Here is a 144,179-nt window from a genome sequence, read left to right as displayed (position 1 = left end):
CATCTCATGTCCCTTTGAGGTTGCTATAGGTGATCTGGAAGTCTGGTTTTGAGACTTATTCACGTTTTTTCTCATTTCGCTTGGTGGGGGCGGGGGGGTGCTGTTGGCTCCTGCCCGGATTACCTCCTCTGATCTGGGAGAGGTGGGACAGGGGCCGGGAGCAGCCACCTTCAGGTTTTAATATGTTAGCTTCTCTTGGTGTTCTGCATGTCTATAGAACCTAAAATAAAATTTTCAATTTAAAAATTATGCTGAGATACTAATTGAGATTATATTAAATCTACTGATCAATTTGTAGCTGGTTGAATTTTTTACATACTTTAGTCTTGCAATCAATGAAATGTTATATCCTTCATTTATCTAGAGCTTCTTTACTTTCAGAAATGTTTCTTTGTTTCTGTGTAGAGGTATGTATAGGTTAGCTGTAATCCTAGGTGATTTGTGGTCAATTGATACTGTTGGAAATGGGATTTTTAATTTCATTTTCTTTTGTTGCTGGCATAGAAATGCAGTTTATTTCAGTATATTGATCATGTATTCAGAAGTCTGGATATATTTATTTTTTAAGTAAGCTATACTTTGCATACAATAAAATTAAGTATAGTTTTATGTATTCTTTATAAAGTTTAATTTTATTTAATTAATTACTTAGTGGGTGCTGGTGAGTTGTATATTCAACCCAGGGTATTGGGCATACTAGACTAATTTTCCACCACTGAGCTACAGCCCTAGCCTGAATTTGATCAATTTTGATTAGTGCATCAAAATTCACAACCACAGCTGAGATATAGAATATTATATCATTTTAGAAAGTTAATTAATATCCCTTTGAAATAAGTTTCCTTCCCAAATCTTTGAATTTGATTTCTTAATAATTTTGCCTATTTAGGATTGTCTTATAAACAAAATCATTTAATAAATAGCCTCTGGTACCTGGGTTATTTTCCTTCTTTTGAGATTCATCCATGTTGTAGTAGCATGGCTTTTTAATGCTGATAAGTACTGTTTATCCATTTGCAAGTTCATATTTAAATACTTATTTCAGCACATGATTTCATTTGTCTTGGGTAAGTATCTAGGGATGAGATTGCTGGATTGCAAAGCAAAGAAACTAAATGAAACATTTTCCAAAGTGGATGTATCATTTTGCATTCATACACTACCAATGGATAAGATTTTTAGTTTCTCCACATTTTCATCCACCCTTGGTACTGTCAGTCTTTTTAGTTGATATTGTGGTTTTACATGCAATTACATGAAACAATACAGAGAGATCCTAGTTATCATTTTTCCAGATTCATTCCATGATAGCATCTTGCAAAACAATAGAAGACTATCACTGCCAGGATATTAATATTGATATAATACACCAATATTATTCAGATTTCCCCAGTTTTATGTGTGTGTGTGTGTGTGTTTGTTAAATCACCTTATTAATATCTACAAAAATAGCATCCATGGACCTTGATTGGGATGTTATTGAATTAATAGATAATTTTAGGAGAATAGACCACTTAGAAATATTGTCATCCCATCCCTGAAAATAATATCTCATTTTATATATCTCAGTAATATTTTATAATTTTCAGTGTACAGTTCTTGTACATATTTGTTAAATTCATACATAAGATTTCAAACTTTTTTGATGCTTTTGCAAATGTTATTGTTTCCTTTTCCATTTTTGTTGCTGTTATACAGAAATAAAATTTTTATATGTATAGACTTTGTTAAATTCATTTATTATTTCTCTTATGTACTTAAAAACTTTCTAGAGTTTTTCTAAATAATTATGTCATTGGTGAGTATAAAAAGTCCTATCTTTTTCCAATCTATATCCCTTTTACTACTTTTCCTAGCCTTATTGGTCTGTTTGAAGCCCTACATACAATTGTGAATAAAAGTTTTGGAAATGGATATTTTTATCTGCTTCCCAAACTTAGGGGAAAAGTCAGTTTTTCATCATTAACCATAATGTTTGCTCAGATATTTTGTAGATGCCATCAATCATGTAGAGATATTTCTATTCCCAATTTGTGGATAGTTTTTAATCTTGAATGAATGATAAATTGTCACAGAAGGTTGAGCTAATTAGTCCAAGTTTACAAAGGCAAAAGGTTATGTGGAGATTGAACTGAATCATTCTGAGTCCAGAGCCTATACTCTTAAATACTATATTCTATTGCCTCTTACAGGAGCATTGTATTTTTAGATCCTTTGGATGGGGTAAATATATTTTTTTATTTCAACACTAGCCTACCTTTTGTATATAGATACTGTATCTGGGATGCAATATCCATTTAACTTGATCTTCCATACAGTAATTGGGATTTGGTCTTTCATCTGCTAAATAGTAATATGTTGATTAAAGAATTTAATATATGACCCCATTAAACTTTAAAAATTATTATAACTAACAATATTAAATTTCTTAAACTCACTTCAGATTATATAAGCCAAAGTTCAGTCTAATATCAACATTTTTTAGGGTAGTCATTGTGACAGAGAAAGAATAAACTTTGTACTTAATAGTTATTTTAGAACAGTCTTCAAAGCTTAAAAGACTGGTCACCCAAGGACCCAAGTTCTATCCCCAGTACCAAAAAAAAAAAAAAAAAAAAAAAGACTCATCAAGAGAAAATAAAATATTAGCTCTTCTAAGTGACAGGTTCCGCTCAGGCACTTTTATTCTTTCCATTTTTTTGTACACATTTTTTGTACTGTGAGCTGAATGCCTTTTTATCTTCTTTATATGTCCAAATCCAATTCATTCTTAAAAGACAGGTTCATCACCCTTCCATGAAAGTGATAGGAAATTACAGAGCTCCTATTTTGTGCCTTGAGCTGAGAAAACAAGTTTATAAGATAGGTAAATTGCCCACTCATGTCAAACTCACATTTTAGTAAGCTTTAGGTGAGCGAGGCAAGGGATACAAAATAAATATATAGATGTAACCTGAAAAGTAAATCACAGAAAAGCAACATAGAAAGGAGAGACTTAACTAGCAAGCCTGAAATCTATTCCAGGAAAGGAGGCACAGGTGATCATCTAATCTTTCAAATATACTAATGACAGATTTCCAGGTAAGTAAACTGAAGAGTATTTGCCAACTACAGATTCTTTACCTATCAGATGATGTTAACCAACTGTCACTCATCTAGGATTGCTTATACTGAGGAAACCTGGTATGTCTGGACTTAAGGTACATAGCTTCCTAAAAAATGTCACATGTATAGAAAATATATAGCAGTATTAGTATAAAATAGAGATTTCACACACTTCAAATGATCACGTCACTTAGAAATGTCTATACTACCTTGGGCCAGAGTATGTACAATAGAGCCCCCCCCCCCGAACACATAAGACTTTTGGAAAACAACTTAGATCTAAACCATGACAACAAGGCTGTCCATCTGCAGGAGACTTTACTGACGGCCCGACTGCCCTACTCTTCACCCCCACATGGAGTTACACTCTCGAGTTCCTGCTTTGCGGGATCTCCTTTCTCTTGTTCACAAGCTACTTCAAATAATAGAAAAAATGTAATGGCCTATGTCTTCAATTTTCATTTTCAGGAGAATCTTTTACATCTTTACACAGTAAAATGATGAAATTTCAATGTATAATATGGCTTGAATATTTCAGATTTACTCATTTAAGCTTCGCAACAGCCCTATAGAGTCATCATTAGCATCCTCATCATTTTACACATAACACACGTTTATGAGTTTGTACTGAAGTTTAATTGATTTCTCCCAAGAACATACAGCAAATGAGTCAAAAATCCAGAAGCAATTCAGTCCATAGATAGATAGATAGATAGATAGATGGATGGATAGATAGATAGATATAGTCTCTTTATAATACAATCATACTGTGGTGGAGGGTCGGGGGTGGGGAAGTAGCTCTATATATGTGTATTACAAAAGAGTGTACCAACTAGAAAAATATGTGATGCTGGTAAAGATACCTTTCAAAAAATTTTTTTTGCGGTACAAGGAATCAAACTCAGGACCTTGCATTTGCAAGGCAGGCGCAGTGACACTGAGCTAACTCCCCGGCCCAAATATACCTTTTTTGAAAAATAGAATACTGTATTTTAAACTTTCTCAGTGTATTTGGATAAATTTCTTAATACTTTTTAAATAATTTATTTCATGCAACTAGTTAAAAATTTCCTAAAAATTTCGTTCGATTTTCTTCACTCAACACGGTGAGCCTAATTGTAAACTCCATAAAAATACCCATATTTAAAACTGCTCTTTAATATTTTATAATTTTCTGGGGAAAAGAAACTTCAAAGAGAATTTGTAGCTTTGCTCAAAATATTGAGAGTAACATACCAGTATTTAAAATGCTCCATGTCCTAAATTATTAAGCTGAGGTCATAAAGGCAAGTTGTTGTTAAAAGACTAGCAAGAATAATGAATTGCCTCTGTTTATCACCACCTCCACTTAGATTTCTTATCAAGTCATTCAATAAACAGGGGATACTCAAAATGGAGAATGCGAATGGCTGTAGCTCACCAGCATCTCGTTCCCTTCCTAAGAGGTGTGACTGAGTAGCCACGGAGCCCAGAGGGAGCAGATTTTCATTCTGCTTTAGAGAAACTGAAATTGGATATGTAGATGATGCTGTGTAGGTGAGTCTCATGCACAAGGTAACTCCTATCAGGAAACCCTTCCTAGTAGAAAAGGCTTTGGTCCTACCTTGGGAAATTAGTGAAGTGATGTATATTTTGTTTCATGAATAAAAACTCTTTTTAGAATCAACAAATATTTTGATTTGAAAACCAAATATCCATTCTAGTTGAATCAACAAGAGGGCTTCTACTGTACATTTTACTGTTCCAGGCACTTAAGCTTAAAACTCCAAATTACCATTTTCTACATTTTGTTTTCAAATTGTATTAATACTGTATTTCTAAAACAAAGATTTACATTACACTGAGCCTAGTAATTGCTGTGTGTTACTCTTGTTTGGAGAATCATAATGCACATTGTCTTATTAGGGTCTACATGAGGTCCTTCAAGAAACAAATAAGCATTACATTTTTATAAACTAGTGATTTTTCAAAAAATTTGGAGAGTTGAGTGCCCTCACTGCTCTACTTTCTTTTCACAATCTATCCTGTTAAGACAGGGGTAAGAAATACATTTTAGAGTCACTTGCTTTCTTAACCTCTCACACCTAACTAGCTGCTGTCTACGTGCTCTAACTTGATGGTGTTTCTTACATTCCTATTCTCTTCTCCTTGCTTGTTTCTACCATCAGTGCTTAGGGCCTCTCCTGTCCCTGGGGACCCCTATCACCCAGCATTTCTTCTATCTTTGCCTTCTGCAACTCTACAAACCAGTAGCAAATACCTTACCTTAAGGCAAAGCTCTGATAATATCAGTCTCTCCAGCAGCCTTCTGTCTGTCTTCTCAGCAGATTTTCTTTCATGTTGAAAGAAAGTCTGCTGGGTTATCACCAGTTATCTTCAAAGAACATCTCTGTAACTGATTGTGGCACACACTTTCCTACAAACCTTCAAGTTCTCTCATTTCAGTGCCATAGTTAAGGCATAGCACACCAAGCTCTTTACCAACTTTTCCAGTTGCTCCCTCCTCAGTTTTTCCTAACTGCCTCACCCCCACCAGACATGCACCAAGCTTTCTGCTCCCATTTCCCATAAAAAATATTTGCTATCGATACAATACTCTTTCACAGATATATTTCTCTGCCCACATTGGCATATGTCCCCACTTCCCAGCTAGAGGTCTTTCTTTTTAATTACTGCTATAACTTCTCTTTACCTTCTGTGATTCTTTTTCTATGCTATACTAAACAGATTGTCTCTTTTCTCTCACTATAATCTTCAGTTAGATCAATATTGAGTCTTACTTATCAGGGTATCTTTTGGATTATCTTCTACATAGTAGATGCTCAATTACTGTTCTTTGAATTGCACTTTCTCTTCATTCAGAAACAGCTGCATGTTAGTGAGAAACATTTAAATCCTGCTCTTTTAGGCCTCTTATTAAAATATTCTCTTGGTTTAACCATGCTGGAACAGGAATTCAACTCTTCATACAAAACAGTATGGATTTTCTTATCCCTGCCTTCCCATCTGTCCTACTCATTCAGTTTGTATTGAATATAACAGGAAAACAAACCAATTATTCATCACTTATTCATTTGAACATTTATGGTTGACTACTTAATTGCTTTTAGCTGATACTCTGCCCTGATTGCTTTATGTTGGAGACAATTAATTTGAATTCAGTTGATTTTTTAAAGAAGAATTTAGTAGTTGTCACTAAAGTTGACAAAACAGTCCATTTATTCTTTAATTATCCAGCAAGCACAGACAATGATCAGTTTTCAGGTATGCAAAAAGAATAAGCTTCAGCTGAATCATAGACACTCCACTTCCCAGCTGACCAGCCTTGGAGTGGCCCCCTTAATTCTACTGGTACAGTAATAATTAATAGGGCTGAGACCTGTTAATAACTCCTTTGATATAAATTTTAATAAAATCTGAAATGGAAACACTTGATCACTGGGGAAAATAAAATTAGTGACATAAAAGAAGAAAATATATCCCAGAGTAAGGGTAAAAGAAAGTATAATTTTAAAAGAAAAACTCAGACCCTAAAAATGAAAGACCAGATGACAAAAATCAATAAAGACTGCAATTTGCCTTATTTTAAACTGCTAGACTGTATTTCATTGGATTTGTGAAAAAACCCTTTCATTAAAATTTGTATTAAATTTTATTCAGACATTTCTTAGTTTTTACTTATATTTTTGAAATTTATTACTTTTTGTATTATAATTATGCTCACTTTCTAAGTAAATTCTTAATATAGAATGATTTTTAGGACTCATTGATCACTGAGAATTTGTCAGATGAATACTAACTATGAAAACCATTAGATTGACCTACTTTAAAAAAAGAACTTTAGGCCAGGGATTTAGCTCAATGGTTCCACTGCCTGCCTTGCAAGTGCAAGGGCCCAAGTTTGATCCCTGGTACCAAAAAAATAAAATAAAATAAATTAAATTAAATTAAAAAATAAAAAAAGAACTATATTTTTTCATCCCCTTGGGTTCTAACACTTTCAATCTCCATTTTAACAATCCTCATTCTGACTAAGGATACACTTACTTCAGTTTCAGCAATTTTCCATGGAAGTTCAATGTATTTATATAGTGAATAAATATAATTTGAATACTTACTATCTATTAGTTTTCATGTAAGAAAGCAATAAACAAGAAAGGTATGGCTCAGTAGTAGAGCACTTGCCTAGTGTTATGACTTGTGTCTAGATGTCTCCTCAAAGTTCATGTAGTTATAGGTGGGACTTTTTGGAGGTGGCTGGATCTACAGTGATCTACAGTAATGCTGTGATCAAGGATGTGATGCTGGGACTGATTCATGGTTTGATAGTAAGATTAAGGCTACCTCACCTTGGGTGTGAGTGCTACCTGCCCTTAGTTTGGGTAGCCTGGATAAGATATAAAGGACAGAAAAATGATCACTGCTTGTCACTTTTTGTTTGCTGCTTGCTGCCTTCCCTACTTTGCAATGGATTGTTTCTCTCTGTGATGCCCCTCTGCCATGCCACCCTGCCTAAGGAGCCAGCCAATTATGAACTGAAATCTCTACAAACTGTGAGCCAAATAAGCCTTTTGTCCTTTAACTCTTGGTGTTGGATATTTTTTCTTTGTAATGAGAAAAGTAACTGAGATACCCAGCATTCACACCACAAAAGAAAAGCATAATTTTTTCCCACAAGGTATTTATATTCTAACAGTCTTTTTTTTCAAAAAAAAGAGTACAGAGATACATCAATTAGATTATAAGTACTGTGAAAATAGAGATATTTCCTCTTTTGTTCCTGGCATATTTCTAGTAGTTCTTGGCATAAAGAAAGTGCTCAATAAATATTAATTTAATTAATGACTGACTACTCTGAAAAAGGTTTCTAACCATAGAAGAAACCTATAAAATCTAGAAATTTAGAGTGTGCTGTGTACCTCAAAAGTCTAAGGTGTTTGGAAAGTGATTGGACCATGGGGACCAGACACTGTCTCCATCAGTGGATTCGTGCATTGATGAGTTCAGCAGCTTCAGTGCTGTTAGGAGGTAGGGCCTGGTTGGAGGTGGGTAACTGAAGTTGTGACCTGGAAGGGGAAGGGTGGTGTATTCTTGTGCCTGGCTCTTTCCTTCTTTTTGCTCTCTCTGTTCCTGGCTGCCATGAGGTGAACAGCTGTTACTCCACAAGAGGCTTCCATCATACCCTTTCTGCTTTTCCACCTTGGACTGAATCCACTGGAATCTGAGTCAAATACATTTCCTCTTGTAAGTTGCAGGTCTCAGGTATTTTGTCTCAGTGATGAGAAAGTGACTAACACAGGATGTTTTATTGTTCACATTACAGGGTGTTTTATTGTCTTTATTTTTGTCTTTAGTCTTGTTTCTAATCCCCAAACTGCCATGAGGAGTAACCATATGATAAGGCAGTCCATAACACAGAAAACTCTTTATAACTTTATGAGAAGTGAGACGAACTTCCAAAGATATCAACTGATTATATTAGAATTCTCTGGGTAAAGGAAAGAGAAACTGACTTAAGCCAAAAGAAATATATTTTGGAGACAAAAAAAGCTCACACAATTTATGGGAAATCTGAAGAACCTGTCTAGACATGGGCAGAGTTCAAGTTATCTATGCATTCTAAAAATATATGTATATAGAAATAGCAGGAAATATTTTTCATGCTGGCATGAACAATTGCCAGTAGTATTCATTGTCTTTGTCACTCTGCTTAAGTTCCTGTGAGGTTAGCCTGGGTCATGCCTCTGTCCCTCAGCTAGGACAGAACATCTAATTAAATTCCTGAAGATGGTATTCAATGGGGAATATGTAATTCTCAAGAGGGAATCGGGGTATTATTCGGAAAGAAAAATAAATGTTAGGAAAATCCAAAATAGAAAATGCCAGGTATATTGGTCAACTGAAGTCAGACATGTCAAAAACTGTGAGGAGTCTGAGATTTTAGCCTACGTGCAAGCTTACAAGTTAGCCTGTTATAGTCAAATGCATGCCAGCAGAAGACACAGGACTTTGGGGTTGGAGACAAAGTACTTCCTTACTCACAGCACAACAGGCATCATGAGCTTCAGCTCTGCATTGGTTTTGCTTCCTCCCACCTTACCACCACAGCTGCCCCTCATCCCCAAACTTCCAAATAGGTAATTTGCAGGCAGACCCAGGAGAATGCTGCATAGACAGTAACTGTGCATCACAATACAAAATTCAGATTCTAGTAAATCCTCAAACTTAAGAAGATCTACTAGCAGACTTGCCCAGACTTAACCCTGGAGACAAGTCACAGTCTTTAATGTCTTTAACAACAATTTGCCTTCTACCCTGGAAGTAGATAGTTTATCTCCAAAGCTACCGGTTACACAATTATCTTTGAAAGGGTAGCCCAGAATAAAAGATGTCCCAAGCAAGGCGGAAACATGAGAAACTCATGGAGAATTGTCTAGCAAAGCAAAGTGAGAAGATGAGTTAAGATGGCTAAAGAGATTCACATGGAAGAATATCTGAGAAAAATCAAAGATGGAAGAGAAAGTCAGTGTCTTAAACATTAGAACTAAAGTTAAAAGGGACTATAGAATGGAGATAAGATGAAAGTCACATAGCTAGGCTGCATATCCCCAGAGAGGACCAGCTACTGGTGCTGAGGTCAGCACTGGAGTTACCCTTAAGCTGATTGTTACTTAGTGCCTGTATCAGTCAGCCTGGCTTACCACATCAAAAAGAAGGTAGGCATTCTGTGACTCTGTATGTTTGGTAAAATTTGAAGAATTATATAAAAATATTTGTGAAGAAGGTGCAGGAACATGTGGAGAATAGAGGGAGCTTAGTTTGGGATTCAGTGAAGAATTCAGTTTCATTCCATTGCTTGGTGATGAGCATTCACCTCTGACTTTGCAATGGTGAGGGAGTGCTTACCTGCCCACCCAGTGAGGTGCCCTCCGGTATTACTGGAATTCCCAGCTAGCACCAGGGCACTGCAGAGAAATCTAAAAGGGAAGAAGACTATGGGCATAATGCTTTGAGATAATTTTTCCATCGTGGCTCACTTCATATGATATCAGTATCTTCTCTGCCTAAGTTCCCAGATATTTCCTGGGAGAACAAAAGCCAAATTCTATGATTGTAAATCCTAGCCTTTCCCACAGGGCAGTAATGAGAGCAAAAATGTGGGATGTGAACCAAGAGTGGCACCCTAGAACCTTAATGAGAGAAGATGGGCAAGTGCGGGCAAGCCTATAGCTACTTCTCATGCACTGTGCCTCTCGGGAAGATTTCAAGAAGCAGCTCTTGGTTTCTGTTTTAAAAATATATTAATGACTCAAGGGTAAGCATTATTATTAAAGATGAAAACTCTGCAGGTAAACTTTAAAAAAACACTTTGAGAATAAGGTACAGGGTGAATGATTCTGCCTAAAACATTTTAAACATATTTTTAAAGGAAGAGTACCACTATTTTGAAATTTAAACAATTAAGAGCTTGTGAGAATAAAAATTAAGTTTGTATAAAGCAAGAAATGCACGGTGACCTCTAGAGGTATGTACAACTGGTGTCTGAAATAAACCACCCTGTCATATTCAGATCTTGAGTAACAAAATCATTCATCATACCTCACAATATCTGAGAGAAAAATTTGACTTTGTTGCACTTCAAACTGTTATTTAGAGTGCATTTAAGTCAAATGCACTGGGAAGGACTGCTTAAGAATGAAGTGTCGAAGGTGATCCGGAATTTCGAATGGATGAAAAGAAATTATAAACAAGAATAGCCATTCCTCTAAGATCTGAAAATGTGTATATGAATTGTTAAACTCCCCCCTCCTCCCTCCCTCCCTCCCTCCCTCTCTCTCTCTCTCTCTCTCAATTGAATTTTCAGTTGGGAATATCATTTATCTCTGCCACAGATATTCTTCTATCCTGCTTAAAAATAATTTTAGATGTAAAATTTATCTTGGATCAGTGACTTTCAAATCAAGCTGGCCAAAGAATCATGTTAGCAGCTCCCCAGTATTTTCAGAAAATAAGCAATGTTTGTGAAATGCAGTCCTGGGTCATCTATGGCAACTTCTTCCTTTAACAGAACAACTCAGAAAACTTAGTCTCCATCCTGTCACAGATTTTCTGCGTTCAAACTGAGTGATTTTCCATTCCTCTCTCAGCCTCAAAGATTTTAAATTTCTACATTTCACATTGATTTTTCTGACATTCTTCCTTTCCCATCAGAGAATCCACAGTGAAATTTCATTATTTCAAATGAGAGTGGATCATATTTCCTTCTTTAACCTGTCTCACAGAAGTGCTTCTGTTTCACCATCTGAGATCAGTACAGAAAACATCCATCCTAGTTGTAAGTAATTTTTATCCAATTTTTTTCTAACACAGAAAGATAACGATGGTATATGAAATACAACCATGACACATATTAGTTACATTATGAACTTTAAATGTCATAGACTAAACAATATCAGAATTTCCAACCAGTTATAATCTTATCTAAATATCTAAAAGGTCTAAATTTCTATATAAAGAAATCAGTTTCAGATTTAGATCAGGAATCTGCTGAACTGTAAGCAAAGTTATTATTTTACTTTCAAAAACAGTTCAGAGATTCAGTGCATTCCTTATCCAGATTACCCCAATGATAACATATTATGTTACTCTGGTATATTAACTAAAACCAATAAATTAACATTGGAATAACACTATAAAAATTATAGACCCTATTTGTACTCTATAAAATTTTATATACAATCTTTTTCACAGTTCTATGAAACATTATCACATATATGCATTCATATAGCCACCAATAAAATCAAGATAGAGAACTTTCCCTCATCACCCTAAAACTCACTTCTATAATTCCTTTTTAATCAGCTTTCCTTACAAACAGGTCCCTGGAAACTACAATGATAAAAATAATTAAAATAAATTAAATAACTACAATGATAAAATAATATATTATCGAAACACAACTGTTTTGAGTTTGGATACTAAATTATTACTCCTATAATCCTGGCACCTGGAAACTGAGGCAGGAGGATTACCAGGCCAACCTGAGCAACTTTTGAGACCCTGTCTCAAAATAAAACTTAGAATAAAGAGGGCTAATGGTATGGTTTCTGTCTAGATGTCACCTCAAAATCTCATGCGGTCATAGGGCTTTTTCAGAGGTGGCTGAATCTAGAGTGTGTGATGCTGGGATTAAGGGTGTGTGGTTACTAAATCAGTTGACTGATTGGTTTGGCACTGCCTTGTTCCCGGTAGTTTGGGTAAGACAAAAGGTGCAGAAAGACACTGTTAAAGTCCCTTGCTGCTTTGGTATCTTCTTTCCCCCACGAACTGTCGCCCATCTTCCAGGCGCCATCCTGCCTTGGAGCCAGCCAATTGTGGACTGAGGCCCCTAGGAACTGTGAGCTAGATAAACCCTTTTAACCCTGAGTGTTGAGTATTTTGTCTCAGCAACAAGAAAAGTAACTATGACAGCTGAAAATGTAGCTTAGTGGTAGAGTGTTTGCCTATCATGTAAGAGGCCATGGGTTGAATATACAGTACCATCAAAATTAAATAAACAAAAAAAGCCCTCCAACTTGTATTAGCTTAAAGGCAAATATTAAACAATAAAATTATTTTGAAAAGCCAGTAAGTACTGTTGGAACAAACATGCAATGCAAGACAGCAACTTCCTAGGTTCTGGGCATTATACAAAAGTACTAAGGCAAACACTAACAGAACATGCATGTTTGATTCCTAGTGAAATTAGAAGCCAGACTAATTCATAGACCCAATAAATGAGGCAGTTAGCTGGGTGCTGGTAAGGGTGCTGCTGATGCCTCCTGGGGTACAGACAGGGGTGCTGTTTCAGAGGAAGGGAGCAGTGAAGTGGCCCAGTGGCAGCAGAGTTCAGGTAACAAATCTACAGCAAAATAGTTGAACTTTAGGCAAGGGATCACTTGAAGGTACCCACTTATACCTCATGCTACCTCAACAATTGCCTTATGTTACTCAAATAAATTTGAAAGTCGTTGAAATGGATTATTTTCAAGGAAAATATAATTTACTGTTACTGATCCTAAAAAATTTTTTTTTTTTTGGCTTTAGTTTGGGTTTTGGTTTTTGTGGTACTGAGGATTGAACCCAGGCCCTCATATGTGCTAGCCACTCGTATATACTACCACTGAGTTACACTCCCAGAAAAGTAATTTTTATAAAACTGAAACATGTAATTTCCATAGAAGGCATATTGTCTATCTTTATAATGGAACACTCTACAACTATATAAAGCAAAAAAGTGAATGAGAAAAAAATAAATGAAAAAATAATGAATGAGGAAAAGCTTCAAGATGTTTTGCCATGTGACAAAAAAACCTGATGCAAAACAATGTGTGTCTTATGTTGCCTTCTCCATAGGAAGGTGACAATAAGATCTGGATAGAAGAGCTACCAGAAGTTACGTCTGAAAGGTGAGGATGGGATCTCAGCCCAAAGCGCCAAGACTGAGGCAGAATTTTTTACTAAATACCTCTTATTTGTTTGTGAAGTGAATTTATTTCAATGCAACTTCTACTTCTAATTTTTAACTTATTTTCCAGCTCAATATTTTAAAGTATTATTCATTTGTTGAGAGTTCTTTTCATCTTTTTCCTGTGAGTAGACCTTATCTGCCCATTTGTACTCCTGGGGTCATGCCCCATGAGGGATTACAGTGTTAGCTTAGCATAGGTGCCATGGCTATAATCCTATGAATCACCTATTTCCTGCCTGAGCTGCAAGTCTTGGAGAACATATGAGCTTTTTCAGTCAGACATAATTTTAAATCTGGTATCTACCATTTAGTACCATTATGACTTTAGACAAATTACTTAATTTTGCTTAGCTTCGATTTCTTTTTTCAAAAATGAAAATACCTTTTGTACAAGGTTGTGAGATTAAAAGAATTACATATATAAAAACCTGTTGTGACATTAAATAAATGTTCATTGCTTTTTTTTCTCTTTATTTCTCATAGAACTTACTGCTTCATTAAATAATATTTCAAATTAACTGACTTGAATAAGAAAAGTGTCCCTTATTCATTCACTCAATAACTTTTGTAGTTAGTCATGACCTGACTAAGTGTAAACAGGTTTGACTTCATTTTTATTCGTATAATTTTTTGCATGCTTTTCCTGATATTATGACTAACATAGACTGTAAGTTTCAATGAATAGTGTAGTTCCTCATAAAGTGCTGACCAATTGCTGGTTCGTGGATTTTGTGGGAAAAGTTAATTCAATCAGAACACTAAATAGAATTTAGTGTGTAGGCATTTTTTTCCCTCACTGAAGTAGGATTTCTTTTAGTGTATATAGTTGTATACTTTGAGCTAGAGAGTAGAGATAGAACAGAATTTTATACCTGAAGAATGCCATGTAAGTGATAAAGGTAAAACAGATACATAAGAAGGAGGTAAAAGCAGATTAAATTCCAAGATAGCATTAGCTATAAACTTTTTTGTCAAAGATCAGTAAATACTGTGAAATATTCTACATAGGAAAGTAAAGCTACAGATTTGCACATTAGTGGGTACCTGTGATTTATTGGGGAATTCTTGTGAATGGATTACTGAGTCTTGTTCTTACCCTGGTTAAAAAGGTAAGCAAGACTATTTAGGACTATTGGGCTAGATATCAAACTGTCAAAGTAGGGGACAGAAATCAGGCTCAATTCTAAATATAACAACTGAGAGATTTAGCCAAGAAATAGGTTGGAGGGTCAGATTGGTGGATGAAAAATTATTAACAGGAAAAAAATTAAGAGTGGAAAGTCTTACTCACAGGATTAGGATTCTTGCCAAAGATGGGGAAGGGTAGGATTGAGAAATTTACTCAGATACTTAAATTATGAGATTTTTAAGTACAGGGAGATTGTCTCTGCTATACTTTGGATCTGGAATGCCCCTAAAGGCTCATGTGCTGAAGGCTTAGTCCTCTGATTGGTGCTATTGTGAGGAAGTGGAGACATTAAGAGGTGGGGCTTAATTGCTCTTCCCATCATTGAGAGCACATCCTTAAAGAGGATAATGGGACTCCTTCCATTCATCTCTTATGCTTTCCACTTCCTACCTGCCATGAGGTGAACAGCTTTTTTCCACCATGTGCTTCCATCCATGAGGGGCTGCCTCACCATAGGGGCAAAAGCAATAGGTTACCCAACCATAGACTGAAACATCTAAAATGATGAGCCAAAATAAAACCTTTCTTTTTATAACTTGATCATCTCAGGTATTTGTTACAGCAAAAAGAAACTGGCTAACACATTCTCTATACTAACTTAGCAGGAGTTTTGTTCCAGCTAGACTCTCCAAGGGTAGAAAGGTGTGATTGTAAAATGTGATATGTTAACTGGACCTGAGTAAGAACCTCCTAGCAGATTAATAATGGGCTGAATGTGTCTGTGAATTATTGACACATAGGCCACAAACTCAAGGAAGACCCACCCTGAATGTGGGTGGCACCAATCAATAGGCTTGTATCCTGGATGGAATAAAAAGTGAAAGAAGGAAGTCTCCTCTTTCCTTCTTCAGAGGAGTTTGGTCTTTGTCATTGCCTTTGGACATTCACTTCAGTTCATTTAGCCTTCCAGCACATACTCTTCAGCCATTCAACTTAGAGCCTTCAGCTTTCTGACATAGATTCACAGCAGACTGTGCAATGAGCTGCAGGCCTTTGCCTTCCAACTGGATACTCTGGTTGTCTAGAGCACAGAGGGTTATTTTGTATTCTGCCACCCCTATTATGCAGGTCGCCACTGTAAATCTAACGCGAAAGTCCTTTATACCATCATATGCATATTTTATATCAAATCTGTTCTTTGAGTAAACCCTAACTGAAAAAACAGGGAAGCCCAGGGTCGAGGCCTCATTGCAAAGAAGCCTTAGAAGAATCTGCACAAAGTTTGGTCAAAGAGAAAGTCTTTGTCAAAGCTTGATGGCTAAAATGCAAGATTTATCAATGAGACATGTATGTACACTTATTCAGAATAATGACATTTTGTCCCCCAAATAAATTTCTAAAGACATATCCTGAAATTTTATATCAAAATAATTACCTTTGGGAAAAATATATAAGGGAATTAATATTCCAAGAGTTGTAATTATGTTTGATTCATCATAATATTACAGTATTGAAAAGAACAAAAGGGTAACACAATTTATAATATGGACCAAATGACTGAGTGGCTTCATCATTCCCCCCTGAAAAAATAGAAAGTGCAAAAAAGGAAAAAGTTCAAAACTATTTTCCATTTTGTCAAGTAAAATGTGCATATGCACATCATCATATAAGCACAAAAGCACATTCACATGCTATTAGCCTTCATAAGGAATATATGGCTGTCTGCACTGACAGTGAATTCTTAAAATCAGAATATGGGCAGTAAGGTCAAGAAAGAAAGAACACTGACATGAAGCATCTTATAGAGCACACTGATGAAAATAGCCTGCTTTTCTATTCTCTATCAATTCACAGGCAATAACTTCCATCTACCTTCCCAGATTAAAGTATTAACTGTTTGGAATTATAGGGAGGAAAATTAACAGTGTGTATCAGGGGAATTGAGAATTCTCATTTTCTTGATGATCTTAACAAATTTTATTATTTCTCTCCAAAGGAGAGACTTAAAAAAAAAAAAAAGACAGAATTAGGTATACTGGGGCTTGGAGAGATGCCCCAGCAGGAAATGACACCCTGACTCCTCCCAGATCCCAGACTCCTAGGAAGTTAACCCTGTAATGGCTTTAGAAGATGGAGCTATCTGGTTTTACAGTTTCCCTTTCCCTCTTAGTAGCAAAACATTGTGTAAGGAGTTGCTCTTTGCTTGCTGCGAAGTTTAGAATAGACACTAGCAGTGGGATTAAATTCATTCTGCTGCCCCGCAGGTTTCCATCCTCAGGGTGTCCTCAATTTGAAGAATGGTAACATCAGCTCAGGGGTTGGGGAAATGAGAACAGCAGGCAGAACACATGGGTGTAAAGCAATCAGGGGATGTGTTTGCAAAGAAATAGCCTATTTAGAATGAGGTCATAGGCAAAGCCAGCAACAGAGCCCGCGCCTGTGAACACAGTCATAGCGCACAGTTGGTAGAGAGGCAGTGTTTGAGAACTGCCCAGGTTGGGGAGGAATTCCTTTCTTTGGGAAATCCTTGCATTTTGGTTAAAGGCTAATTTACTGGTTTTGCATATTCTCTCCCCCGCCCTCCCTCCTCAGCCTAGAAGCTAGGAAGATTACATAATTTACTGGGAGCTTATTATTCTCCAGGAACTGTGCTGATCACATTCTACACAACTGCTTCACATTTAATCCTTACAAAATATAATATGTAATACCATGAAAGTTTTATGACTTACAGTTTATAAATTAAAAAATTAATTTTATTTATTTTGGAGTCCGAGTCTTGCTGTGCAGTGACCATCACTCCTATATGAACTCCACATTAAAGCTATTCACAAAGAAATTTTTTTTTTGGTAACGGGGATCGAACTCAGAACCTTGGGCTTGCGAGGCAGGTGGTGGCACCACTGAGCTAAATCCCCAGCCCCAAGAAGACAATTTTAAAGAAGTAAAGTAGCTTGTTCATTGTCACCACATAAGTAAGAACAGAGCCATGGTTCTGTATTAGTCATTATTGAATGTTAAGTCAAAGGAAATGGTACTAATTTAAGGTCAATGACAAGAGCAGTTAAACTAAGATTGTACAGTGTGGAAAACCAAAAGGTGAAGGAAGGCTAATATTATTTCTGCATTCATGTAAACAATAAAGAAAATGCTATTTTTCTATACCTTAGGCATTTGTTCTATACCATAGGCATCTTTACCTTACATTTACAAGAAGAAAAAGAAGCACAGCTTGAATGAGAAAAAAATGTTGTATAATCAATGATTTTATAATAGGAAGAATTTAAGGATACCAATCCTGAGAGTATTGTAAAACTAAAAATTTATGTGATTTTGGTCAGAAAGACCATAGGGAGGATTTGGAATGAATGATTTCTTATTATCTCTCTTTTATGAAATACAAGGGAAAAGTTACCAAACCTGAAGATACAGCAGTGGATGTCAAAGAAGGGTCAGAGATTCATGAGTTTCTTGTTTGGTGAGCTTTATAGGGAGACATTTAATAGTTAGCAAAACCTCCTGAGAAACTGAGACAAAGTGAGAATCTGGCATTGGATCAACATAGCTTTGAATGTGTAGGGAGTGGAAGAGTTGCCACAGGCATTTGGTTATCTTTGATATAGGGAAAGATATAACATGAAAACATGATAAGGTATTTTATATATAAACAGATTTTGGAACAAGAGCTTGATATAAACAATGCCTTTAATGAATAAAACAAGACAAAATTTAAAAAAACAGCAAAACAAAACACCAGCTACAAAACCAATCCACATCTGACAGTATTTTCATTCATGAAAACTACAACAGTAAATGCGCTTTCACCTTTTCCCAGGGATTCTTCAATTAGCAGGGATAAGTAGGGTAGTGTTAGTTGTCTCATAGTAAAGCTTTTGGATTAAAGGTGAGGCACTTTCTGTCAGCATGAAACCTAAATTCCATGCACTAAATATTCAATTACCAAGCTGGAAAATCTCTCATATCTTCATGTGATTTATTCCTGGCAAAATTATCTATAGCACTAATGTTAATTTATGTAGTGTGCATAAAAAAAGCTAAAAACCAAAACTTGATTTTGTAGGTTTTTGTAAGACTCTTCTTGTAGTTAAATTCTAGAGAAAAAAAGAAATTGTAATAGCCTGTGATGTAATGGGAAGTGCACCAAGTTAGCACCTTGGAGTCCTAAAAAGTAATCTGTTCTTTGCTGTTCTTTATTCCACATCCCTTCCTGAGCCACTGTACTATTACCTTGAAAGCAAAATTAATAATTCCTGCTCATCCAAGTGTTCATATGATGATATGAAAATATTTGCCAAGCATAAAATGAGATATATTATATCTAGACTTTACTGGTAATTGTTAATACTGGAGATTCAATTTAATATTACTTTTAAACTTTAATAAAATAATATGATCAGAACTGAATTTGAGCAGTCATAAATTCCAGCACCTTCTCAATAAGCAGTTGAAATGGAATCTCAAACATTTACAAAAATGAAAAGAAGAAGGCTGGAATGCAGAACAAAACTTAAAAATTATATTCAAATATTGAAAGAGAAATTAAAGACAGGATTTGGTAATCTGTTTGTATTTTGTTCAGGTCAGCCTCTCTGTAACCCTGGGCTATGACAATATCACTTTGGGTTTCCACTGTCCTGTTTTTGTTTCACTCAATATGTTATTGACTTTTGAGTCTCTACATTTTGCCTGTCACTTTTATCTGTATTTTTTTTTCTAGCTTAAACTTGAAGTCACAACATCTCTCTGACTACACCATGCATTAACAATTGTTTTCAAAACCCTCCCTAATTTTAATGGACATAGAAAGATCTGTGTTCCTTAAAGAAAGGAAAACAAAATTGGAATGGCTACAATCTTTAATTGTTTTCCTTTTTCCAAAATATACATATATTTTTTGTATGATGGAATACAGGTAGTATGTTTTAATTAGCAACTGACATAACTTCAAAGAACATGTATTCCCCCTAAAAGAAGGTTCCTGTAATATTTCCTATTCATGAATAAAAGAGGGGAGAGAAAGGTTTATTTCTACACTGATACATCCTTGTTTTTAATCCTCCACGTAACTTTTTCATATCCCTTAATTTCTCTTTAAAGTAAATACATAGCAGACATCTCAGAGGGAAAAATACATTAAAGGGAGAGACATGCATTTTGCCCAGGGCACTTTAATTGATCTAAACAAAGCCTAGGCTCCAAGCAAATGTATCTTTGGAGATCAGAAGACTGCAGCTGCTGGCAAATGAGTAGGTTTTGGGAATTCACACTCAGGGAGGCCCAGGGATGGTTGCTCAGGAGGTCCCTTGCATTTTGCCAGTGATTATTGAGCAATCAGAACACTTAGAATTCTCATGGAGATTTGCCCGAAGCAGGCATGAACACACTGAGGTGTAATGATTAGTTCATGAGAAAAGGTGTTGCCCTGTTTTCCTTTTCTTTTCCAATCTGTTTTGTATTATCCTGAATGGGAGCAAAGAACACAAAGGATTTTCTGAACATGTACAGAGCTGTATTTCTCACAGAATATTTGAAATGTCCCCTTACATCAGAATCAGGGCTTGGGCTAGGTAATGAGGCATCAGCTCTGTGAAATGAGCTCCTAAAAAGTACCTGGTTGTAGATTTGCTACAGAGACCACACTCAAATTTAGTGTTTTACATGACTTATTCACAGAACACTGCGGTACTCTGTCCTGCCACTCACAGGTAGGCATTCATCATAAAATTCATAAAGAAACTAAAATGGCTCTAGTGACCCAAACCCACTGCCGCCCTACAGTGGTGAAACCACCACCTTAAGACTGCTCTCTTATTATCCTTAATACCCTGAATATTACTGCTTTGAATATAAAAGAGAGAACTCTCATGGAGAGTTCAAATTCAAATCAATTCTGTGGGGCATGAATGAAGATGGGAGACCCATGTATACCTGCCCTAAAACAAACTTGCTCTTTGGATGAGGGAACAGGGTAATGTACTTAGATCTGTCATCAGGAAATGTGAGCATAGATGGGTCTGAGAACTTCTAGACTGAATGCTGAAGTATCTTGTTTAGTTACAAATACTTTCTGAGTGAAAAAGTTATTAAGTTTTCAAATAACTCTTAAAAACCACTTCCTATGAAATATTGCCATAGGACAAGACTACTTTGCTTCAGATGGTTTCAGTACATCCTTGTCTGGAGAATGTGCTACTGTGCCAAAGAGAAGCTAAGGCCTGACCAGACCTGATTCAGGATCCCATTAAAAAGGGAAAAAAAGGTGAGTCAGTGACCACAAGTGATAAAACATATTTATCATGAGTCTTACATTTTTCAGCTGATAGAAATCCATTTAAGTGATTTTTATTGAAAAACTAGATGGTCTAACCAGGGGATGATATGATGTAGCTTAGCTAAGTGGCCAGTGAATCAGGAACTGGGCACCCTTCTGACGATCTCCCAGCTGTTCTTTCTGGATATTTTTTTGTGGTTCAGTTTGTCTCATAGGTGGGGGGGTTCAAATCTTATAACATTGCCGCTAGAGAAGGACTTCTTTATTTCTCACTTTCCTCGGGGAAGAAATCACACTCTTGGACAAGACATCTCTGTCAAGGAAAAGAGTGGGGAAAAGAATCGGACAATGCCTATTCTAGGGACTGTGACAAACACCTAGGAAATAGGCCGTTGAAATAGGGAGCAAAGTTCTGATTATTCTATAGAAAAAGAGTTGAGGAAAGTGACCTATTCAGGTCATTCTACTTACACAGGCCTTTCCTACAACTTCTGCTGTTTTCAGAGGACCACAACCTAAAGATCAGTGGTCTTCTGTCAAGTCTTACAAGTATCTGAGACTGATGTCCCTATTGACTGCATACTCATCTCTATAACCTATTCTTGGATGAGGAGGCCAAAATTCCCCCATTTCCTCAAATCTAAGTCAAACTTTGTTTTCAGCAAATTTAATTGAATGACCAAGGCATGATTCTTTTTTTTTTTATTATTATTTTTTTAACCCTGTTGGGCCTTAAGACAAGTAAACAATAAAAGAAAATAAAATTTGAGAACAACTTCACTAATTCCTTCTATTCTGATACTGAACTTTATTAACCTGCAGAAAAAATAATTTCTTCTATCTTATATGTAAAAATTTAGTGAATTTTCTAAGACTGGTAGAAAAATTATCTCCAAGCAAAGGACTTGAAAAGAAAAGATATTTCTGCAAAGATTCCATACAAATGTCTAACAAGTGTATAAAACTATTCTCAGCACCACTAATCACTAGCCAAACACAAATCAAAACTACAATGAGGTATCACTTTGTACATATTAGGATGTCTGCTATCAAAAACAGAAAATAAAAACCCAGGAAATGACAAATATTGTCAAGGATGTGGGGAAACTGGAACCCTTGCATGTATGGTTGGTGGGAATAGAAAATGGTGCAGCTGCTATGGGAAGCAGTATGATAGTTTCTCAGAAAATTAAAAATAGACTTGCCATATGATCTAGTAATCCCACTTCTGGTTATATGGCCAAAAGAATTTGAAAGCAGATTTCAAAGAAATATTTACATACTCAAGTTCATATCAGCACTATTCATAATAACTAAAAGTAGATGCAAACAAATGCTTGTTGATGGTGATGGATAGATAAAATGTGGTATATAAGTAAATAACAAAATAGTTTTAAAAAGTAAGAAAATTCTGATACATGTTAAAATGTGGGTGAAATTTGTGAATATTATGCTAAAAAGCCCTTCACAAAAGACAAATACTTTATGATTTCATGTATATGAAGTATCTGTAGTAGTCAAATCAATAGAAACCAAGTAGAACAGTGGTTGTCAAGGGCTGTGAGGAGGAAAGACAGTTTTGGTTTAATGGGTTTTGGAGTTTGGGTTTTGTAAGTTCTGGAGATTAACTGTATAGCAATAGTGTTAATATACTTACCACTATTAAATTGTACACTTAAAAAGTAAGTTGGTAATCTTATGCTATATGTTTTCAACAGTATAAAAATAATTTTAAACATCTTCAAAGGTAGATTTGCAGTTTTTCATATTTTTGGACTATAAATTATTAAAATTCATTGTTCAAAATACTTTGACTATCTAAGTAAAAAAAGTTCTGTTTTGAGTTGATTTTACATGAACACTTTTTATTTCTTCTAATACTTTATACTCATAAATTATATGGTGTTTTCATTTTTAAATAACATTTAGAAAAGTAAAGCTGACTTTATAGTTACTGCATTAACTTTGTAAAAAGTTGTAATAAAATATTTATAAATACTACTGATTTCAAAACTGAATTTTTAATTTTCTGTAACTCAGCTTTTAGAAAATGAAGAATATGGATTTGAAAGTGTTTAAATAAATCATAATTAATTATGCTTCTAGTTACATCAAATAAGCTGAGCCTTACAATTAGGAATCTAATTATATCAAAAATGCCATTTCACTGTCCCCCTAGGCTTGTTCAGTTATTTGTGTGCTCTGCCTTAGACATGCAAGAGTTTATTTGCCTCTAGGCAACACCTGATAAAAATATTTAAATACATGCAGGGACAATTATATACCTATGAAGACATGCATAAAGTGGTTTTATGTGAGAAAGATGATTATCTGTTTGAAATACTGAGAATTTTCTTTGATTTTTATGTATTTCCACTAAAACCAAGCAATAACTTTGATCACAAATATAGACTGCCAAAAATACTGGGTTTTGAAAACAAAATAGTTCAATGGTCACATTTTCATGTGTCATCTCTCTACCAAGGCATGGAGAGATAGAAACTTGTTAGGTGTCATTTTGTAGATTGATAATTTAAGACATCTTTTTAGAGTTCTTCATAAAATGGAGATAAAATCAGTTTTTAGACAGGTAGTGGATGACTAATTCTTATAGATGGGGGAGTTAAATTTTGATTCCATGTTTAATAAAATACTTGGATCTTAATGTCACCTCTAAACTCTTATTAAATATAGACCAATAGGATCAAACAATAATTGAATTTTTGTGATGAACATTTCATAAATTAAACCATTGTTATAACCTCTGGTGCTCAAATGTTTCCTACTATTCTCTCCATTGAATTTGTTTTTAAAAAAGCTGAAAATTTTGAGTGCTATACTTCAGAAAAACAAATATGTCAATAAAATATTCTGCATTTTCTTTAATTCCTTTGGAATTATAATTAATTTGATCAAATGACCTATCTAAAAAAAATAAGAGTAGACCATCTCTCCTGCTGCTCCCAGCCCAGAGGAAAGGGCTGTTGGGCAGCCTGCTGTCCCACCGCTCCCGGCCCAGAGGAAGGGGCTTCTGAGCTGCTGTCCCACTCTTCCTGGTCCACAGGAATGGGCTTCCCGGCCACCAACACTCCCACTGCTCCCAGCCCAGAGGAAAGGACTTTTGGGATGCCTTCTGTCCCTCTGCTCCTGGCCCAGAGGAAGGGGCTTCTGGGCGATCATCAATACCGCCGCTCCCAGCCCCGGTCCCACCTCTCCCAGCTCAAAGGAAGTGATCTGCACGGGAGCAAACAGCACTCCCCCCCCCGCCCCCAAAGCTGTCAAAATGAGAAAACTCTTAAATAAGTCTCAAAAACAGACTTCCAGATCACCTATAGCAACCCCAAAGGGAAATGAGATGGAACCCTCTGATACTCAACCACCTGGACCCACTGAACTGGCAACAAAAGGGGATCTGGAAAAAATGAAATCTGAAATAATTTCTCAGATAACAGGAGAAATTGTGCTCCTAGTGCAAGATATGATTAATAAATCTAGAGAGGAGCTGAGGAACATGGTGGAATCCCAACATAGGAAACAGATGGAATCCATAAACAGATGCAAATAGATTTGCAGGAAATGAAAAACTCCATTGAATGTCTACACAGCAGAATGAGCCAATGTGAGGTCAGAATTTCAGATATAGAAGATAAGATTGCAATTAATGACCAGGAAAAGAAAAATTGCTTCAAATTTATAAGGGAACATGAGAAATCAATCCAGCAGCTGCTAGATGATTCAAAGAAGAATAACATAAGACTGATTGGAGTCAGTGAAGAAACAGGAGAGAGTGCAGATACATAAAAAAATCTCTTCACAGAAGTAATGGCAGAAAACTTCTCAAGCAGGGGAAAAGACCTTGACATACAGATAAGTGAGGCATATAGGACTCCAAATAGCCTTGATCAAAAACAATCTACACATAGGCATATAATTGTTAAGATTCCAGAAACTCAGCAGAAGAACAAAGTTCTACAAGTGGTTAGAGAAAAGAAAAAAACCACATACAAAGGAAAGCCCATCAGAATCACAGCAGACTTCTCAACACAAACCATCAAGGCAAGAAGAGCTTGGAGTGACATATTCCAAGCCCTAAAAGAAAACAGCCTCCAACCCAGATTGATGTACCCTGAAAAACTATCTTTCAAAATGGATGGAGAAATAAGATACTTTCATGACAAACAGCACCTTAGGAACTTCGTGAATACCAAACCAGCATTCCAAAAAATTTTATACAATATCCAAGGAACAGACATTGAGGATCACAACCCCAGGAAGCAAAGCAGACTGAACCCATCTGGCACGACAAAAAATTAAATGTAAAGGGGGAGAACCCAATAAAAAGAAAAAGTCACGGCAATGACAAGTCAATACATTTCAGTTATACCCATCAGTGTTAACGGTCTCAATTCACCAATCAAAAGAAATAGACTGGCAGAATGGGTCAAGAAGCAAAATCCAACAATATGCTGCATACAAGAAACACAATTCAGAAGGAAACTCATAGACTGAAAGTTAAAGGGTGGAAAACAATACTCCATGTGACAGGAACCCGAAAAAAAGCAGGAGTAGCTATCCTCTTTGCAGATCAAGTAGATTTCAAACCAACACTGATTAAGAGAGACTAAGAAGGACACTACATCCTTGTAAAGGGAACAATCCAAGAGGAAGAGATGACAATCATAAATATCTGTGCACCAAACACTAGTGCACCCAACTGTATAAAACAAATACTAATGGACATGAAATGTCATATATGCACTAATACAATTGTAGTGGGGGACCTCAACACCCCACTGTCACAAATAGATAGATCAACTAGACTAAAAATAAGTAATGAAATACTAGAACTCAATCGAACTCTTGAACAAATGAACTTCACAGATGTTTACAGAGTCTTCCACCCCACAAAATAAGAATACACATTCTTCCCAGCTGCACATGGGTCATTCCCCAAAATAGAGCACATACTCACACATAGAACATGTTTAAGTAAGTGTAAAGGAATTGAAGTTATCCTCTGTATATTATAAGACCATAGTGCAATGAAATTGGAGATCCAAAGCAAAAGAAACATGAAAAATTTCATAAACATGTGGAAATTGAAACAACACACTTCTGAATAACCAATGGGTCACAGAGGAAATTAAAGAAGAAATCAGACAGTTCCTTAAATTAAATGACAATCACAATACAACATATCGGAATCTATTTGACACAATGAAAGCAGTCTTATGAGGGAAATTCATAGCAGTGAATACAAATATTAGGAAAAGAGAAGGAGCCCAATTAAACAAGCTGAGGCTGAACCTCAAGCTTCTAGAAAAAGAAGAGCAGGACAACCCCAGAGCTCATACAAGGGGAAATTATAAAGATCAGAGGAGAAATCAATGCAATGGAGACTAAGAGAACGATACAAAAAATCAATGAATCAGCAAAATGGACAAACCTTTAGCCACCATTATCAGAAAAAGGAAAGAAAAGGTCCACATCCATGTAATTAGGAATGAAAAGGGTGAAATTACAACAGACCCAGCAGAAATCCAGAGGATCATCAATACCTACTTCCAGAACCTATACTCCAATAAGATGGACAACACAGAAGAAATGGACAGATTTCTAGATATATATGAATTACTAAAGTTGAACGAGGAAGACCTAAAAATTCTAAACAACCCAATATCAAATGATGAAAATGAAAACATAATTAAAAACTTATCAACTAAGAAAAGCCCGGGGCTCTTATGGCTTCACTGATGAATTCTAAAAGACATTTAGAGAGGAACTGCTGCCACTACTATTTAAACTCTTCAATGAAATTGAAAGGGAAGCAATACTCCCAAATTTGTTCCTGGAAGCAAGCATCAATCACCTTGATCCCCAAAGCAGAGAAAGACCCAACCAAAAAGGAGAACTATAGGCCAATCTCACTAATGAACATAGATGCAAAAATCCTTAATAAGATATTGGCAAACAGAATGCAGATGATCATCAAGAAGATTGTACACCCTGATCAAGTGGGATTTACCCTAGGGATGCAGTGATGGTTCAACCTATGCAAATCAATCAATGTAATGCACTATATCAATAGAGCCAAAGACAAAAACCATATGATTATCTCCATAGATGCAGAAAAAGCATTTGACAAAATCCAACATGCATTGATGATAAAACCCCTACAAAAAATTGGAATAGATGGTCTCTACCTCAAACTGGTAAAAGCCATCTATGAAAAACCAACAGGCAATATCATACTTAATGGTCAAAAACTGAAATCACACTAAAATCAGGAACAAGACAAGGATATCCACTATCACCACTCTTGTTCAATATAGTTCTGGAAACATTAGCCACGGCAATTAGACAAGAGAAAGAAATAAAAGGAATAAAGATAGGAAATGAAGAAGTCAAATTGTCATTATTTGCAGATGACATGATACTCTATATAGAAGACCCCAAGAACTCCACCAAAAGTCTTCTAGACTTAATAACCAAATTCAGTCAAGTAGCTGGTTACAAGGTCAACACAGAAAAATCAATAGCTTTCCTCTACACCAATGACAGACTCACTGAGAGAGAAATAGGGCAAATAATTCCTTTCACAATAGCATCCAAAAAACTGAAATACTTAGGATTTGACCTAATGAAAGAAATCAAAGACCTCTTCTCTGAAAACTATGGCACTCTGAAAAGAGGTTGAAGATGATATCAGAAAATGGACAGACATCCCCTGCTCCTGGGTAGGAAGGATTAATATAGTGAAAATGTCCATACTTCCAAAACTGCTATATAGATTTAATGCAATTCCAATTCAGATCCCACCAGCATACTTCATGGACCTTGAGAAAACAATCCAAAAATTCATTTGGAACAAGAAGAGACCCAGAATAGAAAACCATTTCTAGACAACAAAGACATGGGAGGGAGTATCACAATCCCCAACCTGCAACTATACTACAAAACTACTGTGATAAAAACAGCATGGTACTGGCAAAGAAACAAACCTGAGGACCAGTAGAACAGATTAGAAGATGCAGAAACAAAGCCAGACACACTCAGCCATCTCATCTTTGATAAAGTAGCCAAACACCCTCACTGGAGGAAAGACAGCCTCTTTAATAAATGGTGCTGGAAAAATTGGCTTTCAACTTGCCAAAGATTAAAACTAGACATATATCTCTCACCAAGCACTAAACTAAAATTGAAATGGATCAAAGATCTAAATATTAAAATAGAAACTCTGAACCAGTTGGAACAGAGGTTAGGTAGAACTCTTGAAGACATCAGAGTAGGAAAAGATTTTATGAACAAAACCTCAGTTGTCTGTGAACTAGCACAAACAATCAACAAGTGGGATCTCTTCTTATTAAAAGGCTTCTTCTGCACAGCAAGAGAAACCACCAGCAGTGTGAAGAGACAACCCACAATGTGGGAAAAAATCTTCACCTGCTCTTCCTCAGACAAAGGTCTACTATCTCGAATCTCTAAAGAACTTAAAAAGAACAGACCTCCCAAATTTAAAGACCCAATCCAAAAATGGGCATCTGAAATGAACAGACATTTCTCACACAAAGAAGTAGAAATAGCAAATAAATACATGAAAAAATGCTCAACATCACAGGTCATTCGAGAGATGCAAATGAAAACAAAGCTGAGATTCCACTTCACTCCAGAAAGAATGGCTGCTATCATGAAGTCAACCAATAACAAATGCTGGCAGGGCTGTGGGGAAAGAGGAACTCTGCTGCACTGCTGGTGGGAGTGTAAACTGGTACAAGCACTGTGGAAATCAGTATGGAGATACCTCAAAGAACTAGGACTGGAAGTCCCATTTGACCCCACTATTCCACTGCTGGGGATATTCCCCAAAGAATTAAAAGAATCATACCACAGTGATATGTGTGCACCCATGTTCATAGCAGCACAGTTTGTGATGGCTAAAACTTGGAAACAGCCCAAATGCCCATCAACTGGAGATTGGATAAAGAAAATGTGTTTTTTTAAATAAAATGGAGTACAACTCAGCCATAAAAAAATGAGAAATTAGAGACATTTATAGCTAAGTGGATGCACATTGAGGCCGTACTCTTAAGTGAAATAAACAGGACACACATGTATAAATACCGAATAGTTTCTCTGGTGTGAGAAACTGAAAGTGTAAATAAGGACTAAAATGTATAAAAAGTAATGTGAAATAGGAAGAAAAGGTGCAAAGGGGAAGGAAGTGGGAGGGGTAGGGGAAAGGAAAGAAGGGAATGGGATTAATATGAGAAAATGGAAAAATAGGAACAAAATCTTTGCATACAAATAGGGAGGGCTGGAGGGGTTGAAGGGAGGGCTGGGCAAGGGTGAAAAATAAGAACTAAGAGAGACTATGTAAAGGTGCAAATTTCCAATGATGAATGTCATTATATTGTATACCTAAAATGTACCAATGATTAGAATGAATAATTGATAATGCAAAATAGGAAGAAAAGGTCCAAAGGGGTAGGGGTAGTGGGAGGGGCAGGGGAAAGGAAAGAAGGGAAAGGAAAAATGCTGAGAAATGGAAAAAATGGAAATAAAGTCTTTGTAAATTGGGAAGGGTGGAGGGCGTGAAGGGAGGGCTAGGAATGGGGAAAAAATAAGAACCAAGATGCATTATGTAAAGGTACAATTCTCAATGAGAAATGTAATTGTGTTGTATACCTACAATGTACCAATAAAAGAATTTAACAAAAAAAAATAATAGAAGGAAGTGAAATAGACAAAAATAAAATAACAGTATATTAGATTATAAAATTCAGATGAGGCACTTATTGTTTAGACTTCTAATAAAACAGAAAGCTGCACTGACAATTTCATTAATTTATTCATATTTCCTTTGATTATATCTGCTTTCTCAACACCAGAATTATCTTTAGATGTACAAGCAGTTAAATACTTTATAACTAGTTCTTCTTCAATTATTTAGGATTTTATATTAACATTCACCTTTCTCCCCAAGGCTCTGATTACCCTTTTACATCTCTTCTCCATCATTACTTCCTCAGGTAACACCTTCAGTGCTCTGGCTGTCCAAGACAAATTAACAAGGCAAGATGATGATTGTCTTATTTCAGTTACTTATTACTGCATAACAAACCCCTTGTCTTTGGCTTTTCAAGGAGTTTTTATTGAAAACAGTGTGGACAATCCATGTTTTTTTTTTTTTTTTTTTTTTGGCTTACTCTTAAAATCTGCTGTCATGCATCCAGTTCTACTTCCACCATCTCTAAGCATCTTGTTGGGTCCAAGGAGGAAATGTAAGGAACAATAAAGGCCGAACTCATCACTTATTACCATGTGTCCAACTTTGCAGTGAACTTCTCATTAGTAATAGTAGGATAAGAAACAGAGGAAGGCAGAGCCAAGGAAAGTAGTCTAGTTATTAAGCAACAAGCTACAGAAGAATAATTTTGTTTCAGTTTATTTGTTTTGTTTTGGAGACAACTTCTAACTATGTTCCCCTAGCTGGCCTCTGACTCTCTGGCTCAAGAAGTCCTCTTGCCTCAGCCTTCTACATAACTAGGATTTTAGGTATGCTCCCACCATGGCTCCAAGCATTGCAGGTAAGTACCTTTGTGTTAATTATTTTACCTTTTGGTTACTAGCTTATTGTTACCAATGCTATATTCTCCATCCTCTACCACTTGATTCCTCAGACCTGAGGGAGATCTGATGCCTTCTATGCCTAATTAAGGAAACTTTATTTTTAAAAAGTCATCAAAGTAGATACATTTTCATTTAAAACTTGCTTATAATATTCTGGGAAATCGCAAAGTGTGAGTCTTCGTGTTGTGGCAGAACTAGAGTATTTTAAAGGTTCATTGACTAATTAACCCCAGATTATTGAACCTGCCAAATAAATAGGTGGGTCAGTTTTAGTTGGTGCCCTGCTAACTATAAGCACACCAGAAAGGTCATAAATAAGAGGGATTCTCAATAGTTTTACTTTGGTATCAAGAGATTTAACATTAGAAGGATAAGTAATGTACTTTAGGCTTAGAAAACACATCTCATTTACTTGATGTAAAATCTATAATTCATCTGACATATTTATTGAGCACCTAGCATGTCTGCAACACCATTAAACGTATATGTATAATTTATTATATAGGAAAACTTGATTTTTGGTTTATATTTTAGGGTGATATACTCCCATGGGTTATTAAGTTAATATTCTGGAATTTAAGAAAAAATTCATGACTACAGAACAACCACATACTGAGTCTCCTGAGAAAGTCTATCATTTGGTTCTAAATGAGTGGAAGGACAAGGGCTTCTGAGAGAGAGAGGGGGAAAGAGTATCATGGGCTGGAGTGACTGCTTCCTGGAAATGCCAATCTGTGAAAGGGATGTGCTTTCTGAACATTCCTTTGAGCTCTTTACTCAACTAAATGGCCTTTTTGCTTTCTTATCCGCAATGCTCTTAACTACTATTTTCATTTCACACTTCTGCTCAATCATTACTTCTTCACGGCACTCCTTCCCTGCCCTGACTCTCTGTGGTAAATTAATACAGCAAGATTATGATTGTATTTTAGCATAGTTATTTATTACCATAACAAACTGCTATGTCTTTATCTATTGTCACTGCTATAATGAAACACTCAAGGCTGGTAATTTATAAAGAATAGAAATTTATTTCTCACATTTCTGAGGCCATAAATTCAACATCAAGGTTCTGGCATAATTAGTGCCTGATGAGGGTTTGATTGTTGTGGGGGCACCTGCACATGGCAGAAGGGGGAAGGACACAAAAGAACCTACCTAATTATCTCCAGCCCATTTATATGAGACTCATCCTATCAATAAGGGCAGAGCCGTCATGGGCTAATCACTTCCCATAGGCTTTTAATACTACCACATAAGTTTCAAAACATACAAATTTTGGGAAACAGTCAGACCTTAGCACACCTCAAAATTTAGTGCCTTAATACAACAACTTAATATTAATGAGCTCCCATGTTTCTGTAGGTTGCCTGAGCTCAGTGGGGCCATTCTCTCTTAAGTCCCTTTGTGGCATCTGAAGGTTTGACAGGAAGATACCCAAGAAGTCTTCTTTGCTCAGAAGTCTGAAGCCTCATTCCTTTCTGGATTGTCAGTCCTTTACTCGTGATACCTTTTTCCTCCTGGTCCTCCCCGGGTAATGGGAACTACCACACAGTGATGATCTCACAACTTGTGACAGGGACAGGTAAGAAAGAAGAAGTAGAAGCTTCCAGGCCAGTTCAGGCTTCCTCCAGGAGTGGCACAGAGTCATTTCTGTGCTATTCTATTACTCATAGCAGGTTCAGGATCTAAGGATTGAGGAAATAGCCTCTGTTTCTTGGTGGGTGTGTGGAGAAGTCACATCTGAGGAAAGTGGGTGGGATGGGAATTATTGGTTTTTTTTGAAAAATATGACACAAATTTAAAGTGAAAGTATTTACACATACATTTTAGATAATATGGTATAAGCATGCTTTTTGGGAGAAGATTGATAAAAGATAGAAAAGAGCTTTGATGAAAGTATAAGGGCAAAGTGGATTGTTCCCATTGATATAACACAATAGAATGTCAGTACAAAGAATTGGGACTAAGTCAAGGGTGAATTAAAAATATCTTTGAGGAAAGCCTCAAAAGTAGAAGGAAAGAAAAGGAATAAAACTGGATTCTTCAGTGACAGAATGACTTGACTTGATGGTACTCACTAAAGTAGTGAGGGATGTGTAAGGAGCTAAAAGGAGAATTCATTCCATCAGCTCCTAATGTGGCTAAGACATAAGCATAGTTCTGAGGTGGGAGATGGATAAAGTAAAACCACTTTTCTTAGAGGCCAAGAATGGGCTATGGTCTCAAAGTGTTGTCAACTCGGGTTTGAGAAAAAGTTAAGTGCTTTAATCATTTCTCTTCTTTTAAAATGATTTCAACTATCCTTAGTTTATATTCTTATAGTAAGTCTTCCAGTTTACTCTTAGTTACTTCCCTATCACTGAGACACAATACCTAGGCTCACAACTCTAAGGAGGAAAGGGGTTTTTTTTTTGGCTCACAGTCTGTCGAGTTTTCAGTTCATAGTCGGCTGGCTCCAAGGCAGCACAGCATGGTAGAGAGGTCTGGCCCAGGAGAAAGAGCTCATAGCATGGTGGCAGGAAGCAGAGAGAAGTCAAGAGAGAGGAGGGAGGGAGATATAATCTCTTTTTTTTTTTTCTTGATACCAGGGATTGAACTCAGGTCTTTGCATGGGAGATATACTCTTAAAGGCCATGCCCCCAGTGACCCACCTTCTTTGACCAGGGTTAACCCTTCAACATTCTATTTAGCTATAAGTTCATCAGTGTAGTAATCCAACCCAAGATCCAAATCACCTCCCAATAGCCCCATCTATGAACACGTGAGGCTTTGGGGTGACATCCATAAGTGTCTCCAAACCCAGATGTCCAAGAAATAGATTTTTCTTTATTTACTCCAAATGGTATATCTAAAATGAACTCAGTTTTACTCACTTGCCATTCTTCCACCCACTCTAAAAAATACTCCCCTTTTCTAGGGCTGTAGATGTGTTTCAAGGAGCTTCCACAGTACTGAGCAGTTTTATTAGTCAGCTTCCTCACTGCTGAGATATAGTACCCAACACCACAATTTAAAGGAGGAGAGGTTTAATTTTTTAATGGTTTCATTCCATGATTTGAAGGGTCTAAGGCAGAGATCACGACAGCAGTCCGTGGTGGAGCAAAGCTGCTTAGTTCCTAGTGGGTGGGGAGCAGAGAGGGAAAGAATGCCAGAGAAGAAGCAAGGGACCCTATGTAGTACCCAAACCCATGCTTCCATGAACCACCCAGATATAGCCCCAAGTATGCGCTACTAGTCTGCTAGGTGTTTATTAATCCAATGAGGTTGACGTATCAGGATTAACAATCACAGTAGTTAAGGACATCATATGCCCCCAGTGGCCACTGGGACTTTATACAGTTCATCACTCCTTCCTATTTATCCAGGGAAAAAGTAATCAATTAATGCTGGTGTAAGTTGTGTGAGGCTTCTCAGAGGTATTATAAAGCCATTCCTACTCTGAGAAGCTTTCCTTTTCTTCATTGTTACTGGGAAATATGAAACATTCTCTTTACACATGTTTTCCACGACAGATTTTCTGTCTTTCAATCAGCCAAACCCTAAAGGTTTTCTTCAGTAAAACATGGATGTTCCTACCCAGGCCCTGCAATGTCTACTCACTCCTGGATATTTCTTCCCACAAGTTTTGGAGTTATTTTTCATCTTGGGGGTGAAGGGAGAGAAGGGAGCAGGGGGTAGAAGCAGTAAAATTCCACTTGAGTCATCCAGTATCTGTTTGTAGAATTTCCTTGTGGGCTGCATTTTTCCAATAAAAACTAAAAGCTTTTGATCCTGAATAGGCTGTTCTGTTGCAATGAGCACAGTTCTTCCAGAAGTCAATAGATGCTTCGTGGCTTAGCAGCCCTAGTGCCAAAGGGTCACAGAGTAACGTAAAATATAGGGATAACATGTTGGCTAATACTCCAAAATATTATTCCACCACAACACTGAGTTCCCCAATCCATGGAAAATCAACTTTATGTTTTAATAAAATAAATGGGGAAATGTTAGGTTGAGTCATAGGAAATTACCAATGATTGGCCGTTTTTCATTAGAGGAGCAGAATGTTTCAACACAGAAAGCATGGTCTTTAATGTACTTTTTTTCAAAGAATGTGGTCCTTGTATGATTGGTTCATGATTCCATATGGCAGGGATAGTTGCTGGGCTTGAGCAAATGGGGAGTGGGAAGCCTATAAAAGTGCACTAATGGCACCATTCTCCAGACTTTCTAACTACTAAATTTGGAGTTGAGGTTATATTGGTAACTAGCAAACCAAGTGACATTATTCAGCACAAATGAAAACTTTTCCTTCAAAGTTTTATATGTTTGGATGGTAGAAATGAGTAATCAACCTCATTCAGCAGCAAATGAGAAAACAGATCTCATTCAAGTCATCACCATTCTGTCTCATTAGTGTCTTCCATAATAAGCATATATCAATGCATCATACATGCTAACTACATTGTAAGCTATATTTTATTGTCATTGTGTGATACATGATTGATTTCACCTTTGGAGAGAGAAAAGCTATTCTTCCTTAGTAAAGTGTATTTCAGACCAAAGAAATACACAAGTAAAGAGAAACTCAAAGATGTAACCACTGTTGTTAAATAAATAGCGATAGTGTCTACATTTAGCAAAGAGAGTGAAAAAAATGGAAAATGTAAATTGTATTTATGGAAAATAATTCTCGGACTGGAATTCCTGTCTCTAAAGCTGAAATTGCCTTATAGGGCACAAAATGAAAGTTACAACTATTTATGAAAGGATTTCACTTGCCATTAAATGTCATCTGAAAAATTAGGCTTTTCAAAAGTAATGTACTAACCCAAATTTTTATGTTAAAATTTTACAAGTAAAGACAAAATAACAAGAAAATTTGTACTCTACTTAACTACTAACTATGAGCTGCAGGTTGGGAAATATTTACCTGTTTTTTCATTACCAGCAAGATGAAAAACTAATGCATTACTTGGATGAGCAATCTAAGGTACTGTGTAAGCTATTTACATATCAGCAAACAACAAAACCCTGAAGAAACTGGAACTTACAATTAAAATCATGTTGGCAAAAGAAAACTGTCATTTTTTTCATGGGTTGGTTATTTGATCACTGACTTTAATGTAATGTATAGCCTCAAAAGAAAGAAGCTAACCAAGTTTATGTGTATCATTTTAAGAATTTTAGTTCCACTACAGTCAATCCTGCTTAAGTTTAACCCCTCAATCTGAAACCCTTAATTAACTTTTTTTTCCTCAAAAACCTGAAAAAAGTGATACAGCACACACAAAATGAGATTACATCAAAGTTTTCCTTTATAAAATTCCTCCAAAATCTTCTAGAGCACAGTTTAGTGTCAGTATCTATTAAGATTAAGACAAAAGCAAAACAAAATTGACTGTTTTACTATACAACGATGAATATGCTATAAATATTGATACCAGGCTATGCAAAATCTTCAAGAAAATAGTTTGTTTTATTCAAAATATTCTTTCTTAAGGCAACAAGGTAGCATTATAAAAAATGTACAGAATGTCAAGAATTCTCTTATTTGCAGTTAATCAACATACTAAAAGTAATCTGGAAAAATCCACTTACTGAGGTTTGATTTATTAAGATTGAACTTTAATTGCTGAAATGACTTACAGATAACTACAAGCGAAGTAGAATTTAACAGGTGGAAATGGTGAAAGAAGGAGGTATCATTTTAGGAAGAGAAACCAGGTTAAAGCAAGCCTGAAGGTAGCATGGTACACCCAAGAAAGTGTTTGGGGTTCAGTGAGTGATGGTCATGGCTGGGATATAGAGGGCAAAGCCTGCTAAGTGGGAGTCAACAAAGGGAAGATTTGACTGTCAGATCTAAAAGATGCTGGAGGATTCAGTCGCATCTAGTACTCCTACTGGGCACGGTTGGGCAGGGAGGTACAGGTAGGGAGGGAAATAGGGAGTGGAGTAATTGATGGCAAGACCTCAAATGGGATCATGTATATGTCGGGAAGAGTGAACAGCATGAATGAGAAAACTTCTAATGACCTTACATTAAACCGTTCTTATGGTAAGAAGTGCTTGCGTAGGAGGAGCTTCACTACAAAAAGGGCAGATTTGCACATCCATACATGCCTAGCTGATTTAGAGATGGACCAGTCTAGCAACTTTCCAGGTTTGTTTGTTTGTTTTTTGGTACCAAAGATTGAACTTGGGTCCTTGTGCTTGCAAGGTAGGCGGAGGAACCACTGAGCTAAATTCCAGGCCTAGAACTTTCCAGGTTTCAGTGCATATAGGTTGCTGCTAATCCTTCCTAGAAGTGAAAGAGAATTGTGGATTTCCTGTTCACCATTAACTCTTAGGAAGAACTACAGTGGGAGGAACTTCTCTCCACCTCCTCTCCCTCAGGCACTGTGCTTTGGTAACAATAACCATTAATCCAAAGGGAGTTGAGTCAGGTGAACTGCAGGCCTTCATGTGGCATGCAAATCTGGAGTCAGAATTTCTCAAGAAGTTAGAGGAAAGGATGATTAATTTCACAGTTCTACTACTTTAGGTGTTGAAATGATTAGTTTGAAATGACACCAAATAATTCCCTGCCCTGACACTCTCTATTATGTATTTCATTCTATCTATGTTCCTGGATTTCATCTTCTCTCTCTTACTCAAATACTGTGAAGAGTATTTACTTGAACTGAGTTCCAAGTAAAGACACAGGACACACTGGGTCTACTTTGAGAAGGCTCTGGAGAAAGTGAGAATCATGAGACAATTTTGGATCATCCTGCTAGCTCTTGGGGAAAGACTAAGAATGTCAATTCACCACACCATACTGTATCCATAGTCTTCAAAGTCTTCAAACCCAGCAGTGCAGCCCAGTCGTGATGAAAGTTGAAGTAGGTGTCTGGCAGCAGTGAACAGATGATAGGAGGAAAGAAGCGTCTTTGTTTTTTAACCTTTTTTCCTTACTTTCAGGTTGAGTCATAAAGTATCACCTTTTATTGTTTTTTTTTTTCACTTTTTATTTTTATTAGTAAATGTTTGTAGTACACAGTGATTGCATTGCTCGTGGGGACTGGGTACATGCGCATAACACATGCTAATTCTTTTTTTATCCTTTCCCCCTCCTTCCATCTTTTGTCCTCTTCACATTTGCAAAAGCTTTATCTTGCTATTTCCTATTTTCTGTCTTTTATTTTGCTTTTCATTTATATTTTGGGTTTTCCGTACAGTATAAGAGAAATTATGCAATATTTAACCTGTGTGTCTGCCTTATTTCATATAACATTATGGCTTAAAAGTGTATGCATTTTCTTACATATGACTTAAATTTATTCTTCTATTGGCAGAGTAGTACTCCATTGTGCATAAATACCACATTTTCTTTATCCATTCATCTGTAGATAGACATATAGGTCATTTCTAAGATTTAGCTACTATGAATTGTGCTGCTGTCAACATGGGAATGGACATATCTCTGTAATATGATGTCTTTAACTCTTTCAGAAAGATACCTAGAAGGGGAATATCTGGGTGAATGGAATTTCTAGTTTTAGTTTTATTTTTTTGAAGAATCTTCATACTGATTTTCATAATGTTTTTACTAGTTTACTTTCTCACCAAAAATGTAGAATGATTCCTTTCTCCCCATGAAGACTTGCTAATATTTGTTATTGTCTGATTTCTTGATAATAGTCATTCTTTCTGGAGTAAGATGGAATCTCAGTGCTGTTTTAATTTGTATTTTTTTAATGGTCAGAGAAGTTGAACATTTTTTCATATATTTATTTGCCATTTGTATTTCTTCTTCTGATAAATACCTGTTCATTTCAGTTCCCCCTTTTTGATTGTGTCTTTTTTGGGGGTAATTTTTAAAAGATATTTAGATATTTAGATAGTAGTCCTCCATCTAAGGAATAGCTGGCAAAATTTTTTCCCTGTTTTGTAGGTTGTCTCTTCACTCCTTTGGTTGTTCTCTTTTCTGTGCAGAAGCTTTTTAATGTGATATGATCTCATTTGTTGATTTTTGGTATTATTTCTTGTGCCATTGGAGTTCTGTTCTGAAAGTTCTTGCCTACACCTCTGTTTCCAAAAGTTTCACCTATTTTATCTTTCAGCAGATTTGTTTCATTTTGATTTTAGTTCAGTACATTGTGAGAGATAGAGTCTAGATACAGTCTGCTGCACGTGGATACCCAGTTTTCCTAGCATCATTTGTTAAAGAGGGTATCTTACATTCAATGTATGTTTTTGGCCTGTTTATCAAAAATCAGCTGAAAGTGCCTGGAGTTTTTTACATCCTACAGTATTCTGTTCTATTGATCTACATTCTTTTTCTCTTTCTTTCTTTTTTCTTTTGGTCAATACCCCAGGCTGTTTTTATCACTGTACCTTTGTCATATAACTTGAAGTCTGGAATTGTGATGCCTCTTGAAGCAAAAATCTTAAGCTCATTGTCTAAGTTGTGTTAAGGAAATATGTATGTATGTATTTTCTTTTGAGGTAACTGTGATTATTATGGAGTAGTTGGGCCTAGAGTAAAAACAATAGGCTTTAATCTCAGTTCCTATACTTACCATTAACCTGTGTGAATGTGGGATATTTTCTTAACTCATTTTAGACTCTTTATCACTTGGAAAATGAAAAGTGGTAAAATATTCTTGACAGCTGTTGAAGATGTCAACTTTTCCAAAGTACCTAGGACTTAGACATGTCATTAAACTCATTTTTATTTATTTTCTTTTTAAGCGATAAATTTAGAGATGATTTACCTACTTCATATGTTATTAATCACATTGAGTACATGTAATGCTTAGCGACTGTAATCTACTAATAGAGATTGGGATGACTTGATCAATACAGAGAGTTCCTATCAAGGATTTCAGAGACAAGACAAACATACTTCTTTCAGTATTTAGGTAAGGTACACGATCTTGCTACTCTTACATACAAGGTACCTAGTTTCCTAGAAATAAGCAAACCCCTTAGTTTTCCAGAATGAGATTTTTCTTTTTATCAATGGACCATTTTATCAGACTTGCCTTGAAAGCTGTTCTGCACTGAATACAATCTCAGTTATGAAAAATAATGGGAAAAATAGTGACAAGAGCCTGTACCAAGCACATCAGAGGCGACCAGCCAGAAGGTGAGGACTCTTTGCCACTGGCCACACCCAAGGCAGCGATCTATTTAGCCACATGGGCACCTACAGGAAACCTCCTGCACTCTGCTGCTGCTCCTCTGGCCTCTTGGCTGTACTGTTTACGTGTTTCCACACTACAACAACACAGGGAACACCAGACCACTGTACTGGGTAAGTTGGAGGGATCATCACCTCCCATTGGAACCTGGAATATCTTCAGGGGAAGGGCCCCTGGAACCTGCAGTAGAACCTCGCAGAGTTCAACCCTGCAGGAGGACAGGGAGCTCAACTTAAGACTTGCAGCCAGAAATCTGCCTGAATCACACAGGTCTGTGACTGGTTTGTTGGGACTCATTGACTTATATCTGCACACTGTTGCTCACGTTGTCTATTGTGACAGCAGAGACAGAACCTGAAGGAGGCCCTTCATTTTTATTTTTTATTTCCAAAATTATTATTATTGGGGGTTTTTGCTCTTATTTTTATTTTTTTCCTACTCTTTTCAAATTTTTATTTTTCTCTTCTTTTTTTTCTGTTTTGTTGTTCTTGTTGTTGTTTTCTTTCTCTCTCTCTCACACTCATTCTCTTGTTGTCCCACAGTGTTCTTCATCTCCCTTTTTGTTCATGTTCTGGCCCTAATTCAGATTTCTTCTTTATTTTTCTTTTCTTTTTCCTTCTCTCACCTGTGTCCTCTGGCCTCACTCCTAACCTTCCCCTATCCTTCTGTCTATCTATGCCTCCCTCCTTAACTCCTTCTAACTCCCCATCCTGAAGGGTAAAGTTGCTATATTGAAGAGTTTATTCACTATAAACATGTTGAGTAGGTCCTCGATTTTTATTTAATTCACACAGTTAAAGGTGATAGGTTAATAACTACCACAAATTATCATTTTCTAAGAAGTACTTGATGCTAGGGTGTTGCTGATTCTATCACTTGGGCTAAGGTGTTGTGATTGGCCTAGTCTGTGGTCCTTCCTGGTACGATGAAAATGAGATAGCCTCAGAGTCATTAGAGATTCAAAATCTAAAGACCAGCTATATCTGGAAGACACCTCTGAGAGGCAATCATTCCATAAAGGTTCTAATTACAAGCAGCAAAGATACTTACAATAAGCAATTTCAAAGTATCAACCCAGGAATTAAACCAAGGACAGTACCAAAAACAAAAATGAGAAGACATTTAAGCAAGGCACAAACTCAGACTTCCACTCCACCAAGGGTAAATTCTGGGGGAAACGAGGTGGAAAAGTTGATAATCAACCACCTGGATACCCTGAACTGATAGCACAGGAAGTAACAAAACAGATGAATGAGGCTCTAGAAAATTTCAAAGCATAAATAATCCCCCAGATAACTTCAGAGATGGCGAGCAGAGTGAAAGACATGATTAGAGGCTCTAGAACAGAAACAGATAGAAAATAGATGACCTCAGAAACATGCTGGAAGCCAGGAATGCCCAGAATAAGAAAGAAATGGAAATCATGATCTCCCAAAATAAGAAAGAAATGGAATCCATGAAACAGATTCAAACAGATATTCAGGAGATTAAAAACTCCATTGAAAGTATGCACAGCAGATTAAGGGAATCTGAAGCTAGAATATCAGGTATAGAAAACAGGATTATGGTTAAGGACCATGAAAACAGAGATCTCTTAAAAATAGTAAGGGACAACAAGAAATCAATGCAGCAAATGCTAGATGATGCAAAGAAGAATAACATAAGACTGATAGGAGTCCACAAAAAAACCAGGAGAAAGTACAACTGACCTAAAAAAACTGTTCAGAGAAGTAATACTTGAAAACTTCTGAGACAGAGGGAGAGAACTGGAAATACAGATAAATGAGACATATAGAACTCCAACTAGCCACAGTAAAAAAAAATTGACACCTAGGCAGACATAATAGTCAAGATCCCAGAAACTCAACAGAAGAACAAAATTCTACAAGCAGTTAAAGAAAAGAAACAAATCACCTACAAAGAAAAGCCCATCAGCATCACAGCAGACTTCTCAACACAAACCCTCAAGTTAAGGAAAGCCTGGAGTGAAGTATTTCAAGCCCTAAAAGAAAATAATTTCCAACCTAGACTGTTGTATCCTGCAAAATTATCTTTCAAAATAGATGAGAAAATTAGATACTCCCACAAAAAAGAACACCTCAGAAATTTCATGAACACCAAACCAGCACTCCAACTAATTCTAAACATTATCCTAGAAAAAAATGATGAATATCACAACTCCATGAGGCCCAAAGAGGGAAGTCACCAGGCAAGGTAACAAACTAAATGGAAAGGGGGGAAAATAAGAAATAAAAGAGCCAACAAAAGTAAAACATCACGACAAGGATGAGTCAACATTTTTCAATTATAACTATCAATGTTAATGGCCTCAATTCACCAACCAAAAGAAATAGACTGGCAGAATGGATTAAGAAGCAAAACCCAGCAATATTCTGTATACAAGAAACATACCTAACTCAAATAGAAATTCATAGACTGAAAGTAAAAGGTTGGAAAATAGTTCTCCATGCAACAGGAACCCAGAAAAAAGCAGGGGTAGCAATCTTCTTTGCAGACAAAGTAGATTTCAAACCAGAACTAATTAAGAGAGACAAAGATGGTCACTATATCCTTGTGAAGGGAACAATCCAAGAGGAAGAGATGACAATCATAAATATATATGCACCAAATATGAATGCCCCCAACTATAAAAAAAGTGTTAATGGACATGAAAAACCAAATAATCACTAATACAACTGTAGTGGGGGACCTCAATACCGCACTATCACAAGTAGACAGATCATCTAGACAAAAAATTAACAATAAAACTCTAGAACTGAACCAAATTATTGAACAAATGGACTTAATAGATGTTTGCAGAGTGTTCCACCACACAAAATCAGAATACACATTCTTTTCAGCTGCACATGGGTCATTCTCCAAAATAGACCACATACTACCTCATAGAACATGTCTAAGTTAATGTAAAAAAATTGAAGTTACCCCCTGTATGTTATCAGACCATACTGGAATAAAATTGGAGATCAATAACGTAAGAAACTGCAAAACCCCCACAAACATATGGAAACTGAATAACACCCTCCTGAAAAGCCAATGGGTTACAGAGGAAATTAAAGAAGAAATTAGACAGTTTCTACAAGTAAATGATAATGCCGGTACAACATACAGGAATCTATGGGACACAATGAAAGCAGTTGTACAAGGGAAATTCATAGCAGTGAATACCCATGTTAGGAAAACAGAGTGAGGTCAAATAAATAATCTAATACAGAACCTCAAGCTCCTAGATGAAGAGCATGACAAACCCAAATCTCATATAAGAGAGGAAATTATAAAGATAAGAGCAGAAATCAATGCAAAGGGGACTAAGAGAATCAATGAATCAAAGAGTTGGTTTTTCAAAAGAATAAATAAAATTGATAAACCTTTAGCCAACCTTATCAAAAAAAGGAAAGAAAAGGCTCAAATCCATGCAATTAAGAGCAAAAAAGGTGAAGTCACAAAAGATCCAGCAGAAATCCAGAGGGTCATCAATACCTACTTTGAGAAACTGTACTCTAATATAATGGAAAACACAGAAGAAATGGACAGATTCCTAGATACATATGAATTGCCAAAGTTAAATGAAGAAGATATAGAAATTCTAAGCACCCCAATTACAATGAGTGAAATTGAAAATGCAATAAAACCTTTACCAACAAAAAAAGCCCATGTCCTGATGGCTCCACTGCTGAATTCTACAAGACATTTAAAGAAGAATTATCACCATTACTCTTTAAATTCATCAAGGAAATTGAAAGGGAAGCAAGGCTTCCAAACTCTTTCCAGGAAGCAAGTATTACTTTGATTCCAAAACCAGGGAAAGACCCAACCCAAAAAGAGAACTACAGGCCAATCTCCCTAATGAACATAGATGCAAAAATCCTCAACAAGATACTGGCAAACTGAATACAGAGGGTCATCAAGAAGATCATACACCCTGACCAAGGCAGATTTATCCCAGGGATGCAAAGATGGTTGAATATCTGTAAATCAATAAATGTAATACACTATATTAACAGGGCCAAGGACAAAAACCATATGATCATCTCAATAGATGCAGAAAAGGCATTCAAGAAAATCCAACACACATTCATGATAAAAACCCTACAGAAAATTGGATAGAAAGTCTTTATCTCAACCTGATTCAGGCTATCTATGAAAAACCAACAACCAACATCATACTAAATGGTCAAAAACTGAAAACATCACACTAAAATCAGGAACAAGACAAGGATGCCCACTATCACCACTCCTGTTCAATGTTGATCTGGAAATGTTAGTCATAGCAATTAGAAAAGAGAATTGAATAAAAGGAATAGAGATAGGAAAAGAAGAAGTTAAACTGTCATTATTTGCTGACGATACCATACTTTACATAGAAGACCCAAAAAACTCAGCCAAAAGACTTCTAGACTTAATTGACAGATTCAGTAGAGTAGCTGGATATAAGGTCAACACTCAAAAAATAATAACCTTCTTATACACAAATAACAGACTCACTGAGAGAGAAATTAGGGAAACAATTCCTTTCACTATACCATCCAAAAAAATGAAATATCTTGGAATCAATCTAACAAAGGAAGTAAAAGACCTCCACACTGAAAACTACATCACTCTGAAAAAGGAGATTGAGGAGGATATAAGAAGATGGAAAGACATCCCTTGATCCTGGGTAGGAAAAATGAATATAGTGAAAATGGCCATACTTCCAAAACTACTAAATGGATTTAATGCAATGCCGATTGAAATTCCAACAATATACTTAACAGAACTAGAGAAAACAATCCAAAACTTCATTTGGAACCAGAAGAGACCTAGAATAGCAAAAGCAATTCTAAGCAACAGAGACATGGCAGGGAGTATCACAATCCCCAACTTGAAACTATGCTACAAAGCTACTGTGATAAAAACAGCAAGGTACTGGCAAAGAAACAGACCTGAGGATTAGTGGAATAGATTGGAAGACCCAGAAACAACTCCAGACATACTCAGCTACCTCATCTTTGACAAAGGAGCCAACCACCATCATTGGAGGAAAGATAGCCTATTTAATAAATGGTGTTTGAAAAACTGGATTTCAACCTGCCAAAGATTAAAACTAGACCCATATCTATCACCATGCACTAAACTAACATGCAAGTAGATTAAAGATCTAAATATTAAAACAGAAACACTAAACTTGCTGGAATATAAGATAGGTAGAACTCTTGAAGATATTGGCATAGGAAAAGACTTTATGAACAAAACCTCAGTAGCACAGGAACTAGCATAAAGAATCAACACTAGGACCTCATTTTATTAAAAAGCTTCTGCACTCCAAAAGAAACCACCAACAGAGCTAAGAGACAACCTACAATGTGGGAAAATTTTTTTAGTAGCAGTACCTCTGACAAAGGACTACTATCTAGATTATGTAAAGAACTGAAAAAAATCAGATCCCCCAAATTCAAAGACCTAATTCAAAAATGGGCATCTGAAATGAACAGACATTTCTCAGACAAGGAAGTAAAAGCAGCAAATAAATATATGAAAAAATGTTCAACATCACTGGTCATTCGAGAGATACAGATGAAAACAATGCTGAGATTCCACCTCACTCCAGAAAGAATGGCTGCTATCAAGAAATCAACAAATAACAAATGGTGGCTGGGCTGTGGGGAGAAAGGAACTATTCTCCATTGTTGGTGGGAGGAAAACAGTATGGAGATACCTCAATGAACTAAGACTAGAGGTCCCATTTGACCTAACTATTCCCCTGCTGGCTATCTTCCCAAAAGAATTAAAAGAGTCATACCACAGTGATATATGTGCATCCATGTTCATAGCAGCACAGTTTGTAACAGCTAAAGCTTGGAAACAGCCCAAGTGCCCATCAACTAGAAACTGGATAAAGAAGATGTGGTTTTTTAATAAAATGGAATACTATTCAGCCATAAAGAATGAGAAACTAGAGACATTTGTAGCTAAATTGATGCATGTTTAGGCCATACTCTTAAGTGAAATAAATAGGATACACATCTCAAAAGCAAATAGTTTCTCTAGTGTGAGAAGCTGAAAGTGTAAATAAGGGTTAAAATGATTAAAATGAATAATTGATAATTTGAAATAGGTAGAAAAGGTCCAAAGGGGTAAGGGGGGTGGGAGGAGAAGGGGAAAAGAAAGAAGGGAAAGGAAAAATTATGAGAAAAGAAAAAAAAAACGGAAATGAAGTATGCAAATAAGGAAGGGTGGAGGGCTGAATGGTGCACAGGTAATGGGGAAAAAATAAGAAACAAGATACATCATGTACAGGTACAAGCACCCAGTGATAAATGTAAACGTATTGTATACCTAAAATATACCAATAAAATAATTTAAGAAAAAAAATAGTGACAATCCTATATACTTACTTATGAAGAAATTAACAACTAGGTAAAATCAGTGTACCTGTGTGTGTGTGTGTGTGTGTGTGTGTGTGTGTGTGTGTGTTGAGATGAGTTTGATAATTTGAGCTACCAAACGTAATACATTTTAAAAATTTGGTAGAATTTATTTATTCTCCAGGTTATTATTTATTGCTCAGTTTAGCTTCTCTCTTTCATTCTCTTTCCTCTCCCTTCTTTCCTCTTTTCTTTCCTTCCTTTATCCTTCTTCCTTCTCAGTTCTCTCCCCCTCTCACTTCCCTCTCTGTTATAGTTTAGATCCAAATTGTCAGCCACAATATTTATATGTTCAGAGACGGGGCTTATGGAAGGTGATTAGATCATGGGGCACAAAATTCACCAGTGGATCAATATTCACCATATATTTCAATCACATCTTGTGAAAAAATAAGTTTTTCTTGGTGTAGCACGAAGAGTAAGAAAAAGAAAGGTAAGAGAAAGTGACAAAGTTGTTGGACAGTGTGAGTGGGCGTGGTGGCAGTTCTCAGGGCCCAGCTAAGGATTTTGTCATTTACTCCTACTGAGATGGGGTCGGAAGATGGTTTTGGACCACAAAGAGATGGTCTGATTTACATTTTTGAAAGAAACATTTTCATTATTTTGTTGAAAAATAGACTGAAGTACAAGGCATTTGTAATAATCGAGGAGAGAGTCGATCATGGTTCTCAGAAGAGATTTTGAGGACTGGCTGGATTCTGACGGTTTTATTCTAGATGTGATATGGAGAAATTGGTTTATTTATAGTAAGAAGAATCATATCAGAGAAAGAGTAAGTTCTTTGGGTGTTAGACCATCATATGAATAATGTTGTAATAATGTTGAAATAATGAATAATGTTGAATAATGAATAATGTTGGAATAATTTCATTTTTATTACTGTATTAGTCAGGGCACTGTACCTATAATTAACAGAGAGGATTTCTAGGTTGACTTACACAGAGGCTGGATAGCACCACAGTCCCACAATGTTGTCTGCAGACTGGACGGCAGAGGAAACTAGAAACTTCTCAGTCTGAGAAAAAGGAAGCCTCAGGACAAGAGGGACCAATGATGTAACCCCAGTCTGAGACAAGCCTTGGAAGGTCCCTGGAGACTTACTGGCCAGTGCAGTTTGTGTTCAAAGGCTGAAGAATCTGTAGTCTACTGTCCATGGGAGATGGAAGCAGGAAAATATACATCTGCTCAAGAAAAATGGTACATGTATATCCATATTTATAGCAGCACAACTCATAACTAAATCTTGGAAGCAGCCATTCAACAGATGAATGGATAAAGAAAATGTGATATTTATACACAATGGAATACTACTCTTCCATAAAGAAGAATAAATTTGAGTCATTTTTAGGAAAATTCATGGACCTTGAGAAACCATAATGTTAAGTGAAATGAATCAAGCATGCAAACTTAAATATCATAGGCTTTCTCTTATTCGAGAAGCCCAAAATGTAAATAAATTAAAAAGCAGCATAAAAGATAGACAATAGAATACAGGGAGATAGATATTTTGCAAAAGAGAAGAGGAGCAAGAGATGGAGAGAGTGGGAGGGAAGGGAAGAGAGGGGGAAACAAAGGGATGAAAAAAGAATTGAGATGTGTTATGTACATGTACCAACTCCTTACAAGGAACTCAATCATTATGTACTGCAAACGTACCAATAAGAGCAGTAGGCTATATGCGTGTATGCGAGCTTCCTCCTTTTTCTGCTTGTTATTCCATCTGGGCCGTTGGACTATGCTGCCCACATGCGGGGAGGGGCTTCACACATCACCTTGGAAACATCCACACAGACATACCCAGACACGTTTTATGATTTTCTAGACATCTGTCAATCCAGTGAAGCTAACAACCAAGATAAATCACCAAAATTACTAATTTTCAGTTCATACTTATGTAATTTGATCACTCACTGCTTCTTTGAGCAGACCTGCAACTAGTGATAGAGTATCAAACGAACACAGTGGAAACAGATGCCCAACCACTTACCTGGAAATTTGTTGTTTTTCAGGGACACATAATCATACTCTGAAACATAAGAATCATATAACAACAACATCACTGATAAAATACAACATACTTTCTGTAGGGAAAAATCCATTTCATCAAATGGACCTGTTTTGAAATAAATAAATGTCAAATAATTAACATTTACTTCTGAATAAATAAATCACCATCAAAATAGTGGAAAGATAATTTGCAATAGATATTCAACAGACTGAGATCACAAACAAAAAGCAATATGGCTGGAGTTGCTGGTGGTCACCTAATATTTATTCTCCCCTTTCCTGGGAAAACTTTTGATTTTAACTGAACACATAGTTGCTTGAAAAAAAAATAAACACATTGTACATATCAACATATGACTTAATTGTTTTTACAATAAAATGTAAGAAGAAGTTGTATGTGCAACTGCAGGAAGTGCCCTTACACACACAAAAAGGAATGTTTTTCTTTGTCTCTTTCTTGGTGGCTTAAACGAGATGTGTTTGCTGGAATTATGCAACTATTTTGAACCATAAAATGAAAGCCATAAGTTGAGAACAAGAAGCAATAAGATGTAAAGTGCCATTAAATCCTAGTGATTATAGGCTAGAACTGTTCATATCCAGAAATAAATATATATCTCATTTAGGTCACTGTTAGTTTGAGTTCTTGACCTTTTAAATTTCATCTAATCTTACCTGGTAGAAATAAACAGGCCACTTTTGTAGAAAAATAAAATTGATTAGGGTTAATCTAAATTTTAAATTTACTTTAATCTACACAGTGAAATTTTAAATATTGAAATTATACAGAGCTTCTTATAAAATACATATTTCAATTCAATATAGGATACATTAAAAAATTAAAGTGCAAGTCAAATGATAAAGATAAATTAAAGTGCAAGTCAAAAAGAACCAGGATATAAATTATTCTCATAAAACTGGATGCAGATTCCTTTAGTTACATTTCTAGAACATTCACAACTAGTCACAGTTGGCTATTTTCCATCTTCCTAGTTACTAAAATGTTTTGGAGTCTGTTCTGAAATTTGCTTTCTTAGATCCATGACTTGTACATTAATAGAATCAATGATGTTCAAGTTTCCTTTTTCTAAGGAAATTTCACCTAATTTTTTTCAGTTATGTTTGAGCTTCTGAATCCTAAGGTTAAATATTATAAAAATTATTTAGCTCATTCATGTATGGCTGCTTTAAGATACAAAGATATCAATTTGGCAATGTTTTAAGTTAAGATATTACAATTTTCAAAAATAATGAAATGTTGAGAAAAGAAAGTGAAATAAGTTTTCTTGGCTATTTTTAGATTATTTCTAAATAAATATGGAATGATCATTGAATAATCTTTTCCTAGAATTTTCCTTTGTATTTTCAGATGAAAGGGCTTGATATATTTGAATAGTCAATAAATTTGTATGTATATTCTTCTTATAGTTGCTTGAGGTTATTGCACAATTTATAACATTATGATTAAAAATCTAGATGAAGAGAAAAACATCATTGTAAATAAACTCATTTCTCTCTGTATGCCTTTGGTTGTAATCTTTCCATTAAATGATATAAAAGATTTAAACTACAGGTCATAAAAGCCACAATACTTTTAAATTATTGTATTACAACAGGGAACTGTAATTGCAAGGTAAATTCCAGGTAATAAAAACATAAACATAGGAAAATTTCTTCATTTACATTAGAATTTGAATATACTATAATCTCTTTTAGATCGATTGCCTGAAACTATATTAACTAAGTATTCTGAAAAAATGCTGTTATTCTCTTTGGTTTGCATCCCATAATCACAAACTATTAGTTTAAACAAAAGGACCAAACCAATTGTAGCAAATAATAAAAAATCAAAATAACTATTTATGACTTTAACAAAATTCTGAACAACTTGGTGATGAAATTCATAGCACTAAATTGGAAATGGAATACATTTAAAGGATTTGATTTATATTATGCTACAGATCCATGTAAATTGTTATAGTTAAATTAAAATTATTGAAGTATAAAGGTGGAAAATAAATGTAGGCTGCAATAAAGAAATGAGATTTGAGAAAACATAAAAATTAAAATGTGAAATTTCTTTATATATATATATAAATAAACTTACTATAAATATATAAATTAAATCCTACCTTTACAAAATTCGCTGTTAACTGAAGAAAATAAAGTATCTTGGAGGAAGAAGAGGGAACAGAAACTTTCTCATTAGGTTCATGAAATTTGAAGGGAAATTGGCAATATAATTTTAAGGCATCATGCTTAATTGGAAATTTGATATCAGTAAGTATACATTAGAGCCTCTCTTATCTTTTATGACTATAAATGTCTTTCTGTAAAAGTTGTAGTCACCTAAATGTCTGAGATCACATAGTTGCTAAGAGCAAAGACATGTTGTCAAGAAGATTTGCTCAATTTCAGGCTTTCATAGCTACTAATTGTAAAATCTTGGGAATATAACTTCTCTGAGCTTCAGTTTCTTATGCACAAGATTGGAGTAATGACATTACCTACTTCATGAGCTTTTGTTTGGTGTTGAATGGGATAATATCCATGCTAAGTATTACACAGGATGACTAACAATAATAAATATAAGCTGTTATGATCTTTATTTTTAGGCCATTGTAGAGATCTTGACTTTTCCTCTGAATGAGAAAAGCAACGATATGATTTGACCTAGGCTGTGCAAGTTGCATGCCGGCTGGGGTGGGGACATATGAGAATGGGTACAGCAAGGGCTCTTTTAGTAATGGCAGATGATGGTGGCTCAGGCCAGGGTGATAGCAAAAAGGGTGATGAGCAGTGGTCAAATTCTGGCATATTTACAAGGTAGATCCAACAGAACTTCCTGCAAGTTAGGTGTCAGAGAAATCAAGAGATCAAATATAAACCAAGAGATTTTGAATAGAGCTCTAGGAAGAATGGGCTGGTCATAAAATGAGAGGATGAAAGATGCAGCCAGAGCAAATTTACTGGAGAAGATTAGGAGCTCTTTTCTGGACCTGTAAGGATGACATAAGCAACTGGATATTTGAGTTTAGAATGGGAAACAGGGGTCTGAGCCAGAGATGTGTAATCCAGAGGCACTAGCAGACAGATGATATTGAACACCATCACTGAAGGGTTAATATGGACAGAGAAGAAAACAGGAACAAGGAGCTCAGGCTGGCACAGTGCAAGACCACTGCCAGGTAGTAGAGAAGGAAAGCAGAGAGAATGGAGTAACAGAGCCAAGAGGAAGAAGTGAAGAGGAGTGAGTGAGAGTCCTTGCTTCAATCCCCATCTGCATCCCTTGTTTCCGTGTACTTGAGTTGAGTGGTCTAGCAGTTCAGTCACTAGCTTGGGGTCAGCTACAGTGCCCACAGTTTTTTTCTTTTTTCATTTAAACAGCTTTAAGACAGCCTGGTTTCTTCATTCACTTTCACATTTTCAAAAAAATTAAATATCTTTTTTTCACTTCTCTACCAGATCTAGAAATTCTATTTATTTATGTCAGGCTAACACTGCTTTTTAAGAAAAACAGAACTTTGTTTTAGAGCTTAGTGTTCACAGTGAAATTTAGTAAAAAGCGTAGAATTTCCGAACTCTACCTTATCCTACACATGGAGAACTCTGAAATCAACCTTACCTAGACTTTAGTTTGTGATTTTCACTGCTGGAAAAAGTCAGATGAACCAAATTAAAAAAAAAAATTATAGTTAATTGTTCAAACAGTTTTAGGTTTCAAGAAAATTTGATAAAAATAATACAAGGAATTTCATATACACAATTTTACTTATTAATAACTTTTATATTAATTAGTATATTTGCTTCAGTTGATTAACCAATATTGATACATCATTAACCAAATCCCATAATTTGTTTCATTATTTTAGTTTTTTTGTTTTGTTTTGTTTTTTGGTACTGAGGATTGAACTCAGGTCCTGGCACTTGCGAGGCAGACGGAGGAACCACTGAGCTAAATCCCCAGCCCGTCACTTTTTTTAGTTTATACTCAGTATCTTCCAATATCTTTTTCTATTCCAAAGATCCCATTAAGAATACTGTATTACATCCAATTTACTTATCATGTCTTTTTAAGATGTGTCTTGGCTCTGACAATTTCTCAAACTTTCCTTTTTTATGATTAATGCTTTTCAGGAATATTGGTCAGATATTTTGTAAGATCATTTTCTGTCAGAATAGATTGGTCTGGGACTATGGGTTTTGGGGAGGATGACCACAAAAGTAAACCTTTACCACATGCCACTCCTGCAACTGGAGCATTTCCCTTTCTGTCTCCAAGTCACATTTCTTTTTTAAACCTCCTAGTTAGGTTGTTGTGAAAAACTGAACAGAAAAAAATTATACAAAAAGCTTGAAATTAGGAATGCCAGTATCTACCTATAATAACTTTAATACCTAAGGTTTAAAATATCATCTCATTCAACTGACATGTGATCAGAACTTTAAAATATTTGGAGATCAAAATCTCCTAAATAGTGTAACATTTACCCTTTTATAGCAATTTCTCATAAGTGCAAAATGTTGTTCATTTTTCATTGACTCTTGATAGCTCTGTGAGGTCAATATACTGCAAGTTTTATCATCTCTCCAGTGGTAGGAAGTTGAAGAGAAGAGCTATGACTCACCACAATTAATCATTAATTGAGTGAAATACAGTACTATGGAGTTTCTTAAATTGTGTTATAGGATTCTGGTTGTACGACCTTGTGAAGTTACTAGAGCTAAAAAATCATAAAATTAAAATAGGACTAAATGCTTTCCATTTCACTATTCTCGTCATCACTTTTCTAGTCTCTTGCTTTTCAGTAATGAATAACAAACACTATCTTTGAAAGTTCTAATTTAATGAAGGTTTAGATTATATCACAATGAGTTTATGTAGCTTGGGATGTATTTCTACTGCTTGCCTTTAGCAAGCATCAGCTTTATTTCCGTTCATGATTTATGTTTTAATGACAAAGTAATATGGGCAGAACTGTGACTGATAAGAAGGTAATGAAATATCCTTTGGTCAATAATTCCACCTACATCTCTTCTCTTGTTATCCATGATTGTCTTCTTGATAAATGAAATAGGAACCTAAAGCTAGTGAATTAATAAACAGGAAATTTTCTTTCTATTTTATTCTAAAGGTATAAAAATGAAGATATTACTCTGTGGGTAGTGGATGTAATCTCCAGTTAATAATTTTAAAAGTGTGCTTTATTGTTTTCCTTGGATTGTAAGAATAAAACATAAGACCAGCCTATGGGCATGAGTCTTCTTACTGAAAACCTGTATGAGGAGAATATATTTATAGAAGAGAAAGATGAGAAATTCACAGAATGAAAGATTATCTGAAAAGACTTTCTAAGGGACAACATTATCTAGAAATTTGGAAACAAAAACAGGAAATGCTAATGAACCGTGCCAATAGCAAGTCCAGTGAGGGGAATTAGAGAAGAGCAGGTCTGTGTTCTGAAAGGTTGTTCCTTCTAGTTAATTATCAATAGCAATTGTGGCCCGGCTTCTATTTTCCAGGACCAAATGATACAATTTAAGCCCTGTTCATTTATTCATTCACTTATTGATTTGTCCATTCATCCATTTGTTCTTTCAACAAATAATTTATTGAATGTCTCCCAAGTGAAATCCCTTTTATTTATTTGTTTCTTTATCTGTGGTTTCAGAGAAAGACATTAAGCGACTCACACTGACTAAACTGACTTCTTGGTGATCTTATTTCTGTCAGCAAAGGAGACTAGAAACGGCATGTGTTCCTGAGTGGGCATCTGAGAGCTCTGGGCTCCAGGCACAACCCTGTACATCAAACACACCCTGAAGAGACAGGACAGCTGGCACAGTGAGTCTCACAGGACCGCTCTGTGCTTAAGCTGGTTAAGATAAAAATGCTCTGATCCATCCTTTCATCAAGCTTCACATCAGCTTGAGCTTTCTCAGACTCTTTCTTATCACCTTCCCCAGGAGAACAGCTTCTCTTTTCTGTGTTTCAGTGGTTCTGTCCTTTCTAGCTTTGGACGTCATACAACCTTGATAATTTATGTTGTTATACAGTTTAACATCTCACAGGTCTCAACTTGAGCTGCAGCCATTTTAATTTTCTTACTGTTCATCACATCAATCCTGTGTGACAGATTTACAGTGTTCTTAAAATAGATGCTCTACTCAAGTAATAAACCTTTCATCAAGGGCCGTTCGAGACTCTTCAGTTTAGCTGCTGTGTCATTCATGTGTCATTTTTTAAAAAGTTTTTATCAATGGTATTTTTCTTCTCATACTGATTGTATGGATTCAGTCTATCAGATCGATTGGCTGAACCTTAAAATACCAGTAGATCTGATTGACCAAATCTACAACTAAGTTTCTATCAGAAACTAAGAGAGGGGCCCAGAAGAGATCCTTCCTTACACTTTGGAGGGAGGATGCCCCTGCTGAGTGATGCCTCAGTCTTGAACCTCTTCCCTCTAGAATGATAACAGGATATATACTGTTGTTTAAGGCCCTCAGTTTGTGATACTTTATTACTACAGCCCTAGAGAAGCCATAGTGTCCTTCATTTTTTAATGCCTGGAGAAGATGGAGTAATGTCACATATTCCCTTCTTAATATTTGCAATCTGTCTTCTCTGTTTTTGTTCATTTGTTCATTTGTTAGGTGAGCGATTTATAAAGTTCTACTGAGTTATTTCAAAATATCAGCTGTTAAATAATCAGCTATTGGTTGAAATTATTTTCTCTATTGCTATTCTTTGCTCAATTTTTGTTTTGCTCTTATTTTTATGATGTCTCTCCTGCTTTCTTTGGATTTTATTTACTTTTCTTTTCATAATTTCTTAAGGTGAAAACTTTGAACATTGATTATTTATTTTTTTAAATAGAAGCAATCAGTATTGTAAATTTCCCTCTTAGCAATGGTTTAGTTGCATCACATAGAATTTTGTATTGTGTGTTTTCATGCTTATTCAGTTGGAGATAATTTCTAATTTCTTATGTGACTTTTTGTTTGACCCATCAGGCATGTGCTATTTATTTCCAAATATTTAGAGATTTTCCAGTTATGAGATTTCATGCTTAATACAGTTTTATTTCAAAACATATTTTGTATGCTTTTAATACTTTCTAAATGTGTTAAAGTTTATATGGTCTTCCATGATTGTGAAGGTCAATGTACATGTGAAGTTTAAACAAATATCCATTCTGATAATGTTGGATTGAGTATTCTTTAAGTGTCAATTGCTTCTATCTTGATATTGTTATTCAAGTATTCTAAATTCATACAAACTTTCTGTTTAGCTATTGAATTTGAGAAGAAAAAGTAGAAATTTCTATGTAAAACTTTGTAATTGTTTATTTTTCCTTTCAGTTCGTTCAGTTATTATATTTTTTGAAGCCCTACTATTGGGTACATTCACATTTGAGATGATTATACAAACATCTTGGTTAATTGACCAAATTTTTGTTATGGGTTATCCTTCTTTACATCTAATGATTTACCTTGAGATTACTTTGATATTGGTATTGTTGCTCCTGCCTTCTTTTATGTACCATTTTATATTCTTTTATTTTAGCTTCTATATTTAAAATAAGTTTATAATAGCCTATATTTGGGTTTTGCTTTTTTTTTTAACAAGTTGTCTTTTTAAGTCACTATCTTTAAAACATTAACATTTAATGCAATCAGAGATATGTATGAATTAAAGTCTTATCAACTTGCTAGATATTTTCTATGTGTTCCATCTGTTCTTTACTTCCTTTTTCTCTTTGCTGTCTTCTCTTGAGTTAATTGATAAATCTGTATGTTTTAATTTGTCTAGGTTTACTTATAGTTTTTCAAATAATACTTTTTAGTATCTTTTTCCTGTGTCTTGTGCAATTGATAGAAAACATGGGAGACTCTCCAGTGGATCATTTTGAGCTTTCCTCTTCTCACCCCATGCCATCATTACTGTGTTCAAAGGTAACTTGGCTCTTGCTCTTCACTGACCTCTGTTGAAGTCAGGGCTATGGGGGCTTTTCCTCCAATTCCTCCTGCATGTGTGTCCTTGCTATGAGAGGTGGGAGGCTCAGTTCTGGGGCAGGCACAAGCATGGCTTTCCTTTCTCAGGTATTTAAAATATCTACTCACTCCTAGATTTCTCTCAGGAAATCTTATGTCACTTGGGAGAAATGGGAAATCCTTCTCTTAGTCCTGTTGGCTTATTTGAGTCCTAATTGTTTTCAAGGGCTAGGAATCTGACATTAAAGTCATTTTCCGGTCACATCTCTTCCTTGAGGTAATGGACGATGTCTGGATTGTGTGGAAAATCTCAGACTTACATGAAGCAGGAAAATATCATGGTTGATATATCAAAATATGACTCAGCCAACTCTTTATGCCCTATGATAGAGCACAAATTCACTTTATAGTAGAAACTAACTCTCTCTCTCTCCCTCCCTCCCTTTTCCTTTTCCTTCCTCTCATAAGTTTAGGAACAGGGCCAGATACACAACAAAGACTCAGTCAATATTTCTTCACTAAATTAAAACACAAAAAAGGGAAAGCTGATTAGTAAGGTATGAAGGAATGATTCATAAGGGACATATTGTAAAGCATGTTTGCCAGACAGACAAAGGAGAGAGGGTAATCCTCAAGCTAAAGGGAATTGATGTTTTTACAATTTTGTTTACTAAAAGCCAAGAAATTGTTTATAATAGTACTAAAGATTTCATCTACAGTGTTTTTATTTCACTCAAAATGGTATAAGTACAGATTCTGTAAGACCTCCAACACGTATCTAGCAACTGATGTAATAAAAGGCTCCAGAGATGAAGTAATTATGCAATTCTAACACACTATAATCAATTTTCTTTTTAAAGCCTCAAATACACATGTTCCGAAGTGGGCTAGAGCCACACTCACAGCTGTGACTGGCACTGTCGGTTGAGGCCTTGAGTATTATAAGATGAGAAGAACAGACTGATGAATATGAATGAAAACTCTTGGAGGCTGAGAAACATAGAATTTTAGAAAGTCAATCAGTTTAGGTCAGAATATTGTCCTGTTTTACAGGCTATACAAAGAAAAACATTTTTTCATTTCACATCCTGCAATTTTATCCTCATTTCTAAAGCTTCGGTAAATTATGATTCACAGGCTGGCATGACTTTGGTGGGTGCAGACTTACTAAGGAGTTTTAGAAAGTTTTATTTATATTTTCTGCACCATACTGTGAAGTGCCCCCTTGCTTTGTTTCTCAAAAGGCAGGATTACAGCACAGATGGGAGAAGAAGGGCCTGAAATTCTATACTGTGAAACATTCAGTCAAGATTTATATTGTATCTCTAGTTACCTGGTGCTTCTGTAATACCCGTCAATGAAGAACTTCAAAGACCACAAAACCTCACAGTTGCATAAATAGGTCAATTTTTAAACTATTAGTGGTAGGAAAATTAATCAAACTACATTGAAGTTAATGTTATAGTAAGCAAACACAAAGAAGGAGTCATTTTTGTTTATTTTGTCAAAAAGATTGCATGTCAGATAGAACTAACCCAGTTTAGAAAACACAAAGCTTTAATTCTGTCTCTTTACTTCTTCTTAGCTCTAACCCAGTTGAGCCATCGACAATTAAGGGAAAATACTACTTTCTCCCTCATATGTCCTGCATATGCATCAATGGCACAAAATCATCTGTGCCACAACCACATCAAATACTTTTATTTTTAGTTGGATTTTTTTATACTTAACATTTTGGAAAATTATAATGTTACTCTTGCAGAAACATTTTTCTAAAAATACAATCCAGGAATTATTCCCTGAGAAATAACCTTGCCAAATAGGTCACTTTTTCTTCAAAATACACTAGATTTCAGAAGATGGATATATCTTCAAATATGAAACTAATATTCTTTCAACAGTACAAATGCTGTTTTACAGAAATTATCTGTGGGAAAGAAACAGGCTATATCATAAGTCCAGTGAATATCTAAATATTTTATGAGACCAAATAAAACACATTTTTGGATTACTGATATGCAGAAAAGATATTCCCAGTTATATAACATCTCTCTATCATGTTTGACTAATAAAATAGAAGCCAGAAATTTTAAAAAAAGTATAATTTAGAATTAAGTGCTCACATTACTGTTGGAGGAGCTGGCCCCAAAGGATGTCAGGGAAGCAGCTACTGGCAGTCAGGGGCTGACAGTGGCTATTTCAAACCAGTGGTTCTCAGCTGGGGATGATGTTGGAACATTTTACAGTGTCTGGACACATTTTTGATTGTCATCACTCTGGTGGGGAAAGTTACTACTGACTTCTCACTGGTAGCAGCCACATGTTTTAATTGTATTACTTTGGATGAAGTTTGGTAACACAGAGGCAGATCAAGAAAAAGAAATAGTTTTATTTTGTTAAAAAGGAGAACACAGCACACCATGTAGAGTCATTCAGAAGGAGCAGGGAGAAAAATTGTGCATAAAACTAAACACCTTTATTGTGGTTTCCAGAAAGACAACCAGATGGGGTAGATCTGCAAGCCTAGGATGGGCTAACTTTGTTTAAAAGTGGCACCCTTCAGAGAAGGTGAGCTGGTCCCACCACCTGGAAGGAAGCTCCCCAGCTGCCATCCCACGCTCCTAGGGCAGAGAAGGTGACTTGTCTGGGTGTCAGAAACACCCCCCCCCCACCCCGTGGAAATGAGAAGACACTTGAACAAGCCTCAAAACCAGACTTCCAAATCACCTACAGCAACGCCAAAGGGAAACAAGATGGAACAATCTGATACTCAATCACCTGGACTCTCTGAACTGGCAACAAAAGAGGATCTGGGAAAAATGAAATCAGAAATAATTACTCAGATAACAGCAAAGATTGTGGTCATGGTGCAAGACATGATTAATAAATCTAGAGAGGACAAAGATAAAAAAAATAGAGGATCTGAGGAACATGATGGAATCCCAACATAAGAAACAAATGGAATCCATAAAACAGATACAAACAGATTTCCAGGAGATTAAAAACTCCATTGAAAGTCTGTGCAGCAGAATGAACCAATGTGAGGACAGAATTTCAGATATAGAAGATAAGATCGCAATTAGTGACCAGGAAAAGAAAAATTGCTTTAAAATTGTAAGGGAACATGAGAAATCAATCCAGCAGCTGCTAGACAATGCAAAGAAGAATAACATAAGACTGATTGGAGTCAATGAAGAAAGAGGAGAGAGTGCAGATGACATTAAAAAAAACTGTTCACAGAAGAGATGGCAGAAAACTTCCCAAGCAGGGGAAAAGAACTTGACATACAGATAAGTGAGGCATATAGGACTTCAGCTAGCCTTGATCAAAAAAAATCTACACATAGGCATATAATAGTTAGGATTCCAGAAATCCAACAGAAGAACAAAATTCTACAAACATTCAGAGAAAAGAAACAAATCACATGCAAAGGAAAGCCCATCAGAATCACAGCAGACTTCTCAGTGCAAACCCTCAAGGCAAGAAGAGCTTGGAGTGATGTATTTCAAGCCCTAAAGGAAAACAGCCTCCAACCCAGATTGATGTACCCTGAAAAACTATCTTTCAAAATTGATGGAGAAATAAGATACTTACATGATAAAGAGTACCTCAGGAACTTCATGAATACCAAACCAGCACTCCAAAAATTTTAGACAATACCCTAGGAAAAGACAATGAGGACCACAACCCCAGGAAACCCAGCAGAATGAATCCATTGGGCATGACAAATTAAATGCAAAGGGGGAGAATCCAACAAAAAGAAAAAATCATGACAAGGCTTTTAAAACTTTTAACTTCATCTCCCTACTGAATATATAAATCAATCTTGTTACTGTACTGATTACTATTTTTCTGATTCTAGATTTGCACACCTTTCCTTGTGCTGTACTGGCTATTTATCATCTTCTTATGTCTACTTTTTAATTGGGTTGTCTATTAATGAGCTCTAAGAATTCTTTATATACTGGTCATAGGTTATATGCATTGTAAATATGGCCTATTTAAGGACTACTTTTCATTTTAATGATGTCATTTAAAGTTCCAAATTTTGATGGAATCCGATTTATCAATTTTTTTCTTTTATACATCATGTCTTTTGTATATTAGGTAGTTCTTGCCTACCCTGAATTCATAAACATTTTCCCTTATAATTTCTTCTTAAAGTTTTATACTTTTAGGCTTTCATATTTAGGTTCATAGATCCCTTCAAGTTATTTTCATGTATGGAAATAAAGGGTTGAGGTTAATTTTTTTATATACAGATACCAGGTGTTCTAGTGCCATTTGCTGAAGACAATGTCTCTTCCTCGGCTCTTGAATTGAGTTTATATTCTATAAAATGCTAATGTTAAATAATCTTTCAAAACTCAGTGGACCATATATGTGTGGTTCTACTTCTAGATTCTCTGTTTTATTCAAATGATCTATATGTCTTTCCTTACACCAACACTGCCTTGATTACTGTAGCTTTAGAAGAAGTCTTAAAATTAGGTACTAAATGTCTTCCGACACTGTTCTTTGTCCTTTTTTTTTTTTTTTTAACTTTTCTAGGTCCTTTGTATTCCCACATAACTTTTAAATTTCAATATCAAATTCTTCATTTATAGCAAGTATACACAGACCTGAATTTTTATATATACCTTATGTTTTCTACTCCTGCTAAATTCAAATACAAATTCTAGGGGCTCCTAGAGATTTCTTAGTATTTTCTCTGTAGATGATCATTTCATCTACATATAAAGATTTTGCTTCTACCTTGCCAGTTCTATCCTAATTGTGTCATTTTATTCCCAGACTATTTTGGTTGGGCCTAGGTTTCAAAGTTTAATGGACAGATAAAGAGTAACCATATCTTCCTTTGTTCCCCGCCTTAAGGAGAAAGCATTGCATCTTCTCCATTCATATAAGGCATTCTTGCTGGAAGTATGGAGTACATGTCTTTAATCTGTTGAGAAGTTTCTGTTCTACTTCTAGTCTTCTGATAGCTTTTACCATGAACAGCTGTAGAATTTAGTCCAGTACTCTTTCTCCAACTAGTGACAGGATCATATGGCTTTTTCCTTTCCACTGTTAAAATGATGACTTTTGGGGGTGGATCTTCTAATGCTGAACCAACACTGCCATCCCTATAACAAAACCACTTTCTACATACTGCCAGATCTGACTTCTAATAGTTTGTTTTATAAATTTCTATCTATGTTCATACTTTTTTCTTCTATTATCTTTATCCAGTTTTAGGATTAGCACAATGTTGAGTTCCTAAAATGAGGGGAGAAGTGTTCCTTCTTTTTTCTGCTTTAATTGTTTGATATAATTTATCAGTTAAAATGTATATGAGCCTGCTCTTGTCATATAAGTAGGTTTTCAAGCTAGGAATATACATTTTTAAATGGATGCTATTCAAATTTTATATTTCCTCCAGAGTTAGTTTCATTAATTTGTCTTCCAAGGTACTTCTTAGAAGTTGTCAAATTTATTTCAAAAAGATTCTTATAATATGCTTTCTATATCCTTTTAAATTCTATAAAATCTGTGTTAATGTCTCCTAGATATTGATATTGTAATTTAAAAATGTATAATTGATATTGTGTAATAGGAAGAAAGGTCTAAAGGGGCAGGGGAAGTGGGAGGGGTAGGGGAAAGGAAAGAAGGGAAAAGAAAAAATATGAGAAAAGGAAAAAATGGAAACAAAATCTATGCATATAGGAATGGGTGGAGGGGGTGAAGGGAGGGCAAGGGAATGGGGAAAAAATAAGAACCAAGATACTCATGTAATGGTGCAAGATCCCAATGATGAATGTAACTGTATTTTATACCTAAAATGTACCAATAAACTTAATGGGGGGAAAAAAAGTGGCACCCTCACTAAATTCATAGTGACTATTACAGCATATGACTTGGGACTACTTAAATTCTCCAGATATTTTTTGGGTTGGCCAGCTTTAATTGGGAAAGGCAAGTGGCCACTCTGTAGATATACATGAAAGCATTAATTATAGAACTTAAAAGTATGATTAATATACCAGGAATATGACTAAATATTCCATAGTGCACATGATAACTCTTTCCTCCCACCAATAAACTGATCCAAATCTGATCCAATTAAGACTTTAATTCCTGGGGGAGGGAGTAGCTGTTTCCAATACTCATAGGAAATAACAGTGACTTTCTCCATGTGAAAAATAGGAGGCAGAGATAGGGAAACTGTGCTTGCAGGTGGGTGTAGTACCCCTGCTGTGTCTGTAAAGGGCTTTCCAGAGGGGACTGGCATGTGGTTCTACAAACTGAGTGCAGAAGGCCATCTTAAACAAGGGTGGCATCAGATGGAACAAAAAGCAGAAGGAGAAAGCATACATCCATGAGCATGCTCAATTTTTCTCGAGTGGGTCCATGTTTTGTGGTCCCCATTGTCTGTGGACATCATGCTCCAGATTCTTTAGTTTTGAGCATGGACTTGGAACAGCAACTCCCCAGGGAGTTTCTAGGCCTTAGGCTTCTCACTGGGCTGCACATTGTTTCCTCTTGCTCTGAGGCTTCCAGCTTCTCTAAGTAGCTACTGTTTTTCCCAGCTCTCCACCCTGCAGACTGCCAATAGAGGGCCATTCAGCATCTAGTTGTGTGAGTCAATCTAATACATCTCTTTTTATAATTATATGTGCATTCCTTTCTGTTCCTCTGAGGAATTCTAATACAAAATGTATGTTGGAAGAATAACTTGGAACAAAATATATGAACCAATAGGCCCAAAGGTGGGATTTGAAGTTAAGTATTCCCTCAAATTTCAGTTTTGCTGTTTAGTAATTGAGAGATCTTAAATGATAAACTCACAAAATCATTTTTCTTATTTGCAAACTATAATATGTTCCAGTAATCTCCTTGGATTTTTGTATACATCAAACGAGAAACTTTATGGAAGGCATCCAAGTGTCTTCTGTTGCCAAGTTAATGCTCAATAAATCTTTATATCTACTCTCAGACCTTGTTCTTGCCCTCTAATGATTACAGCAATGAAATCCAATTAAATTCCTATGGCAATGAAGAAACTCAAGTGTCATTCTTTAAAAGCCAAGTAAAAGAGGCAAGAAAGCAAAACATAAAAATTTAACAACATACCTGTTAAATAGAAGTAGAATTGGAGATTTTTATTTTGGACTCATTTGAAATGAAAGAAACATTTACTTTATGCGAAAATTATAAAGATTAAAGGAAGTAACTGATCAAAATTACCACACAGTTTCTAATACATTGACAGTCAGTTGATAAATTATCATAATAGAAACAATGGTAGCAGTATTATTTGCATTTTTGTGAATTGTATAGTAAAAATTATCTGGGAAAAAGTTCATTTGACAAGCCATCTGGACAATTCATCAGACTTGTCATTCATTTAAACAAGTCATTCATTTATTCTAAATGTAGAATAGGTTGCAGCAACATAAAATAGGAATAGGATTTTTTTCATGGTTTTCAAATACACATTTTCCTCATGTGTGAAGTGCTTCTTTTCTTCTCATATACTTCCCTTTGATGCCACGGTCTGTCCGTAGTTGTGATGCCCACACCAGAGAGGGAGTAAGGGAGTCCCTTACCACTCAAGCTCAAAACTGGCTGCTGAGGTTGCTTTTGTGATCTCTTTGAGTAGAAGCCTTAGCTTGCGTCTTCATAAAATATGATGTAAATTTTCCTATAAAATCTAACTACACTAGAATATTTCTCCTTGAGACAAAGGATGATTAGAGATCTAAAATTTTGACTTTTAACGAAAATAAGTTGTTTCACAAAAATATGTTCTCTTTCTGAAAAGATTGAAAAGTGAAAAAATTGAAAAACAGACTTTGTAAGCAGGGACTGAAATCAACAATTACATTACTCAGGATTGTTTCTTTTTGAGCACCAAACCTTCCTTGCAGTAAGTTCTCTGGTATGTCAGTGCTACTCATAAGAGCTCTTCCATGCTCTGTGTCCTTAGTTTTGCCCTCTTACATGTGCTGCAGGTGGTTGATAACACCTCCAAAAGTGACTCCTTCTCTTGGATGGATTTTGCTGCTCTAATTATAAACCGTGATTACGTATTTCCTTTCCCTCTCACTTTATTTTAGTAGTTTTTACTTTTCCCCCCTTCTTTTAAAGCCATTAGCTTTTTCCCATAGTCTTTAAATCCTCATTGCAGGATAGAACATTCATTCTCTCCTATATAATTTCTCCTCCTAACAGGCTGTATCAATGCACTCTTCAGTGAACAAGTATTCATTAAACCCCTACCACATGCTGGATATGAATTTGGAAATACATCTTTACCATCCTGTGGCATCTTTTAAAACTAAATCCTCTAAAGGCAAATCTGGTTTCTTTTGGTTGCTTTCTCTCCTGCATTTTCTGTCTGTACAGTGAGGGACTGATTTATTCTCTGATATGAAAGGAAGAAAGATGCACTTGATTACACTTTCAGTTTCTCACACCAGAGAAACTATTCTGTAAATAAGGATCAAAATGTATAATAGATAGTGTGAAATGGGAAGAAAAGGGACAAAGGGGAAGGGGAAGGGGGAGGGGGAGGGGAAAAGAAAGAAGGGAATGGAATAAATATGAGAAAAAGAAAAAATGGAAACAAAGTCTTTGTAAATAGGGAGGGGTGGAGGGGTTGAACAGAGAGCAGAGAAATGGGGAAAAAGTAGGAACCAAGATACATCATGTACAGGTACAAATTCCCAATAATGAATGTCAGCATATTATATACCAAAAAGTGCCAATAAAATTAATAAATTAAAAAAGTAAAAAACAAAAAAAGAAAGATGCACTTGGTTTCCTAGTACAGTATCTCTGATATGTCCATCTCCACAGGAAACAGAAATTTTATCACAAGTTAGGCCTCCTGATAACGGGTAAGTAGATGCATTTCAAAATGTATTGGAAAAAATGCAATCAACTTAAGTCATTGCCTTACCTAAAATACTTCCTGGATTACCATTGCAGTAGGAAGAAGTCACACCTCCATAATGGATTGTGAGTTCACTTTTTGGTCTGCTGTATGATAACATCCCGCCTTGGTCTGATTTATGTTGGTGTAACATAATACTTAAGACTGGGAAGTTGGTAAAGAAAAGAGATTTATCTCACAGTTCTGTGCAAGGGAGCAGGAAGAGGCCAGTGTAGCTCTTTTATTAACAATCCTGTTCTTTTGTGAACTGATCTGCTCTCATGAGACCTAACTCACTCTGCAAGACCAGCATTAATTCCACCATAAAGGCAGTCATGACCAAATCTCCTTTCCCTGGGGACCACCTCTTAAAGGTCTTACCACTTCAGTACGGCTATGCAAACTTCCTACGTGTGAACCTATTGGCCGAAAAATCATGGCAACCATAGCAAGGCTCATTTATCATAATTTCCCCCTTGCCCTCAATATTCAGATGCTGAGTTACACTTAGGTCTAAAACACGTTCCTTCTTGTCACCTTTAGTCCACTCTATTTATTGTATACTTGAAACATTATCATTCTTCTGATTTTGCTAGTATGACTTCTCCCTCCGTCTCAGTAAGAAACTTTCTGCCTGCAACTTTCTCTCAGCTACCATGACTTGACTGCTAAGACCCAGCCTGTGTTTCTGCAGCAGCCAATGGAGCACTCATTCTGCTACAATGCTGATGGTCAGGAAACAGTTGTTCAATAAATGAGGGCAGATCTTAAGATGTTTAAACCTAATTCATATTTTATTGTTTAAAACAAATATTAGTCATCATTTAAAATAATCTTGATATTTCCTGAAATTGGAATCAAGTACCAAATTCCTCTCTGTATTTCTCTTTTCAATGACACAACTGACATTGTATTTTCCCTCCTTGCTTCTTCAGATTATCTTTGGCTCAATATTTGCCCAGTTCAAATTACATGTTTTCATTCTGGTTTACAAGTTTCTCAGAGGAAGGGCTTTGTTAACAATGTAGTAACAAGGATTAACTAATTGTTGTATTACATTTTAATAAAGATCTGAGCCTGTTTATTTTTGCTTTTCTTCATACCCTTTCTAAGACTAAAATATTGGGAGACTTTAATTGCTCTTCTCTTTGATGATATTAACTATACAGTTGATATTACTGCTAATTCTGAGACTTCATGGAGAAAATAGAAAAGAAATATTTATTTGAAATTAGTGAAAAGTGAAAAAATGTTGGCTGATGGCATCAGCATTGCTATCATTAAATGTACTCAGTTCTTTAATATATGTGATACGGAAAAGTTTTAGATAACTTAATAGATTGAATATTAAGGTAGTTGTAGAAGCAAAATAAGTAATGTGTTCTTTTAAGATTTGCTTTTCCCATAACTCCTTGTTTAAGGTGATGATTATCTGACTCTAACCTGTAACTTCATTAACCTAACAAAGTAAGTTACCATGACAGGGTGAATTTACAATGTATATGTGCCTATCTTGTGTCTGTGACTTGTAAATAGGAACTGGAATTGTATTTACACATCAAAGACCACCAGGGATGAGATAATCGCTTAAAAAGGATATAAAAAGGGAAATGCTGAACAAAGGGCACATGGATACTGACCAGACTGGTTTCTAGTGTCCCTTCCCTCCCCCATGAGAAGAACTTTTATTATTTTATCCGAATTACATGTCTCCGTGTACTTCTTTCCGAGATTTCTGCAACATATGCAGTCAGTGTAGGTAATACCCAAAGATGGTTTCCTAATAACATATTGAATGCCCTCATCAGGCAAGGATTATTTCATCTATTTTTTCCTAATTGCTATTTTAATTTCTAAATAAAGAGAAAGCTATGCATCCCTTCCCTTTATGTCAGTATACCTTGAAATTCATCAATAAATACAAATATATGGCTCAAGGAAAGGGAGCAAGAGTTTAGATACATCAAATATTTTTCAATAGGGCTGGATTTTTCATATTTAAAATATAAATTAAATATATCACCATAGTTCTTTCTTCTGTTGTTAAAATGAGCAATGCTATTTTTCACTTTATAGTTCAAATCTTCTGTAATTTGTTATGTGGATTTGAGAGTATTCTAAGCATGGCAAAGGGCCAATGTGAGTATATTAATCACACTTCATGTCTACTGCTTTACAATGTACAAAACTCTTTCTCATGGATTTTAAAAATAAAATTCCTTAGTTAATCTCCACAAAATGTATACAGCAGCTATTTTTACCCATTAACTGTAAACTTCTTAAGGTTGGGGTGAGAAGGAATGTCATAATTTCTTCACTTTCTTAGCATCTGGCATTGTTCCTGGCAAAGTTTTAGTGCACAGTCCATTTTTAAGAAAGTGAATCAAATGGTGGATAGAAAAACTTAAGTGGTTTCTAAGAAGTTGCAATTTGAGTAAACCACAGAGTTAGAAATTGGACCCAAGTATTCTGATTTCTAGCATTTTTAACCTGAGAAAACAGTAACCAAGTGCCTGGAAAGGAGATGGTAGGAATTGTCTCCATGTCAAAAAGTGGTTATATGTGCAACAGAGAGAGCTGCTACAGTGTAAAATTATGGAGCTGAAAGATGTATAGTGAACTCTCAAGTTACAACAGGCCTCACATATGAACAGTTTGGGTTATGACCAGAATTGTAGTTTTAACTTATGACCAAAGGCTTGAGTTACAGCCTGAATGCCAGCTGCTTGTGCATTTGTAAACAAAGGCTTGCTATGCCAGAAAAGCAGATGCGCATGTTTGTAGATGTGATTTTGGTCAGTGCTTTATAGAGTCACTATGATTACTGCTATCAAAATGGCTGCAAAAAAAGCTAGTAAAAAAGCCAAGGAAGAAGGGAAGTTAAAGAAAGCAGTCACAATAGAAAAGAAGAAAATTATGGAGAAATGAGAGTGATCTTCATGTGACTGTGCTTGCTAATATATACAGCATATCAAAATCCACCCTCTAGACAGTCTTAGAAAATGTTTGTATAAGGAAACTAGAGTTTCTAAAGGTATTACTCAAATTAGTAAGTCATGATCAACAGTGTTAGGTGAGGTAGAAAGGCTATTATTATTGGTGTGGATAAACAAAACAGAGATGGCAGGTTATACCTATCTGAGTCTATAATTTGTGTAAAAAAAAAAAAAAAAAAGCTAGGGCTGTACATGCAGATCTTTTAAAGGATAACTCATCAACAAGTGATAATGATGAAATATTTTGTGCCAGTAAGAGGTTGTTTCACAATTTTAAAGTGAGAGCTGAGGTCCATAGAGTGACAAGGCATGGTGAAGCAGCCAGTTCTGATGAAAGGGCTGCTGAAAATTACATGCACCATTTCAAAACAATGACACAGAGAAATGGCTTTTGCTCTTATTGAGTTTTCAACTGTGATTAAACTGGACTTTTCTGGAAGAAAGTGCCCAGGAGAACATACATTACCCAAGAAGAGAAGAAAATTCTGGGCCACAAGCACATGAAGGATAGGCTAAACTTATTGCTATGTGCCAATTCAAGTGGTGACTGCAAGATAAAACCTCTCTTGGTTTATCACTGTGAGACCCCTATAGTGTTCAGACAACATAAAGTCATGAAGAATAGACTAGGAATATGTGGAGATCTAACATAAAATCCTGGGTAACAAGAGTACTTTTTCTTGAGTGGATCTGGGAAGCTTTCTGTGCTACTGTTAAGAAATATCTAGAGGATAAAGACTTACCACTCAAGACTCTCCTCATTATGGACAATGTTCACCTGCTCACCCAGGAGATGCTGTGAGTGAGTTAACTCCCCAATAAAGAACAGGACATGGACCAATCATCAGCAGAAGAACAACATCAGAACAGCAGATCTAGAGCCAGAGCTCTAAAACTCAAGGGCTGCTTGTCTTTATTGCTTCAGCAAAAACAACTAGATACCTCTTTATTTCACAGCAGTTATAATGCCTTATCACATATTGAGGAATACTCACAAACACTAGCTGTGTGACCTTGACCATGCTGCACATGCATGGTTGGGTATATTAAGTCACTCTTATATAACTGTAGCCTGCTATGTGAATTCCCCTGACTGTGGGCTTGTGACCTTAAGTGTCCTCAGGTACAACTACATATCCCAGATTTTGAGTCTATTAATCAAGCTTTGAGTATAATCAGAAGTGGTACCCCACATATATATAATAAAAGAATTGCTATTAATTTAAATTTGGTTATATAGTCAAAAGTCTACCTCAAAATATGGAACCAGTTTTGACTTATGTTCATGGCTATTTCCCTCTTACATCTTCACAAAAACTGTATATCATAAAGTATTAGAATATTTGCTAATATGATAGATTATCTTATTTTATTTTTTAACAGAGAGTTTGTGTACTTTTGCATATGTGTATTGGGCATCTAATACCTCTTTTTTCCCCCAAGACATCTCTATCTCTTGCTACACAAATAACTGGTGATTTGATTTTTAATTATTTATATTTTTTCAATAGTACCCATATGCTTTTGGTTTGACAAATGTCTCACAATTAAGTAGTACTTTTTTTAAAGTTGTTGGAAATGTGTATTATTTAATTCTAAAATACTTTAATTATTTGGTTATTGTGTGAAAGTATAGAGGCAAGTATCATAGAATTAATAAGAGAATGGGAGAATTTTTTTCACCTGGAAAACTGTTTGAAAAATGTTTATACTCTCCCATGAGCAGGTGAGTATTTATGTACCTATGGGAGATGATAGATGAATCTCATAATAATATCATCAGAAGACAGAGCAGTTGAGAGTAAGTAAGATCAGCTTTATATATAAGAAAACTATTGTGTTCATTCTTATAAATTTCAGGAATATAAAGAACTTTTATTGTTTCATTGTATTTTGTCTGTGTATTTTAGTTTTCCTAACATTCTTTGATATGTTAAAAAATTCTAATTTATTTGATTAATTAAAGAGGCAACATAAAATTATTCATGTTAATATTTGTTTTTCTTATTGATAGAGTCTCTTCTAAGCATTAGAAACAACTGTTAAAATGCAAAATATTTCTCCAGGTTATTTTTTGGCATTTAATGGAACTGGAAATGATATTACCATTTATGTATAATTTTTATGAATTATTTTAATGGAAAGTGAAAATACTCGGGCAATTTATAAACTGTTAACACCTCTTTCTTCCCCCCAAAAGTTTCTGTTATCTGCTAGTAACTCACAATGAAATAAATTATTGATGTGTGTGATACATATGCTACCATGAGTGATGGGGTCACAGACAGCCTTCTACATTCTTGTTCACACCAAAGAAAGGTTTGACTGTAACACACGATGTTATAGAAAAATCAGTAAAGTTTAATCAAGTGACAGTAAGCTCAGAGTAGGTGGGCTTCTGCAAAAAGGAAAATAGCACAAGCACTGAAAGTAGTGGGTTTAAGAATTAAAATGTTGTGCTCAACCTAAGGCACCTCTCATTGGGTCTTTCAAAGCTTGATTGATGATCTGCAACATGATTTACAGGGTGCTGGGTCACATCAGCTGTATCTATCACACAGGTCCCTTCCAGTAATTCACTCTTGTAACTGGATGTATGAGATGCAGTCCATGTGCATGAACTTTCAATGAGCCCCAGGTGAAGAAAAGTTATTTACAGGTCAGAGATTCTGACATGCATGTATCCTGGTTAGGACTTCAGAATTTTCCAAGGCAGGCCCAGGGGTCTTTTCTTTTCTTATCTCTGCCTCTGGCTAGTATGTCTTAGGACAACCCCTCTGGGGTTAGCCCTGGGATATTGCCTAGGTTTAGGTAAGTGGAGAGGAGTGATCCTATAGCCCCAATTGTACTACCTGTATTACACACACATTTAAATTCAATGTTTGTTACTGTGAAAGAAAAGAAAACTAAACCACAGAATCTGTATAATAGGAACAAATGTAATTATATTCTTTGGTTCACTTTTCCCATGCATAGTACATTTAATAAATCTGTCTTTAATATTTTTTAAGTTATTAGTGTAAATATAAATATTTTTGCATGCTATAATTAATCCCAGAATCAAATCTTTTGTTTAGGAAAGTAGTTTTCAAAGGGACTTATCTTCATGGTGGTATTGTTAAGAGCATTAAGGTAGTATTATTAAGAGTATTAATTTTTATCACTTAATCACTATTTTGTACCATATTTGAGGGGGTCAATTTACTTTTTGATATGGAATATAAGCTAAAGAGGTGTTTGTCTTGATAACTGAAATCATATGGAAGTTTAGTTTGACCTATGGTCTTTAATGGTTTTAAAAAAAACTTTATTTAAATTTAAATTTGAATTACTCTAATCTTACATGTATTAAATATGTTCCAGTGAAATTGTGCAAGTTTCTTTTACTCACACAATTTCTTCTTTAAAAACAGTGATTTTAGGGGCTGGGGATTTAGCTCAGTGGTTCCACCTCCTGCCTTGCAAGAGGAAGGATCTGAGTTTGATCCCTGGTACCAAAAAACAAAACAAAACAAAACAAAACAAAACAAAACAAAACAAAAAGTGATGTTTTAAAGAAACTTGTATCATAAAAATACTTGAACATGAAGCCTTTAGAAAAATGCATTTTTACTCACTCTGAAGACAATATATTTTTAAAACTGTGCCTAGAAAAAATTTATACTACTTTTTAAGGGGATGTAACACATTTTTTTTGTCATAAAGGTGCATGTACAGGTGTGTGTCAAACCCATGTTTATTCTTTAGAATATTTCTGTTGATGAATTATTACTTTTAATTTTATGAGTTTTTTTATATTAAACAATGAGTTCTTAACAGGAAAAAAATCACAAAAATAAAGTATTGCATTTTTAATATTTATTGAGTATTTATAAAAACACATCAAAATTTTCAATATGGACTGTTTTTTGGTGACAAAACCTAAAAATGGGCATCAGAAATAAAAATCTATGTGAACTAAAAAGAAAATACCAATTGTACTCTACAAAAAATAACCTTTACTTCAATTATCACATGTAAAGCAGTCTTCACCCGTGTTTCATACACACACATTGCTTAGACTGATAGCATATGTGTTTTGCTTTCCTGGCCTTTTTATAGAACATACTTGACATCTTACTGGTCTTGCTGTTTTTTCAAGAGGTTTATATTGTAATATACAATGTATGGGTAAGAGAACCCAAAGGAAGCTCCCCCACCGCCATCCCATGCTCCTAGGGCAGAGAAGCTGAGCCAGTCCCAGCACCCAGAAGGAAGCTCCCCCACCACCATCCCAAGCTCCTAGGACAGAGAAGATGAGCTGTGTGGGCACCAGAAGCACACCCCCCATGAAAATGAGAAAGCATGTGAACAAGCCTCAAAAACAGACTTCTGGTACACCTACAGCAACCCCAAAGGGAAACAAGATGGAACAATCTGATACTCAATCACCTGGACTCTCTGAACTGGCAGAAAAAGAGGATCTGGGAAAAATGAAATCAGAAATAATTACTCAGATAACAGCAAAGATTGTGGTCATGGTGCAAGACATGATTAATAAATCTAGAGAGGACAAAGATAAAAAAAATAGAGGATCTGAGGAACATGATGGAATCCCAACATAAGAAACAAATGGAATCCATAAAACAGATACAAACAGATTTCCAGGAGATTAAAAACTCCATTGAAAGTCTGCGCAGCAGAATGAACCAATGTGAGGATAGAATTTCAGATACAGAAGATAAGATTGCAATTAGTGACCAGGAAAATAAAAATTGCTTTAAAATTATAAAGGAACACGAGAAATCAATCCAGCAGCTGCTAGATGATGCAAAGAAGAATAACATAAGACTGATTGGAGTCAATGAAGAAAGAGGAGAGAGTGCAGATGACATTAAAAAAAATTGTTCACAGGGCCGGGGATTTAGCTCAGTGGTTTGGCCACCTGCTGCGCAAGCACAAGGACCCGAGCTTGATCCTTGGTACCAAAAAAAAAAACTGTTCACAGAAGAGATGGCAGAAAACTACCCAAGCAGGGGAAAAGAACTTGACATACAGATAAGTGAGGCATATAGGACTTCAGCTAGCCTTGATCAAAAAAAATCTACACATAGGCATATAATAGTTAGGATTCCAGAAATCCAACAGAAGAACAAAATTCTACAAACATTCAGAGAAAAGAAACAAATCACATGCAAAGGAAAGCCCATCAGAATCACAGCAGACTTCTCAATGTAAACCCTCAAGGCAAGAAGAGCTTGGAGTGACATATTTCAAGCCCTAAAGGAAAACAGCCTCCAACCCAGATTGATGTACCCTGAAAAACTATCTTTCAAAATTGATGGAGAAATAAGGTACTTTCATGAAAAAGAGCACCTCAGAAACTTCATGAATATCAAACTGGCACTCCAAAAAATTTTAGACAATACCCTAGGAAAAGACAATGAGGACCACAACCCCAGGAAACCCAGCAGAATGAATCCATTGGGCATGACAAATTAAATGCAAAGGGGGAGAATCCAACAAAAAGAAAAAATCATGACAAGGCTTTTAAAACTTTTAACTTCATCTCCCTAATGAGTGTATAAATCAATCTTGTTATTGTACTGATTACTATTTTTCTGATTCTGGAGTTGCACACCTTTCCTTGTGCTGTACTGGCTATTTATCATCTTCTTATGTCTACTTTTTAATTGGGTTGTCTATTAATGAGCTCTAAGAATTCTTTATATACTGGTCATAGGTTATATGCATTGTAAATATGGCCTATTTAAGGACTACTTTTCATTTTAATGATGTCATTTAAAGTTCCAAATTTTGATGGAATCCGATTTATCAATTTTTTTCTTTTATACATCATGTCTTTTGTATATTAGGTAGTTCTTGCCTACCCTGAATTCATAAACATTTTCCCTTATAATTTCTTCTTAAAGTTTTATACTTTTAGGCTTTCATATTTAGGTTCATAGATCCCTTCAAGTTATTTTCATGTATGGAAATAAAGGGTTGAGGTTAATTTTTTTATATACAGATACCAGGTGTTCTAGTACCATTTGCTGAAAACACTATCTCTTCCTCGGCTCTTGAATTGAGTTTATATTCTATAAAATGCTAATGTTAAATAATCTTTCAAAACTCAGTGGACCATATATGCGTGGTTCTACTTCTAGATTCTCTGTTTTATTCCAATGAGCTATATGTCTTTCCTTACACCAACACTGCCTTGATTACTGTAGCTTTAGAAGAAGTCTTAAAATTAGGTACTAAATGTCTTCCAACACTGTTTTTTGTCCTTTTTTTCTTTTTTTAACTTTTCTAGGTCCTTTGTATTCCCACATAACTTTTAAATTTCAATATCAAATTCTTCATTTATAGCAAGTATACACAGACCTGAATTTTTATATATACCTTGTGTTTTCTAATCCTGCTAAATTCAAATACAAGTTCTAGGGGCTCCTAGAGATTTCTTAGTATTTTCTCTGTAGATGATCATTTCATCTACATATAAAGATTTTGCTTCTACCTTGCCAATCCTATCCTAATTGTGTCATTTTATTCCCAGACTATTTTGGTTGGGCCTAGGTTTCAAAGTTTAATGGACAGATAAAGAGTAAGCATATCTGCCCTTGTTCCCCACCTTCAGGAGAAAGCATTGCATCTTCTCCATTCATATAAGGCATTCTTGCTGGAAGTATGGAGTACATGTCTTTAATCTGTTGAGAAGTTTCTATTCTACTTCTAGTCTTCTGATAGCTTTTACCATGAACAGCTGTAGAATTTAGTCCAATGCTCTTTCTCCAACTAGTGACAGGATCATATGGCTTTTTCCTTTCCTCTGTTAAAATGATGACTTTTGGGAGTGGATCTTCCAAAGCTGAACCAACACCGCCATCCCTATAACAAAACCACTTTCTACATACTGCCAGATCTGACTTCTAATAGTTTGTTTTGTTAAACAAATTTCTACCTATGTTCATACTTTTTTCTTCTATTATCTTTATCCAGTTTTAGGATTAGCACAATGTTGAGTTCCTAAAATGAGGGGAGAAGTGTTCCTTCTTTTTCCTGCTTTAATTGTTTGATATAATTTATCAGTTAAAATGTATATGAGCCTGCTCTTGTCATATAAGTAGGTTTTCAAGCTAGGAATATACTTTGTTTAATAGGTGCTATTCAAATTTTATATTTCCTCCAGAATTAGTTTCATTAATTTGTCTTCCAAGGTACTTCTTAGAAGTTGTCAAATTTATTTCAAAACAGATTTTTGTAATATACTTTCTATATCCTTTAAAATTCTGTAAAATCTGTGTTAATGTCTCCTAGATCTTGATACTATAATTTAAAAAATGTATAATTGATATTGTGTAATAGGAAGAAAAAGTCTAAAGGTGCAGTGGAAGTGGGAGCGGTAGAGGAACAGAAAAAAGGGAAAAGAAAAAATATGAGAAGAGGAAAAAATGGAAACAAAGTCTTTGCAAATAGGGAAGGGTGGAGGGGGTGAAGGGCGGGCAGGGGAATGGGGAAAAAAAAGAACCAAGATACATCATGTATAAAATAAAGTTTTATTCATCATTGAGATCTTGTACCTTTATTTTGCACCTAAAATGTACCAGTAAACTTAATGGGGGGGGGGGGAGAAATGCACATAAGTAACCAAAAAAGAACAAACAAAAAAACAATGTGTGTGTAAAAGAAATATAAAATATCAATAAAATAAAGTATTAAATTATTAATATGTATTGTGGATTTAGAATAAACATCAACATTTTCACATCATTTGTGTACTTGCTTACAAAACCTAAAAGATAATATAAGAAATAAAAACCTATGAGAATTACAGTGAAAATACCAATAGAACTGTATACAAAAAATAATCTTTGCTGCAATTGTCACACCCAAGGCAGTCTTCACACATTAAAATTGCATGTTCCATACGAATCACTTACATTGAGAGCATGTATGTTTTGTTTTCCTTTCTTTTCTTGTAGGGCACAGTTGACATCTGTTTGGTTTCGTGGTTGCTATAGTAGGTCTTTGTGATGCTGTGCCTCCTTGTTCACCTCTCAGGTCACCAGTGTGTTCTACAATTTTTTGCATAGTTCCCTAGGCAGAAACATTTTGTTTGTCCTCTGCTGTAAATGATCTCTTAAGTTCCAGTCCCAATCTTCTAAAACAATTTCTCTGTGGTATTTTGCACTTGTTATTTTCTTTGTAAACTATTAAACTATTTATGCCACACATGTTTAGGATGGAGTAAAATACAACCATTGGCCAATGCTTTCTGTTTCAAGTGACATTATAGTTCCTGAATAACTCATCAACAGCATCTACTCCACCTCTGGTTTTATTATAGAAGTTTCTATCTCAGGCTTCTCTTTTGTTTAGGTTTCCTATCAGTATTTCTATCATGGTGCAATGTTGACATCCACAGCATCAGTTTGTTTTTCTTTGTCATATATGAAGCCAATGTAAATCTTTCTGAAATCCAAAGATTGTACTACACAATTCCCTGTTTTGAAACTGCAACATTTCATTTGGAATTTCTGCTTTATTGCTATGTACAGTTCCTATGCTGGTTAACCTGTGGTCTTTTAGCAAATGTAACATCAATCAGAAACTGGTAAACCAACTGCCAAATGTCACATTCTGATTAATTTGGGAGATGGGAGCAGCAAGTCTGTTCACAGCTTCATTCATTTTTATTACTATACAAATAAGGACCTGGTGGCTGAGTTCTAGGATAAATTTCTACATTGAAAGCATAATAAGTTTTTGCATCTACAAGGGCATAAATTTTTATGCTATTTTTGAGGGTTTTTTGGCATGGCAATAGTCATTATTCAGATGATGTGTAAATTGTTTGACAATTACTCACAAATCTGTCAAAGAATGACTAGATAGCAGCTAGATTATCAGTTCCTTTTCTTTCTTGGAGGGTACTTTTGTCATCAAGCCTCAGGCGGTCTTGAAGGAAACCAAATCTCCTCAGTATCATTGTTGTTCCTCAAGCCCATACCCATTGCCTTTCCATAAATCACTTACATTCCTGGGATTACCATGAGAAAGCCCTGCTAAGTACAGGAGATCTATGAGTGCTTTCAGTTCAGCTAGTGAGGTGTCATAAAAAATACATTTATGAGTATGACTATTGGTGCATACAAAACATTATACTTGTATTTCAGCTTTTGTGTATTTCACATCTTGTAGCATTTTGTCTGCTACAATTTCCAACATTGAATGGAAGTGCTGGCATTCTGTCCAATAGATTTCATCCCTGCCAAGGTCCTCGGTATATTTTTGGATGTAGTTCTAACATTGGATCGTTCCATTTTGTTATATGACCATTTTGCATATTTTGACTAGTCAAATATGCACTCATATTTCTGGTTTTTTCATCATCTGAATCAAGGAGGTCTTTATTTCCTGTATCTGTATCAGTCAATTCTTACTTCATTTTATTGCTATGGGGAACTCTGGGTCACATGGCCAATGTCAAAGTCACCACTATCATCATCATCATAGACCTACTCCAGTCTTCTGTTATGAAAACATACATTTTACCATAATGGATCATCTTAATCATCCATGCATGAGTAATCTGCTGATTTCACTTTTTAACCTCCTCCAAAAATTGTAAATCTAGGTTTTCACATGCCATTTTACAGAATTGGGCAACTTCTATCAGAAAAATCAAAAGAAAAATTTAAAAAAAATAAGTCCTTAGAGTACCTTCTGTGATGCACATATAAACATGTGCAAAACCTGTTAGATGGAGTATAATGTGGGTGCAAATCTCAGTTTGACATTTTTGTACAGGTCTGCACACCTTGCCATTTGTTGTATCAAGTGAGTAAACACAAAAATTACTTCCTGTATCTGTCAGGGAAAGGTACTGAGATATGTACCCTGCTTCTATTATGCTAAAGTAAAAATTTACAGTAGACAATAAAGGCTGGGCTGGGTTTTTGAAACCAAGTGCTATGCTCACTGGGTTAAAAAATATTGCAATATTGTGTATAATCACAATAATACATTTAACAGAATTTATAATATATTATAGCCAACTGTTTATATGTAAAGGTAACAAAATAGTATCAGTATGTAGAACCATTTCTTTGGTTACTATTAAATCTAAGTAAAAAGAAAAAAAAGAACATTTCATTCTTAGTAAGAATCCTGTACTGTATGCTTAAGAGGAAGTTTTTACTATTCCCCTCTATTAAAAAATCAGAAAAACAGAAAAGACATTAGTTGACTCTGGAGATGAAAATATAATAACTTGTAGAAGGAAATGCTCAATGGCACAATGTAACCTGATTTTTCTCATATTGGAAAAATGACTGCTTGCTCAGCATGAAGTAGGAGAGGACAGCTGTAAGCTTCTGCAGGTTATTTGTACTACCATAATCTTCTTGGCTGATCTTCAAAGAGGTTTCCAAGCAGAGTTAAAAATTTAAATCATGAAATTCTCCCTACAACCCAGATTAGAGGTTGAATCTGCACACTAAATCTCAGATAGGAGGTAATCATAGTGTTGATGATCACTTAAGGATGCAGCTGTTGCTTTAAGTAGTTTTCCAGAACCATCTACAGAGACAAATATAAATAAACCGTCACACTATCCTTTATTTTACAGACTCCAGATACATTTAAATTGTTACTATTAATTTTTCCTTTATGGGTTATAAATGTCAAATTCATGGTTAGTTCTATCTTTGAGTCAAAAATCTACCAAGTTCTACATTAGTTACAATGCCTAGATCTATAAGTAAAACATCAATAAAATTGATTTAAACAGTGAAGACGTTTCTTAACTTGTATAACTGGTACAGAGAAGTAGGCCAAGTTTTAAGGTTAGTTGGTTCTTCATTTTAAATAAAAAATATTCCAGATTTTTTGTTGTTGTTGTTTAAATTCTTTTATTGGTATATTTTAGGCATACAATATGTTTACATTTATCTTTGGGTACTTGTACCTGTACATGATGTATCTTGGTTCTTATTTTTTCCCCATTCCCTGTGATCCCTTCACTCCCTCCACCCTTCCCTCCAAATTCTTTCTGTCTTTTGATCTGCTTATCTGGACTGTTGGTTTTATTGCAAGACAAAATGTCCTTGTGATTAATACTGCCAGTTGCATCAGGGGCTCAGCTTTATTCTTTATGTTCAGCTGGAAAAGTTGCATGACTTCCCATGGGTATTTCTTGAGAGTTAGGAACATCATCATCAGAAATCTGCAGGAACTCTTTTCCCATATCTTTTTGGCTATAATGGGGACACAAGTTCATTCCTGAATGAATCAGTAACAGACTGATTCTGGGGGAGGAGGGATATATTTATCCTTAGATAAGTCATATTCATTCTTGAGCTGTTATGAATTCATCAAACCTTTTCTCAACCACTTGGTGGGCAATGAGCAGATACAGTGGGATCTGCCTCAGTGTACATTACAGTCTGGTGCTCTCATTCCCCAACATCCACGCACAGCACCCGGACCATAAGGTTGAAAACTTTTCATTTATATACACTGTGTTGTCAAAACCACTCCTTTTGGAGTCATGGTCAGGGGTGTTAGGTTAATGTAGAATTGAATTCCATTTTACTTTTCAATCCATTGCTCTTTTTTTCAAAGATGAGGTCTCACTATGTTTCCTAGGCTGGACTTTTAATTCCTGGCTCAAGCAATCCTCCCTCCCTACCCACTTCAGTACCTGAGACTGTAAGGGTGAGACACTGCATCTGGTAGTTTAATCTATGTTTACAGTTTTGTAGTCCTGCCATGTGTGTTCAGTCATTATGTCTCATTCAGAAATATTTTGAAGTTTGCCTTAAATGTTGTTATATATTTTTTATATTAAATTCTTTTATTGGTACAGTGTAGGTATACAACACAATTATGTTTCTCATTGGGAACTGTACCTTTACATGATGCATCTTGGTTCTTATTTTTTTCCCCATTCCTAGCCCTCCCTTCACGCCCTCCACCCTTCCCTATTTACAAAGACTTTATTTCTATTTTTTCCATTTCTCAGCATTTTTCCTTTCCCTTCTTTCCTTTCCCCTGCCCCTCCCACTACCCCTACCCCTTTGGACCTTTTCTTCCTATTTTACATTATTGATTATTCATTCTAATCATTGGTACATTTCAGGTATACAATATAATGAACTTGCCAAAGACTAAAACTAGACCTATATCTCTCACCATGCACTAAACTAAAATCAAAATGGATTAAAGATCTAAATTTTAAAATAGAAACTCTGAACCAGTTGGAACAGAACTTAGGTAGAACCCTTGAAGACATCGGTGTAGGAAATGATTTTATGAAAAAAACCTCAGTTGCCCATGAACTAGCACAAACAATGAACAAGTGGGATCTCTTCTTATTAAAAGGCTTCTGCACAGCAAGAGAAACCACCAGCAGTGTGAAGAGACAACTCACAATGTGGGAAAAAAATCTTCACCTGCTTTTCCTCAGACAAAGGTCTACTATCTTGAATCTATAAAGAACTTAAAAAGATCAGACCTCCCAAATTTAAAGACCCAGTCCAAAAATGGGCAACTGAAATGAACAGACATTTCTCAGACAAGGAAGTAGAAATAGCAAATAAAGACATGGAAAAATGTTCAACATCACTGGTCATTTGAGAGATGCAAATGAAAACAAAGCTGAGATTCCCCTTCACTCCAGAAAGAATGGCTGCTATCATGAAATCAACCAATAACAAATGCTTATGGGGCTGTGGGGAAAGAGGAACCCTGCTCCACTGCTGGTGGGAGTGTAGACTGGTGCAGGCACTGTGGAAATCAGTATGGAGATACCTCAAAGAACTAGGACTGGAAGTCACATTTGACTCCACTATTCTACTGCTGGGGATCTTCCCCAAAGAATTAAAAGAATCATACCACAGTGATATATGTGCGCCCATGTTCATAGCAGCGCAGTTTGTAATAGCTAAAACTTGGAAACAGCCCAAATGCCCATCAACTGGAGACTGGATAAAGAAAATGTGGTTTTTTTTTTTTAATGGAGTACTACTCAGCCATAAAAAATGAGAAATTAGAGACATTTATAGCTAAGTGGATGCACATTGAGGTGATACTCTTAAGTGAAATAAATAGGACACACATGAGTAAATGTTGATATATTTTCTATAATTTTTAACACATGCCTCCTTCTATTTCATGAAATACTCATCATGCTCAATAATTTGGTATCTTGAAACTCTTATTCTGGATATAAAAAACTAGGAAATGAACTTAGTTAAATACTTGTTAAAATTTAAAGAATATATAATTTGCAATTTTATCATAAGAACTTAAAATGTTGCCGTTCGATATTCTCTGAAGGATAAAAGAAGCACAAGCTTTATGAGTACACTACACATTCCTTTTTTACTCAATATCTTCTATAAATAGTTTATTTATAGAATTCCATATTGCTTTTTAAATCCACAATAATTTTAGGATAATTATACAATCCATTTTTTTTTTTTTGGTACTGGGGATTGAATTCGGGTCCTTGCGCTTGCGCAGCAGGCTGCGAAACCACTAAGCTAAATTCTCGGCCCCTATAATCCATTCATTTTGATAACAAGAATAATTTTCATTAACCAGTCTTTTCAGGGAGTCCATTGATTAAAAGCAAACTTACAAATATTACCACAGTTTGAAAGGCAGTCATAAATCGCTTCTTGGCCTTTTGGCTAAGATCAAGTGAAACGCAGTCATATCTAAGGAGAATGAACATTCAGAACTTGATTTCTAGAATTATAGGTAGGATTAGGCCTTTCACTTAGGCATAAATATTAATGACTTTTCCAGTAGCAGTAAAGAATAGAGTAAATGGCCCAGTTAGTAGAACATAGTTTCAATCAACAGATGTCAGATGTATGATAACTTTCATATTAAGCATCACAGCTATTAATTTTAGAGCATGTTTTCACACTACAATACTTTGATGTATAATTGTATTTATTTTATAACTAAATGTCCTGAAGATAAACATGGTTAAAACTATAGTATATGACATTCAACTAGAAACATTACTACTAAACCATTAAATGTAAAAATATTTTTGTTCAATGTTGGTTTTGGGGATCTTTCTGAAACAAATTGCATCCTCTGGTGTCTTGTTGGTGCTTGAGATGTTTTTTTAAGTTATATGGAAAAATGTTTAAGTGCTTTTCAGTTTTGTTTTAGTTGAGTTCTACTGTATTCGAATATTATTGCAGTTTTTTTCCCCTTGCATTGTTCTTCTTTGAATGGTTTTAGTTTTTGTATGTGTGTGTGTTTGATAATAGTTATTTTAAATTAAAAAATGTAAAAATATAAAATCTAAAACTTTCAAAAATTAAAGAAGTTTCTGGCATTTTAATTTCCATAAACATAGGAAGATGATATTTAAATTAAGTTTTCATAAGTTTATATTACTCAATGAGTTTATAGTTACAAATTAGTTTCTAACTATACATTAGATTCTCGAAAAATTCCTTCAGAACCTCAACTTTTAAAAAATTAAATGGGGGCTGGGGATTTAGCTCAGTGGTTTCGCCGCCTGCCTTCCAAGCACAAGGACCCGAGTTCAATCCCCAGTACCAAAAAAAACCCCAAAACATAAAATGGGTATAAATCTAGTGCCAAATATTCTAATTTAATATATGAAAATTCATCTGTTCAAGATAGCAATTAGAATGACCATAATCAATGATCAATCTTTTTCGTAAGTGTAATTGTATATGAATAGAAAACATTTAAATGAAGTTAATTATTTTACTTAAAGGACATACAGAAAAATTCAGGTATATTATTTAAAGGATCTCTTCTATGGAAGTTTAATCTTTTACTATTCATGCAAATCAGGTCATGTTGTAATGATGTAGATTTAAAGCTGCTTAGAAATGGAAGCCTGTATTTTGACACTTAATAGTTTAAGGCTAATACCTAAATTATAATGTTAGTGTTATTTTTAACATGCTTCTTGTTATGGGTTCTTTCTATTCAAACAAATTAGCCATGAGATATAATTATGTTTCCTAGTGTAATTAATGTAAATATGGTGTGGAAAAATCTAAGAGTGATGCCAGAAAATGCTTTTAAAATGAAAATGTGGTAAAATATCAAAGTGTAAGATTCTATAGCAATTTCAATGGAATTCTTCTCTTCCCTGCATACTAAAGGCCAAATTGTGTTTAGATTACTAAAATGCTTTAGTTTCACATTTCAAGAAAGTAGTTTCCAAATGTAAGACCAAAATTCCTTTATTCTTGAGATAAATCTGTAATGTTTAGATCTGCAGAAATGTGGCCTCAGCAGTTAAGAGAAAATCTCTTTACTTCCCAAGTAACAGTCTTCTTAATTATTATGAAATTTCATTCAAAAGTTAGAGCTTATTGACAACTCAGAATGAATTTGCCATCCTATCATCCTTATTACTTCAAACCATTTTAAGGAAGAAATAGTTGAGGACTTTTTCAAATATATTACTCATATGCATTTACAACAGTTTTATTAAACCCAACTCTTTCTTTGGGCCATTAAAGAGAATGTACAAAATTAATCTGAAGCAACCAGATACTTGTTTTCACTTATCTGCTATACAAATATTTGCAGAACAATAGGTGTATACCAAAGACTGGTTTAAGTTCTGGGAATAAGTAGTCATGAAAATAGATGAAAGGGCCTGCACTTATGGAATCTATAATCCTGGGAGAGATATGCACACCTAAACAATACAAATATGAGCTAGAGTAAAAATAAAATGTGTGTGTGTGTGTGTGTGTGTGATAGGTAATGTCAGTGGTGGTAGCCAGAGAAGATGTTGGTGAGCAAGTATTATTCTAGTAAACATGTGAAGGGGGAATGGAAGGAGGTATGTGGACATCTGCTCCTGAGGCAGTGTTCCTGGAGTGTTTGAAGGGGAGCCAACTGCCTGGGGCTCCTGGGGCAGAGCTGAGAAGACTGTGGTGGGAGATAAAGTCAGGGGCCTTTAAAGATTGGATCCTAGAGAGCCTTAAACATATCAAAAAAGATTTACTCAGCTTAGGAGAGACCTGATTTAACTGCTAAAGGATCTCTCTTGATTCTTTGTAAAAACTAAACTGAAGTGGGGCAAAGGCTAAAGCAGAGATGGCAGCTGCAAAGCTTCTGCAGTGGGGTGTGGAACAGGCTGGTAAGAGAAGAGGTGTTGAAAATCTTTCCAAGCATATCATGAAAACACAAGATTAAAGATTAATCAAATATGAGAAATAAAAATGTATGTTATAGTTGCTTTTGGGTGGTTTAGTGTTATAATTGGAATTGCTGAAGAACAAAAAAATAAAAATTAATATTCCAGGATGAAAAAGGAACACTGGACTATGGCTTAATTTACACACATAATAGCTGTTGTGTCTTTGGCTGTGTGACCTTGAGCAAAATTCTTTCAAGGCTTTGATTTTGTGGGCTTTTAATTTTAATTTTATTTAAAGAGGTTGGATGTTAGAATGGGGCCCAATTATCCTACTGCCAAGAGACTATTAAATCTTTGTAAATAAAGTTTTATTGGAACACACCAGTGTTCATTTGCTCAACTGTTGTCTCTGGCTGCTCTGGCAATGCAATAGAGGAGTCAGAAGGTTACCCAGAGACTGCTTGGTTCACAAAGCCTAAAACATTTAAAATCTGGACCTTTTAAGAAAAAGTGACTCTTGGACTATAATTTCAATGAAGAGAAACTGCAAATATTTGGGGTTTTAATATTATTATTATATATTATTATTATATTATTATTTAATATTATAAAACATCTTAAAAATCACATATTTTCTATATAACCAATCAGAATCAGATTATTATCAATAAGTAGCTGGAGTCCAGATTAGAAAATATATGTAGTTCCTTCCCCTTAAAAGCTTATCCCAATGATGCTATATTTCTACATTTAGTGGCATTGAGAAAATGTTCAACAATTTTTGAACAAAAATTAGATCTAAACACACACACACACATAGATTTTCTCACTTTACTATAGTAGTTATTCCCTCATTAGTTTATTTATTTATTGTTTTATTCACTCATCATCCATTCATTCATAATTCATTTATCTACATAATAAGCTTAAAAACAAATTTGAATGATATTTTGAAATGTTAACAAATTATAATCATGGATTTTATTATTTTTGTTTATATTTCCTTAAAATGAAGGCAATTATGTGCAAAAATTAAAATAAGAGCCAGGTGAACAGATACCCTATGCCTCTAATCTTCAACTGGTGTACAGTGATAGAAAAAATGATCAAGGCTAAGTGCCAAAATAAATATCAATGGCTCCCTATTTTAAATGATAGATTGTCTAGTGGTTTATATTAGTTTTATTGATTGGTCTGGTCTATTCAAGGTAGCAGGTATATACACATATTTCATGAGGAAAATGAACTAAAATATAAAGAGATAATGGAAAATGCATAATTACTTTTCATAACTTTGTTTTTCACAATTTATAAATCACTGTTTAGCTGGCCAGTAGGTAAGGCTCTCAGATTAGAGTCCTGAGCTACCATCCATTTATTCTTTTTATTTCTTTGTGCAATTTAGTCTGTAATTTCTCTAAAAGTTCCACATATAATTTAAATTCGGTATAATTCCTTCAACTTTGTATTAATAAAATTGTGAATTATTCTACGCTTTTTATACTATACATCTAAATAAGCAAGCATTCCTTAGCATATGTAAACAAACAATACAAAAAGTTTTTAAAAATTGGCAATGTTTTCATTGGCATATTGGACTAAGAAACAGGCAACCATGAATAAATAGTCTCTTCCTTCCAATTCAAGTATTTATATTCCTGAATATAGCCAGGAAACCAACTACCATGTTCCTGTTTGTACACAATTAGAAAATGAAACAATAGTGAATAAAATTGGACATTTGAAGATATTCAGCAAGAGGTAATAAAGTTAGAAATTTGTACAGACCTGTGAAGGAAATTTCAAAAAAAACACAACAAAACACCACAAAGAAGAAACAAAATTTTATTTTTTTGTCTTAAGAACACACATGAGGGCTGGGGAATTAGCTGCCTGTCTCACAAGCGCAAGGTCCTGAGTTCAATCCCTGGTACAAAAAAAAAAAAAGAACAAACATGAAATGAAAATCATCATCACTTCTGATTTTTGTTTCATTAAACCAGTTATTTATCTTGGTGCTCTATTCTTTGCTTTCTTCATTCAGTAATTCTATTTTTAAGACAATAGACATTTTGTACTTCGTTAATCTGATGCTAAATTTCTAAAGAAGAAAAGAAGGAAAAATAAAACAGACCTATCAACATCAACACGTATTTATTGACCAGAAACTGCAAGGCATAGGCTTGGAGGTCTTAAATGTGGAGAAATATAAATACCAAGCACATTCTTAAAAGTGGCTTGTTTAATTTATCTACATTGACCATGCTATTTACATTATTATCTTCATTGATAGACTTTTTGGTCTAGATTAAAGATATGTTGTTCTCTCTATATGAAAAGGATACATTTTTATTGCAGGATGTTTTAAAGATAGCTTTAGGAGTTACAGCTAGTTTGTACATTGAGTGGAACTAATAGATTTGTGCTATTGATGTTTTCTCTGAAAGACCTTGAATGAACCAAACTTGCTAAGACTCTTTTCATGATCATCAAATTTTTCTTATTTAGAGATTAATTTTGATGTTTTAAGTCTGAGAGCATTTTCTGTAAACAGCTTTTATAGATACCTGCATATGCAAATGGAGGCCATTTGCAGTCTGTTCACCATCATTTTGTATATAAATAAATGTTTGCCTATATTTTTGTTAGTTTCTGAGGTTCTGTAGTTTTCTTTTACATTTGATTACATTATTACTTTAAATAGACTTTGGAATTTCTATTTAAAATATATGACATTAATCAATTTAATGAAGAGATCAAGGATATACACAGTAGACTTTGGGGTTTAAACATACTTTGGGGTATATTTATGCCCCTCTTACGTTTTCCTCTTATTCCGTACCTTATTATGAGAAATTAGACTCCAAATAGTCCGTGAGAATCTTCATTACTCATAATAGTTTGTTGTTCAACAGCCTTCTATTATTTCCTTCTTTGGTGCTGATAATTGTTTCACTGCATCCTTAGTATAGGAATTGAGTTTGTATTTAATCTTCAGCTATGAAATTTTGTAAGTTATGATCCTTTTTATAATCAACTGAAGGAATCTCATTCTTGTCTAATTTTGGCTTCCAATATTTTAGATGCAAATTCTGATGCTAGCCCAAATCTTTCTTTCTTGATGTTAATTTTCTGTACACCTGGAAACGAGTGAGGTTACTTTTCACTCCAAGTTGATCACCCTCATCCCTACGTATTACTATTCATGCCTCCTGGTACTCAGTGAAACTTTTAATCTACTGTTGGTTTATTTCTTCTCCATTTGTTCATTTTACTTCATCTAGAATTCCTGTTACAGTAGCTTTCTTTTTCTCTTGCATTTTTAAAATTTATATTTTGCCTTGTGCTTTGTGGTATTTGTTTCGCTTGATTTTCCATGTCACCAATTTATATCTCAATGGACTCTATTTTCTTTTTCAAGTTATCTGAGATTCATTTATTTAGAAAATCCTTTAAACCTTTTTTTCAATCTATAGGACATTTCTTTCATCTTGTAAATGAATCGTTTTATTTTTTCCATTTTCTTTCATTTCCATTTGTCTCTTCCAGATGCTTTTGGTTTTGGGGGGTTTTTTTTGCATGTTTTATATATTTTTTTCTGACTATGTCAGTTGTTTGCTGTATTTTAGTTTTAATACTACCCATCACTACTAGAATTTGTGATGCCAATACTTTGAATCAATTTCCATTTTTGCTTTGTCAGCTGCTTCTTAGGGAGGGAGAGAGGTAGGGAGAGAGAAACATGGGAGGAGAGAGAAAGGACAGCTATTTCCTGTTTTCTGTATGTTTCCTGTTACTTCCTAATGATTTCTTTTTTCCATGTCAACCTAGCAATGCTTCCTCACCCTGGTAGACACTGTGTTGACCCCAGCAGCAGATGAATCCTGTTTGCAGTCTTTTTAACTCTCAAAAGACCAGCTTTATCCCAGTGCCTCAGGAGCCCCTGCAAACTGACATCCCCTCCTCAGAAGTTTAAGTTCTCACCCCAAGAGACCTCTCCTTCAGATCTGAGATGCCAATGCCTGTCAGCAGGGCAGCTTCTGCTTCCTCACAAGTCTAAATTGCAGCTCTGTGGAGCCAGGTTTTCCTATGTTTAAGTGCTTCCTCTTTCCTTTCGCCTTCAGGATAGCACCTGCTTTCTGCACTTGTTACCTCCATGATTCCTCAGAGGTGTCTTCTTGCTTTTTCAGTTACCTAAATAACAATGCTTTTGTGTATCATTAACCATTCTTTATTTAAAGTTCTCCCTGTTAAAAATAATAGATATGACTTCTGTCTCCTAACTAGACTGTAATTGAGATACTGGAGGTTCATGAATGTTTCTTTATTTTTCTTTGTAAACTCATTGAATATGAGAGCTGATTGCTGCAAGTACCTAAACTGCACAAGTCCCACAGTTGGTGGAAACAACCCTCTTGTGGGCAGCTGTATATGCACAAAAGTTTGTCAGTGCCACTAGTAAGGTACTGAGAAGAATCTCTGTTCCCTAAGCTCCTGGCACTGTTTCAGCCTAAGGGACACAGAGGATTGGATCCTTATAGAGTAAACAGTGATCTTTTTTTCAGAATTTTATAGTCGGTAATAATAATATTAATATTTAGCTTGTATATATTATGTTCTAGTCTTTGTTCAGGGTCTCTTTCAAATAGCAATTATGATTACAGAAACCAAATGAAGACAGTATTATTATCTTTAACTCCATTTACACAATACAATAGGGTATAGAAGATTTAAAAAGATGCTTAAGGCCCTAGAAATTGTTGGGAAGATATTGAGTCTAAACCTCAGAACTCTGGCTTCTGTGTCAATGTTTTTAACCACTAAACTATATGCCAATGTCATCTCATTTATTACTCTAAAGTTTTAATCATGTAAATCATTTGAGTCACATATCTCTTACGCTTATAGAAGATTCTATATTCATATAAAATTTATTATTTGTTAATTGTTTTGCCAATTGTGTTAAAGATAATATATTTTATATATAAATCTTTTATTCATTGTTCAGAACTGATAACTTCTCTGATAGGAAAATTCCCTAAATTAATGAAATGATGAAATTTTCCATATAGTAGTTCAAATAAACAAAAACATTGTGACCTTAAAATAAATTTCTAATGTTATTTGGATTTGAGATATGTCATTAAAAATTAAATTATTTAAAAAATTTTTTGCAAGGCTACAGGAGGGATAGCTCAGTGGTTTAGCACTTGTCTACCACACCCAAGGCCCTAGATTTGACCCTCAGGACCACAAAAGAAGTCTTTTTGACATTTTTATGTGTTATTTTGTACATAGCTTTCAAATAATGCTTAAGAAATTTCTGACATAAAATGATCATTTACTAAATTACTCTCTTAATGTGGTTGTAATTATTGTTTCAGTCTACTATAGCCTAATTATATGTGTAGGTTTCTATAATCTCTCAAAAATGCCTCCCTTGTATCTTGAAAGAGGGCAACTTGAAACAGTCCTGATAGGTTAGCTCCATTATTTCTTTAAAATTAGGTAGAGGTGATGTATAAGGAAAAATATCTTAAAATTGGTGTTTGAAAATTGCAAGGCAGTCATATCATCTTTGTATTTGAGGAAGAGTACATTGAATCAGGATGCACTGGGCTGAAATTTCCCTTCTTTATTTGAGTTGTCAGTTCTCTCAAGATGTCATTTTGGAGAACATAATTAAGGAGAACTGTTGACTACGAATGTACAACTTCATTGTACATTTAATTAGAACTTAGGAATATTCAGTAAAAATATGTCACTAAAGCAGGGTGATTTTGCTGCTTAAGAAAGAGCAAGAAGGAGGTGAAACTAATTTCATATGATGCTCTCTTGATGAATATGGAAAATCAATGGGTAGGACATATACTGCCTTTAAAATGAATGAAGTAAAGGGGTCTATTTTCTCCTTCAATGAGTCATGTGACTGCTCAATGATTATAACTGCTCAATGACTCATGTAATCTACTCATTTGAGGCAGTTTCATTAACTTCAATTTTATTTCTTAATTTCCCTGTATTTCCTAAGTATTACTTTAATTACCTAAGTATTCAAATGTCATTGCAATCAATCAGTCAGTCTTTACTATCTACTTTCTTAGGTGATGTGGGAAATGCAGAAAAATTTAACACGACCCTTTCCTTCCAGAAACTTATAGCATAATAATCTAATAATAATCATAAATACCACTTGTTTAGAAGTTATGACACATATTAGATGCAATGTCTAATTTTACTTTTATAGCATTTCTAGGAAGTAGGTGTTATTAGTTCTGCTTTGTAGATGAATAAACTGAGACTAAAAATTACTGTATCCACATTCACAAATCTAGAAATTGGCTGGAATGCAAATAAATAATGGCTGTATTCCCAAGAGGATGCCTGATACACAAAGTCAGGTCCTTGACCTTGACTGTGAACTCCCATCAGGGAACTAAACATGAGATTCAGGTGCTATGATAGTTAAACTGGATTATCAACTTCAGTGGCTTTAGAGATGCTTAGGTGATTAATAAAATGCACTTCTGAGTGGATCTGGGTGGATATTGGAGGTGTGTCCTTGCTCCTTGCTCTCCTTTCCTGTCTTATACTGTTCCCAGGTTTGCCTGCCAGTCTCCATGACCTAAGTAACTTTTCTCCTCCACATCCTTCTGCCATGATGTTCCTGTCACAGTACCAATGGAAGATGAAGCGAATCCTCTGAAACTCTGAGTCAAATAAACTTCCTTTAAATTGTGCATATCAGGTATTTTATACCTGAATACAAGTAATGCATGCTCTGTAGTTTACTATGATGACAAATAAAACATGCTATCAATCCATGATTGGTAATTTTGACACAAGCATTGCCAGAAGGAAAAGTATATTCTATCCATAAACAACATGAAAAGAAAAGGAATGAACTCCGTGTGGTGGGACACTAATGGCAGGGGTCCTGCGATTGCCCCAGCTTACAGTGTGGTTTCCAGGCCATGACATAGGGAAGGGAAATCTGGGCAAAACAATTCCCACGTGCCTGGATTTCATGAGGCCCCTAAACTCTCTAGAGAGAGAGATCTCACAAAGAGAATCCTATGGGGTCTGAAGAGGGTGCTCCTTAGGTATTGAGGTGAAAATCGGTCAGCACATACATGTGAGGAAACTATCTGAGGTAGAGGAACGAACTACATGTAAAAGAGTTTTCAGGAAAAAATTGTCTATAGCTCTTGCAGGGATGGGAATAGTGCTTTCTCTCAACAATCAAAATGAAACACATTAAAAGTCAGAGGTATCAGAGTACAAAGGTTTTTGGCCTTAGTAGTGGCAAAAACTCAATCAGAATAAATGAAGCTATGGTTTTGCAAAACAGAGTTTAAAACAAAACTGAAATGAATCAAACATTTAAAATAATTGTGTCCCAACACAAAGCTCAAGAAATATAAATATATTTGTAGAAATGCAATACCCTGCATCCAACAAAGTGAAATGCTCAGTATCTGGCCTCCAAGAAAAAGTTACTCAGCATATCAAAGATTAAGGAAATACAATCTTTAATGAGCAGAAAAATCAAATAGAAAGTGAATCAGAAATGACAAAAGAATAGACAAGAACATTACAATTATTACTGTCTTCCATATGCTTAAAAAGCAGAAAAAAATCTACCATATTAAAAGTTTAATGGGAAATAAGAAAAGACTGATAAATGCCTGAATCACAGAATGCAGGCAATAATCACATTCTAAGAAACACACAGTGTCAGAAATCCTACCATAACTTTTCTTATGCTCTTACTCCTGGTACTAGGCAACACTATAATGAAAATTATGACACAGAAAGAAAGCAAAACTTGGATAATCCATAGTTCTGTTTTCATTTAATTCTTTCTCATTCATCAATAAGCCAAAAGTTCAAAATTTTGATAGAGTATGTGACTACAGCAAGAAGTGAAATAAAAATAGTTCAGTAAGACTTGTGCAGTGTTTCTGTTCCTCTGATAAGAACAAAATATTTATGTATGTCATAGCAATTAAATACAAATTGTGTAAATTCACCAATTCTGTATATGAGTTAAATGCTCTCATATTTGCAAATAAAACTGGCATTGCACAATATAAAGATAAATGATCATACAGAGAATTTAAAAGTGTGACCTAAACCGCTAAGAATTTATGCATATAAATTGTATTTACTTGTAAACTAAAAAGAAAAGATATAATGTATAATTGCTGAGTATTTGTCTAAGGCTTCTAATAAAAAATGTTATATTTCACTTTTCATAAAATACATTGTAGATAATTTGATTAATGACTTTTTTACTTAAAACTTATAAAAAGGTATGGAAATATCATATACATCCTATGAAAATATCCAATTGTTGCTTCAAAGCTCTGAAAATAGATAATATAATTAAGCTCTGTGCTAATTTTGTCAAATTTTAGTTAACAATTCAATAATCATTTTAAAAAATAATAGTATAGGGTAACATTTTCTGTAAACCTGTTGAATTAAAGGAGACTTGATGTTTTCTCTTTAAACTCTATTCAACATTAAAAACTTTCTCTTAACATTTGAGAAGAGGAAGATAGTCAATTGCATAGTTCCCAAACTTTCCACCATCAACAACCACTTTATTATCACTCCCTTGCCTCCTCCGACACATGCACAGCTACTCCTTATGTTGAAGGATCTTGTCAACCCAATAAGATGCCTTTATTTCATTATTCTTTTTTCCTCATTTTTCATTTTCAAGGACAAATCTTTTTACTCTCAATGTAGTCTTCTGTCATTATGACAACCACCTCAATTGATGCAATTTCAGCCAAAAAATAAAAAGATTACTACTTCTATTTTCAAGATTGTAGGTAAATATCTTTTGGTCTTTTTGAAAAAACTGAAGATAACTTAGCCAAAATCTTTGCTTATGTATAACAGTAAGGTGAGTCTTTTGTTTTCTATCTTTATAGCAATAGGAACTACAAGAAAGACTGAGAGAATGTAGAGTTGGATGAGGAAAAGAAAGAGGAGACCATGGAGATCATTCTGCTTTAGGAAGAACACCTGCCTAGTGACTAATGAAAACCAAAACAGTTCTTGTATTATTTACCATGCACATTCTTCTACCAATTACTCAATGCTTACAGAATCTGATTCAGGGCAAAAGAAAGCAAATAAGTGACAATCTATGCCCCAGGTCATTTCCATATAACTTACTCTTCTTGAAGCAGTGATATTAGGGCTGTGTAGGAGCCAGTGAACACCCAGAATGACAGGATAGTTTTATTTCGTGTGTGCTGTTTAAGAAACTGAAAGGGAAGAAGGCTAGAAATCCCTTCAGATGCCAACAAAACTAATATTCTGATATTTTTAAATAAGTTTTTAACTAGCTGCTTATGAAAAACTATCAGCAGTCTCACCACTATCACCAGAAATATTTTTAGCACATATGCATACATAAACGTCACGATGTACAAATATGTACAGATAAACATGGATATATAAACATATATAAGTATTTATATATGTATGCATGTATCTATTTTTATTAAGTTGGCATTTGATCTTTTAGATCTCCGAAATGCCGCTTGGTTATTTTTAGACTCTAGCTGGACCGTAAACTCTTTTTTCCCCCAAATGATAGATCACATGCATTCAAATTGTGGCCTCTTCTGGTCTCACTAAAAGATATGCCTGGTACATGCACATATTTTCTCCTGAGTTGAGCAGCCCTAAGGATAGGTATTGTTTTGTACTACTGCAAAACTGGAAAAAATTGTTCCAAAAACTCAGTGTATTTTATTGTGATCATAATTTAACTTTAAAAGTTTTCTGTAGTGTGTGTGTGTGTGTGTGTGTGTGTGTGTGTGTGTAAATGAGTCAGTTTTTCTTCAAGTCATAAAAGATTTATTTCCTCCTTTAAAACATTTCCCAGCTCAGCTCTCTTATAATCATTCAGCTAATACCATTCTAATTTATTATGGATGAGAAATAGCCTTATGGCTCTGACCTTAAATCCTTTTTGTCATTCTTTTTTCATGATAAAGATAAAGCAAAGCAAAAGTTATAAATCCATTCTTATTCCATAGTATCATTTTTCAACTGTTTTCATAGAAAAAATCGTCTTGATTATACAGATAAGTAAAGTTGTATTAAGCACTTTTCTATTGTTTCTTTGAAAATGTCCTATTAACTTTTTAGAAATATAGCATGACTGCAATCCCAGAATAATTGATAAGTATTTTTTTTTAAATGAAGGTTGGTGCTGTGTATTCCAGGTAGAAGAGAGATGGGAGGATCAGTGAAGGTTTATTCTGAAATGTTTAAATTTCTCCACATCCCCCCCCCCACAATACTTGTATGCCTGCATTCTGATTTTAATTTTAAAAAGTGATACCAATATTATTTTGTGATCTTTTTATGACACCATGCGATAACAAGCAGCTGACGTAGACACTAGGTAGGACCATTCTGTAAAAGTATAGAGGAAACTGAAAACAATTATCTTTATGTGAAATCCTTCCAGTCACGGAGACATTTTTTACCTTAAAAAATAATTTTTAAAAGTAGTTTATATTCTGTAAATTGATGTTCAGTGAGAAATAAATTCTATATTTATTAGTGTTCTTATAATCATATTAATATTTAAAGCAGCTGAACAATCTTTGTGTTAGCACCTTTTAAAGGACCAGTTTTAGTTTAGAACTACCAAAGCAAGCTTTCTAATTTTATGTAACAGAAGGCTAATTGGTTTTTATAATATAAAAATGCACTATGTAGATTAATTTACATTATTCTTAGAATGTTTGGTAATTGTGACTCAGGTTTCTTAACTTTTAAAATTGATGTATAATTTGCATATAGTAAAATTTTCCCTTTTCAGTGAACAGTACCATGCATTTTGATAAACATACACAGTCATGCAAACACCACTAAAATATATAGAAGAATTTCTTTGACTCTGCAAATTACTTCTTAATCTTCTACCCATCTTCAGACCCTGACAACCACTGATCAGCTCTGTGTCACAGTTTTGGCATTTTAAGAAGGTTTATAAACGCTGTTATATATAATGCATAATTTTGAACATGGCTTCTGTTCCTTAGCATAATGCATTTAAAATTTGTCCATGTTGTTTCAGTTGTTAATAGTTTGTTGCTTTTTACTGCTAAGTTTTGTTGCATTGTATGGATGCAACACTTTGGTTAGGCATTCATCAGGTGAAGGTCACGGGTTGTTTTATTATGCACCAATTAGGAATAAAGCTGTCAACATTCACATACACATTTTGTATGACTTTGGTTTTGATTTGGCTATAAATATCTAAGAAGAGAATTATTTAGTAACATGATAATGATATGCTTTAAAAGAAACTATGGAACTTTGCAAAATAGGCTCTGTCAAAGTTTTATACTCCAAACCCTAAGGTAATGCTCTCTATCCTTTCCAGTGTGCTTAGTATAATCAGTGTATTTATTTTAAAATTTTAAAGCCATTCCAATAGATAGGCATAATTTCTTATTGTTTTTACTTGTATTTCCCTAATAATTGACAATGTCAAGTAGCAATAGCACCAGCTATTCAGAATAATTGAATTTTCTAGGTCAATTTTGTTAAAAACAAAAGTAAGTAAAAAGAAAATTTCTTAGCTGCAGTTTTTCCAGTTTTCACCCACATGACATCCAATTTCAAATTATTTCAATTGGCTACTGTACTGTAGAATATAGCAACTATAGAAGCTTCACAAATAAAGGTCATTTATGCTTTGTTAAAAGGCAAAGTTGAAACTATAACTTTTATTAATATGGGCACAGTATATCTGAGCTATAATTCTGGATTTTCATATATGTTATATTTTAGTCATTAATTCAGTTAATCATTATATTACCTACTTACCAATTTATTGTGAGAGGAAATTTCAAGACATAGAAATTGAAAAGTGCCTCCTTATGATTTCAAAGAAAAAGACCCTACATATGCACCAATAATTTCCCTATAAATGATCACATGCTAGCTGTAATAAAGACTGTATAAATTTAAAATCAATTGATCTGTGTTAACTTTGTTTAAAGTCTAGATAGTCATGGAAAACAGCACAGGCTTACCTCATCACATGAAGGGAATTTAATCACTGAAGTGTTGTGTTTACATGAAACAAAGGAAAAGGAAGCTTTCAGGTGGTAAACACTGTTTACATATGACTGTAAATGCAAAAACATTGAGCTCCAGTTTTAGGGGAACTCCATTTGGGGAATATGATGCATTGAGATGGAAATCCAGGTTTTAGAGAGGAACCTGCATTGCTGAAGGCTGAGGCTCCATAGTATGTAGGAAGAGGCTTTTCTCTCTGATGAGCCTTACAATATCAGCCAAGATTGGAAATGAAGAGCTGCTCTGGAAGAGAATTTATCCAGGTGGAATAAAAAGTTGAAGGAGAAATAACTAATAGTTCCATCAAGGATGAAAAGGATGAGAGAGAATTAGGGCTTGGGTGACTGCTGGTGTTGTCAGACACATAAGGACCAGCAGTATTTTCCAGGTTGTTATTTGTCCTGATCAATGAATTGGTATGGACAATTGGTGGAAATTAAAGATTACCATTTTTTACAATTAGTACAAAAGACCACTTATTTTAGGGCAAAAATAAGAAAAAGGGAAAAGGAGAAGTGCCAAAGAAGTGCTCAGGAAGAAAAGGATGCTGTGATAGTTAACTAAATGTGTCAACTTGAGCAAGAACTGCCAAACTAAATTGGGTCAGCATAGTTCTTAGCATGACTGAGGGGATTTACTGAAGCCAGAAGACACACTCTAGGACAGTTTTTCACCTGAAAGGTATTGAGGGGAAAGAAGAAGGAAGCCTGCTTCTGTTTCCTCAAAGGAGTCCCAGTCTTCACCTTCACTTTGGACGGCATCTCTGGGTTTCCAGTGCAGACCTTTCCACCTCCTGATACAGACTTGTAAGGGACATGCAGTGAGCTCCAGGCCTTTGACTGGATCCTTTGGATCTCTGGTGCACAGACAGACCTTTTGCACCCTTCCACACCTGACTCTGTAGGTGGTCATTGTAAGCCAATCTTGTCAATTCTTATATATTTGTATATCTTGCTTTAACTATTTCTCTAGTAAGCACTGCCTGATACAGGTGCTTTGAAGGAAAAAGAGAAAATACATACAGCAAGCAGAATAAACCACTGCAAGAACAAGAAGGCACTGGTCTCAAAGTCATTTGCTGCTCTCCTTCTCCATCTTTTTGTATAGTTGATCCAGATGGTCCCACTTGATCTCATGCTCTTAAAAGATTGGTATAAGGTGCTAAGTTTGTTGGGTTCTCCTATCACAGGATTGGTACTGGGTGCAGTGCTCAGCTTGATTTCCTGTCAGGCTCAGGTGCTATTCTGTGGCTGTGGGTAACAAGTCTCTCAACTGGAAGGTCACATCCAACTGCTCCAGCAACATTGCCATGCCCTACCCTCTTACTACACTGGGAGCACAGTTTTCCCTGTAACTGAGGGATAGGCCTGCTTTATTCCAGAAGAAAACAAGCAGTAAAGTCAATAAGGTAAGAAAATATGAGTTGGGCTATCCATGAAGACCAAACAAAACAAAATTCTGCAAGAATTTTAGTAAATGGTAAATTGTCAAGATTTTATCTTCAGAATATCTCTTGGAAACAATCTGAAAATTGTTAGATTTTAGTAACTGAGTGTGTCTCAAAGAGTCCACATCAAATGTACTCTGACGATTTGATCCAAATGGGAAGAGCTTGATGATGGCAGCAAGAGTCTGCTAACAGTAAAAGGCCATGACAGTTCTGTCTGGGGATACTGTGACATCAGTAAAAGACACAAGTTACCAATTTTTTTGTTCAAGTAGTTATTCAAGGTATGTTTTAATGCAAGGCAGAAAATTTGCCCTAGCCTTGATCTCTTTATAATAGTGGAACTACAAGTAAGGGAACCAAGAAAGAGAATGAAAATAGAATTGAGATGTGTTAGTACATGGACCACAGTGGATGTAATCATTATGTACTGCTAACATGGAGCAATAAAAATAAAAATTAGAAACAGTAGAAATACATACTACAGGAAGAAAACCAATAAGGTATTTGTCTTAGTCACTTTTCTGATTTCTGAGACAAAATACCCAACACCCAAGGTTAAAAGAGGAAGGATTTATTTTGGCTAACGGTTTGCAGAGGTTTCAGTTTATAATCAGCTGGCTTCAAGGCAGCATGGTGAAGGGCATTACAGAGCAGGCAGGAGGCAGGAGGAGACAAGCAGCAGCAGCAGCAGCAGCAGCAATAAGCAAGAAGTGACACTGACCCTCTTTCTGTCACTATATTTTGTCCAGGCTACCTGCCTTTAACCCTTAGGGTGGGTAGCACTCACACCCTTAATCCTAGCATAGCTCCAAGAATCAACTTTAGCATCATGTCCTTGATCCTGGCAGCACACATGGTAGATCCAGCCACCTTGAAAAAGCCCCACCTATGACTTCATGAGGCTTTGGGGGAACAACTAGATTCAAGCCTTAACAAAATTCTATTATAATCATATTTTAAAATTGTGACACCTTCTTTTCTTTAATACCTAGATGTATGTCTTTATGTGGTTATATAATCTCTCTCCAGCTCAGCTTTCTCATTTTTTTTTTTTTTTTTTTTTTTTTTTTTGTACTAGGGATCAAACTCGGGACCTTGTGCTTGTGAGGCAGGCACCGGAACCACTGAGCTAAATCCCCGGCCCTGCTTTCTCATTTTTAAGGTAAGAAAAATCAGTAGTAGTACCTACTTATTAATTTAAGGTAATAATATGAGTGAATCACTTATTATACTTATTGTACTGTAAATGTTTGATAAAGAGTGACTGTTTTGTTGTTATGTACTTCCTGTCAGCTTTCTAGATTAACTTTTTTTTTTTTTGTACCGGGGATCGAACTTGGGTCCTTGACCTTGCACAGCAGGCGGTGAAACCACTGAGCTAAATCCCAGGCCCTAGATTAACTTTTTTGCATTATTTTATATAGCTTTTTGAAAATAAGTAAGTTGAATAGACAAAGAACCTTTGTTCATTTTATTGATTGTATGGGACTCAGGTGACTAGGCATAAGCATTATTAGATTGCGCATTGATCCATGTATTCATAATTGTCCTAGGGACTAGCTTCTGACAAATCTAGGAAGAATCAAATTTTAATTAAGGCCACAACAAGAGGGGAGTATTCAGCTACAGTTCAGGACAGTGATTCCAGAAGGCTGGGACTGGCTTTGCAGTCTCACCGGGCTTAGTACCTGTTCATTGTGCTGCTTTTTGATTATTTTTATTTTAGGAGAAAAACTACACACTTTAAAGTTTTGCAGTAATAAGAGCATAGATTTTTATTTGAAGATGCAACCAATAATTTATAAATAAGATTAAAATTTACTGGTACAAACTCATTTAGAGCAATTATAAAGAACTATGGTCCTCCTCAACTGCAAATTGTAAGATCCCAGTTATCAGGAACCTACCCTATCTTTTTTCCATTTGCCAGAGTGATGTGTTGAGGTTATTTTTGAAGCAGTTAGACTCTGACTAAATATCTTAAGAAATAAAAACTATCATAAGTGAAACCTTCATTCTTTAATTCTGTATCTTTATTTCCTCAGTTCATAATAGTGACATCAATATTAAGAATAAGAGTAGGCACTTCGGTAAGTCCATACACAGTGCCAAGCACTGGTTGGTGTATTTTGTTGTTTAACTCAGTTATTATGTTAACATTGTGATGTAAATTACAGCTACCATCTGCATCTTATGCCTAGGAATGCTTAGAGTTTAAACAATTACCTCATCTTCACAAGAAACTGCACTTGAACCCACCAGACTCAGATACAAAATCTTATTCTATCTAATTTCTTTTTTGGAACAGGGAGTATGTATGTATTTGGAAACTATGCTTTCATAACAATATTCCCTCACATTTATCTTGGACTTCAATGTTATTCTGCAATTTCCAGATTGAATGTCCTTTTCATAAGTAGAAAAATCAGAAGTAAAATAGCAGAATTCAGTTTCTCTGTCATGATTTTATTCAGTGGAAACTCAGGAGTTCAAGATTATAGCCACCCTTTTGAAAATTTTCATAATGCCTATTTTATTTTTAACTCTTATCCAATTAAATATTGTGCTGTATCTCAATTTCTGAAATCTTTTGGAAAAATATCAACAGCAATGTGGACCTGGGCCACTAAAAATATGTGGGATGTTTGTTTGTTTGTTTATTTGTTTGTTTGTTCTTTACAATGCTGGGGATGGAATCTAGGGCCTCGGGCATGCTGGGCAAAAGCACTACCACTGAGCTACCACCCCAAACCAAATATAAGATTTTAAATGGTAGCTGCATTTGTATGTAGTTATTTTCTTTCTGCATACAATGCTGTAACTATTTGTGATCTCCGAGTATGCACTCAAGTCTAATGTTTACCATCTCCCTTAACTGTCCCTCTTAAGGAAGAAGACCTTGCTTCCTCCTTCAGAATGGAAGTGGACAGAACATGGCAAATTCTCACCAGATTCTGCTTCATCTGTTGCCTGCTGTACCCTTCCCTTCTGTGCACAGAATGGAGGTTAATATGCAGTATGTAGATCCCAGTATTGGTTAATTTTTTTTTCAGTACTGTGGGTTGAACAAAGGGCCTTCCCACTGAGCTACATCCTCAGCTCCTTTTGTATTTTTTATTTGGAAACAGGGTCTCTGTAAGTCACTGTTACCTAAGCTGGGCTCTAATTTTCAACCCTCCTGCCTCAGCCTCCCAGAGCTAACATTGGCTAATTCTGAGATTAAATTACATTTCATGTAGTTTTAGATTGCAGAACAGTGATCCAAAGCACAAACTCAGCCTGGAGTGTTTAGGTTCAAATATGGATACAAAGATTTGTTAGCTGTTGACCATGGACAAGTTTTTTAATCACTTATGATTCAGATTCAACTTCTATGAAATTGGGGTAGTAATTGTACCTACTCATTGGTTTATCATGAGTAAGTGCAAACTTCTTGGAACAGGTCTAGCATCTAATAAATGGGAGGGTAATTATTTTAATTACTTGTCTTTCAGGAATCAGCTCTCCTCATCTATGGAGCTATCTCTGCTTGCCTATGTGAAGTTAAGTTTTGCCCTCTACATGTATAATTTTGTAGCTCCTTGTATTTTTATTTTACTGTAGCACCTACCACCATAAGTTCTATCTCACAGTGGGTAACAGTAAGCATCTTAAGGGCAGAGACTGTCTTTATCTTTGTGCACTAACCATTCTATCAGCTCAGTGCCTCAAAAAAATGTGAACTTATTAACATTTAAGAGTATGAAAGTAGTTCTCATTGACAATTGAAAAATACGACATCATTAATTTGGAATAGTTTGACACTTCCAGATGCACACAACATTAGTGGCAAATAATATTTTAATTAACTCTCTAGAGTGGACAACCAAGAATGTCTTAGAAAGCACTCTTGTTTACTCTGTATTTTTAAAACATGCAGCAAATTTTCAGAAAATATTACCTATAAGTTTAAAATACCATAAGTACAAATACATGGAGAACTAATAAAGTCTAGCTGTATTTAGGCTCATAAACTTTCAATCCCCATGTAATTTTGTGGGCTATTGTTAATGTATTATGTATCTACACATATTTACAAATGGAAAATTTCTAACTCATATATAATTCATACACTTCCTCTAGTGAACACTGAATGACAAGCTTGAGGCTATAATCCTTTAATGTTATAGATCTTTGGCCTGAAAGTACAATCTGGAGACCCCTGGGAGCTCTGGAGATACTTTCAAGAGGTCTGTGAGTTTAAAACTATTTTCATAACAATACAGTGATACCATGATTCTATTTCATTGTGCTAGCATTTGCATTGATGATGCAGAAGCCATGATGTGCGAAATTTCTGTGCTTTGAGATGAATCAAGGTAGTGCATCAATTTGTACTATAGACATTGTGTTCTACCTTACCACATAAGTATGGGTTTAAAAAACTAGCCAGTTTCGCTTAAGGATGCTCCTGATGAAATAGTAAGCAGTACTGATTCTATTAAATCTTTGTCTTTGAAACTTTCTAATATTTTACAACACTTTTATGATGAAATTGGAGTATGTATAGAGCTCTTCTGTTTGGTACAGATAATAAAACAGTTGTATAAGTAAAGGCATTAGTGCAACCACTCAAATTGTGAGAGGAACTTTTTCATGGAACACTGCTTTTCTTTGAGTGAGTGACAAGTAGACACTATGATTATTTTGATTTGTGTACAGTAGAAAGATACACATTTTCTTAAAACTAATGAAGTTAGCCTGTCTTTCAAAGAAAACAATTGACAGCATTTGTTGCTAGTGATGGAATGTACATTGTCAAAGAAAAAAATGAGAATTTTGGATATCTTATATCCACAACTATGAGTTTCCCAGCTTTTAATATCTGAAGAGTTTTCTGATGAGATTGATGATATGTAAAATTTAGATTTCACATAGTACCTGAGTAAGGTTTTCAAGGAGTCTAGTCATTAATATTATACATTAATATTATATAATGAAATATATCAATATGAGAAAGATTCATTTATCTCAATGAATTTTCCATATGACCAATATATGGCTTTGCAAAATCACGAATGATAGACTATCTATTCAAAGTTCAAATTAAACCAAGAAACTTTAATGTGACAGATTTCTAAATATTAGTTGATATGTTTTCATACTTCATAATGCATCCAAATTTTAAGAAAATATCACTTGTCAAGTTTGAGTGAAGTATCTAAGGAAAATATATGAATTATCTGAAAAGATTTAAAATGTATCTCCTCTTTACAATTAAAAATATGTGTGAGATTGTATTTTCCTCTATGTTTCAACCCAAACAATGAATCTCACTAAATTGGATATAGAAGTAGATATAAGAAGCTAATTACCCTCCATTAACAAAGACAAACATTTCAAAAAGGATTTATAAACATCTATAATCATGTCCTTGTTCTTACCAAATTTATTTTATTTATTTGGTTTCAGAAAGTACAGTTATTTTGCACAAAAGCAAATTATGTATGTTCACAGGTAGTGAACTTAATGCTATTTTTAAATTGTTACTTTTGTTTTTAAGAAATAAGATAGATATAATCTACATAAACAAAACTCCGAGAATCTGCAGTCATTTTTAAGAGTATAAAAGATCCTGAGAACAGTATATTTAAGAACCTTAGCCACAGAGAAATAGTCCAAGCAGTATTCCTGAAGCACATGGAGGGAGAAATCTATTTAGGCTGTTTGAGGGTTCCTATTCACACTCAAATACATTTTACAAAAGGAGACAGAACTCAGTGTAAAAGGTTCTCTTATGAAAAAGTGTCTTTCCAAGCTATGGACTCCAATGAGTATAGAAGCCCTGGCCTACTGATTCTGATACAACTGAACAAAAGGAAACACTATTCTGGTTTATGACCATTACCTAGAAATTATTAAAGCTGTGGTATTGGGCAGAGGATTTAGCTCAGTGGCAAGCGCAAGGTCCAGAGTTCAATCTCCGGTACCAAAAAAAAAAAAAAGCTGTGGCGCTATATAACAAATTCTGTGTTGCTAAAAAAAGAAGAGTATGAAAAAGATCCAGGATCCATACGTCTTTCTCATTTACAGGCCCACATTATGATGGATCCTTTGTGTCTCAATTGGACATGTAAAGAAAGTTTCTATTGCTATGTAGACTTGAAAACAGGGAGAAAAAAATGTTTCTTTTTCTTATTGATTTGAAAAAGAAATATATACTATGGACTAATTCTTCAAGGTAAACTCATTACTGTGGATTATGGAATTTTTAGTACTCCAGAAATTTTGTTAACCCCCCACCTCCCCTCCATTTCCTGCCTTATGTTCTTATTAAGAAAACTGCTTCAAACAGTAGAGGCCACTTTTTGATGTCAAAGTAGCACTTCCCTAGTTTCTTTTGATTGAGAAAAGTCCTGGGACTTTCATTAGTCCCTGATTAGGGTTTCTGAGAAGTCCAGTGATTGATTTTATGAAATTCTTTTCTGTATTTTCTGTAAATGTATCCAATAGCTGCTGATGCATCCTCCCCCAGTGCCCACACTTTGTTTTCTGGGAGGAAGGCAGATACTCCACTAGCAATCTGACCTTTATAATTCCTAGAGGAAGTAAAAGAGTCTTGTCTATTATTTAAAGAGTTTTTCTCCTATGATGTAGCTGATATTTAGAATGGAAATCTCCATGTAATTATAGCATATTTGGATAAATAGTTATCAAAAATATTTAATTCGTGGTTATTTTTGATGATGATGAGGGCAATGGGTTTGACACCTGGTGCAAGGCTGGCACTTACAGACTACTTGCTGATTTTGAAATAATAGCAGTAATTAGAGTTCTGAGTTAGGCACACTGTGTATGTTAAGGATTTATGAAGGTTTATGAACTCTTGGGGGTAAAAAAGGCAATACTTGGCCACATGTGAAAGCAAAGCTATACAATCAACCTGTTTTGGATGTTTTTCCTTCAATAAATTCAGACAAAATTTATCATTTGATGGCTTTTAGTTTTTCACATTTTTAATTTGGATTCCAAACTAGGATTCTTTTACCTCATCTACTTCTTCTGTTAAATAAGAAATAGTAATACAACAGTCACCTCTGTTAAAAAAAATAATAGGAATAAGAGTTTTGAAATATTAGTTAATTCTCATATCCCTTCTAAAACAAAACTAAAACAAAGGAAAATAATAATAGAATAAAAAATGTACATATTGAGGCTTCCAGTTAAAGTAGAGGTAAGAAAAGAGGAACTGGATAACAGAGACCAGAACATATGTTTCAGTTTTGAAGGTTCTTTTTACAAGAACACTGGCCATGATATTTTCAAATTACACCGTAAAAGCACCTAAGCCATTCTGCAAGCTCTTAGAGGATGTAGTACTGAGTGCCATGGCTTTACCTTTACAGATTCTTCCTGTCCTTCAAAACACAGGTCTAAGCACTGTTTATGAGGATCCCTATTTCCACACAGCCCCAAATGGCTTATCTTCTTATGAACTCAGCTCCTACTGTGCATAGGATCACATTCTACATTGCTTATTAACTGCCTTATGACATCTTTTTCTTAATGATTATATGATGCTATTTGACCTTTCCTATATTTCTCTCTCAAGCTAGATTTTATCCTTTTTAAAGGTATTCATTTAAAAAACTTTCCTTGGGTATTTTATAGAATGCAATGTTCTCTATATAAATAGTGCACTATTGATATTTGTTGATTATTATGTGACTGACAGGCTTCATGGAGTTTTTAAGAATGCATATGACACTTTGTGGGATTATATGAGAAATCAGAAAGGAAAACACTTGAGAATTGAGTTATATCCTTTGCAAGAGAGATATTGCACTATAGTTTGGAACTGCAAATGACTAAACAATTTATCTAGTTTAGGATTCTAATAGGTGAGAAAATTGGAAAAAAGTTTTGTGATTAACTACAATCAATATATTAAAATATCACTAATTTTCATACTAGATATTTCAAGACATTATGTAATCATGTAAAACAAGAGGTCTAAATGTGGACTTCATAATTGATACATATGAATTATATATGTTATGGTTTTCATTAACTGTAGCCATTGGAATAGTTTGTTGACTATAAGCTATTTGTTCTCTTAAAAAGAAACAGCACTAGTGATATATTTAATTTTCTTTCTCAGAAAGAATCTTGTTTCTGAAAGAATAATTGAAACACAATATAAGATGTGGTATTTTATATATATCACATTTGAACTAGAAGGAAAATAGGCCTAGAAGATATAATCCTGGATGATTTATAAGGATAAAGAGATACACAAAGAAAACCATTGCTCCTAAGAACAAGAAACCTGTTCCTATTATCTGTTCATCTATCCGGCATGTAACAGAGCATGTAATCAGATTCATTATAAACTTAGATCTGAAATCCTTTACCATTCTCTCTGTACAATTGTACTCAATCCTTATACTTAAGCCATTTAAAACATAAAACCAGTTTTCATACCTCAAAGGCATAAGAGGAGAGGAACTTCTCTTACATTTTTGTGATACAGATATATTGTGGACTTTTAAAGAACTATGGCCAAAAAGCCATATCTCTCATCTAAAAATTAAAAAAGAAAAAGTTGTTTTTTTAATGTTTTGTTTTGTTTTTTTACATTCATGAGAGCCAAAAATCAATATATTCATTTTTAAAATGCCACATTTTAATGTCAGTTTTCTGGAACAGAAATTACTCCAATGAGTAATATTACTCAGGCCTAGAAATTGGCTGCGTGTTTTCTCTTATGAAAGTAATATGAGCTGATGTCTATGATGGAAGCGATTTTGTTTTTGTTTTTGTTTTTCACCTGCTCCATAAACACAGACAGTGATCATCAAAGTTCCACACTGCTGAGGTGAGAGGGGTAGGACAATAGGAAAAGAACAAAAACAAGGAAATACCTGATCACAGAGAAATAAAATGTAGTCAATCTCCAGGGTAAACTGAGGTCCTGACTAGAGCTCTTTACCATGGCACAGACCACCACAGACATTAACAAACTAACTTCATGTATGTATTAAGAAACTCTAACTTAGAGACATAGAATTTCATGGCAATGACAAGCAGGGTCACTTGAGCCTTCAATCACAGACAGTGTCAGACATTTTGAATCTGAGATAAGTGGTTTTTTTCTGGGAGATCACAACCATATCCAGATGTCATTTATTCTTCTAACAAACACATTGGACTGACTTACACATTCTCTTTCCTCCAAGGCCCAGCATCACCTACAGCAGAGAAGTGGGAAAGTGAGACCAGAGCTGGGGATGTGGGGATTTGGGGCTGTAGAGAGCGGGTAGTGACCCAGTGCCCCGTTCCACAGGAAAGCAGCTGGCACAGCAAGATTCTTGCTACCAGTCAACTGCTTTCACTTTCCAACCCTCACCTGAGGTGCACATTTGTAATCCAGACCCTCTGAAGGCTGAGAAAGGGGATCCTTGTCTCAAAACAGAGAAGAAAAAAGGGCTGGGAATGTTGCCCAGCAAGAAGGCCTGAAATTCAATTTGCACTATTTCTAAAACAACAGCAACAAAACACCTTACCTCTGAACTCAATGAGGGAAACTGCAGTAATAGGAAGGACACTGGGTGAGATCTTAGAATGACTTCCGTTCCCTGCTGTGACATTCATTGCTTGTCTTCTACCCTCCTTCAGGGAGTGGTAGAATGCAACTGAACCTCTCTTTTCATCATCTTCTCTACTGCTGATGTAACAAGAAAACCCTCAATACACAGATTACACTGTTGTCAGGATTAAATTAGAAAATCAATGTAAAAGCACTCTATATATTTTTAAACACATTACAAATAACAAAGTTTATTCTTCAAGGACAGAGGAAAAGACAATGGCGCCTGTTCCAGGAATATTAATCAAATACCGCTGCACAACTGGATTTGCCAGTTGCTTTCTTATGAAGAGTAATAGTTTAAATCACAAATTTAGCTTGATTTAATAAACCAAGAATTCATCAGCTGTGTTGTCAAATGTGTGCTTTACTGGTGTTTTATAAGAAACAAACAGAAATACAGGATGATTTCTACAGAAGTTGCAGGAGTCAATAATGTCCATAGCCTCTTAGGACATTCAAAGCTACACATCACTAAAAAAGATTTAAAATGCCGTTTCTTGGTATTCATTAATTTTAAAAAGTAAAAGCTTAGACCAGGAAAGAATAAAACATATCCAATTTCTAAAAGAAACAAGAAAGCATTTGGTGTACGACACTCAATGATTAGCTCTGTATAAAGTATGTAAATAAGCCATTATAATGCGCACTATAGAAGATGATATCCCCAGCAAATCATCAACATTAGCCTTAGAGACATGAAACAAGTGATACCATCTCTTCAGAAAGATAAATACATCCCCTGAAAATGGGACTTGCACAAAAGAAAATGCCTGGTGAAAAATGATTGCCCTTTTCCTGATGACTTCTTGGATGAAAATTCAAAGTGTTTTCAATGTCGATGAAGAAGCTCTGCTGCAGTGCAAAATGCTTGACTGTTTCATGTGGAACACTCATTTTTATTTTGCAGCCACAGCAAGTAAAATGAAATTCTGCCTGATGAGTATAAGAGGGAAAGATAAGCCCTTGTATCAGGTGTTTCTGCTAACCTTGCTACATTGAATACCATAAAGAAAGTAGAGATTTGCAGGTTGCTAAATTCTGAAGCCAAGAAAATGAGATGGAAGGAAAAAAATAAAGAAACACTAGCTATATTTTGTTTTAATAGCGTTCTTTGCTTTTAGGGTTCTAAAAGGCTATAATAAGATTAACTGTAAAATTTTTAATAAACAGTGTTACTAGGTTATGAGGTTTATGCTATGTCATATATATACAGACACATTGTTCTTGTGGTTTAATTGGGGATTGAAATTGCAAGATCATCAAAGGTTTTCTAAATGTAACAATAATAGAATTGATAAAATTTTTCTCATCTAATCATTTTCTCCAATAAACTGCATTTGAATAAGGACACTTTACTTGTTTTTTCATAAGGTTATCATAAGCCAGTCTGTAATGATTAGGAGAATGAAAAGAACTGAACTGAGTTTGAGGTTGGGACAAATATAAATTTTGTTCTCCAATTCTTGCATCCATATTTCTCTAAATTTATAATGTCAAGTAACTCCTTTGAACTTGTTTCCTCACCCAAGCAGGAAATATTAATAATCACCAGTCATGTTTCTTGGCTATGAGAACTAGTCTTTGTGGGATTAAAGAGAAAATCGTCTAATTGTATAATGCCGTGGAATCTTCTACATGCTCCACAGTTGTGGAATGCTCAGACTTTATTATATCATTTTTTCTTTTCACAGACTAGGGCACTGAAGCACACTGGGATTAAGCTACTTACCCCAGGTCACATAGTTAGGAAGTAGGGACTGGCGTTTATCTCCTGGTATTCTGGTCCCAGAAACTGTGCTCTTAACCAATATTTTAAATAGTGCTGTAATCTATTGAAATAATATTGAGTAGTTTGCAGAAATATCGGGGGGGGCGTTGCTCAAGCTTCAGTAGCTAGATGAAATGTTCAAAATCATAATCATGAGGTTTATCATTGTCGTGACCACCATTCTAAACTTGTAAATATACCATTGGAATTTAGCACACAAAAGTTTGACTTTTCTGAAACTTTCACCTCATTATCGGGAGCACCCAGTATTACCTCTCCCACCTGAGAGAAAACAAGGCAAATTTTCCCATCCTGAGTCAGCCAGAGGTGCTGGAAAGACAGCTTCTGGTTTGTCCGGCTTCTTTAGAGGAAGAGCACTGTTTTGTCCCCATTAGATCTCCCAGGATGATGAACTCTTCGAAGAGAAAATTCTCTTTTTTTGCAAAACGAATGGCAAAACGAATGGCAAAAACCCAAGATAAGCAGAAATAGAGAAAATGTCCAAGGATTAATGATTAATTGTGATCATCCTGGTATCAGCTTACCTGAATCCAAACCCTAGTTTTTCTCTTACTAATTGGGCAATGCTAGAGAAATCACTTCACCGAGCTATTTGCCTCATTGTAAGATTTTGTGAGGATTAAACGACATAACATTTGCAATTAATTTTATTTGAAGCACCTGAGAGATGTACATATAAAGCAGATGAAGCTACAAGGTGAAAAATATGGGGTAGGTTTAAATTTTTTAAAAATCAGTGCAGTAAAAGATATGTCATCATTAATCCCCCTTAAAATGCCCCTCCTTCACTTTGAACACACTTATCCCATTCTTCTGGCTAGTTTCTGAAGCATTTCTGGAACTCCTCTTTTTGTCTTTAGCGGTGCTGTTGTGGCTCCCTTGATGGGATGAATCAATTCAGAAGTTTACCTTTCATGGTCATTTTGACTTTTGAGAAAGACACAAAAGTTGCATGGTGCCAAGTCCATTGGATGAAGTGAATGAGGACACACCCTGATTTTTTTTTCTGGTACCAGGGATCAAACTCAGGACCTTGGCACTGAGCTACATCCTGGGCCCACACCCTGATTTTCTTTTTTGTTTTTTTGGTACCGGGGATCGAACTCGGGTCCTTGAGCTTGCGCAGCAGGAGGCAAAAACGAGGTAAATCCCCGGCCCTTTTTTTTTTTAAACTGATTTTTTCTTTAATGGATTCTTTCTTTTCTTTTTTTTTTTCGTACTGGGGATTAAACTGGGGACCTTGCGCTTTCAAGGCAGGCACTGGAACCACTGAGCTAAATCCCCGGCCCTTCCCTGATGTTTTTATGAGCCTGCCTTTCTATTGGATGGCACTTGGCAGCAGAATTTAGGTATTTTTGATCACAACTCATAAAGATACTCACAAAAGAAGACTTCTAGTACTGCTTCAGAAACTGGCAAGAACGATATGGTGTATTTGAAACAAGGGGAAGTATTTTGAGGGGATTAATGGTGTTGTATCTTTTACTCTGATAGATTTAAAATATATAAATATTACCATATTTTCACATCATCCCTATGTTTCTATTTGTTATTAAAATCATTGGTCAGTTAAAAAATAACACAATAGGGGCTTGGGATTTAGCTCAGTGGTTTCGCTGCCTGCTGCGCAAGCTCAAGGACCCAAGTTAGATCCCCAGTACCAAAAACAAACAAATAAACAAACAAAAAACCCCCCACAGTACTGGTCAAAGAATATATGCTATATTCATACAATGGAATAGTGTCTAGCCTTTGAAAGAAGGAAATTCTGCAACATTTGACAACATAGATGAACCTTGAAAACATAATGCTAAGTACAATTGGCCTATAATAGAATTTATATATGTGAGGAATCTAAAACAGTCCAATTTCTAGAATCAGACAGTGGAGGGGGTGTCTACCTTTGGGGAGGGGGTAGCCAAGGATTGAGGGAGAAGGGAAAGGGGAGTTATTAATCAAGGGCCATAAATTTCAGTTAAATAGGATGAATAAGCTGTAGGATCTGCACTATGAAGTGCAACCCTTAAGTCAACAGGAATTTATTGTACACTTGAAAATTTGTTAAGATTGTGATCTCAAGTGTTTTACTACAATGAAATAAAAAGTACTAATCTGGGGCCGGGGATTTAGCTCAGTGGTTTCGGCGCCTGCTGCGCAAACGCAAGGACCCGAGTTCAATCCCCGTCACCAAAAAAAAAAAAAAAAAAAAAAAAAAAAAAAAAAATATATATATATATATATATATATATAAAGCACTAATCTGATTTTTTTTTTTTAAGCATGTGACACAATTACTCTGTTTCAGTGCAAAATTCCAACAGTTATTTTCTTTTTTTCCCCAACAGTTATTTTCAAACATTTGGGAAAATTCCATTGAAAAATTATATCCATTTTTAAATCAATATTTTAAATATTGATTGAAATTCAGAATTTAATTGAACAAAACATCATTGTATAATAGGTACATTTAGGTCTTGAATTTACTATTCAATCTGGACCCCAACAATCTTCCAAAACACCTTACCTAGTAAAAACCAGCACATAGTAGTATCTTGGAACTAACAAATCAAAATATAATCCAGAAATTTTAACTTCTTGAGTTGTTCTCCTTTAAAAGGAAAAAGAAACACAAAATCTAAGCCTGATATACTGACATTGCTATACAAATGTAAGGAAAAGTAAATTTGAAGCACACCTACTTCTCCTGGAGACAGCTGCTGATTACTATACTTCTGGGTTTTGTCCTTGGCCTTGTCTGGCCTCAAGTTTGCATCAGTAACTAGGATGGATACACAGAGAGAACTGTTACTGAGCAGAGGCCTCATACAGTGCTGAGAGTGAAAGAGAATATGATCCTTCTACCTATTGCAAGCATTCAACATAAAAAGATGAAATAAACAGGAAAAAAATAAAAGGTTCTAGATTTAAAAGCAAAAAACCAAATTACACAAGTAAATACTATGTAAATTATAGTGCAGTCTTTTTGGATGCAATGGTGATGGGTCACACAACAACGTGGAGCAGAGGACAAAAGTCTAGGTTTTGGGGAAGGAAGTGGGAGGGGTAGGGGAAAGGAAAGAAGGGAATGGAATATGAGAAAATGGAAAAATAGGAACAAAATCTTTGTAAATAGGGAGGGATGGAGGGGTTGAAGGGAGGGCTGGGCAAGGGTGAAAAATAAGAACCAAGAGAGATTATGTAAAGGTGCAAATTTCCAATGATGAATGTCATTATATTGTATACCTAAAACATACCAATGATTAGAATGAATAATGGATAATGCAAAATAGGAAGGAAAGGTCCAAAGGGGTAGCGGGTAGTAGGAGGTACAGAGGAAAGAAAAGAAGGGAAAGAAAAAAATGGTGAGAAATGGAAAAAATGGAAATAAAGTCTTTGTAAATAGGGAAGGGTGGAGGGCGTGAAGGGAGGGCTAGGAATGGGGAAAAAATAAGAACCAAGATGCATTATGTAAAGGTACAATTCCCAATGAGAAATGTAATTGTGTTGTATACCTACAATGTACCAATAAAAGAATTTAAGTAAAAAAAAAAAAGATAAGATAATCACTATAAATTTTCTTGACATATATGTAAGCCTATTGCAGCAATATTTATAATGGCAGAAGTTTGGAGAAGACCTACTTAATTAGTGACTAATAAATCATGATATATTCATATAGTGGAGCACTATTTAGCTATCAAAGAATGAGAAAATGCTTTATGTACTAAAATAAAAAATCAACGAGCTTTATTATTAAATTAGAAAGGCAAAAACAAAAGTCTAGGTTTTGACTTGATAACCATGGCAACACTGTAACTGACCCACAGGCAAAAGCACTTCACACAATCAAAACATCAAGACACAGACTCCAGTCATAATGAAAACAAACATGTCCAACTGCAACAATGATAAGAAAAATCAAGTAATTTGGAGCACTGAAGCATTCTCACATTTTTTCCACTTACTTCTGTTATTATTTGAGCATTGTATTTAATAGGATGTATTTGTGTGTATGGTGTGTGAGCATGTATGTATGTGTGTGTGTGAGTGTGTGTGCTGGGAGGGCTCCTGGGGATCAAACCAAGGGCCATCACACTGAGCTACATTACTTGCCATTTTATAAATTTTTTTATCTTAAAACCAGATCTTCCTAAGTTGCTAAATTGCCCAGGCTGGGCCTAATCCTCCTGCCTCAGCCTCCTAGAGTGCTGGGATTATAAACTGATACCACTGTGCGTGGCTTAGATGATGCTTTCTTATGTCCTTTATGTAATTATTTTAAAACAAAATAACAAACACACAGGATTTTATTTTATTCACCTATTTTGATTTTATATTCTACTGCAGAACAGAAAAAAATCTAAGATGTAACTTTTATTGTACAAGTTTTGTATTTGTAAGCACTAACAATGTAAATCCTTTTATTTAAGCATTCTGAGATTGAGTCTTTTTAATAGAACTCTGACTTTCAAAATTTTTATATTTTCTTGTTTAGCTCCTTGATCTAAAAGGATTTTTATGAATATTCTGTCATGTAATTTTACTTTATTTCCAAATGTGCAACTGACCATTCTAATATTATTTTGAAGGGTGACCTTTAAATCATCTTTGATATTGTGGATAGTGCTGAAGGAGGAGAGGACCACAGGTGTGAGTCCGACCCTGCTACCTCCTATCCAATATCCGTTCTCTAATTTTTTCCCTTGCTATTATAACTTCAATTTTGCTTATGGTAAAAAAAAAATGTCTTTCTAAAAGTTAGATTTTCTGGCCATTATTGAAAGTAGGGACATTTTCATAGTTTCTATTACAGAAAGTTGCTGGTGAAAGTCTTCTGGGTATAAGCAGGAAAGCGTGCTTTTTACTGAGGCATGCTATCCAACACAGTCTGCAGTATAGGCACGGTAGCTTCTTCCATCTTCCCTTCAACTCTTCTCTGGAATAAAGATGTGAAACAAGAAGAGTCTGTCATCTTACAGCCCTTCGATGCCTATGAAGACAAAAAGACACATCCTAAAGATGGTGGCCTTTGGCTGGAAGGATTTTAGGATATTAATGGCACTGAGAAATCATAGTAGTTCTGCCTTTCCGTATGACATCTTGTTCAGTGAAAACTTTAGTTAAGCCACTAACATTTTATTTCTGCTGATGTCAGTAGATTGCTAGCAAATACTGTTAGGGTTAGGAAAAAGGTTTTTTTTTCCCTTAGATACTTTTGTTGGTATATTTTAGATATACAATACATTTACATTTATCATTGGGTACTTGTACCTTTACAAGATATATTTTGGTTCTTATTTTTTCCTCATTTCCTTTCCTCTCTTCAACCCCTCCTCCCTTCCTTATTTACAAAGACTTTGTTTCCATTTTTTCCTTTTCTCATAATATTTCCTTTCTCTTCTTTCCTTTCCCCTTCCCTTCCAACTTCCTCTACCCTTTGGACATTTCCTTTCTATTTCCCATTATCAATTATTCATTTTAATCATTATTTACACTTTCAGTTTCTTACAATAGAAAAACTATTCAATATTTTCATATATGTGCCCTATTTATTTCACTTAAGAGTAAGTCCTCAATATGCATCCACTTAGATATAAATGTCTCTAGTTTTTCATTCTTTATGGATGTGTAGTACTCCATTTATTTTTTAAAAAAACACATCTTTATCCAGTTTCCAGTTGATGGGCACTTGGGCTGTTTCTAAGCTTTACGTATTACAAACTGTGCCACTATAAACATGGCTGCACATATATCACTGTGGTACGATTCTTTCAATTCTTTTGGGAAGATATCCAGCAGGGGAATAGCTGGATCAAATGGGCTCTATTCCTAGTTCTTTGAGGTATCTCTTTATTTTTTTAATTAAATTCTTTTATTGGTACATTGTAGGTATACAACACAATTACATTTCTCATTGGGAATTGTACCTTTAAATGATGCACCTTGGTTCTTGTTTTTTCCCCATTCCAACCCCTCCCTTCACCCCCTCAACACTTCCCTATTTACAAAGACTTTACTTCCATTTTTTCCATTTCTCATCATTATACCTTTCCCTTCTTTCCTTTCCCCCGCCCCTCCCACTACCCCTACCCCTTTGGACCTTTTCTTCCTATTTTGGATTATCGATTATTCATTCTAATCATTGGTACATTTTAGGTATACAATATACTGACATTCATCATTGGAAATTTGCACCTTTACATAATCTCTCTTAGTTCTTATTTTTCACCCTTGCCCAGCCCTCCCTTCAACCCCTCCATTCCTACCTATTTACAAAGATTTGGTTCCTATTTTTCCATTTTCTCATATTAATCCCATTCCCTTCTATCCTTTCCCCTACCCCTCCCACTTCCTTCCCCTTTGCCTCTTTTCTTCCTATTTCACATTACCTATTAGACATTTAGTCCTTATTTACACTTTCAGTTTCTCACACGAAAGAAACTATTCAGTGTTTATACATGTGTGTCCTATTTATTTCACTTGAGTATTGCCTCAATGTGCATCCACTTAGCTATAAATGTCTCTAATTTCTCATTTTTTATGGCTGAGTAGTACTCCATTTTATTAAAAAAACATATTTTCTTTATCCAGTCTCCAGTTGATGGGCATTTGGGCTGTTTCCAAGTTTTAGCTATTACAAACTGTGCTGCTATGAACATGGGTGCACATATATCACTGAGGTATGATTCTTTTAATTCTTTGGGGAAGATTCTCAGCAGTGGAATAGTGGGGTCAAATGGGACTTCCAGTCCTAGTTCTTTGAGGTATCTCCATACTGATTTGCACAGTGGTTGCACCAGTCTGTACTCCCACCAGCAGTGGAGCAGGGTTCCTCTTTCCCCACAGCCCCATCAGCATTTGTTATTGGTGGACTTCATGATAGCAGCCATTCTTTCTGGAGTGAGGTAGAATCTCATTGTTGTTTTCATTTGCATCTCTCCAATGACCAGTGATGTTGAACATTTTTTCATGTCTTTATTTGCTGTTTCTACTTCCTTGTCTGAGAAATGTCTGTTCATTTCAGTTGCCCATTTTTGGATTGGGTCTTTAAATTTGGGAGGTCTGGTCTTTTTAAGTTCTTTATAGATTCGAGATAGTAGACCTTTGTCTGAGGAAAAGCAGGTGAAGATTTTTTTCCCACATTGTGTGTTGTCTCTTCACACTGCTGGTGGTTTCTCTTGCTGTGCAGAAGAAGCCTTTTAATAAGAAGAGATCCCACTTGTTGATTGTTTGTGCTAGTTCACGGGCAACTGAGGTTTTGTTCATAAAATTTTTTCCTACACCAATGTCTTCAAGGGTTCTACCTAACTTCTGTTCCAACTGGTTCAGAGTTTCTATTTTAATATTTAGATCTTTAATCCATTTTGATTTTAGTTTAGTGCATGGTGAGAGATATAGGTCTAGTTTTAATCTTTGGCAAATTGAAGCCCAATTTTTCCAGCACCATTTATTAAAGAGGCTATCTTTCCTCCAGTGAGGGTGTTTGGCTCCTTTATCAAAGATGAGATGGCTGAGTGTGTCTGGCATTGTTTCTGCATCTTCTAATCTGTTCCACTGGTCCTCAGGTCTGTTTCTTTGCCAGTACCATGCTGTTTTTATCACAGTAGCTTTGTAGAATAGTTGCAGGTTGGGGATTGTGATACCCCCTGCCATGTCTCTGTTACCTAGAATTGCTTTTGCTATTGTGGGTCTCTTCTTGTTCCAAATGAATTTTTGGATTGTTTTCTCAAGGTCCATGAAGTATGCTGCTGGGATCTCAATGGGAATTGCATTAAATCTATATAGCAGTTTTGCAAGTATGGCCATTTTCACTATATTAATCCTTCCTACTCAGGAGCAGGAGATGTCTGTCCATTTTCTGATATCATCTTCAATCTCTCTTTTCAGAGTGCCATAGTTTTCAGAGAAGAGGTCTTTGATTTCTTTGGTTAGGATGATTCCTAGGTATTTCACTTTTTGGATGCTATTGTGAAAGGAATTATTTCCCCTATTAATCTCTCAGTGAGTCTGTCATTTGTGTAGAGGAAAGCTATTGAGTTTTGTGTGTTGATCTTGTAACTAACTACTTGACTGAATTTGGTTATTAAGTCTAAAAGACTTTTGGTGGAGTTCTTGGGGTCTTCTATATAGAGTATCATGTCATCTGCAAATAATGACAATTTGACTTCTTCATTTCCTATCTTTATTCCTTTTATTTCTTTCTCTTTTCTAATTGCTGTGGCTAATGTTTCCAGAACTATATTGAACAAGAGTGGTGATAGTGGACATCCTTATCTTGTTCCTGATTTTAGTGTGAAGAATTTCAGTTTTTGACCATTTAGTATGATATTGGCTGTTGGTTTTTCACTGATGGCTTCTATCAGTTTGAGGTAGAGACCATCTATTCCAAATTATTGTAGGGTTTTTATCATAAATGCATGTTGGATTTTGTCAAATGCTTTTTCTGCATCTATGGAGATAATCATATGGTTTTTGTCCTTGGCTCTATTGATATAGTGTATTACATTGATTGATTTTTGTATATTGAACCATCCCTTCCCTGGATCCCTGGGATGAATCCCAGTTGATCAGGGTGTGTGATCTTCTTGATGATCTTCTTGATGATCTTCTGCATTCTGTTTGCCATTATCTTATTAAGGATTTTTGCATCTATGTTCATTAGTGAGATTGGCCTATAGTTCTCTTTTTCAGTTGGGTCTTTCTCTGCTTTGGGGATCAAGCTGATGCTTGCTTCCAGGAATGAATTTGGGAGTATTGCTTCCCTTTCAATTTCATTGAAGAGTTTAAACAGTAGTGGCAGCAGTTCCTCTCTAAATGTCTTGTAGAATTCAGCAGTGAAGCCATCAGGGCCCAGGCTTTTCTTAGTTGATAAGTTTTTAATTACATTTTCAATTTCATTGGTTGATATTGGGTTGTTCAGAATTTTTAGGTCTTCTTCGTTCAACTTTGTTAATTCATATGTATCTAGGAATCTGTCCATTTCTTTTTCGTTGTCCACCTTATTGGTGTATAGGTTCTGAAAGTAGGTATTGATGATCCTCTGGATTTCTGTTGGGTCTGTTGTAATTTCACCCTTTTCATTCCTAATTGCATGGATTTGGGCCTTTTCTTTCCTTTTTCTGACAAGGTTGGCTAATGGTTTATCCATTTTGTTGATTCTTTCAAAGAACCAACTCTTGGCTTCATTGATTTTTTTGTATTGTTCTCTTAGTCTCCATTGCGTTGATTTCTCCTCTGATCTTTATAATTTCCTCCCTTGTATGAGCTCTGGGGTTGTCCTGCTCTTCTTTTTCTAGAAGCTTGATGTTCAGCATCAGGTTGTTTAATTGGGCTCGTTCTGTTTTCCTCATATGCATATTCACTGCTATGAATTTCCCTCGTAAGCCTGCTTTCATTGTGTCACACAGATTCTGATATGCTGTATTGTCATTGTCTTTTAATTCAAGAAACTGTCTGATTTCTTCTTTAATTTCCTCTGTGACTCATTGTTTATTTAGAAGTGTGTTGCTCAATTTCCACGTGTTTATGAAATTTTTTGAATTTCTTTTGCATTGGATCTCCAATTTCATCGCTCTATGGTCTTATAATACACAGGGGATAACTTCAATTCCTTGGCTCTTACTTAAACATGTTCTGTGTGTGAGTATGTGGTCTATTTTGGGGAATGACCATGTGCAGCTAAGAAGAATGTGTATTCTGATTTTGTGGGGTGGAAGACTCTGTGAACATCTGTTAAGTTCATTTGTTCAAGAGTTAGATTGAGTTCTAGTATTTCATTACTTATTTTTCAGTCTAGTTGATCTATCTATTTGTGACAGTGGGGTGTTGAGGTCCCCCACTACAATTGTATTAGTGCTTATATGACTTTTCATGTCCGTTAGTATTTGTTTTATATAGTTGGGCACACTAGTGTTTGGTGCATAGATATTTATGATTGTCATCTCTTCCTCTTGGATTCTTCCCTTTACAAGGCTGTAGTGTCCTTCTTCATCTCTCTTAATTAGTGTTGGTTTGAAATCTACTTGATCTGCTAAGAAGATAGCTACTCCTGCTTTTTTTCGGGTTCCTGTCACATGGAGTATTGTTTTCCACCCTTTAACTTTCAGTCTATGAGTTTCCTTTTGAATTAAGTGTGTTTCTTGTATGCAGCATATTGTTGGATTTTGCTTCTTGACCCATTCTGCCAGTCTATTTCTTTTGATTGGTGAATTGAGACCATTAACATTGATGGTTATAACTGAAACGTATTGACTTGTCATTGCCATGACTTTTTCTTTTTGTTGGGTTTTCCCCCTTTACATTTAATTTCTTGTCATGCCAGATGGGTTCATTCTGCTTTGCTTCCTGGGGTTGTGATCCTCAATGTCTGTTCCTAGGCTATTGTGTAAAATTCTTTGGAGTGCTGGTTTGGTATTCACGAAGTTCCTAAGGTGCTCTTTGCCATGAAAGTATCTTATTTCTCCATCCATTTTGAAAGATAGTTTTGCAGGGTACATCAATCTGGGTTGAAGGCTTTTTTCTTTTAGGGCTTGGAATATGTCACTCCAAGCTCTTCTTGCCTTGATGGTTTGTGTTGAGAAGTCTGCTGTCATTCTGATGGGCTTTCCTTTGTATGTGATTTGTTTCTTTTCTCTAACTGCTTGTAGAACTTTGTTCTTCTGTTGAGTTTCTGGAATCTTAACAATTATATGCCTATGTGTAGATTGTTTTTGATCAAGGCTATTTGGAGTCCTATATGCCTCACTTATCTGTATGTCAAGGTCTTTTCCCCTACTTGGGAAGTTTTCTGCCATTATTTCTGTGAAGAGATTTTTTTATGTCATCTGCACTCTCTCCTGTTTCTTCATTGACTCCAATCAGTCTTATTTTATTCTTCTTTGCATCATCTAGCAGCTGCTGGATTGATTTCTCATGTTTTCATTATAATTTTGAAGCAATTTTTCTTTTCCTGGTCATTAATTGCAATCTTATCTTCTATATCTGAAATTCTGTCCTCACATTGGCTCATTCTGCTATGTAGACTTTCAATGGAGTTTTTCATGTCCTGGAAATCTATTTGCATCTGTTTTATGGATTCCTTTTGTTTCTTATGTTGGGATTCCATCATGTTCCTGAGCTCCTCTCTAGATTTATTAATCATGTCTTGCGCTAGGGGCACAATTTCTCCTGTTATCCGAGCAATTATTTCTGATTTCATTTTTTCCAGATCCCATTTTGTTGCCAGTTTATTGGGTCCAGGTGGTTGAGTATCAGCGTGTTCCATCTCATTTCCCTTTAGGGTTGCTGTAGGTGATCTGGAAGTCTGGTTTTGAGACTTACATGTTCTCTCATTTCAAGTGGTTGGGGGCTGTTGTTGCCTGCACGGATTACCTCCTCTGAGCTGGGTGAGTTGGGACAGGGACCAGCGGCAGCGGTAGGGATGGTGGCCCAAAACCCCTTTCCACTGGGCTGGTAGCAGCGGGAGGGCTGGTGGCCGGGAAGCCCCTTCCTCTGGTCTAGGAGCAGTTGGATGGTGGCTCAGCAGCCCCTACCTCTGGGTCAGGAGCAGTGGGAGGGATGGAGGCCCTTAAGCCTCTTCCTCTGGGCCAAGAGTGGTGGGACAGAAGGTGGCCCAAAAGCCCTATTCTCTGGGCTGGGAGCAGTGGGAGGAATGGTGGCCGGGAAGCCCCTTCCTCTGGACCAGGAGCAGTGGGACGGTGGCTCAGAGGTCCCTACCTGTGGGCTGGGAGCAGCGGGACTCAGTACTGTGGTCTGGTGGTACAGTGTCCTCTGCGTCTTTGTAGTGTAGAACCAGGTGGCTGTACAGAGGAGCAGGGGTGGGGGTCCAGTGGATTGTTGCCAGGGCGTGGGCCAATTCTGTGTGTTCTGCATGACTCCAGACCTTGGTAGGGCCTGCAACTACCAGCCTGTCTGCAGCAGGCTGACTCAGCGACTTCTGCGCAACTCAGGTCCTCGGTAGGGCATGCACAGACCTGCCTGTTGCAGCAGGCTGATTCGGCATCTTCCGCACTACTCAAAAACTCTGTAGGGCCTTTGAGATATCTCTATATTGATTTCTACAGTGGTTGCAACAGTCTGAACCCCCACCAACAATAGAGAAGGGTTCCTTTCTCCCCACAACCCTGCCAACATTTGTTGTTGGTTGATTTCTTGAAGGCAGCCGTTCTTTCTGGGGTGAGGTGAAATCTTAGCATTGCTTTAATCTGCATCTTTTGAATGAGCAGAGATGTTGAACATTTTTTCATGTTTGTTTGCTGCTTTTACTTCTTTGTCTGAGAAATGTCTGTTCATTTCAGATGCTCATTTTTGAATTGGGTCTTTAAATTTGGGGGTTCTGATTTTTTTCAGTTCTTTGTATATTCTGCATAGTAGTCCCTTGTCTGAGGTACTGCTGCTAAAAATTTTTTCCCACATTGTAGATTGTCTCTTAGCTCTGTTGATGGTTTCTCATGCAGTGCAGAAGCTTTTTAATCAGATGAGATCCCAGTTGTTGATTCTTTGTGCTACATCCCATGGTACTGAGGTTTTGTTCTTAAAGTCTTTTCCTATGCCAACGTCTTCAAGAGTTCTACAGAATTTGTCTTCTAGCAAGTTTAGTGTTTCTGTTTTAATATTTAGACCCTTAATCTACTTTGATCTTAGTTTAGTGGATGGTGATAGATATGAGTCTAGTTTTAATCTTTGGCAAGTTGAAATCCAGGTCATCTAACACCATTTATTAAAGAGGCTATCTTTCCTCCAGTGAAGATAGTTGGCTCCTTTGTCAAAGATGAGGTAGCTGAATATGTCCGGAGTTGTTTCTGGGTCTTCCAATCTATTCCACCGATCCTCAGGTCTGTTTCTTTGCCAGTACCATGCTGTTTTTATCACAGTAGCTTTGTAGTATAGTTTCAAGTTGGGGATTGTGGTACCCCCTGCCATATCTCTGTTGCTTAGAATTGCTTTTGATTTTCTAGGTATCTTTTGGTTCCAAATGAATTTTTTGATTGTTTTATCTAGGTCTGTGAAATATACTGTTGGGATTTCCATCTGGATTGCATTGAATCTGTATAGGAATTTTGGAAGTATCACCATTTTCACTATATTGGTTCTTCCTACCTAGGAGCAAGGGATGATTTTCCATTTTCTTATATCCTCTTCAATCTCTTTTTTCAGAGTGTTATAGTTCTCAATGTAGAGGTCTTTTGCTTCCTTTGTTAGATTGATTCCTAAATATTTCATTTTTTTGGATGCTATTGTGAAAAGAATTGTTTCCCTGATTTCTCTCTCAGTGAGTCCCTTGTTTGTGTACAAGATGGTTATTGTTTTTTGAGTGTTGCCTTTATATCCAGCTACTCCACTGAATCTGTCAATTAAGTTTAGAAGCCTTTTGGGAGAGTTTTTTGGGTCTCCTACGTAGAGTATCATATCATCAGCAAATAAGGACAGTTTAATGTCTTCCTTTCTTATCTTTATTTCTTTTATTTATTTCTCTTGTCTAATGGCCGTGGCTAATATTTACAGAACTATATTGAATAGGAGTGGTGATAGTGGACATCTTTGTCTTTTTCCTGATTTTAGCATGAAGGTTTGCAGGTTTTGACCATTTATTATGATGTTGGCTGTTGGTTTTTCATAGGTAGCCTTAATCAGGTAGACATAAAGACCTTCTATTCCAATTTTCTGTAGGGTTTTTATCATGAATGGGTGTTGGATTTTGTTGAATGCTTTTTCTGCATCAATTGAGATGATCATATGGTTTTTGTCCTTGGCTCTGTTAATATAATGTATTACATTTATTGATTTACGAATATTGAACCATCCTTGCATCCCTGGGATAAATCTGACTTGGTCAGGGTGTATAATCTTCTTGATGACCCTCTGTATTCTGTTTGCCAGTTTGTTGAGGATTTTTGCATCTATGTTCATTAGGGAGACTGGCCTGTACTTCTCTTTTTGGTTTGTATCTTTCCCTGGTTTTGGAATCAAAGTAACACTTGCTTCCAGGAATGAATTTGGAAATATTACTTTCCTTTCAAATTCATTGAAGTGTTTAAAGAGTAATGGTAATAGTTCTCTAAATGTCTTGTAGAATTCAGCAGTGAAGCCATCAGGACCTGGACTTTTCTTTGTTGGTAAATTTTTTATTATGTTTTCAATTTCACTGAGTGCAATTGGAGTGTTCAGAGTTTTTATATTTTCCTCATTTAACTTTGGCAATTCGTATGTATCTAGGAATCTGTCCATTTCTTCTGTTTTTTCAATTTTGTTAGAGTACAGTTCTCAAAGTAGGTATTGATGATTTCTGCTAGATCTGTTGTGACTTCACTTTTTTCATTGTTAATTGCATGGATTAATGAACATTTTCATTCCCTTTTTGATAAGGTTGACTAAGGGTTTACTGATTTTATTTATTCGTTTGAAAAACCAACTTTTCAATTCATTGATTTTTTTTTTGTATTGTTCTCTTAGTCTCCATTGCATTGATTTCTGCTCTGATATTTATAATTTCCTCTTTTGTATGAACTTTGGGTTTGTCATGTTCTTTCTAGGAGCTTGCGGTTCAGCATTAGGTTGTTTATTTGAGCTCACTCTGTTTTCCTAGTGTGGGTATTCACTGCTATGAATTTCTCTCGTAGAACTGCTTTCATTGTGGCCCATAGATTCCTGTGTGTTGTACTGGCATTATCATTTACTTGTAGAAACTGTCTAATTTGTTCTTTAATTTCCTCTGTGACCCATTGGTTGTTCAGGAGAGTGTTATTCATTTTTGAGGTGTTTGTGGGGTTTTTGTGGTTTCTTATGCTATTGATCTCCAATTTTATTGCACTATGGTCTGATAACATACTGGGGGTAACTTCAGTTCTTTTGCATTTACTTAAACATGCCCTATGAGCTAGCACATGGTCTATTTTGGAGAATGACCCATGTGCAGCTGAAAAGAATGTATATTTTGATTTTGTGAGGTAGAGCACTCTGTAGACATCTATTAAGTCCATTTGTTCAAAAGCTTGGTTCAGTTCTAGAATTTCATTATTGACTTTTTGTCTAGATGATCTATCTATTTTTGACAGTGGGGTATTGAGGTCGCTCACTACAATTGCATTAGTGCTTATTTGGTTTTTTGTGCCCATTAATATTTGTTTTGTATAGTTGGGGACATTTGTATTTGATGCATATAAATTTATGATTGTCATTTCTTCCTCTTGGATTGGTCCATTCACAAGGATGTAGTGAGCATCTTTGTCTCTCTTAAGTAGTTTTGGTATGAAATCTATTTTGTTTGCAAATAAGATTGCTACCCCTGCTTTTCTCCAGGTTTCTGTCACATGGAGAACTGTTTTCTATCCTTTTACTTTCTAGTCTATGAATTTCTTTTCAAATTCGGTGTTTTTTTCTATTCAGCATATTGTTGGATTTTGCTTCTTAATCCATTCTGCCTATTTCTTTTGATTTGTGAATTGAGGCTATTAACATTGATGGTTATGACTGATAAATATTGACTCATCCTTGTCATGGTGTTTTACTGTTGTTGGCTCTTTTATCCCGCCCCCCCTTTCTCTTTAGTTTCTTGCCTTGCCTGATGGCTTTGCTCTGTTGGCCCTCATGGACTTGTGACCTTCATTGTCTTTTTGTAGGATATTGTTTAGAATTGTTTGGAGTGCTGGTTTGGTTTTCATGAAATTTCTCAGGTGTTCTTTGTTGTGGAAGTATCTAGTTTCCCCACTGATTTTCAAAGTCAATTTTGCAGAATACAACAGTCTAGGTTGGAAATAATTTTCTTTTAGGGCTTGAAATACTTCAGTCCATGCTCTCCTTAACTTGAGGGTTTGTGTTGAGAAGTCTGCTATGATTGTGATGGGCTTTCCTTTTGTATGTGACTTGTTTATTTTCTCTAACTGCTTGTAGGATTTTGTTCTTCTGTTGCATTTCTGGTATCTTGACTATTATGTGTCCAGGTGTAGATTTTTTTTTTTTTTTGGTACCGGTGATGGAACTTGGGACCTTGTGCTTGGGAGGCAGGTGCCCGAACCACTGAGCTAAATCCCCGGCCTTAGGTATAGATTTTTTTTGATGGTGGCTAGTTGGAGTTCTATATGCCTCACTTATCTGTATGTCCAATTCTCTACCTCTGCCGGGGAAATTTTCTACTCTTGCTTCTGTGAGCAGTTTTTTTATGTCATTTGTATTTTCTCCTGTTTTTTTGTGGACTCCTATCAGTCTTATGTTATTCTTCTTTGTGTCACCTAGCAGCTGCTGGCTTGAATTCTCATGGTCCCTTACTATTTTGAAAAAAATCTCTGTTTTTATGGTCACAACCACAATCCTGTCTTCTATATCTGATATTCTATCTTCCAATTTGTTCAATCTGCTTTGAATACTTTCAGTGCAGTTTTTAATCTCCTAGATGTCTGTTTGAATCTGTTTCATGGGTTCCATTTCTTTCCTATGTTGGGTGTTCATGATTTCCATTTGTTTCTTATACTGGGCATTCATGGCTTCCAGCATGGTTTTGAGCTCATCTATTTTTTCATCTACTTTGTTCTAGAGCCTCTAATCAAGTCTTTCACTCTGCTCACCATCTCTGCAGTTATCTGGGAAATTATTTCTGTTTTGAATTTTTCTAGAGCTCCATTCATCTATTTTGTTACTTTCTGTGATATCAGTTCAGGGTGTCCACGTGTTTGATTATTATATTTTTCCACTTCGTTTCCCCCAGAATTTGCCTTTGTTGAGCTGAAAGTCTGGGTTTGTATCCTGCCAAGGTGTCTTCTAATTTTAAGTTCTGTTGTTGGTACTGTTTTTTGCTTTAATTCCTGTGCTGATCCTCCAATATTTCTTATTTTGCATATCTTTCTTACTGGTGTTTAGAGCCCCTGTGGAGTGATTGCTTCTCAGAGATATCTTCCAGGATATAACTGGACTTTTTAGGCTTTGAATCTCTAATAACTCTTAGACAATCTCATTTTCAGTATACCAGGGAGGACAACTGATTAGATCAATCACAACACCTTAGCCCAATTGACACAATCAGCATCAAACACATCTCAGAAAATGACAATTTGTGGTAGTAGTTAATCTGTCACCTTTAATTGTGCATGCTAGATCAAAATCTAGTGCCAGCCCAAAATAAGTAAACCCTTCAATATGGAAAATTTACCCTTCAGGACAAGGATTTAGCAGGGGTTGGGGAGGGAGGGGTAGAGAGATAGAGGGAGAGGGAAAGGTTATAGGTGAGGCTAGAGGACACTGGAAGATCACACAAATTGTGGGGATCTGTTGAAGACAGGAGGACAAGACAGAGCGAAAAAAACAGAGACAAGTACAGAACAAACTGGCAACAATAGGGAAGCTAGAAATTGTATTCACCTTCCTATAAATGTGACAATTGAGAGGGCAGAGAGAGAGAAAAAATTCAGAATGAGACAGGAACAGGAACAAAGAGGGAGAGAAATGCAGAGCCAGAAGGTACAGAGAGAGAGAAAAAGAAAAGAAAATAAATTAAACAAAACAAACAAATAAACAAAAAAAGGTCTCCCTCAGGCTATGTCGCTGCTGTCCTGGTAGGCAATGTGGGCAGCAGTGTGTGAGTCTAAGTCAATCAGTCTCAGCAAGCCAGCTGTAGTCTACTGAATTTCAGGCTGATTTCTGGCTCCAAGGCCCAAGTTGAGGTTCCTGACCTCCTGCAGGATTAAACTCTGCAAGGTTCTACTTCAGGATCCAGCTGACCTCCCCTCTAAGCGAGTCCAGGTTTCTATGGGAGGTGCTGATCCCACCAACTTACCAACCATGATGGTCCAGTGTGCTTTTATTGAAGAGTTTTTCTTCACTTTCCCAGTGGGCTTTAGTTTTCGTTGAGGAGTGTCAAAAAGGCCCTTTCTGTTATTAACTTCTGCTCTATCTTCTGGGGCTCATAACCATGGCCTTTCTATTTCCCCTGGCACCTCTGCTCTGCAGATTCTGATGCTGTGTACCACGAACTCTCTGGCTGGGAGCATGGGCTGCTCTAAAATATTTCTTACTAGAAATTGAAACCAGAAGCCTATTTTTCTTTTAGATTTTTGAGTTTCCAATTTAAAAATTATTATTTTAGGTTTTTGAGCCTGTATTTTAGAAACCTCTTTAAGAGTATTTTGATTTTTGTTTTTATCATTATTGTTGTAAATTTCTTGTGAATGTACAAGGTAGTATGCCCTTGGTTATCCATGTTGTGTAGCTTCTAGCAGGTCATTTTAAATCAAAGCCTTATATGAGGCCTGAGAACTATTTCTTCCCTTCATATCCCTTCTTTATGCCTTCTGGACCTCTGTTAGTAGATGTTGGAATTTTTTAATCTGGCCTCAATTAAGCCTTCCTTATATGTTTCATCACCTTTTGTTCTTTGTTAGTTTTTGCACTGAGTGTCCTAAGACTTCCTTGGCTGATTCTTAGACAAACTAATTCTCTTCTTAGCTACATTCATTCTGGTTTTTTATCCATTAGTAAGTTTTTATTATGTAAATCAAATGCAAATTCATGTAAATTGTAAATTCAGTGTCTACAGCTGATGCATTTTTGTGGATGCAGTAGACTCTCAAATCTCCCTAATGATATCATTTGGGATCAGCTTATCCTTATTAACTATTTTTCTTCATGTTAGTTCTTTCGTTTATTCAGTTTGATCCATCTCTTTTATAGTATCCTTTTCCTCAAAGAATTGATTTGTGATTTTCTGGCCATCTTTATACTAAAGAATTCCTCATCTTCATTTTTGCTACACACCAGTTTGGAGGGTTCTTGGGAGAAAGGTAGAACTGACTGATGGCTAATTGTTTGAGAACTACTGAATTTATATGACTGAAAAATTAAGAAATATATTGCACAGCAATTTGTTGATTAGATTTTTCTTAGGGTGTATGGAGACAAGAAAAACAAATGCAATAAAGGGGTCATATGCAAAATATGGGGTTGAATTCCAGTTTTGCTTGTTATTAATTAAATGCCCTTTTATTTCTAAATTAATTTTTTTATTAGTACATGTTTGCAATACATAATGATTACATTCATTATGGTAAAGTGGTAGATGCACTTTTATAATTCATCTATCCACCCTGCATCTCTGTTTTCTCACCTGTTAAAAAGGAGATAATAATTCTTACCTGGAAACATGGTACATATGATAGAGATAATGTATATAAACAAATCTGGATTTTAGCAGTGAGCATTATAATTCATAGTAGTAATATGATACTAAAAAATTCATGGATAGTAAAATGATTGGACACAGTTGTAAGGGGGATGAACAATAATTCCAGCTTATCTTAAACAATTTTGGATTATATCTCCTTTCCTATGTAAGCAATTTTTGCACATTTTTTCTTTCATAAAAGGATCATGATTTGGATGATTATGTGTACAGTAACCCCCAGATCAAATGCCTTTAAGCTTCTGAGACTCAGTGATTCCAGGAAACAGGGGTCAGACAGTAAGGACAAATATCTTTAGTAGAATCTTGTCAATAAGGGTTGAACCAATCTTGTTCCTAAGAAAGTACAGCCAAGTAACTTCTCATTGGAGGCTTTGCAGTGGGTAAATACTTAGGTGTGGTATCAGACCACCAAAAGTAGAATATCCGAGTGGACTAGCTCTGTGAACTTTTACAATTCGAATTATCTGAGCCCATTTTCCTCAGTAAGATGGAGATTCATAAAATTGTTTGAAGATAAATGAGATACTATATATCCAATACTTACCATGTTGTTTGGCACATATTAACCAGTATAGCTATTTTCTACCAAAGACAGACCACAACATGGAATTTATCATTGATCTTGGCATCTTTATATTTGTGCAAGTTTGTATTGTATATCCATATTTATATCATATTATCTTTTTCCCAGTGTGAAGATGCCACCTTTCCAACGTATTAGTGCTCTGTTTTACAGTACACGTCATACTACATCAAGAGGGGAAAATTGATAGTAGACCCACTGTGATATTAAAGAGTAAACAGGAGAAGTTGAAGCTTATGTCTACCAAAGCCCCAATGAAATATTCTCACTTGTTTATGTTCCTTTCACAACTCAAGATTGAAATAAGATCTTCAGTTTCCAAAAAAGAATTTTGTGTTGATTTTTGATTTATTGATTCCTTCCATTACCCCAGCTTCTGAGTTCAAAATGCTAATAAGTGGAATGGCTTTGTTGATGTTTCCAATAGAGATTCCTTACCATCAAAGATACACAACTATTTAAACAGGAAATATACCCTTTCAGCACTGTAATAAATGTAAGTAGTGACAAACCACCCACAGGCAGCTTTTAATGATGCTCCTCAAATTATGACTTTCTTGTCACATGTGCCAGGGAAGACAAACATAGCTGTGAGAGGACAAAGCTGAATCTCATTCCTATTCCAACAGTATTTTTAATTCACGGAATTTTTACAAATGCCATTTCTCCAAGGTCACCTTGAAGGCCTGGTAAGACTCTTTTCTCACTGGTAATTCCAATTATTTTCCTTTCTCCTCCTTTAAGAAATTTTCATCTCTAATTTTCACATGTTGTTTATTAACAAAACGTATAAGGAATGCAAGCTCTTTTTATATTTCAAACAATTATAGTCTTCAAGGATGGGAGAAGAATTAGACAAGAGAGAAGGCTGGCTTCCAGCAATAACATAGCTTTAACAAACACATGAAATATTTATAGAACACAAAAAGAACAAAGGAAATGGAGCAATTTCCTCTGTGTATGATTTCTTTTAGTGTTTCTATCGACTTTGTTTTTTGCCACTATGTTTGTTTTTTCTTTGAGATGTTTGCTGAGCCATAATGAGTGAGATCTATATGGTTGTTGTATTTTCAAATTACCAACCTGCATTGCAAGGGAAAATCTCTGCTGTCAGTGAAGATGTCAGTAACATTTTAATTTTGAGCACACTGTTTTTGGAGGAAATACACTAAGAAGTCAGGTCACAACTATTTGGAGAAGCCATATGGCTTTAACCTATGTTTTATCAATAATAAAAATTATTGCAGTATTAGGATTACTGTAGATGAATCCAAATAAATTGAGAAATTGAAAAGTTGTTTTCTCAAAGTTACAAAGTTTGTGGTTTCACATCTATAGTTTACTTCTAGGAATGTTATTTCCCTAGAATTTAATTTATACATTCTTTGAAAGGGGATAATTCATTTAATGAACTCTGAAAATCATATTTATTTGATGAGAAAGAGAAAATTAGAGCATGGCAGAAGTCTGTTTCTGGTGTAAAATACTGATAAACAACATTCAATGTAGCTGCTTTAGTAGTACCTTCTCAATATGTTGTTTCTCACACAATTTGCCCAAGTTGTACCTCTTGGTCTATCTTTCCAACACTTGGATCATTCATTTATGTAATCATTAAAATGATATTTTATTTAATGTTTTTATAATGCCAATTTACATTTATTATACCAGCTCTGCTAAAGGTTTTATACATCATTTCATATTCATACAAGCTCTATGATATTGGTGGTAATACCATTCTAATAATCATAAGAGTATCAAGATTTGAAAAATGTAAATAATTTGAGCAAAGTCGTAGAGCTGGGAAGAAGAAAGGTTTACACCCACTGTCCTAGATGTTCTGATGCTACAAGTGCAACCATCTCAGTTGGGACAGTGGTGTCCACCTAAATATAGCTTTGCTATTTTCTCTCATGTTGAAGTGAAAGTGAACCTTTATTGAAAATGGCATTTCTTGGTGTCAAATTTCTGTACTGATTTCATGTATGTATTAATGTGTGTGTGTGCACTAGTGTGTACATGTGTGCATGTGAGTGTGTGTTGGATGTCCTGAACACATGAACATCAACATATGTATGTATGTCCTGGAATCCTTAGGCAGCTGTTGGTGGGGAAGAACTTCCTCCAACTCCATTGCTATTTTAGGGCCCAGTGTGCCCTTCCTTCTTCGAAGACTTTGTCTGCATTGTTGGGTTTATTCAGGGGCTGATCATATTTTCACCCATAAACATTTCCTTCACATGTGGTATTCAAATCATCCAAACTCCAAACCCTTAGAAGAGTTCTGTAGCCAGGGCAGAAGTTTCAGAGAGCTGAAAATAGAGTTGCTCCTCAGCAAATAGCTTGAAGAAAAGTTTACCATGAAAGAAAAGAATTTAACTGTACGAAAGTGCAACTAAAAAATTAATTAAAATAAAGCAACTCTGAACAAATACATTTAGTTGGCTGCGAGGCTATAATGACCCAAATATTTGTTCCTGGACAGAAAACAGAGGCTCAGAACAGATAACTTGTAGACACATGTGTACAAAGCCACATGCATACATGTTCTACTTTATGACCTAATGAAATGTTTTCATCATGACAGCCTCTGTAAGAATATTTTCTAGATTTGGCAACTCAGTTTCTATTCACTCTACTAAAACTGCTTGATCCTTTTAATAGTGAAATGTGTATATATGATATAATGTGAGAGATGATATTTTTGTTCAATCTTTTTTGTTATGCCTGGTCTCAGATCTCTTCTGAAAATAATAATGAATCTGTTCTGGCTGCCTGGAGCTAGCTGGCTGGTGGACTCCTATCATATCGATATTATTGCCTTGCTGGTTCTAACCAGCATTATGTAAGTAAACTTCCCACCCCTTAGCTCCTTCCCCTTTAAAGTCCAGATAAAAAAAATTAGCTCCTTCCAGAATAACTAAAAATACAACCTCCAAGACTTGCTTCCCCCACCAGCTTGTTGTGACTCTTAAAGTACTCCTGTACCATTTATTTTGTATTATATTTCAGAAATTTTACATACTCCATCTTTTCTCCTAGTGGGAATGCAAAGTGAAAATGGAAGAGAGGTTTCACTTTTTCTGTAATTCTGCTTGTTAGAAAAGTTAGCATTGTTCTCTTCGTACACTTATGGTGTGACCATATTGGCTAAATAACAATAGATAATTCTTATGTTTATTTACTAGGAATCTCATGCAATAAATTGTTTTTTAATCATCTAAGACTCAGATATGTTAGACACTTTAGTTTATAAAGGTGGTAAGAGCCTAATATTGCATCACCCATCATGGAGAGACTCCATTTTCACATTGCAGGTAAATATTTTTACTCATATTTGTCATATTATCCTTTTTTAACATTTCAGAAAGCATTAAATAAATATTTCATACCTTTTGTAGTGTCATACCCATTTTTCATAGTATTCTACCTATATGATGTGATTTCAAAGAAATATGGATGAAACTTCCTGACACTAAAATTCTATGTAATGAATTTAATAAACAATTAACATTTTTTTAAAAAAAATCAAAATTTGGATTTTTATCTACAGAAAACAATAGCTAAAATAAATTAAGCTACAACTTCAGGAAACCCTAGTAATCTTTCTAATCAGAGTAGTGAGAGTACTGAGGTGTGTATTATAGATGCCAGGCTTGCAGATGCTGAAAGAAAGAACTGCCCCGCAAATGAGGATGGGTATGTGGCAACTGCTGGAGATTGGAAGACACACCTTGAAAGGTCTCAGAGAGAACTTAGAGAGTCCCTGTTTGAATCTCTAACCATTTCACCCACCTTGATATCTCAGGGGACCCCAGACTGAAGCCTCGGGTTGTAAAAATCTACTTAGTCTATGTAGATGCAGATTGCCTCAAGAGAGAAAACATTAAGTGTGTGCATGTGTGTGTGTGTGTGTGTGTGTGTGTGTGTATTTTCTTATTTTCTGGGAACAAGAAAAGCAAACACATTATTAAGCAAATAGGAGTAAAACTATGTCATAATAGGAGCCTGCCTTCTGACAAACTGAGACCTAATTTGACAAAAATATTCAAATGTTTTAGGCTGGGACTACAGGAAATTTGAACTCATCTCTACACAGAAGGTGATGACAGCTTACATGCTTCGTGAAGAGTATGAGGGCAAATGTAAGGAACAAAATAGAGCAGCCTCTTTAGCTTTATTTTCTATAATTTCTCTCTAGCTGCCTTAGGCTTTGTTTTGCTGGCGTCCTTCGGCTCTGAAGAGCTCTGTTCTGAATTTGGTACATTTAGGATTAGCTCAGAGAGATGAAGAGGACTAACACAGGATTAAAACATGCCAATGACGGGCCCACCCCAAGAAAGACAGCTTATGAAAACATCCAGGGAAATAAAGCGTGCCAGATATAAACTGTGTCTGTTGAATAATTTCATGATTTTAGTCTTAGACAATACTTTACAGAAAGCTTTAAAATGTATTAATTCACAATTTCCTGGAAATCATAACATACAGAGAAAGAGAAAAGATAAATTAAAATAAAATAAGACCCTAGAGAGCCAGGAGAAGAAAAGGGAGGAGCAAAGGGAAACGAATCATAAATGGGAAAGGAAAAAGTAGCTTACACATTACACAAAGGTTTGATGCTAGCAATGATTGCCTTAAAGAAATGTTTTGTTTATTTGTTTTAAACAGGGTCTTGCTTTGTAATGCAGGCTGATCTTGAATTCCTGGCAATCCTCCTGCCTCAGCCTCCCAAGTGCTGGACTTACAGGCCTGCTCCACCACATCCAGCTATGAAATTTTTATAGAAATTTCTTTCTGGTTTAGAGCTGTTTGAGGAATAAATGTGGTCAAGTATTATTTTCATCGTTGTGTTATAAGGAAAAATTTGCATGCATACAAACAATCATCTATTTAATTTTATTCAATAAATAGCTGGAAAACTGACAGAACATTTATTTGATCCCAGTAACTATTTAGTTGTTCTCATAGTATGAGACAAGTATTTCAAATGCATATATTCACTAAATTAAAAATGCAACAATTTACCAGTTTGTCATTTTAAATGAACTGTTCTGTAATATTTGTTGAATAAGTTAAATTAATTTTGTGTCTTCTAACACAAAACCTGAATTTTCTAGGATCTCATTTTGGAAAAGTTAAATTTTCTTTTCTTCTACATGTCACATTTTTGCTTGGAAATCAAGACTGATTTAAACAAAGTTTCATAGCACAACAAAATATTATTAAGGTAAAGATTTTAGCATTGTTTCTGCAGCTGTAGATAGGTGTATAAAATGACACACTTCTGTAAAACATGAATACTAATTAGTTTTAGGGGAAGATTTAATTTTCAGTAAACTAGATTTAAAATCTCAAAATTGAAATATGTTTGGCATTTTTTCATTGCTAGTAATCACCCATGTTATTAAGTAAGAAACTTGAGATCTAATTTTTCCATGAAAGTTTTGAAATGCCCACAAATGTCATTAAATGCTATTTGGCCATATCAACACAATTCTGCATCCATTTTGGGTGAAATGTTAATTCAAGGACAAATGATGTCCTCTTGTCTATATGTAGATTCATCTGTCACTCTCCACCTTAGTTTTCTTCAAGAATATGTACTTGAGATCAGTATCAAGGAAGCCTCTTTAAATATGTATGTGGTATATGCACATGTATATGAATGTGTGTATGCACATGTATATCAATATATATATTATTTAAGTATACTCCAATTTCTTCTTTCCAAGGCAGAGTAGTAAGAATTTTTTTACTCTAATTCCCTGAAGACTTTCCATAGTGACAAAGCTTTGTTGTTCTCATCTGCTTCTGTGGAGAAATAGATATACTTAATAATATTTTCACAAATATTTATGAAGTATCTATTATGTGCCTAAGAAAGAAGACATATTCCTTACTCTTGAAAAGTATGTGATCTTACTGGGGAAACGTGTAAGTAAACAGGCTGCTAAAATGTAGTAGAATGAGTGTGGGAACAGAGGTAAGAATAAGATGTTATAAGGGGCCCCAAAAAGAAAGACCTATCCCAGTGCTGGAAATAAGTGTTCATTTATTTCACTGAGGGTTCACTGAAAATATATGGAAATACAACAAGAACATAAACTTTTAAATTATTATTTGTCAATATATATAGTGATTAAAGTTAAGACTGCCAAAAAATTGAATTACCTTAAGCTATTTCCTTGCCTCCTACACTTTTGTTTTTCAAACAGAAATAATTATATTAACTACAAAAGATGTTGGTAAATATTAATTGATCAGCTGCTTTTGCTTAGAGAAAATCAATAATTTTTGTACACAAAGAATATAGAAAAAATAAAAAATCTCTTTCTATACATAAATATTAGGGAAATAGTCTAAACATTGAGACTCAATATAAAATATAACATCTATTGATCTTCTTGAGTGATTTTCATGTTGTATTGTCTCCCTACAAAAATTCTATCATTCACAGACAAACATCAGGGAAAACAATGTAAGTTAAATCTATTTTCACTTGAATTATTTTTAACTGTTCATGATGGTATTTTCACAGATATTCTCTCAGCTCAGTAATTTCTCAAAAATTATAGAATCGAGTATAAAGTCCAAAGTGCCTGACTAATAAGATAAATTTATTTTGTAATATTTATAAATAGAAAAAAATTTAAAATACATTGTGTGTAATTTTAACAAAATATAAGGAAAGTATACAAAGTCTTTGTAATTTTCAACTTTGTCTTGAAAAACACATAGATTTCATAAATATTCATTGCCTAGAATACAGTAGGTATAGAAATAGATGCAAAGTATGCGAAGACATGGCCACTACATAGTAGAAGGCTGTTTTAGTCATTTTCTCATCCCTGATCCACAACACACAAAACCCACAACTTAAAGGACTGGTTTATTTTGGCTCACAGTTTCAGAAGTTTCAGTGAAACACAGAAACAGCATCACAGAAGGGCTTGGGTGGAGGCAAGCTGTACCTTCATGACAGCCAGGAAGCAGAGAGAAAGAAGGGAGGAGGTGGGGAAGGAGGTATGTATAACCTACTAAGTGAGGCTGAGGTGACCTGCCTTTGACCAGATCCACCTCCTTACAGTGAATCAACTCTAGCACCCACCGCCAAAATTCAATCACCTTCCAAAAGCCCTCCCCTGAGCATGAGGAATTGGTTGAGCTAACCCATAATGAGGGCTAATTGAGAGAATATAGGTAAGAAGCTGATGGTGATCTGATCGGATGTGGATAAAATACAGAACTAAACAGATACTGGTTTTCCCAGGGAAATACTGACAATTCCTGCTTCCACGCTTGCCTAATTCATTCTCTACCTAGTTGTCAGATATTGTCATTAAATTTTTTTTTAAATTTTTATGCAAGCTTCCTTGTAAACTTGGGACAAAGACTAAAGTGAGTGTCATGATTATGTTCTCCAAGGAGTTTCCTGACCTGCCCTCTGCCTCACTCTGCAGTCTTATTTGTAAACATTTTGTCCTTCCTCCATTTTGTTTTAGCTCAAACAGCTCTTTATTCCTCACAGGTCAAAATCCACTCTGCCCTAGGCACCCATTCTTGGCTGTTTCCCCAGCTTTGTATAATGTAACATTTTATTTTAAGGATTTCCTTATATAATTGAACATATTTTTAACAACATGACTTTTAATGGCGATGTGGTAGTTCATGCCAAGCTTGTATCTCTATAGAAGAACATCTTTAGTTTCCATCAGTAGACAACATTCTTCCTTCTTGTGACAAATTTCTTTTTAACCACTTTTTCTTTTTTCTCAGCCTGTGGTATGGGAGCAATTGTGTCTGTTCTAGAAGCCAGTGGTAGCTCCTAGTTGTTTTAAACTAATCAAGTATTTCTGCTATCTGGCCACAGAATTGATCAGGACAGGATGAGACATCTGAATAAATTTGATTAGATGAAGGCCCAAGACAGGATTATTATGCTGGGGACCACCATAAAAAAAAGGTCAGAAAAAAACCCCAGAATATAAAGGCAAAGAAAAGTTTTATTGATCACAGTAAGTTTTGAATTCTGAGTTCATCCATTTCTAAAATTGGATCTATTTCTTTTCATTTAAATTTTCATTAAAAATGCTATGACTAATATCTCAGCAAATCTCTGTCCTTATGTCTGATTATTTCTTTGAGAAAAATTTGAGAAATTCGGTTAATAGTTCAAGGGGCAAACTTATTATTATTTTTTTTTTATACCAGGGATTGAACTCAGGACCTTGCTCTTACAAGGCAGGCGGCGGCACCACTGAGCTAAATCCCCTGCTGATTTTTTAAGTCTTTTGATAAATACATCCAAGCTGTATTCAGGACAGTTTCTAGTAGTTTTATTTTCACTGTCTGTGGGTTCAAGTGTCATTCCCAGCTCAAAGAAAAAAAAAAATCTTAAAAGAGAGAAAATTTTACCTTAGATTTCTCTGATAATTATGTGTAGGATGTACTAAATTTTAAGTTAGAAAAGATTTTTATTCTAATAATTAGGAAAAGTAACAAAAATTGGATTTATTTGAGGATAGATTAAATACAGTATTTTTGACATTAAAGAAAATTAGATGTTTATGAATGGATAGAAATTCATTTGAAATAAGAAAATAGAAAATTAAGAGTATGTGGTCCAGATACCTTATATATATAAGATAATGAGCTAGCAGACCATTTCATTTCTCAGAAGCCAAATTAATTTCATTTCTCTTTGGAAGAAATTACTTATTTCTTATAAGCATTTTATTTTGGATGGCTTGTTTGCATTGTACCAACATAAAAATGGTGTAAGAATTGTTTGGGCCCTTAGACTTATTTTGAAAAAAAATGAGAACCATGCAATTAAAACTAAGTAGCTAAAGAAACAAGTACATTTAGCAAATGTGTTATTTGGAAGATAGCCCACCGAATTGGCTTTTGAAGATCTAGTTCTTAGCAAAATGACCTAGACACAGATTTAATGGGTCAATTTTTATATGAAGGACTTGCTGGAAAGCTGTTATTTATGTTCACCAAAAAAAAAAAAAAAAAAAAAAAAAGAAAAAAAAATAGATGCAAATACAAGCAAGCAAACAAAAAATGGGTTTGAAATAAAGAAAGAAAAATTGTAATTAGACATGAAGACAAATCTACTAATTTTAAGGATGGTAAAACATTGAAATATATTGCTATTCTATTTCCTTAGACACTCATGTATCTGTAAAGTTACCTTCTAGGCTCATGGGAATATTGTCCCATCCAATCCCAATCCAAAGAGAAACAGAAAATTGGTATAGTTTGGATCTGAAATATCTCTCAAAGTCCCATCTCCTAAACGCTTGGTTCTCAGCTTGGTACTGCTACCAGGTGGTGAAAAGTTTAAGAGGCAAGGCCTAGTGGGAGGTTGTCATGGTATAGATCTAAAAGGTTCCCCCAAAGTCTCAGTGGACAGAGGCAGAACTTTTGGTAGGTGATTGTGTCATGGGGGCTGTATACTGACTAATGGTTCAATCCATGATGAATTTCTAGCCAAATGTTCTGTTAGGAGGTAGGGCCTAGTTGGAAGGGTGGATCACTCAGGGTGACCTGAAAGGATGTGTGTCCCTGGTCCCCGCTCCCCCCCCTTTCCCCTTCCTGGCTATCATGATGCCATTAGATGAGCAGCTTTCCTCTGCCATACCCTTCTACCATGCCATCTCTGCTTTGGAACTAGCCAACCACGAACAGAACCCCACAAAACTATAAGTCAAAATAAATCTCTCCTTAAGTTGTGTGTGTCAAATAATTTATCCCCACAACGAAAAATCAACTAACACCATGGTCCTAAGGTCATTGGGAGCCTGCCTCTGGAAGGGCACATTGAGAGCCCCACACTTTCTCTCTCTCTTTGCTTCTTGGCTATTATGAGATGAGTAGCATTCCTCTGCTATGTGCTTCCATCCCATTGTACTACCATGCCATAGGTTGAGCAGGAGTGGAGCCAACTGACCATAGACTGAAACTTGTGAAACAGTGAGTAGAAATAAGCATTTTCTCCTTTTAGGTTGGTTGTCTCAGATGTTTTGTCACAGTAATACAAGTCAAGTAAATGGTTATACACAAGCTACGGGGATCCAGGCATTTTTGTGAAGGAAAGTAGTAATAGTGTTGCAAGATCTAAGGGGAAGGCAGAAGCTCAGAAAGCACACTGGCTGGGTACCATAGGGACAAACTACAAAGATTTTTAAAGTTCCACAGAATTATTAGGACAGGAGCTGTAGAGGCAAACATAACTGTGATGCTTATAGACTGGTCTTTTAGAAGCAGAGCCTGCATGGGGTTTTGGGGTAAGCAGTTTATTGAGATAATTTTCTCAGGAGAAAAGGAGTGAGGGAAGCAAGTGATGGTATGGAGAAAGTTAAGAATTGATTTGTTCTCAGTTGGAGTTAGCATCTGAGTCTGACAATTCTGGAACATAAGTATCATTTTTTGTCTTTTGGTTGTGAGTCAGGTCTCATTATGTAGTTCAGGCTGGCCTTGTACTCACTATGTAGTCCAGGCTGGCCTCAAACTCACAGGAATCCTCTTGCCTCGGCCTCCTGAGTGTTGGGATTACAGGCATGGGTCACTACACCAGGGGCTGTAACATAACATAGCCTGATTCAACCTTCCTTGTCAGGCAGTCATTACCTTGGGTCTACTCTGACGTTTAAAGCACTTAAAGCAGAATTGCTTTCATTGATCACAAAAAATTCTTTTTTTTTCTTCCAGGTCTGAAGAACGAACCCAGAGCCTTGCACTGAGCTACCTTCCCAGTCCTTTATTTTATTTTTAATTTTGAGACAGGGTCTTACTAAGTCACTAAGTAGCCTAGGGTGGGGTTGAACTTGGGAATCTCCTGCCTCAGTGTCTAAGAATGTTGGGACTACAGAGGTGTACCACCACACCAGGCCACAAACAGTTCTTGACTAGAGGGACAGCTATGAGCTATTAGCAGCCAATTCCTACAAGAACGGGGTAGGGTGTTCACTAGACAAATGAAGAGCATTCATATGGGGCCCCAACAGCATCTACTAGATATTTTAACAAATTTGAGGCATTCTTCTGAAGTGTTTCATAATACTATCAGAGGTATTTACTGATTACTACACTTTTATAATGTTGACTTTAAAATCCTGATATTAATGCTTCTCAAACATGATTGATGATATATCTCTAATGTCATCAGAGAAGAAATGGATACTGTAAAACATAAACAAACTGCTCTCTGAACCTGTGGCATTTCCTTGAAATTATGTAAAATTCAAGTAAACTTCATCTTCCTGTCCACATATGTCTATGCTTCTTTTGATGGGAAAATATTGGATGTTATAGAAAAGTTAGAACAATTGACTTGTTTCCAAACATTTGGTTAGAATTCATGCTTCAGGAAGATGCCTCAGATTGGCTTTGTGGCTTACTCTCAGCACCCTGAAGACATTTACACCTTTTTGTGAAGCATAAAGTGGGGGTCTTTAGCCATCTCTACCTCAGGTAGTATGTAATCTAGAAATAATTTCCTATAAATAAATAATGAATAAATAATTGCCTATAATTTAATATAAATAATTCTGATAAATAATTTCATTCTTACTAAATTACAGAATCATAATTGAGACAGTGTTGAATTTATTTTTGGTTGTTTTTCTTCCAATCATGTTGTAGGGAGATAGAACTGCTTTTCATTTAGTAGGTGCATCTAGCATACTAAAGATTTCTGAGAGTCCCGCGGAAGACGCCGAATCAACCCGCTGCAGACAGCCAGGTCTGCCCACACCCTGCCGAGGTCCCCAGGCCCGTGGAACACACACCAAATCAGCCCGCTGCAGACAGGCAGGTCTGTGCACGCCTTACCGAGGTCCTGAGTCACACGAAAGACACTGGATCACTCCACTGCAGACAGGCAGCCACCTGATTCCACATTACCAAGGCACAGAGGACACCAGACCACCAGACCAAGGTACTGAGTCCCACTGTTCCCGGCCCAGAGGTAGGGGCTTCTGAGCCGTCATCCCACTGCTCCTGGTCCAGAGGAAGGGGCTTGCCGGTCACCATCCCTCCCGCTGCTGCCAGCCCAGAGGAAAGGGCTTTTGGGCCACCTTCTGTCCCGCTGCTCCTGGCCCAGAGGAAGGGGCTTCTGGGCCACCATCACTCCCACCACTCTGGCCCAGAGGGAGGGGCTTCTGAGCCACCATCCCACTGCTCCTGGTTCAGAGGAAGGGATTTCATGGCCAACATCCCTCTGGCTGCTCCCAGCCTACAGGAAAGGGCTATTGGGTCACCATCCCTACCGCTGCCCCGGGCCCCTTCCCACCTCACCCAGCTCAGAGGAGGTAATCTGTGCAGGCACTAACAGCCCCCTGTCCCCCAGTCGAAATCAGAAAACACATAAATAAGTCTCAAAACCAGACTTCCAGATCACCTACAGCAACCCCATAGGGAAATGAGATGGAACCCTCTGATACTCAACCACCTGGACCCACTGAACTGGCAACAAAAGGGGATCTGGAAAAAATGAAATCAGAAATAATTTCTCAGATAACAGGAGAAATTGTGCCCCTAGTGCAAGACACCATTAATAAATCTAGAGAGGAGCTGAGGAACATGATGGAATCCCAACATAAGAAACAAATGGAATCCATAAAACAGATGCAAATAGATTTCCAGGACATGAAAAACTCCATTGAAAGTCTACATAGCAGAATGAGTCAGTGTGAGGACACAATTTCAGATATAGAAGATAAGATTGCAATTAGTGACCAGGAAAAGAAAAATGGCTTCAAAATTATAAGGGAACATGAGAAATCAATCCAGCAGCTGCTAGATGATGCAAAAAAGAATAACATAAGACAGATTGGGCTCAATGAAGAAACAGGAGGGAGTGCAGATAACATAAAAAAATCTCTTCACAAAATAATGGCAGAAAACTTCCCAAGCAGGGGAAAAGAGCTTGACATACAGATAAGTGAGGCATATAGGACTCCAAATAGCCTTGATCAAAAAAATCTACACGTAGGCATATAATTGTTAAGATTCCAGAAACACAACAGAAGAACAAAGTTCTACAAGCAGTCAGAGAAAAGAAACAAATCACATACAAAGGAAAGCCCATCAGAATCACAGCAGACTTCTCAACACAAACCATCAAGGCAAGAAGAGCTTGGAGTGACATATTCCAAGCCCTAAAAGAAAACAGCCTCCAACCCAGATTGATGTACCCTGCAAAACTATCTTTCAAAATGGATGGAGAAGTAAGATACTTTCATGACAAAGAGCACCTTAGGAACTTCGTCAATACCAAACCAGCACTCCAAAGAATTTTACATAATAGCCTAGGAACAGACAAGGAGGATCACAACCCCAGGAAGCAAAGCAGACTGAACCTATCTGGCATGACAAGAAATTAAATGTAAAGGAGGAGAACCCAACAAAAAGAAAAAGTCATGGCAATGACAAGTCAATACATTTCAGTTATAACCATCAATGTTAATGGTCTCAATTCACCAATCAAAAGAAATAGACTGGCAGAATGGGTCAAGAAGCAAAATCCAACAATATGTTGCATACAAGAAACACACTTGATTCAAAAGAAAACTCATAGACTGAAAGTTAAAGGGTAGAAAACAATACTGCATGCGACAGGAACCCCCAGAAAAGCAGGAGTAGCTATCCTCTTGGCAGATCAAGTAGATTTCAAACCACTAATTAAGAGAGATGAAGAAGGACACTACATCCTTCTAAAGGGAAGAATCCAAGAGGAAGAGATGACGATCATAAATATCTATGCACCAAACACTTGTGCACCCAACTATAAAAAACAAATACTAACGGACATGAAAAGCCATATATGCACTAATACAATTGTAGTGGGGGACCTCAACACCCCACTGTCACAAATAGATAGATCAACTAGACTAAAAATAAGTAATGAAATACTAGAACTCAATTGAACTCTTGAACAAATGAACTTAACAGATGTTTACAGAGTCTTCCACCCCACAAAATCAGAATACACATTCTTCTCAGCTGCACATGGGTCATTCTCCAAAATAGACTACATACTCACACATAGAACATGTTTAAGTAAGTGCAAAGGAATTGAAGTTATCCCCTGTATATTATCAGACCATAGTGTGATGAAATTGGAGATCCATAGCAAAAGAAACTCAAAAAATTTCATAAGCACTTCGAAATTGAACAACACACTTCTGAATAAACAATGGGTCACAGGGGAAATTAAAGAAGAAATCAGACAGTTCCTTCAATTAAATGACAATGACAATACAACATATCGGAGTCTATGGGACACAATGAAGCAGTCTTATGAGGGAAATTCATAGCAGTGAATATGCATATTAGGAAAACAGAATAAGCCCAATTAAACAACCTGATGTTGAACCTCAAGCTTCTAGAAAAAGAAGACCAGGACAACCCCAAAGCTCATACAAGAGAAGAAATTATAAAGATCAGAGGAGAAATCAATGCAATGGAGACTAAGAAAATGATACAAAAAATCAATGAAGCCAAGAGTTGGTTCTTTGAAAGAATCAACAAAATTGATGAACCTATAGTCAACCTTGTCAGAAAAAGGAAAGAAAAGGCCCAAATCCATGCAATTAGGAATGAAAAGGGTGAAATTACACCAGACCCAGCAGAAATCCAGAGGATCATCAATACCTACTTCCAGAACCTATACACCAATAAGATAGACAACACAGAAGAAATGGACAGATTCCTAGATACATATGAATTACCAAAGTTGAATGAAGGAGACCCAAAAATTCTGAACAACCCAATATCAACCAATGAAATTGAAAATGTAATTAAAAACTTACCACCTAAGAAAAGCCCGGGCCCTGATGGCTTCACTGCTGAATTCTACAAGACATTTAGAGAGGAACTGCTGCCACTACTGTTTAAACTCTTCCATGAAATTGAAAGGGAAGCAGTACTCCCAAATTCATTGCTGGAAGCAAGCATCAGCTTGATCCCCAAAGCAGAGAAAGACCCAACTGAAAAAGAGAACTATAGGCCAATCTCACTAATGAACATAGATGCAAAAATCCTTAATAAGATACTGGCAAAAAGAATGCAGAAGATCATCAAGAAGATCATACAC

This window comes from Heterocephalus glaber, unplaced genomic scaffold, assembly GCF_053883595.1.
Source record: "Heterocephalus glaber isolate CG9 unplaced genomic scaffold, H.glaber_assembly_v1.0 deba00001586, whole genome shotgun sequence".
NCBI classification, from domain to species: Eukaryota; Metazoa; Chordata; class Mammalia; order Rodentia; family Bathyergidae; genus Heterocephalus; species Heterocephalus glaber.
The sequence above is the reverse complement of the archived record's forward strand: the minus strand, read 5'-3'. Positions refer to the sequence as shown.